This window comes from Lissotriton helveticus, chromosome 1_1, assembly GCF_964261635.1.
Source record: "Lissotriton helveticus chromosome 1_1, aLisHel1.1, whole genome shotgun sequence".
In the NCBI taxonomy this organism is placed as follows: domain Eukaryota; kingdom Metazoa; phylum Chordata; class Amphibia; order Caudata; family Salamandridae; genus Lissotriton; species Lissotriton helveticus.
In genome coordinates, this window is record NC_136057.1 from 1,631,571,072 (window position 1) to 1,631,715,250 (window position 144,179).

Consider the following 144,179-nt stretch of genomic DNA (forward strand, 5'->3'; position numbering starts at 1 on the left):
TCCCATTATAACTTTAGATTTAACTTCAGTAAGAAGTTTATCATCAGAATCAGCTTTGAGCCACTGGTCTTTAGAAAAACTGTCAAAAATGTTGCAAATAGAAACAACATTTGCAACGGAAAAATCATTCCAGGAATTACGGTCAGCTACATAAATTGGTAGAGAAAATCTGCTTTAAAAATCTGCAATGATGTTTTTTTTGCCTGGAACATAATTTATAACAAATAAGAAATCTTGCAAGCGCATGGACAATCTGGAAATTCTAGCTGTAGCTTTATACAAACCTTGTGTGGTTAATAATTTGGTAAGGGGTTTATGATCTGTTCTTACACAAAATGACATTCCCCAAATGAACTTTCTAAAATGTTCTAATCCCCACACAACCGCAAGGGTTTCCCTTTCGATTACTGAGTATTTTTCCTCAGTAGGTGTAAGGGATCTAGAGGCAAAGGCAATTACCACTTCCTGATCAGATTCAGACAATTGAGTTAAAACTGCCCCTAAACCTTTAGAACTAGCATCAGTAGTTATGAATGTGGATGCAGTAGGATCAAAGCCTTGCAGGTTGGGAGCACAGCAAACAGCCTGTTTAATAATTTCAAAAGCTTGTTGACACTCCTGCGACCAAACAAAAGGAACTTTTTTTTCAAAAGAACCCGCATAGGAAAGGTTTTCTCACTAAAATTAGAAACGAATTTGGAGTAAAACTCCGCTAAACCCAGAAATGATACATGTCATCATGGTACATGTCATCAGTGGTACATGTCATCATGCAAAGAATGTACAAGTCTTAAAGAAACACTTACTATCTTAACACAATATAATTAAATAATAAAGTATTAAACTAACATACTACAGATTGCTCATGTAGGGCTCAGGTTGGAGGAGCCAGTCCTGTTCAGGGATTATGGGGTGCACCTTTCGCGGATGGGGAACGCATAATATATGATAGAACTGCGGGAGGTGATTAGCAAATTATTGAACAAGACCACATGGTGTCACAAGGAATACTAAGGGACCTGAAAGGTGCACAGAATCTGTTTGAATGGGGCAGATAACCACCCTACGGGGGTTACCTGGTTGGTGAGACTTTGGAGGGGTGTTGAGTCACATACTGGCAGAGCCACCCCTTGGGAGAGGGAGGGTACACAGGTGACTGATGACAGGCGCAGGATGCAATGAGCAAAACACACAAGATGATGGACGGAATGTTGCACAATGGCAAAGCATTCACCCCCAGTCACAGATCTGGGTTTAATCCATCGTTATTTTGCTCACCAAGCCACCCCAGTTCAGACATGGCCATATGCAAATCAGTCTTGACCCTGCGCCTCATGGGAACAGTCCAGCTCGAACTGCCAAGCCATGTCTTCCCTGGACTGGAATCAAGCATCTTAGGACCGGTTTCTGGCTATCAGCCGTCTTCAGCCAGGATAGCTTGACTCCAGTGGCGTAGTGAGCAAGGGACCCACATGTGGGCATACCCTTACCACATAGGGTGAACAGCAAAACACACAAGATGATGGACGGAATGTTGCACAATGGCAAAACATCAACCCCCAGTCACAGATCTGGGTTTAATCCATCATTATTTTGCTCACCAAGCCACCCCAGTTTAGACATGGCCATATGCAAATCAGTATTTACCCTGTGCCTCATGGGAAGAGTCCAGCCCGAACTGCCAAGCCATGTCTTCCCTGGACCGGAATAAAGCATCCTAGGACCGGTTTCTGGCTATCAGCCATCTTCAGCCAGGATAGCTTGACTCCAGTGGCGTTGTGAGCAAGGGATCCACTTCTGGGCATACCCTTCCCACATAGGGTGAACACCAAAACACACAAGATGATGGACGGAATGTTTCACAATGGCAAAACATTCCCCCCCCAGTCACAGATCTGGGTTTAATCCATCGTTATTTTGCTCACCAAGCCACCCCAGTTCAGACATGGCCGTATGCAAATCAGTCTTGACCCTGTGCCTCAAGGGGACCGTCCAGCCCGAACTGCCAAGCCATGTCTTCCCTGGACCGGAATCAAGCATCCTTGGACCAGTTTCTGGCTATCAGCCATCTTCAGCCAGGATAGCTTGACTCCAGTGGCGTAGTGAGCTAGGGACCCACGTCTGGGCATACCCTTACCACATAGGGTGAACAGCAAAACACACAAGATGATGGACGGAATGTTGCACAATGGCAAAACATTAACCCCCAGTCACAGATTTGGGTTTAATTCATCATTATTTTGCTCACCAAGCCACCCCAGTTCAGACATGGCCATATGCAAATCAGTATTTACCCTGTGCCTCATGGGAAGAGTCCAGCCCGAACTGCCAAGCCATGTCTTCCCTGTACCGGAATCAAGCATCCTAGGACCGGTTCCTGGCTATCAGCCATCTTCAGCCAGGATAGCTTGACTCCAGTGGCGTTGTGAGCAAGGGATCCACGTCTGGGCATACCCTTCCCACATAGGGTGAACAGCAAAACACACAAGATGATGGACGGAATGTTGCACAATGGCAAAACATTCCCCCCCAGTCACAGATCTGGGTTTAATCCATCGTTATTTTGCTCATCAAGCCACCCCAGTTCAGACATGGCCATATGCAAATCAGTCTTGACCCTGTGCTTCATGGGAACAGTCCAGCCCGAAGTGCCAAGCCATGTCTTCCCTGGAACGGAATCAAGCATCCTAGGACCGGTTTCTGGCTATCAGCCGTCTTCATCCAGGATATCTTGACTCCAGTGGCGTAGTGAGCAAGGGACCCACGTCTGGGCATACCCTTCCCACATAGGGTGAACAACAAAACACAAAAGATGATGGACGGAATGTTGCACAATGGTAAAACATTCACCCCCAGTCACAGATCTGGGTTTAATCCATCATTATTTTGCTCACCAAGCCACCTCAGTTCAGACATGGCCATATGCAAATCAGTCTTGACCCTGTGCCTCATGAGAACAGTCCAGTCCGAACTGCCAAGCCATATCTTCCCTAGACCAGAATCAAGCATCCTAGGACTGGTTTTTTGGCTATCAGCCATCTTCAGCCAGGATAGCCTGACTCCAGTGGCGTAGTGAGCAAGGGACCCACGTCTGGCATACCCTTCCCACATAGGGTGAACAGCAAAACACACAAGATGATGAACGGAATGTTGTACAATGGCAAAACATTCACCCCCAGCCACAGATCCGGGTTTAATCCAGCATTATTTTGCTCACAAAGCCACCCCAGTTCAGATATGGCCATATGCAAATCAGTCTTGACCCTGTGCCTCATTGGAACAGTCCAGCCCGACCTGCCAAGCTATGTCTTCCCTGGACCGGGATCAAGCATCCTAGGACCGGTTTATGGCTATCAGCCGTTTTCAGCCAGGATAGCTTGACTCCAGTGGCGTAGTGAGCAAGGGACCCACGTCTGGCATACCCTTCCCACATAGGGTGAACAGCAAAACACACAAGATGATGGACAGAATGTTGCACAATGGCAAAACATTCACCCTCAGTCACAGATCTGAGTTTAATCCATCGTTATTTTGTCCACCAAGCCACCCCAGTTCAGATATGACCATATGCAAATCAGTCTTGACCCTGTGCCTCATGGAAACAGTCCAGCCTTAACTGCCAAGCCATGTCTTCCCTGGACCGGAATCAAGCATCCTAGGACCGGTTTCTGGCTGTCAGCCGGATTCAGCCAGTATAGCTTGACTCCAGTGGTTTATGCAATGAGCAACAGAAGAAATTCAAGAGAGGATGTTTTTGAGGGCTAGTGAAGGTGAGAATGGGGGTATGGAGGAGATTGCAGAGTGAAAGGGGAGGAGTGAAACAGGTGAGACGGTTTGAGGATGGCTGGGGAGAATGAATTATGGTTATGATCAAAGTTATATAGTTGCATTCATGGTTTGTTGTTGAAATTGAACTGTAGCAAACTTGTCTTAATAAAATTGCCTTTTACGCTTCAAATAACAGCGCGGAGTGTCGTTATTGCGCAAAGCCAATCCCCTGGGGGAAGCAAAGGTCGCAGACCAGTCTTCTCCCGGGGCACTTCGAGCAGGATGGATGGACAAGGAGGGAGGCGATCTCAATGGAGGGAGTTGGGGGTTGGGTTAAGTGGTGAGCTATAAAGGTGTCAGGAGAGGAGATTCAGGCCTCTTCCTGACACCTAGCACCACAGGGTGCGGCAGTAAAAAGTTAGCCCACCCCACAGGTTGTAGGAGAAGGGTATGGGTAGGGGATTACGAGTACTAGTTTAGGACAGGTTGCAGGGCACTAGCGTGGGGAGACTTTGGAGGGGTGGTGAGTAACATGCGGGCGGAGCCACCTCTTGGAGGGAAGGTACACAGCTGACTGATGGAGAGGTGCAGGATGCAAGGAGCAACATAAGAAATTCAAGAGAGTTTGTTTTGGGGGGCAAGTGAAGGTGAGAATGGGGGTATGGAGGAGGTTGCAGAGTGAAAGGGGAGAAGTGAAACGTGTGAGATGGTTTGAGGATGGATGGGGAGAATGAGTTATGGTTATGATAAAAATTATTTAATTGCATTTATAGTTTGTTGTTGATATTCAACTGTGGATACCTTGTCCTAACAAAATGGCCTTTTACGCTTCATATAACAGCGTGGGGTGTATTTATTGCACAATGTGTGCTCTTGATTCATGAACTGAAGATTTAAAAGAAACACTGGCAACCCCAAAAGGCTTCTCCTTTTTTAATCTCTCTACTTTTTTTGCTAATGCTGTGGACTATTTCCCAAACTTTTTTTAAATGTCATTAATTTGTTCAGTAATAAAAACATTATAAGGAAATACAATTTCATCTCTTTAAAAATTGTAATTAAATTTTTTTTAAACGTACTTTATTAATTTTAAATACATAAAAAATGAATAACATTACTTAAGAAAATATCCATTAGTGTGTTAACATTTTTTTAAAAATTCGCGTACATTAAAATATGAACCTTTTCACCCTTTCCCATTGTTTGTTATGGAAGTTAGACATTTTTTTTTTAAATTACAGGCATTTCCTCAATTGCCTCTTAGGTTGTACCTCTCTTTCATTAGTTGGTGGAGTGCAGTGAACACGGACACAGAAGTGCTCCTACATCGGAGAGGTACGAAGGTTTGTTTTATATTTTATATTCCATTAATAGTTAAGGTACCTTGTAGGGGGAGTCTAAGGGAGGTGTTGTAGGACTAAAAGTTAAATATAATGTTGACTTAGTCTTTCATCTCAATTTGTCCTATACAAGTGGCTCAAGATACGCCATTCCAAGATTTTAAAAATTGTATATTTTTTTAAAATGTATATTTGAAACGGGTTGCTTTTTTGGGTAGTTATTTTTAATTCTTTCTAAAAAAACTTTCAATAAATTTCCTGGGGGTTTTCTTTATTGTATCTGTAATAAAATTAGGTTTGGATTTTTTTTGGGTTCAATCATATATTACCTTTTAATGTCAGTACATGTTTTCTTTCTTCTAACTACTGCCATTTGAAGAAAGAAGACTTCTGATGGGAGATTTTACATTTTATTTTAAAAATATGCCAATTACAATGTTTAAAAGACAGGAAAGTTAAGCAGATTTGTATTTTCAGTAGTGTTGGTGCTGTAAAAGGAATGTAATATTTTCCAAAGTCTGTGCCACTTAATGTGCCAAATTGAAGTCCCTTACAAAGAACTCTTTTATTTGTTTCCTTTGTATCCTTACTTGTGGTGGCAGACAATTTGCCAATGATTGCACTTCTCTCATTTCTTGGAAACGTTGCCCCTTTTTTAAAAGCTCCACAAAAACAATAGATGTTAGGGAGAGTTTTTCCCCATCAAGACATTGAAAGATTTAGGCCAACCCTCAACGGCATTATTAGTTCTTGCCTCTCTATCTAAGCAGATCAGGTGGCAGTTCCACCACTCATTGTGAAAATTTGGAGCTCTTCATTGGCCTGACCTGTCTATCCATGTTTCCTCATAGTAATTTAAAAGTGGTTTGTAGATAGTATTGCGATTGAATATTGGCACTGTACTGATGTCTACTTGAGAAGGAGGGACAAAAGCTAATGAATTTAGGAGCATATTTACAAAAAGTGGAGGAGCGCAGTGAAATGGTGTTTTGAAACTTCTTTGTGTGCTGCTTAATGCACAGAAGTTGTAAAATGTCATTTAAAAAAAATGATTGATTATGTGCAGGAAGGGACACCTTCCTGCTCATAACAATCAAAGGCGTTTTGCTGTTTTCATGTGTGCTGCATAATGCAGCACACATGGAAACAACAAAAAAAAGGAAAAATTAAACACTTCTCCTTGTGGCGCCAGGTTTAGACCAGGTTAATTTTGGCACTGCCCCATATTTACACCACCTTTGTAAATATGGACAGCATCAAAATCAATGGGTGTTGCGGTGAAACGCCCACCACAACACCCATTGCCCACCCCTTTCACACTAAGTAGAGCGTGAAAGGGTGCCCTATACACAAGGCGGCGTAAAGACCCTATCGCCACCACAATGTTGAGAGAAGTGACATTGTGGTGGCGATAGGGGCTTGTACATATGCCCCTTAAGTTTTAAAATTTCGAATTGCCTTTTGTTATTGACTATGTATTTCGATGCAAGGGATTTTTGGGGAAATGTTTACAGATTGTCTAAGAAAAATAAAAAAAGAAATACATTTTGAGTTTCAGGTATGTTTTTAAATAGTAGAGATCACGGCTAACTAAAAGTCCAAAATTATTTCCTCAGGGCGCTTGTTTCTTCTGTTTTTCCATAATATTTCCTAATTCAGTATAAGTGGCTGCTTGCTTGTCCAATAGTGAGGCATATAAACCACAGAGACAATCTGCTTGTCTCCACCGCATTCTTGTCTGCGGCGGCCACCCAGCACAATGTCACAGACATTTGCCTAGATCCTATGAGATCGGCAACTTCAGGCTGAACTTGCGCAGGATGATCTTTTGTTCCCGCTTCGGTCAGGTTATGGCCACACCCAGGGTTGCCCTCCCCAAGCTCGTATCGCTTTACTGGGCGATAGAAGTCTGGTTCTCCGACTCTGGAAGGTTTTCCCATCATGTTGTGTGTGGCCGGGCCTCCCTGCGTAACATTACCCATCTAATTTGTATATGGGGATCTGTTTGCACCGTCCATCTTGGTTCATTGCCATCCCCCATCGGATGGGCCGAGCACAATTAAAATATTGGCACATCTAAGAATCTAGACAGACTGAGGATTTTGCATGGACACTAATGTAGGACCAACAGGCTCTTTACCTCACAACTACTTACTAAACAGCAGCCATGTTAGAATGGTGTCTAACAATCCTTCTGCTCAATCTCACATACAGGATCTGATTTCCTACCTCCCTCGAATCACCTCTTTTTCCCTCAATTTTGTAAACGACTCACCTATTTCCCCCTTCTGAATTCTCCCCAACATTCTTGTAGGCTAGTCCGCTCTAATACCCTGTCCTCCTCTTACTGCCTTTATGAGCTTTTGATCCCCTTTTAAAATGGTTGCATGAATCTTTCCCCCACCAGAATCTCTGTAACGAAGAAAGCATCGTCCCTGACTCATTCTCAGCCTACCCCTCCAGACATCCCTCCAACACTACGTGTTGCTGCCATCTTTCTCCCCACCACCTACTCTACCCCATCCCTTTCCCCATCCCCTTCATTCACCCTGGTCAGCCTAACCAATAACTCTCATACACCCCTACCCCTGGAACCAGATTCTACCTGCACACACTCTAAGAATAATCCAAGCCTCCACCCCATATCTAGAAAAGCAGGCTTTGTCACATCTGGCCTGATCAACTTCAACTCATCTTGGCCCCGGACCGCTAAATACTCACCCGCTATCACCACTGCAACATCTAGGAAGCTCACCTATGATCAACCCATGTCTCTTGCAAACTCAGAACCCCCTTACCTGACCCATAACATGGCCCCACTCTCCTCACCACGTCCCATCAATGGTTTCTTTCAGCCTCACAACCCCACACGACAATCAGAGTTCCAGCTCCACCCCCTTCTTCCCTTGGCTCTCCCACTCAGAGACTCTTTAACACTATGAATCAGAGCTTCCTCTCTCCTGGCCCCTTAACTCACATCTCAAGCACCTGCTCCCACACCAATCTTGATTCCAAACTCAGTGAGATCACTATGGAGCTACATCTTCTTAAGGCAGACATACAAAGCCTTATAAACATTACTACCAAGCTAGCAAATTATTGCTGTCACACTAAATTGCTGGTTAATAATAGACATTCACTTTCACATACCAACAATAAGTAGGTGAGACAGATCTCACCCCCCACTTTAAATGGGTTATCAACTACTAAATCATCACCCCAGTTCACCTAGAGAACTATTCCCTACCCCAATGCTGCATCCAGGACCTTCTGACGGAAAAACTCACTATCAAGCATTTATATGCACACTCTCCTGCTCTCCTACAATCCTATACACTACAAAACCCCAGACAACTTGGGCCAAATTCTAATTATTCAGATGAATCCACACAGAGAACCCAGACCCAATCCAAGATCAGTTATCAACTCCAACCTCAAGCACATTTTCACCACCCAGACTCCCTCAGCAGACAATACACCTCACCTGAAATATATGCTACTCAACTGCAGATCGGCATCTAAACAATTGCACAATCTCAACCTCATAGTCCTGACAGAAAAGAAACTTGGTTAAATGACTTCTCCACCCCCACTCTTGACATGCTAGTATCACCCAGCTATGACATCATTAGATTAGATAGACCATTCAGACTTGCTGGTGGTATAGCTTGTATTTACCGCAACACTCTCATGGTGAAGCAAGCACCAATTGTCTCTCTCACATCGTACGAATATCTTGGCATCTAAATCTGGACTAAATATAGACCTAGTTGCAAGCTACATGCTTTTTATCACTCTCCAGGAGATAACCTCCTATTCATTGAACAGATTATGGAATTAATCACAACTAACACAGGTCTACACTGCACCCAGATCTTTCTTTGTGACTTCAACCTCCATTGGAATGACCCTAATGACCAAGCAGTGATCAGCCTTTAATAGCTTCCTTGCTGACCTTAACCTTATCCAAATCTGCAACAGCCCTACCCACAACCTTGGAGTGACCTTGGATCTAGTCATCTCTAAGGCCAGCTACACTAAACTGGAATCTATCACTCCATATGACTGAACGGACCATCACCGCATAACTTTCTACATCACAGAATTGCTGCCTTCAAAAAACCCTGACTTTGGATAAAGAGCACTTGTAACCTAAACCAAAATGATCTGTCATCTATCAGTAGTTAGATCCTTCTCCCTCCTGAGGGCATGTCAAACGTCCAGGTCCTTACTGATCATTAAATAATAAGAACATGACAACCACCTTTGATTCTATGGCACCCCTCCTACTTAAAAGAATGTCCATCAAAGGCTTCAAACCCTGGTTCAATGTTAGCCTAAATGCTAAAAGACGCAATGTACGATTGGCTCAATGGTCTTGGAGACTCTTTCCTGCTCTAGATCGCCTCAAACACTCGAGATCTTTACAAAGTATTTACAGCAAACAAATACATAGCTCCAAAGCAGACTACTTTAGGAAACAGCTATATGACGGCAGAAATCGACCAAAAAAGGGTTTGAAATCATCAAATCGCAGTTCAACAGACAGACAACCCAACCCTCTCCCGGGGTAGAATCTGCAGCCTAACTGTGAAAAACTTTCCACCTTCTTCCTGGGGAAGACAAAAAAGATTGAAAATGACTTACAGGTGGCATTGGATCTCCTTCCAGCTCCTTCCATTGTATTGCTTAGGTTGCATCCTCTAAACTGGATACGCAGATTTGGCTTCTTGCTAATTCAAATGTATTTCTATACCCTCGTATTGAGGTGTCCGTATGTTCAGTTATTTTTGGCTTTGAAATAAAACAACTAACTTCACGTAGTCGTCTGTGGTTACTGTGTGTCCAAGAAGAGTTTTCATTTTTGATTGGTCACCTAATGACCCTTCTGAATGATCACCCCTGCAAAATTTATTGAGCACCACACTTGGATATCATTCCTTACCTTTCACGTAAAAGTGCAGTCCAGACTAAAATTATCTGTGAACCAGGCAATATAAAGACCATGAAAAAGGAAACAAATTATCTCAACAGCGTGCATCCCAATCACTTATTTTAGAAATATTACACAAAATCTAGTCTTGTTAATAAGAGAGGATGACTTATTAACTGTCCCATATGAATTATCTGTGAACCAGGCAATATAAAGACCATGAAAAAGGAAACAAATTATCTCAACAGCGTGCATCCCAATCACTTACTTTAGAAATATTACACAAAATCTAGTCTTGTTAAGAAGAGAGGTTGACTTATTAACTGTCCCATATGAATTATGATGAATATGTACTGTTGATAATATATAAAGTGGTATCATCTTCTATATTTTATCTTTTTTATGTAATTGATTAACATTTGTGACTTTTAACTTTCAAGAAGTTTTGTGATTTTGTCTGTTTACATTGCCTGCCATCACATGCCATATATTGCCTGGGTTTGTTACTTGTCATTGTATACTTTACCCTGACCCATGAATTGAATCCACTATCAGGGGGTCCTTGTTACTTGCAATTGTGAACTACTTGTTGGTAATTTTCACATGTGATGCACCACATGCTGGATCCTCCTCTACTGAGCATTTGCACCCCAAACGAGTCTCAGGGATTGTTTGAAGAAAGGCCTTCTCTAAAATTTTCTGTTCTCAGATACAACATCCTTACCGAGTCACTTAGGTGAGAAAAAGATGAAGACTGATTAATGCTTTGGCATTCATGATTATCACAAAGGCTAGCTACTGCCGGTCTGTCTCTGGGTACACTCCCCTCACCTTAGAATGTTCATGCTGTGGATCTTTACACTACTGCCAAATGCATCTATAAATAGACTTGACAATCCCCATGTCTTTTCTGCTGTGCTTACTCAATGTATCCTTTACTCATTTTGATGGTCCTGTTACACATTATGAAGCTTAAGGTTAAATTTCATGTGAAAGCATTAGAGAGCCTTGGTGCCAATCACTCTTGCGAACAGTTATGCATCCAACACCTGCTTCGAGTTTCTTCATTTATTTAGAGGCTGAGTGAAAGGCAGATAGAGTTTTTCAAGATCTATTTCTAGAAAGTCATAATTTTATTAAAGACCTGGATGTAACTATTATATTGTCTTTCATGCTGTTTAATTACATGGCAGCCTGATAGTGACAGTAAACATTTAGGGAACACAAACTACAATACCTAGGAACACCGTGGTGCTGGAGCACACCCATGGGTCACAGGGGGTCGAATCACTAATGCACTATAAAATAGAACCACCGGCTCCATCACTGCCTCATTTTTTCAATTTTTTTTGTTTTCACTGCCTCATTTTTGATGCTGCAGTTTAGTTTAGATTATGTACAAATGGATTGAAAACGTAGAAAATGCAGATAAAACTCAAAAGAATATCCATATTTTATTCTCATTTCTCCCTTGAATCATCGTGTTGATACCGACATGGTTGACTGATGAAACGTGAAAAGAAAACACAAATAGTATGCAGGATCGAAGTCAGGAGATATAACAGGAAGTACACTAACAATTCCGTGACACTGAGGAGCACATAATACTCCCATCTGTGTCTTTATCGAAACCAGGATTCTCCAGCAAAACCTCTTGCAACAATCTGCATTATAGGTCAAGACTGGAGGCTCCTCGTATGGTTTGTTAAAGTAAAGAAGCTACAGAAATCTGGCAAATTGGTTAAAAATTAAAAGCTTTACCAATACATGATGCTGACCAATCAGCTGCTCTCCGAAGAATGGGTTGTAGTCTGGCCCAAACAGCTTTGGATGCCACAGTCCCCCTGGAAGAATGGGCCTCAGAAAGTTGAAATGTCAATAGGCGCTTGAAACCAGATTTCTTTAGCCCACCTTTCTAGAGCGGCAGAAGGCACGGCCAATGGAGGCTTTATGAAAGAAATTAACAAATAACCACACCACGCTCTAAGAGATGCAGTGTGAGATTCCTATAATTTCAAACATCTCATTACACAAAGCTGTGGGTGATCCACAAAAGCAGGATACTCCACGTTTGACGTTTTTGTTCTTAAAATGTAAAAGAGAACTCCAGATGGAGTAAACATTGGTACATACAAGGAGGATTCTACGTATCCTAACACCTCAAATCAATCTGTAGATTACTGCATGTTTGGAGGTTTACCATCAATGTATTTATGGTGTAAGAAAATGGCTGAACTGTCAATGACTGTCCTATGAGACTTTCCTAATGATGCCAAATGACTTCAATATTTAAATAAACGGGATCAGTGTTTGATGCCAAACACTGCTGATTTCAGGAAGCCCAAGCTTATTTTGTAAGCTTTAGCTGTTCCCGGGGGCCAGACTTTGGTGATAAAATAGAGTTTCTGCTGAAACTCCTTGGACAAACTAAGGAGTCCTGCCATCTTTGAAACCATTAGATGGATATTGCCATACTGAATGACATCGTTTTACTGTCAGAAGAAGTTTGGCTGATGCAGTAGGAGAATTGAATTGTCTACTGATGTGTGTAATAGATCTGGAAACCATATTTTGAATGGCCATAAACATTGTTACTACTACCAGAGAAGCTGACTGTCTTCTCATTTTAGAGAGATAGTAAAAATTCACAGGGTCTAGTGACTCACATAAGGTAGACCATCATTCTACTGGTAAAGAAATGCTTCTATAGCTACAGCTAAAGAATCTGCTCTCCAACAGCAAAGCTGTGGAAGTTCATTGCCTGGAGTTAAAATGTTCTCTTGACAAAGGACCCCATTTTTAGGTCGGGTAGTGTCCTTCAAAAATGCTTTCTTTCCAATGGGCAATCCACCATCTTTGTCCCTCCTTCTCATTTTCGGTGTTCTCTGTGCAGCACCAACTAAGTACTACATCATTACGCTTTAGCGTTTGTCTTCGTTTGGGGACTACTTTTCTTCTTCATGTGCTTCCCTGCCTCAGCGCCACACATGATTTACGTCCTCTGCACTTTTTAGGTCGAACCTAGCACAGCACGCATACACTGCTCTATGGGAGGCTTCTTGTAAGCACTCCCAGCTCCCTAGAGCTTTTCCTGTGTTTTTTTTTTAATGCCCACACATTTGATTGGCCATTGCGTAAGGCTTTTACAAAAAAAAGCACGCAAATGGCCAAAGGCGTGGGTATGTCCCACCTTTTCTTTAAATATTCCCTCCTATAGCCTATGTGTCTCGGGAACGAGCGCAGTCATCAGCGGCGTGCAGCGTGCCAGCTGCATGGCAGGCTGCATTCCAGTATCCGATTACTTGTACTAATTTCCCCAGCACGGGCGCTATGGCTTTCACGACCGTGCTGGTTTCTTGTTTTTAACAAGACGTGCCTGCCTATGTTTACTTAAACTATCAGTTATGGCACCTGGAATGCATTTTAAAGCGCTTTCTTCTGATTTTGTTTACTGATCAAGATATTAAAATACTGGCCATGCTGGTAAATAAAACTGCCCAGGTGGCAACCCTACACCGCCCACCTCCTTCAAGTTTAGGTATTCTTGCTCCCGAGATCAACAGTAGATGTTTTTAGAGGAAGGAGCAAAGTAAAACATTGCTTGTCAATTCGTTACACTCACATTTCAAAATTGATCGAGGCTTTATCAGAAAGAATGCACTGGTGGGCCGAACCGCAAGTATCTCTCACATTACCAATGGCCGAGGGGCCAGGCTGTATTGGGGAATGTCACTAGAAGCACAACTGAAAAGTGTGCGCACTTTGCAGGTCTGCGACGAAAGCTGAGAATTAGCTTACAGTCCCTGCAGCCTAGCTTTACAACTTTTACCAGAATGACAATAGAGCCGCACGCTTGCTTCCATGTCAGGGGCCTGGGCCGGGTAGCACAAAAACATAGGTAAACACTCGTCTGCCTCTAGTTATAGGCTCTAGAAGTATGAAAGGCTGAGTGCCCGGTTACGATGCAATTGTATGCTGGACTTTGTAGGTGGTTGGTTTGTGCGGAAAGGCACCCATCAGACTTTGTTTCAGGGCCAGGCATGTAAATTCCTGCTAGCAGCCTGTAACCTAAGCAATTGAATCTCACGCTGCTTTTCAGTGGCCGAGGATTTGCTAAACTTGTATACGATATTAAGCTCCCTCTAAAATGGCACAGGCACATGCCTACATGGTTTCCCTACAGCATCACGATATGACTGAAAGGAGAAATCTGGTTTCAATGGGACCCAGTGGAGAGTAGTTTGAGTGCAGCAGTCACTTGTAGGGCATTAGGAGAGAAGGTTAGTCTGTATGCAGACTGGCACATCATTCAGGAAATAAAACTAAAAGCTTTGTGCGTGGAGGTTATATTAAATCGAGTTTTTTTTCCTTTTCGTCAGAAGTCTGAATAGGTGAGGTTGCAGGGGAACAAACTGGTGACACCCTGTACAAACAAGCATTGGCAGAGCCAATAGTTCTCGCCTTTGGGACCTTATAAGTGTTTAGTCATGCAACAGTTGATGTTGTTGCCCCAGGGATATTGTGCTGGATAACTAAACACTTATAAGATCCCAAAGGCGAGACCTACTGGCTATGCCAATGCTTGTTTATTCATCCCAACATATGGCATATGTAGTGAACAGTTATGTACTAAACCTGGCAGAGTGGGTAACTGTTGTGATCTCATATATACTACATTCCAGTGAGGTAATGCTAGAATGTAGTATACATGAGATCACAACTTACCTTATGCCAGGTACTATGTGAGCGGCATCGTAACGCAGAGGAGCGTTTGAATACTTTCCTGATTAAAGCGTCCTTTCGTTTTGGTTGAAGTTCAGTATTGGTACGTCTTACGTGGTTGAAGCGTTTACTAAAGAAGTTTCATCTCTACTCAACAACTAGAACGCCAACTTATTTATTGAAGAAAAGTCCCAGGAAGTGTTTTTCTTACAACCAGGACGTTCATCCAGTGGGTTTTGGAACAGTGCAAAGACATTTTTCAAAATAGAGTTCATTCAAACAAAGTGTCCAGTTAAAGATTGCTTAGCACAGCACCTATTTACAGTTTTAAAGTATAGATCATTCAAACAAAGTGCACAGCCAAGGACCGTCCACCATTGCATCTAATTACAAGAAGAAATCAAGTTAAGTTATAGAAGTTTGCACGTCCGTCATGTGCACATGCAGTCGAAGGTAACAGTTTATTAAAGAGAAATTTGCATGTCTGTGATGTGCACATGCAGTTCAAGGGAGTAATTTATTAAAGAGGAACTTGCAAGCCTCTGATGTGCACACATAGTCAAAATTATTAGTTCATCTAAGAACATCTACAGTATATTATTCCAATATAAGTATTAGCGAGCTGACACTTCTGTTATGCGCACACACATTGATGTGTAGTTGATTATATTATTTAATTTTTACAGCTTACCATGCTCGTCATGTGTTTGTACATCTTGTTTCAGCACCCATGATGTACACATGCTATCAAATGTGTTATCTAGTGTCAAATTTTTAAAGTCTTACTATTCATTATTAACATTAGATCTAGTTTGATATTTCTTATATTTTTTTTAAGCTTATCGACATGGCTACCATGCAGAATGTGAATGCTCAACCACCATTTCTACAAACTCCTGGTGATCCTCCTGTATCTTGGAGAAATTGGTACAGTGCTTCTAGTAAATATTTGGGAGCGTTGGAGGTAATACGTATTGTCCAGAACGCGAAAGGTTTTTATTAGAACACAACTTGCGTTTTGAAGGGCAATCTATCTATGAACATCTCCCACCATATCCTATCCAACAGGAACAAGAAGAATTAGATGAATATGAATTAGCTGTTAAAAAGTTGGATAAACAATTTGATGTGCAGGCAAGTTTGATTGCTAACAGCCATACGTTTTTTACTAGGGAGCAATTACAAGATGAATATATTGATACATATATTGCTGTGTTACGTATGCTGGCTGCGGAATGTGAATTTGAAAATTTTACAGATCAACTTTTTCATGATCAGATAGTAGTACGTTGTTGGGAAAAAAAGCCCAAGAGAGACTGCTCACCATGAGAAATCCTAATTTATTAGAAATCATAGATTTATTCAATGGTATTGAAGTTTCACGGAAAGCTTTAAAAGAGCTTACTAATGGTCAGCCTTGTCCTACAAAGAATGTAAAATGCAAGTTATGTGGGAAAATTGGGCATTTTGGAAAAGTGTGCCAGAGACAAAGTCAACACAGTTCCAGATGGAGATTTGTGTGACAGTTCGGATGAAGAAAAAAATTGTATGAGAGATGTGAGAGACATGGCTGTTGTTATACAGGAAGTTGAGTCTAATTCTGTAGACCCTTAAGAAAACATTGTAGTTGATGATAACATTTTAGGACTTCTCATTGATTCTGGTGCCAGAATGACAATGGTGACTGATGAACTGTTTGTTGAAATCTGGGGGAACAAGAGTTATTTCCACCCAATAGAAATTCTGTAACTTATTTTGAGTTATCTCAAGTTTAAAACTCAAACTATTTTCAGGAAAGTATATGTTGCTAAAAAAGGTCTTAACATTCTTGGGTGGTACCATCAAGGCCTTTTTGGCATGACCCTCAGACCTGGTAAAGATGTTCAGGTTTCATTAGTAACTGATTGTGAAGTAAATAAATGTTCTCATGACAATGTTGATAACAGTTCTAAGTGGATTGACATATTTCCCACAGTTTGTGATGATAAACTGGTTAGAATGAAAGGTTTTAAACATAACATTAAAGTACAAAACCATGTCACACCCGTAAAACACAAGTTGAGAAATCTACCTTTTAGTGTGTGTGAGGACTTAGCAAAGATTCTGAAGAAGATGTGTAATAAAGGTGTGATAGAACCCATTGAGTCTTCTTTATTGTTGTCTCCTTTAGTTATTGCTAGGAAGAAGGATGGGCAATTGAGAGTCTGTGTGATCTCAGGAGCCTTACCAAAGTTATTTGGATTTACTCTAATCCTCTACCTAGAATAGATGACATCATCAGTTCATTTTCAGGTGCTAAGTTTTTCTCCAAAATTGATTTAGCATCTGCTTAGTATCAGGTAGTACTTGATGAGTCATCACGTCATCTTATAGCTTTTGTGTCGCCAATGGGTACCTTTCAGTTCAAGAGGATACCTTTTGACCTTGCTTCGGCGGCAGCTGTCTTTCAACGTGTTTTAGAAAATGGTTTAGAAGGAATTCAAGGTGTTGTAACTTTCCAAGATGACATCTTAATCGCGGGAGAACATTTGTCAAATTCACAATAAACGCATGCGTGCAGTTTTAGAGGTGTTAGAAAAGTTCGGAATTGTTGCCAATCTTGGGAAATGTGAGTTTGCCAAAAATTCCATTGAGTATCTGGGTCATGTAATTTCTGAGAAGGGGGTTGAACTTAGACCTGGATTAGTAGATGCTATTGCCAGAGCTCCCACTCCCAAGAGTAAAGAGAATGTTGCTTCATTTTTAGGACTTTGTAAGTTTTATTCAAAATTCATTCAAACCTTCTCTGCTAAAACTGTTATGTTAAGAGAACTGTTGAAAAAAGAGAAAAAATGTGTCTTGGAAATTCATTTTCAGGAAGAATTTGAAAAGTTGAAAAAAGAAATGATATTAGCAGTTGTTCTTGCACCTTTCAATTCTGCTCAGGAGTGCATCATCACAGTTGATGCGAGTAATGATGGATTGGGAGCCACTATTGCTCAGATAAAGGGAGAAAATGAAGCGACTATTGGTTTTGCTTCCAGGTCTTTGAGGTCAAATGAAAAAGTTTTCTCTGTCATTTAAAAAGAACTTTTGGTATGTTGTTGGGCAGTTAAACGATTAAAGGTTTCATTTGGGGGAGGAAATTTGTTCTCAAGACTAGTCATAAGCCTTTAGTGAGTATCTTAAGTGGTTCTGTTATTAAAGATCACACACCGAGAATAGCAAGATTAAGTTCAAAACTTCTACAATATAATTTCATTGTTGAACATATTTATGGTGGTAAGAACATTCGGGCGGATTATCTGTCTCGCTCACCCTTACGTTTTACTGATTATCCTGAGAATAATGATGTAAATGATGAAGAGTGTCTTATTGCAAGTGTTGATGTTTGTCATGACACCACTTTCACTCAACAAGAGTGAAATTCTGAATCTTTAAAAGATGTTGAACTGGAATGCGTAAGGAAATATGTGATGAATGGATGGCCTAACGAAAAGGCACTACCTCAGGTTCTACAAGCTTATTTTAAGGTCTCTGATGAATTGTCAATTGAAGGAAATGGGATGTTGGTATGGGGGATACATTTATTACACCTGTTTGTTTGAGAGACAGGATCATTATGTATGGGCATGAAGGACACTTAGGACATGTATGGGCATGAACCATAACTAAAAGGAAAATCAGAAACAGTTATTGGTGGCCTGGGATGGATTCTGCTATTATTGCTAGTGTCCGAGCATGTGTTATTTGTGCCGCCAGTGATGAAGGACTTAAGACTGAAGCGGTTCCAAGAAATGCACACTGACTGAACAGAGACACACGCAGTGCGCTCGCGTCTTGAGTCTGATTGTTCATAGTGCTCGAATTTCTGAATCCCTAACAAGCAGAACCATGCGAAGTGTCCTTGAGAAGTAGATTTTCGCTATGCGCAGTGCTTGAATAACAATGATAAAAATGTTATCTTTTTAAAAATATTTTTCTTGATAGAAAATGCATCCCTCATTCAAGTGTGAAATTAATCACAACAGTCTCACATGACAATCAGTCTAGTGCAAAACTTTCAAATGTTGCTTTTCAACAGGATCAACTTCCTTTTTTTCGAATAAATACACAATAACTTATGTCTCTTCTCCAGTTTCAATAACACGTGGAATAGAAAACTATGGAAAAATATATATACAAGTCTGATTATCTTCACAAGCACAATGTATTAACCTTTTCTCTCTGGTGGCAGAGCCTCTTTGTAACGTAGGTCCTTGGCTGTGGCTAAATCGTCGCCAAATTGTAGTGAAGTATATCGTAATTAGAGTCAACAGACGGAAATACTTTTTGATCTGTATTTATTAGCCACAGCTACAGCAATCCACAGGTCTGACCAATATAAAATCTGCTACTTCCAAAGCACATTTTAACATCCTACATTCCAGTGCGGTAATGCTGGAATGTAGTATACATGAGATCACAACAGTGACCTTTGAACTTCTTGTTTTATTCTGGCAGCGCGGCACGCTGTCAATATAGTGGCTGCGCGCCTTTATTTTCTTTGTAACTTGCTCCTTTTAATCTGTATTATTCATTTATTTCATTTTCACAATCACGGCAGCTTTAAATTTAGCGGTTGCGCCCCTTCTGTTATTTTTTTAGGCAGCCTGGCAGCTTGCTCTTCCTTGCTGTCCCACCATCAGGCGCAAGCTACATTCTCAGCTTTATAGCAACACGGGCGCTATTCTTAATATTTTAGCAGGCGCCCGCTTGACTTGCTGACTTTGCCAATGATTGTTTAGACAAGGGCCTTCACATAACTCCATCTCCCTAAAATTGCTGTTGGTCCCTCTAACAATATGCTAGACTATACTGAACAGCTGGCTGGGTTACGCATTTAAAAGCAAGGATGGGCCGACCCACATTGTTACAGATGTTAGCTCCTTTGTGGGGTCGGGGAGGGGCATGCCTGAATTATTCATAGGGTTTCTGCTCTAGCAATTCACGAAGACCAACTCTCGCACAAACAGACTATATTTGTACATAAAACACAGAGTTTAAACACAGTAGCGGTCGGCAGTAGGAGTTACTGCAGGGCGGTGACAAGGGCAGGGGGAGGGGCAGGGTGGGGGATAGTAATGTATGGATTACGGAGTTTAACAGGTAAGTAAACATTTAAATAAATAAAACAAATTTTGTTGTGCGCACTGCATCACCAAATGTGATGCAGTGCGCGCAACGTAATTCGTTTTATTTATTTAAATGTTTACTTACCTGTAAAACTCGTAATCATACATTACTACCCCCACCCTGCCCCTCCCCCTGCCCACGTCACCGCCCTGCAGTAACTCCTACTGCTGACCGCTACTGTTTAAACATAAGGCATTCAAATCTGAGGTCCCTCGCACACCCCAGTTTTCCAACCCACTAGAAAGCCATTAAAGAATATAAAATACCATGAAGTAATGTGGAATAGGAACCCTTGCAGCTCCTCGGTGAGTTTCAGAAGTCTGACATCTTTCTTCAACATTCGGTGATTAAAGAGTTTTGAGTTTTCTTTTTTTTAATATTTTTATTGACAATTTTTACAGCACATTTTACCCCCCCCCCCGCACCAGACAATATCCTTTAACAGCAGGTATACTTCTAAATAATCACATAATAAAAGGGATTCCATTACATACTTCCACAATTTATACGTCTTGTAGAAAAACAGATTTAGAAGAAAATACATGAGAAGGAATCAATATAATAAAGCCAGTGAGACACAAATTAATAGAGAAAGGAGCTCAAAAGCACGATAAACAAGATACAAAAGGGGAACAAGAATCAAAAACAGAAATCGTCAAAAGCAAGAGGACAGGTTAAACCACCGAAGAGGCAAAAACAAGAAACCTGAGTACAAAACATGAGTACAAATGGACACCTCTAGCTATTCGCCCCCCTAAACATTTGCCATCCTTCTTTTCCAATCTGCAATAGGCTTCCACAACTGTAAACCAAGTTCTCTGCCCTTTTTCCCCCTTCTGGCATAAATACCTTTCTCTAAGTTGTGGATGCACAATAACCTAGCCAGCCAGTACTGGAACGGGGGTGGTGTCTTATCTTTCCATGCAGTTGCTATACATAGGCGTAGAACAACCATAGCCACAAATATAAAGCCCTCATCTTGATATTGCGAATTGCTCCCTTCTACTCCTAATAACATTACTTCTGGTATCAGCTTCAATTTATATGCCAACGATTTATCAAAGAATGATTCAATACTTTCTATCAATGGAGAGAGGTTTGGACACCCCGCAAACATATGCAGTATATCTGCCTCCATGCTGTCGCACCTTGGGCATCTAATCCCCTGTCTACCTCCCCACTGGGCGATTCTGGCTGGGGTATAATACAATTTGTATAGCGTCTTAAAGTGTTGTGCCTGCAACGCCGCCGAGCAAAGGGTTTCTCTTCCTAACCTTAATGACTTTAAGAATACTCCCTCTGGTACTCCTAGGGCTTCCCTCCATTTAGTCTCGTATTTCTCCAGATCATCCCCTCGATGCTCTATAAGTTCTGCATATAATCTTTTAATTGTACAGGGTTCTGCCCCCTCAATCATCTGCAGAATCGAATTTCCTTTAAAGCCCATCGGTCCACCCCGTTTATTACCTAGGAAGCTTCTTATTTGCAAATAGTTAAAAAAACTCCTACTGCTGACCCCAAATTCTTGTTGGATTTCTGTGAATTGCCGTACCCCTTATCCCCCTATTAAGTCCCCCATATTTTTAATTCCTGAACGAGCCCATTCCCTAAATATTGTATCGGCAAATATTTCTGGTGGCAGCATAGGAACCTCTATTATTCTAGTACATGCATGAAATCTCCCTAAGCCAAAACTTTTCTTAAACGATTTCCATATTTTGTCTGCCGCTTCTAATGTCTTAAACCTGGTTCGCTTAAAATAGCTTGGCTTCCGAGTATCTAAGGAGGGCGTTGTTTGTCTCATTGCCGAGAATTATCCCGTACACCTCTGTTGACCCTGTAGGATTTTCAGTTTCCCTCTCAGCTCCTCCCAACAACCCAGTCATTTGCTGCAATGCTGCCGCCCAATAATACATTTTAAGATCTGGTAATGCCCATCCCCCCCTGTCCCGTGGTAAAGACATATATTTCAGGCCTCTTCTTGTCTTTCCCTGGGACCACACAAATCGATTTACCATGTTCTCCACCTTATTAAACCAAATCATACTAAAAAACAGCGGAATAGTTCTAAATAAATACAAAAATTTCGGCAGCAGATTCATTTTTACGTAGTTTACTCTACCTACTATGGACATATGTAAATTATTTACCCTGTCCAGGTCCTTTTTTGCTCTCGTAATAATAGGCTTAATATTAATTTCCACCAATTTTCCTAGTTCTGCCGTGATCTTAATACCCAAGTACACCCCCTCATCAACCACCCGTGCATCTGTACATATTGTGTGAGCGTTCTTTATAATTTGTGACTTACTTTTATTCAGAGCATACCCTGCTATTCGACCAAACTGATCTGCCTCCTGTTCTATTTCTCTTATTGCATCTATTGGGCTAGGTGTGATGACCGCAATGTCATCTGCATATGCTAGGACTTTAATGTCTCCCATCCTGGTAGTTAGCGGAGTAATTTGTTCATTCTGCTCAAATCTTCGTATCAAGGGGTCAATGTACATAGCAAACAAGAGGGGTGAGCAAGGGCACCCTTGCCGCGTTCCCCTAGTAATAACCAGAGGTCTAGTGCGGCCTGAATTTACCCTAACACAAGCAGTGGGATTTGTATAAAGTGATTGTTTAACTCTTACGAATACTTCACCTACTCCCCCCCTTCTTAAAACTGCCCACAGATACTCCCACGCCACCCTGTCAAAGGCTTTTTCTGCGTCCAATAACATGGCTGCCATAGGGTTCCCCTCTACTTCCTGAGCATCAAAAAGTGTTATCATCTTCCTGACGTGTAATGTAGTGCCCCTTTGTGGTATAAAGCCATGTTGATTAGTGCTGACCAGTTGAGTGAATATTTTAGCAAATCTAGCTGCCTGTATTTTCGAAAATATTTTGGTATCCGCGTTAATTAGTGTTATGGGGCGGTACGACCCTGGTTCTGTTGCATCCTTCCCCTTTTTAAGTATGATTACGATGTCCGCCCCGGCCCAGCTTACCGGAATCGCCTGCCCTTGCTGCACCCCCCTAAATGTTCTTGCTAGATCCTGAAATATGGAGGGCAGGAATACCCTATAAAACTCTCCTGGTATCAGGTCTGGGCCAGCTGCTTTCCCCTTTGGTAAACCCAATATGGCCTCAATAATCTCCTCATCCCTCAGATCAGCATCCAGAAAATCTCTATCCTCGCTATTCAGTACTTTACCCGGAATATTCTGTAAATAATCCGCTATCTCCCCCCTGTCCCGAGTTTGCTCTTCTTTATATAATTTACTATAGTACTCCCTAAATACCTCTGTTATCCCCCTCTCATCCATAATTAACCGCCCCGCATTATCTTTTATTTCCTTAATCTCACCCTCGGCTACCCTTTGTCTTGTACGTGCTGCTAAAGTATGTCCTATTTTTTCACTGAATTCATAGCACCTTTCTCTCTGTGTGTCGTATGTCCTGGCAGCTTTGATTGCCACCCCGTCTAAAGCCTCTGCCCTTGCTATCGTTACTTCCGATACACGTTCGTTATACTCGCGCTGATTTACTATGGCCTGCTCCAATCTCGCCTCAGCTAATCTCAGGGCATTATTTAACCGTTCGCTCTCTATTTTTTCCTTCCTTTGTTTAGCGATAGAGTAGCTAAGTGTCTCACCTCTTACCCCCGCCTTAAATGTGTCCCAATCATTCCCAATGGTGGTGCTCCCCCTATTAATCTCCCAGAACTCCTTGATCCATGAATGCATGTGTGTAGTATACTCATCATCTTTCAGCAATCCCCTTTCAAAGGTCCAAGATCTTACCACCCTCTTGAACCCAATTCCTTCTATTGTTAACTTTAGGGGATTATGATCTGACAATATCCGTGGCATCCTGTCTATCGTCGAAGCTGTTACTAGTGACCTTGAAACAAAAAAGTAATCTAATCTAACGCATTTCCGATGCGGAGCCGAAAAGAATGTATAACCCGGGTATAAAGACTTCTGGGCCCCCCACACATCCATCAGTGCATTATTCCTTACTAGACTCCATAGTATTGTCCCATAGAGTCTAGCCCCAATCCCCTGGCCCCATCAATGTTAAAATCTCCTGCCAAGATAGCACTTGGTGCCCATGCAGATAATTCAGTATCTAAGAAATCAAACACCTCTGGATCATCCTCTGTTGACCCATATATAGAACCTATAGTGACCCATACCTCCCCTATGAAACACTCAATCAAGGCGCATCTCCCCCACTGATCCTCAAATTTCTTCCTTGTTCTTATATTTAAATGCTTTGTCAATATAGCAACCCCTCTAATTCTAGCCCCCTGTTTAGAATTGGCTAACAACCTAAAACCCATCTGTTCCAACAAAAAAGACCTATTCCCTTCCACATGTGTTTCTTGTAAACAAAAAAAATCTGCCCCAGTGTTTTTCAATAATAAACCTTTTTATTCTATCGTTCAGCCCACATACATTCATAGTCACGATTTTAATATTTGTACTCATTGAAAAAAAAGTTTTTTTAGCTCTTCTAGTATACTTATTTTCTGATCATTTAGCCCAACCCTTATGCTCTTATATCTACTCAGTTCATGCTTGTGTTGCCTCTCCTCATTTTTGTTAATTTCTTTTCTTTCCACTGTGTACTGTAATCTTGTTTTCCTTCTTTTCTCCCAACCTGTACGATCCCCCCTGTCTCTCTCCCTCTGGTGCATCCCCCTCCCCTATCCCCCCCACCCCCCCTGTCCACAGGCAACTAGGTAAATCCTGACCTACGTATGACTGGTTCCCAACCCCCTTGAGTGCTGCTGTACCCCCCCCCCCTCCCTCCATGTATTCTCCCACATTAGATGCAGATACAAAAAGAAAGCCCCTCCTTGTTCATAACCGCGCCCCACCAATTCAAATCCTACTGTACATATACATAGTGCTATAATCCTTCATCTCATTAGGACCTCTTCTGACTCGTTCTTATTCAGACAATATCAGTTAGTTTCATATATTAGTTTCATATATGTTTTGTTTGTATTGTCTATTTCCTTCTATTTTCTCTTAATTCAGTCAAAAAGCTCTGTGCTTTAATTTCCGAGAAGAACATTCTTGTACGCCCCTCTAGTATTACTTTCAGCCTTGCGGGGAACAGGAGGTAGGCCTCACATCCAGCTTTTTGGAATGGATCTATCATTTGCCGTAATCTCCACCTCCTCTCCACCGTGGCGTGACAGAAATCCGGCCGGGCAAAAAAGGAGTTTCCTTTGAAAGCCCGGCGATCTTGTGGCCTAGCACTGTCCATAATCTCCTGTCTGGCCAGGAAGTTTCCAATGTATATAAGCATAGCTCTTGGTCTCTCGTTCTACGCGCCATATGACTTCTTAATTGTCAGAGGAAATCTGTGGGCCCGTTGTACCTCGACGTCCCAGTTCCAGGTGGTGATCTCCGGAAATGATTCTCTTAATAAAGTAACCACAAAGGCCCTAGGATTCTGTTCCTCAGCCCCCTCCGGAATCCCCAGTAGCCTTATGTTGTTCCTCCTCTGCCTGTTTTCTGCATCTTCTGCCTTCCATTGTAAGTCCTCATTGAATTTTTCCTGCGCCGTCTTGAACTCCTTCCACTGAGAGACTTCATCCTCCAATTGGCCTGTTCTTTCCTCTACTTCTGTCATTCGGCCAGCCATCTCCGCATACATCTTGTTCACTTTGCTCAGTGACCCCTCGATTTTTTTGCTTGTCCGTTTCGCTCTCTTGGCTTCAACCCTCACTTCTCCCTGCATTTGCCTGAGAGTGGCATACAGCATCTCCATTGTTGGGCCCTGTCCTTGAGATTGTCCTTGAGATTGTGAGCCTGAAGGGCCGTTATGTCTAGACCTACTTCCTCCTTCGTCTTGATACATTTTCGAGGTAGCTGAATAGTCCCAAACCAGTTTGCTAGGCCTCTCAATATGCCTAGGGCTGCCCCTGCTTTGCGGTTTCCTGGTATTCTGTTGTTTCTTTCTTACCACCGTTTGCCTCTGCACACTGTCATCCAAAGATGAATGGGTCTGTCCAATCTCGGACTCTGTGTCTGTGCCTGTCTCAGAGCCCTGTTCTGACGTAGATACCTCTGTCTCTTCTAGGCTTACATCCAAATCAGTTGTCTCAGACTCAAGTGGTTGCCCCTTGTTTTTATGCATGCCCAAAGCCTTATCTGTTTCATCAGTCTCGTCGTTTAATGAGAAGAAGATATCATCTCCTGGGGTCCCTGGTAGTGAAGCTGCCAGTGGACCTAACGCATCTGCTATTCCAACGACGGGGATCCCCCCTACTGACTGTGCAGAAGCACCACCTTCCATTCCATTATTACTTAGATGAGCCTTATTCAACACTCCTTTCAACACTCCTTTGTCCAAATTTAAGCCACTTGCACGGACGTCGACATTTTCCTCCATAGTCTTATCTGCACCGCTCCCTACACCGCCCCCTGGCCATCTGCTGTTTCCCTATGTGACACCACAAGTAAAGGGTCGTCGTGTAAATTCGCTGTTGCCACCAAAGATTGGTTGGGGATGACCCCTGGAGCAGTAACGACATTGGTATGGGGCACTACATGACCACTACTGCTCGGGGTGTTAGTCTCATTATCAGGCCCACTAACACTGCCATTAGAATCCATTCCACCAGCCGTATCGCCTACTTTCTTGCCTTCTGTTGTTAACTGACTTACCAATGCCAATGCCGGGGCTAATGCCGGGGCCGCCCCCTCCAGTCCTGCACCCTCGCTTGCCTCGCTTGCCTCCAGGACAGCGCTGGGTGTGTCCTTTCCGGGCTCGGTTCCTGACGCAGTTATCAGCTGTCCCAGGCCTGGCTCTGTAACTCCTACCAGCCTACAATCCTCCAAGCAGGGCTCAGCCTCCCTCAGTGCTCCCGCTTGTCTAACTTGTTCTGCCTCTGCCACCGCTTCCGCCGCTTCCCCGGGAGCTGGTTCTCGTGGCGGCGGCGTTGTCGTGTTCACGGTGTCCTCTGCATCGGCCCGGATCTGTCCTCTGCTTCGGTCCATCGATGCCTCTCTGCTGTTGTTGCCGAAGGATTCCGCCAAGGTAGACTGCCTCAGCCCCCCTCTTCCCCTTTTGGGGGTGATTTCCTTTGCTGCTGCCTCCTTCGCTGCCGTCTCCGCTCTCAGCGCTTTCTTCTCCGCCCGACCCGCATTAGCTGCCGCTGTCATAGCCCGGCGCTCAGCCTTCTGCTCGGCTCTAATTTCGGCCTCGCGCTCCTTCTCCTTCCGCCTCAGCTCCCTCTTTTTTGCGGCTGAGTCCATTTCCACATCCGAATCCAGGTTCTTGTTTCTGGCAACCTGGTTCCTCGTCGCGATCTGCGATGGCATTCTTTCCAATCTGCTCCACTCGTATTTTCTTTGAAGCGGCCTTCTTATGTCTTCTGCCACTACTTCGAGCCTCAGGAATAGGGTAATGTCTTTAACCAGCCGTGCCACCAAGCCCACACGCTTCAAAATCCTCTGCTCCCACCGTAGCAAGTTAAATGCAACTGCCCCGTGATTCCTCGTTTCCTACTGCATCGATATGGCATCTAAAGGGTCACCTTTTGCGTCTGCATACCCTCTGCTTCAATCAGGGGAGGAGAGAGAAAACAGCCTCTCACTCAGCGGATCGGTCCGCGGCCATCTTGCCTGACAATAATCGCAAACCATGGTGATTAAAGAGTTTTAATGGGAGAGAGCTGCCAGGCATAACTGGGAGATGGGGACCGCTGCGTAATCCACTCTTGTCAATAAAATCTTCTGGTGCAAGCCTCCTGTTTGTTAATTGTATTGGCTCTTTTTATTTATTTAATACATCAGTTTTGCTGTCCGTAATTCGTTCTCACTCCTGGATTTCAAAGATTACCTGCTGAGACACGGCGCTTTGTGCAAATGTGACTTCTTATGGCAGGCGGCTCTGTCATCTTCGAATAGTGTCTGATTTACAGGATAGACAGAGCACACACTATATTCTGTTCAGCCCTATAGGCATTAACATAGGGACCTAGGATTGATTTGAAAGTAGATCTTCCATTCAAGGCTAGAAGGTGTTCTAGCCACCAATGTCCTTCATTCCTAATTTCCTGGTCTAAAGTAATCAAATCTAAATAGCTTAAACTGATCCTTGAATGATGAATCTTGGGTCATTATAGAGTTCAGTAACGAAGAGAACCTGGGGGTAATTAAAATTGCCAAATATACCTCTACTCGATAGCAAGGCGGCCGAGGGTTATGTGAGATGAAGTCAGTGAAAGAGTGAGCTCACTCTTCTTTGCTCATAATGAGCTTCGACTCTGGTTGTTGAAGAGTTCAGGAATTTGAGTTCATTAAGAATCTCAGGAGCTCCATGGATTGGACTGGAGTTATTAAAGACTTTGATTTATAACTAACCCCAAATCTTGCAGAAGTGATGTTAGTTTTTAATTCACCAGTTAAGCAAGTGAAAAGTTGGAGACTATAAGTGAGCTACCACTGATCTTAAAAGCTTTGTAAAACACCACGTGGTTGAAGAGAGACCGAAGAAAAGTACAGTAACCCGATTAAATCTGTCTTTTCATTGAAGTTGTATGAATTTGTGATGTAGGGGAGACACAGGCACTGAGAGGTAAGCATCTTTCCAATCTAGACGCACCATGCAGTCGGAAGGCTGTAGACAATCTTTGACATGGAAACTGGTTTCCATCTTGAAATGTAAGTACACCATAAAGTGATTGAACTGTTGAAGATTTATTACCAAGCATACATTTTTGATTTCTGTTTTTGAGAGAAAAATATTGCATAAAAAACCCAAAGAGCTCAAAGATGTTTCTTGCATAGAATTCCAGCCCAATTGGTCATGGATCTCCGGAGAAATCAAATGAACATCTGTTTGAGAAAGATGAATGGAGAGTAGAAAGAAAGTTTGGAGTGAATCACTCTGAAATTTTCTTCAATATTATTTCACTGTCCTTTGTGCCCAGGTTTCTGTTGATAACCGGCTCTGTGTGTGATAGAATAAAGCAACTCAATCCCCTATAACATCCACCCCGCCATACAAATTTGTCATCAAATATGTAATTTCAGATGTTGCAGTGATGCTTTCAATGATGTCATAGAAGTTTTTTTTTTTGAGCGATGTAATATGTGAAGTAATTTGTAGTGCATGGTGGGCTTGATTTAAAGTTCATTTAGTGCACGAGTTATAGGTACTTGAGATAACTAGAAATGGTGAATTTCAGTGGTTTTCTCTTCACTGTAATCTCCCTTTAACCTTTGCTTCAGTGAATTTCTATGTTTTTATTAAAGTAAAATGTCTAATACAGTGTAGGCCTGTGCCCAACCTTCCAGCAGACTCCCAACCGCTTCCCCAAAACACGCCTGACTGTCATATAACAATATAATGGGTGTTTTAAGTAAGGCGGGCCTAATGATTTTGCCAAAGGGTCAGAACACCAAAATATGAAATGTGGGGCTATCTGCTTCGTCAAGAGATCAAAACACAAACATATAGTAAGCAGATCTATTGGCTTTAATGAGTCACCAATAATTATAATCAAATGCATATATTATAAATTCATACATTGCAATTTTTAAGTTATTGTCACACATTTTCAATAAAGCATTTTCTAAAAAAGCACATTAACATGTCTATGAGTTTTAAAAAAAGAACATATTTCAAGCCACTAAGTGCAACCATAGAAACAACCACAAGGGGTCCCTGCACTCCAGCAGTAGAGCATATAGCTGCAGCTTGGAGTGCTTTGGAAAAGAAGGTAAGCTCTGGAGTCATGGATTCAAGGACCAAGGAGACTTACTGTGTACAGGCCACCACAACATTTAAAATTAAGTAGCCTCTCGTGCTTGCTGAATGTGCCCTTGGGGTAGGATTTCCCCCCAACGCACTCCTGGTATTTATAGCTAGTTTCTTGGGGCAAAATATACCCTCATGTCCAAAATGGACATGAGGATGACATTTCCACTAAGAATGTAGCACTAAATACAACAGAACATAAACAGCAGTACAAGCTGCTGCTTACACTTGCTAAATGTGCTCCTCCTATAGGATTCCCCTCCCCATTACTCTTAATTACGAAAGTGGGGCTAATTGAATTATTGGTAATTCCAAGTCAAAGAGTAATGCGAAATTACCAAAAATACTCTGGCATAATTAAATAACTCCCAGGTCTTGACAGATCCAATACATACACAAAGTGAGGTTTTGGCTGACTGCAGGGGTTTGGGCTTGTTGCCATGCCCCTGTGAGTAGTTTGCGGTACAAAAGGGGGTGGTGATGGCCGGAGCATTTGAACCAATCAAACACTCACACACAGTCAACAGATCTGTGTTTAATCCATCACCGTTTTTTAGCCCACTCTGCCACCCCAGTTCAGACATGGCCTTATGCACATCAGTCTGACCCTGTGCATCATGGGTATAGACCAGCCCGAACTGCCAAGCCATGCCTTCCCTGGACCGGAAACAAGCTTCCTAGGACCAGTTTCTGACATTTCAGCCGTCTTCAGCCAGGCTTGCTTGAATCCAGTGGCAAAGTGAGCAAGGGACTCACGTCTGAGCATACCCTGCCAACTTATGGCGAACAATGCGGTACAAAAGGGGATGGTGATGGACGGAGCATCTGAACCACTCAAACACTCACACCCAGTCAACAGATCTGGGTTTAATCCATCACCGTTCTTTAGCTCACTCTGCCACCCCAGTTCAGACATGGCCATATGCAAATCAGTCTGACCCTGTGCCTCATGGGAACAGTCCAGCCCGAACTGCCAAGCCATGCCTTCCCTGGACCGGAAACAAGCTTCCAAGGATCGGTTTCTGGCATTTCAGCCGTCTTCAGCCAGGCTTGCTTAAATCCAGTGGCAAAGTGAGCAAGGGACTCACGTCTAAGCATAACCTGCTAACTTATGGCAAACAAAGCGGTACAAAAGGGGGTGGTGAAAGACGGAGAATCTGAACCAATCAAACACTCTCACCCAGTCAACAGATCTGGGTTTAATCCATCATCGTTCTTTAGACCACTCTGCCACCCCCGTTCAGACATGACCACATGCAAATCAGTCTGACCCTGTGCCTCATGGGAACAGTCCAGCCTGAACTGCCAAGCCATGCCTTCCCTGGACCGGAAACAAGCTTCCTAGGACCGGTTTCTGGCATTTGAGACGTCTTCAGCCAGGCTTGCTTGAATCCAGTGGCAAAGAGAGCAAGGGACTCACGTCTGAGCATACCCTGCCAACTTATGGCGAACAAAGCGGTACAAAAGGGGGTGGTGATGGACGGAGCATCTGAACCAATCGAACACTCACACGCAGTCAACAGATCTGGGTTTAATCCATCACCGTTCTTTAGCCCACTCAGTCACCCCAGTTCAGACATAGTGAGTAGTTTAGGCACATGGCCTGGCTGAATGGCTGAACCCCCACTCATGCAGTGGTTTGTTGCTTTCCCACCGGGCACTGGGCACTGGGCCTATTTGACCAGGCCATATGCCTAACCAAATGCCACAAGTAGTTTGGATGCTCACAGGAGGTTAGTTGGAGAGCCTTCAGCCGTGGGCAACGATGGGTTGGCATAGTTAGACAGACTAATTAACTCATACTTTACAGGGCTGGCTCCTTCATTTGAGCAGAGCAGCATTGCCTCATCAAAATGCCCCCAGAAAAACCCCAGAGATGAAAAATAAAATGGTAATAAAGTTAAACATTACCATTTTTGTTTGTCAGCCTGTCCTGAACCAAGTGTCAGGATGGGGCGGTCCTGCTGAGTCACAGCAGCAGCAGGGAGGAGTGGTGGGCTGCCTGTACACTATTTTAAAAGTGCGTATGTCCCTTCGGCTGGCTGTCTTACGATGGCTTAGACAGTGCAAAAGTGCTTGGGCTCTCTCCTTAAAACATGCTCGGTTTGGCTTACACCCAACTGGCCAATTTAATTTACTTGTAGTTCCCTAGTAAAGTGGTACCACATGTGCCTAGGCTAGGGCCTGTAAACTTAAAGCTACTAGTTGGCCTGCAGTACTGATTGTTCCACCCACTTAAGCAGCCCTGTAAACATGTCCCAGGCCTGCCAATCCAGCCTGCCTTTGCAGTTTTAAACTGCCGTTTCAACCTAGCAAAATAAACTTTTTGCCATGCCAAAGCTTCCTTTTTAAAAAATTTGACACCCCTAGGGTAGGCCCTGACCAGCCAAGATGGCAGGGTGCTAAATTAGTTTTTTACTACTCTAATGCATCTGGACTCTGCCATCTGTGAGTCGTACCCTGCCAAGTGTTGCCATCCCAGTCCTGGACCCGTGGAAGTGGGTCGGAATGAGTTCTGAAAACCACCTGTGGTTTGCGCAAAAAAGACGCATTTCTTCTGCTGTGGGGCGACTCCGAGCAGATTTGTCTCGAGGACTTCGCATTTCCACCCGCATCCTCCCAGGAACGGCCGCTGCGAGATGCACCATAGACGCAGGACTTGCATCACAAGCCTCTTGTCAACGGCACCCTTGATGATGACGCAGGACCTCGCATTGCAGCCTGGCAGCTTCTAGCAATCGCCGCTGCGAAACGCATTCTGCGAACACGGGATTCCACAACCAGGATTTAAGGCACGCTAGTTCAGTGTGCCTAACTGGGTTCCGGTAGCAGGCCTGTACTCCATTGCAGTCAGCCTGAACTTGTGACTTTGTCTCGGTCTAGGGCCACCAAATATCCACAGTTGGCACTTTTGTGCTTTTTGGCTCAATTTTCACTTCCATCTTTAAACTTGCATATCTCTGAGACTAATGAGCTGAATTTTGTCATTTTGGTCTTGATTCATTTATTAAAATGTACTCTCTGTGTCCAAGTTGGTGAGGAATTTTTCTTGTGCTGTGTTTTCACTTTAGTACTGTCTGAAGTGATGCATAAATACTTTACACATTGCTGCTAAGTTAAGCCTGAATGCTCCGTGTAGGAGAGTAGGGTCTGCTTCCTATGGTCACCCCCACTTTTTCCTGTGATTTTCTGGTTTTTCGACTTTAGTGTGGCTGTGGGCCTGCTAATCAGACCCGCAGCCCAGCTGTTCTCTCTCTAAATTGATACCATGTACTTTAGGTACATACCTGATTGGGTATTGGGTCATCTTTGTGAGCCCCTGTATAGTGTACCATAGGTGCCCAGGGCATAGGTGCATCCAAGGCCTACCAGGGGCTGTAGCATGTATTATGCCACCCCTGGCTGGCCATCCAAACTGACACCACAGGCTGATCACTCAGCTTGGGTAAGGTGGTGTAATCACCCCTTACTTAGATATAGTATACCTATATCTAACCATATATATAGACCCATATGCACCTATAAGTAAATCCTATGGTAGGCCTCGACATTCCTGGAGGCAGAGTGCTTGGTTTTATGTGAGAGGGTGCCCTAGCATGAGCTGATATAGCTATACCATATACTCTTAAGTGCATTATAATCCTCGCTGTTAATGCAAACTTTTGGTTTGGTTTTATCAAAACATGTTGTGTAAGGTGTCAAACACTTTGGAATACTACCCCCCCCCCCCCCTGCAAATTCTGGCGGCGGGGGTAGCATTCCACCCTTGTAGAGGGAAAAGACATGTATGTTACTGTTTTCCCGGTTAAAGATAAACAGAGCCCCAGCATCACAAAATGGATGCTGCTGCCACAGACGCAAGTCTGACCTCCTGCTGCTGGATGAAACTCCGGCAGGGGAGGCCTGGACAATAGGTTTCCTGTCCAGGGAGGTGCCAGCACCTTCCCAGACAGGCAGATGTGTATTGGGACAGGGAGGGCTGCATCAGCAGATGCTTTTTGAGACACTGCCTGGGGCACACTAGGTGCTCCATGTATAGCCCGGTTCAAACCAGTTGCTGTGGCACTCCAGCCCTGCTCTGGCGTGAAACTGGACAAAGAGAAAGGGGTGTAACCACCTCTTTCCCTGGTCCACCCATAGGAGGGACCTAGGCAAGTAATCTAGCCCCTTAGCTTAGTATAAGTATAGGAGCTGTGTCCCCGGGACTTTAGATTATCCTGGAATGAAACTCTGATACAGAACTCTTGGACCTTCGACGTTCTATTTCGACTAGAAGACTGAAGACATCTCCCTTCTGGTCAAAGAGTGACCGCCCTGTGCATACAGGCACCATCAGTAACTTGCTGGTCTGCTTTGTCGACGCTCCCGCCAGGACCCAAAGACTCAGTGACCCAGGAACTGGACTTTCAGACTTCTCTGACTCCGACCCACATCCACAGCAAAGCTGAGACCCGTGGCAGACACGAAAGATGTGGGACTGGACACCCTGGACATCCTGCATCTTGCTAACAGCTCAACTACTGAGGTGCCCTTGCAGTTGTGCATTGGGGTACAAGAAGCCTCAGACCCGAGCGCCATTTGCACTGAAGCTCAGCCCTCCACATTCCACGAGTGCTGCATGGGGCCCACTCGTGCATTTCTGCTCAATGCGTCTTCCCGGGTCCTAGCCCATTGGCTAGTGAGCCCCCTGAAGACATCCTTTAAAACCAAACTGCTTTCCTGGTTGCTCCAAGTTTGCTCCAGCTTCCCTGCAAAGGAGAAGCTCCTCAGATCTTGCTGGTCGGACCTGAAGCCCATCTTCACTTCCTGTGTGGGATGCGTTTGCCAAGGCTTGTTGGGTCCTATCCAGATACTGACACCTCAGTCAACTAGATCCTTTGTGGGACAGCTCGAATCCAGCTCCTGGTTGTCATCGACACCTCCTGGTCCTCGTGGCTGCAGAGACAAGCTTCACCTCTTCACCTGAGATCATCGCAACATCGCCTGGTTCCTTCCTGGTCACTGGCTAGTGACCCAGACTCTGTCCCCTCTGCTTTCAGGTTCTTCAGTTCCTAAATCCACCCTTGGATCCACCCGGACACTCTTCCTCTGGTTGCCTGCAGCACTTCTTTGCAGATCTGCATTGAAAGCATAGACGAAACCCGACACCAAAAGGCACCTATGCACCTGGCTTACGTGGGTGAGGTAACACAAGTACTCTGGTGCTCCCGTGGGTTGTGACTCTCGAAGTGTCCTATTCTAAAGGGGTGTTGTCGTAGTCCATCCGGAAGTGCTCTTAAACAGTAACTTTGTAACTTCTTTGTTCTCCATTATAAGTCAATGGTAACTCGCGACTGTGTTTAGACACCGCACGCGTCTCCCGTGGGCCTTCTACTTTCTAACCTTTGGTTGTTTAGTGTAGCCCCAGCGATTCCCTAGGCCCTAGGCCTACTCACTGTTTCTGTCGTGGTTCTTATATCTAGGGGTGGGCGTAAAATCCGTTCCACTCGCGGATTTTGCGGATTTTCGGTAAATTCGCAATCCGCGAACTCTCGCGGATTTGCCGAAAATCCGCAAATCCGCGCGCTTCGGATTTTTTGCTTGTGTTCGCACTGCTCGCGGTCCGCGGCGCGGGCAGCAACAATCTCGCACTCGCGAAATTACAAAAATTACAATTGGGGAGGGGTGAAGGAAGTGGCCCAGTCTCCAACTTCCTGTTCCTGTCCAGCAAGCTCCTCCCATTGGGGTGGGGTGAAGGAAGTGCCCCAGTCTCCAACTTCCTGTTCCTGTCCAGCAAGCTCCTCCCATTGCTTAGTCCATTTCCTGGCCACTTTGAATTCGATCTTGACTGGGAAGGATTACTTTTTGTGGATGCTGCTGGATATTTTGATTTGAGGCCTTTTGGATTACTTTTGGATTCGAAATTTGATTTCACAAGTAAGTTGATAAGTTCATGTTGTTTGTTTGTGGTGATTTTTATGTGTGTTTTTCGACTTTTTGGGGTGGGGTTGGTGGCTGGCTATGTTGGTGGGGGGCCATTTTGAGGCATGGTCCTGCAGGTCCTGGCCATGTTGTGGATGGGGTCAAGCGGCCATTTTGAAGTCAGGCAGTGTGCTTTGTGCCCTAGGCCCACCCATTCTGCTCTGATTTCTTTCATTATGCCCAGGGGGCCTAGAACTCCCGCGGATTTACCGAAAATCGGATTTTTTTGCTTGTGTTCGCACTGCTCGCGTCCCGCGCAGCAACAATCTTGCACTCGCGAAATTGTAAAAATTACAATTCTGCACATGAATTGAAAACCACCAGGCTTAGTTATGGGTGCATGCATGATACAAGTGTTTTGTTGAATTTTAACATGATTCTGGCCAGGGCATGGATGGCATTGGATTGTGGTGATTTTTGTGTGTTTTACGACTTTTTGGGGTGGTGTTGGGGGCTTGCTATGTGGGTGGGGGCCATTTTATTGCCTGGTCCCGTGTGGGTGGGGGTCTAGGGGCCATTTTTAAGCCAGTTTGTGTGCTTTGTGCCATAGGCCTGCACCCAGTGTGCTCTGATTTCATCCATTATGCCCAGGGGGTCCAGAATCGGTCTGCTCGCGGATTTTGCGGGTTTTTCGCCATGTTCGCTTCGTGAAGCAACAATCTCGCACTCGCGAAATTGCAAAAATTGCAATTCTGCACCAGAAAACCACCAGCAGGCAGCATAAACCTTCTGAAACTTGATGGATGGCATTGGTTTGTGGTGATTTGTGTTGTGTTTTTTGACTTTTTGGAGTAGGGGTTGGGGGCTGGCTATGTTGGTGGGGGCCATTTTGAGGCATGGTCCTGGCCATGTGGATGGGGGTCAAGCGGCCATTTTGAAGGCAGGCAGTGAGCTTTGTGCCATAGGCCTGCACCCATTTTGCCTTGCTTTCACCCATTGTGCCCAGGGGGAGTCAGTGGTACATGAAACTACAACCCTCTCTGTGTGCTCTCTTGGATCAATGTTAAATTCCTGTTTCCCAAAAATTTAGCAATTCTTATTTTTGATATTTCCATATTGTGGTGTGCACGTGTGTATTCATAAATGCCTACTTGCAAACTATTAATTGAAGCGCTACATATGCAACATATATTTAACTGATGTTCCTCTGTCTTCGTTTGCTTTTAGGTGCACAAAGTCAATAACTCCGCATCATCGTTGAGCATCAGTGCCAGGAAGAAGTCCTGCTGCGGCCTGCTGTTCCGACATCTGAAGAAGATGGCTCCAAAAAGAGGTGCCCGTAGCTCCTCTTGCAAGAAAGATGTCTCTACTAAGGAGAAGAAGAAGCAAGTGGCACCACTTACCAAGGAGACTGGTGGCTCGACCACTACATTTTTGTGGAAAAAACAAAAGTCCACCATGAGTGCTGCACAGGTAGCCTGTTTAGTGGTTCAATCACCAACGACCAGTGATGTTGGCTCATCGCAAGAAAGTAGCAGCACACAATCAACACAGGTTGTAACTCATCTCACAAGTACTATTCAACAACCAAAGCCGCAACAACAACTGCATGGGCTACTAGTACCAGCACAAGTACATGCGCAAGGAGCTGTCCGAGAAGGAGCTGTCTGAGAAGGAGCTGTCCGAGAAGGAGCTGTCCGAGAAGGAGCTGTCCGAGAAGGAGCTGTCCAAGAAGGAGCTGGCCGAGAAGGGGCTGTCCGAGAAGGAGCTGGCCGGGAAGGAGCTGTCCGAGAAGGAGCTGGCCGAGAAGGAGCTGTCCGAGAAGGAGCTGGCCGAGAAGGAGCTGGCCGAGAAGGAGAAGGCCGAGAAGGAGAAGGCCGAGAAGGAGAAGGCCGAGAAGGAGAAGGCCGAGAAGGAGAAGTCCGAGAAGGAGAAGGCCGAGAAGGAGAAGGCCGAGAAGGAGAGGTCCATGGAGAGTTGCAAGTAGAGGTCAGTGAAGAGGCCCATGTAGCGGCGCATGGAGCGGTGCAAGTGCCCACAATGGTTGTTCTTCCAGAAGTAGGGGCACAGGAGGAAATTGACTTTGGAGCCGGGGTATCATGTCAGGAAGACGAAGCCACTCCTCCTGATGATTCATTTTCTCCCAGCTCCCCAGCAAGGAAAAGATCAAGGAGGGTGTGTAGAAGTTCCTCTTCAAGCCCCGCTCCATCAGATGATCTGGATCTAGATTGGCAACCATCTCCGACGTCTGAGAGGGAGGCACACCATGAGCTGAGAAAGGTATCAAATGTTAAAAGGAAGGGCCCTGGAAAGCTCATACTTATGGATCCGAACGTCGGACTTGATGAAGTGGTGCATTCTGATGTTGTTGAACAGGATGACAGCAATGACCTAGTCATCACACACGTCATTCCAGCCACACCGGCCATGCAGCAGACAGACATTTATACCCTATCCCGACGTCATGCTGAGCGTGACCCTGGCGACGTGGCACTGGTAGCACCACCAACGCAGTCAAGTAGTACAACAAGTTCAACAAAACCTACAGCTCCCATATTTTCTCCCCAGAGGGGAACTCCATCCAGCTCGACTCCCTCAAGTAGGGTTGCTGCAATAATTGCACAACCCAGTAGATGTCTGCAAGGCTCATCCACCAGTGCTTCATCTGGCATTGGCAGTATCACCTCGTGCGGCAAAACCAGAAGTTTCCAGTCCCCAGTTTGGAACTTTTTTAGTGTCCATGCAAAGTATGATAACATAGCCATTTGTTCCATTTGTAAGACTAGACTTAGCCGTGGTAAGCCTGGTACCAACTATGGTACCGGAGGCCAGATAGGTCATCTTCAAAGAAGGCACAGTATGGAATGGTTTGCGCACCTAGCAAACATCGAGGGAAAGCAATCCCAAAGGGCAAGTGGCCAAAATATACCCGTACTAGATGTTTCATCTGAAGATGACGGGGAGGTAGAAGAAGCGTCAGACATTTGTCCGGTTGCACCCAGTACCCCTGGCAGCACCACACCCTCCGCAACACATAGGAGGCACACTGAGAGTCTGGGAGACACACCAATGCGGAAAATGTCAACACTGAGCAGAACTGGGTCGAAGAAGGCATCAGCATCATCCAGTAAATTTGTCCAGCGCACCATTACAGCCATGTTCTCCTCAGATGCGCCATTTCAACGCAACCACCCAATTGTGCGCCTGTATAACACTAAGCTGGCTAAAATGCTAGCGGTGGACCTTCTCCCTTTTTCGTTTGTCGAAGGTGTGGGTTTCCTTGAACTCGTGGCAACACTGGCCCCTAAATGGAAGGTTCCTAGCCGGTTCTATTTTGCCAGGGTTGCTGTTCCAGCACTACATAAAGAGGTGCTTGAGTTGATTGGGGCAGCTTTGCAGAAGAGTGCTGTTCACACTATACACCTGACAACAGACATGTGGACCAGTTGCCAAGCCCTTGATTACATGTGCATCACTGCACACTGGGTCTCTTTTTCAGGGGTTGCAAAACAGATAAATGCAGGTGGTGACTTGGTCGAGATTTTTAAGGGTGCTCGTAAACATGCAACATTAGCCATGTTTGGCATGGAGAAAACTCATACTGCAGACAACATTTTGGATGACTTTAAAAAAAAGGTCTCGCAATGGCTGCCCCCAAGAAAATGCAAGGTTGGTTATGTTTCTACTGATAATGGCAGCAATGTAGTTAAGGCCATGGAGGACGGTGACTATTTCAGAGTGGCGTGTTTGGCGCACTGTATAAACCTGGTCGTCCAAAAGTTCTTGAAAAAAGAAATTGCAGTCGACAAAATACTGACCATCTGCAGAAGAATATGCACACATTTCAACCATTCTTTTAAGGCCCGGAAGGAGCTGAGGCGCAAGCAAAATGAACGTAGTATGCCAGTGAAAGCACTTATCCAGGAGGTGGCAACACGTTGGAACTCAACCTTCTACATGCTTGAGCGTCTGCATGAGCTGTTTCCAGTAGTCAATGAGTATGTCTACAATCTGGGTGGTGGTACGACAGAAATGATGCTAGCGGTGGAGCAATGACAGCTAGTTAAAAGCCTGACAGACATGCTTCGTCCTTTTGAGGTCTTCACGCGTGAAGTCAGCAGGGAGGACTGTTCTTTGAGCAAAGCTATCCCATTGTTGCTGAAGCTCGAGCACCAAGTCAAGGTGGTGTCTTCAAAATTAAAGGATGCTGGAAAGAATGAAGCATATGAGTTGGCGCAGAGATTATTACAACGCCTAGTTAGCAATGAACGGCTTGTAAATATCAAGAAACAACAGCACTACATTTGTGCTACTATTCTGGATCCACGTTACAAAAAGCCATTGTTTGGCAAAGTATTATTTCCTTTTGAAACATCAGATGTTACAGAATACAAACGTTGGCTAGCTCAGTCAGCCATTCGTTTTGAAAGAGAGCCGAAGGAAACTGTAGGAGAAGACAGTACTACTAGTGAATCAGCAGGCCATCAGGCATCCCAAAAAAGCACTTCTGCATCTGTGCCTGTGGCAGAAGTGAGTGTCTTTTCCTCTGAGCCGTTAACCACACCAGCAACCGTATCATCTGCACCAGGCCCAGGCAATATGTCTGAAGAGGATTGGCTAAGTCAGCTAGGGTTTCCTTGTCCCAGAAAGGACAGAGAAGTGCAAAGTACAGGAATCCGGGAGAACATTGTTTCAATGGTGCAGGCCTATCTGGATGACTCAACAGCGGTCAATATTACTGAGGACCCATTGGCGTATTGGCATGGGAAAAGAAACATATGGCGAGAGCTCACCAACCTGGCTATCAATTACTTGTCTTGCCCACTCGCAAGCGTGTCTTCAGAACGTGTTTTTAGTTCTGCTGGTGGCATTGTGACTTCCAAAAGGTCCCGCCTCTTGTCCGCAGATGTGGAGCGGCTCATCATGATAAAGATGAACCAGCACTTCCTACCACCAGATTACAAAGTACGAGAATGCACGCAGGAAGAAGAGGACACCGACCTACCTGAGGGAAGTTTTCCTCAGTTACCAGGAGTACTACCGACTCAATTTGCAGAGTTTGAGGACGAGCTCTGCTTCCCTGACAGCGAGTTCTGAAAAGGAGTCAATGATTCATTAACTTTATTTTTCGTCCTTATTCACATTTATTCCTGTGTGTCTGTCTTTCTTTGTTTAGCAAGTGATTGATCACATTCACAACAAAACTGTAATCACCCCATCACAACAACAAGCCCATCAGCAGAACTGTCTTGATTTTGATGCCGCAGCAGTCCTCATTTGGCAAATTACACGTGAACCAACACGATGACAGTGTTCAGTAAAACGAACTTACTGCAAAACCACCACCCACCAGGCTCAAAAGTAGTAAAAAACAGGTATGCTCAGATAAAGTTTGAAAAAGTATATTTTTATATCCCTAACAAAATAATCTCCCGCAAGACCCTCCCTAACCCCAACAAATAAATAGTCCTTCAAAAGTCCCCAAAAACCCCAACTCCCAATTCCCACCCCCCAAAAGTCTCTAAAAAAGGGGCAAGGGACACTCTAGGGTTGCATGCTGTGGACTTTGGCCTCCAGGGCATCATGCCTTAGGGCCAGGGCATCGTACTGCTCCCGGAGGATGGCGTGGTCTAAGCGGAGGCCCTCCAACAAATTTTGATGTTCCTTCAACTTGCGGACCTCCGCCTCCAGGTCGGACACTCTGTGGGTTGCACGGCGCAAGCGAGCCTTGAGAGTACTGTGAGGGGCAGGCTTTGCTGCTCGGCGGTGGCGTCTGCCAGCCCGGCTCCGTACCGCCGGAGCACTGCGCTGACCGGCAGAACGTGGGGGCGCGGAGGAGGATGCAGGTGTCCCATTAGATGTACTGGACTGCGTGTCCTCCCCCTCCAGTTCCACCAGCCGCCGATATTCTGCAACAGTGGCATCCAGCCTCCGTTGCCGGGCCAGTAGAGCCTGCATACTCCTGGATGGTTTGGATGTTTTAGTATGAACAACTATATGAAGAAAGAAAGACATAATCTGTAACCAATGCTCTTTAAGAATATGATTAACACAAAATGATTCAGCAGTTGTGTCACAGTACAACTAGCAACTAGCCAGCGCAGTACAAAACTATTGAGGCCAGTATCATGGGCGTCCGCAGGGAGGGGCAAGGGGGCAAAATTGTTTGGTACGTTATCTGCAAGCCGGCATAATGCCAGCGCAGTGAACTTGCACCCGAGAAAAATAACAGACGCACGCCATGATGAGTGACATACACTTGCGTTACTGTACCGGTCTAGTACATGCAGGTGGTGAAGCTCTTACTTTTCTATTACGGGTGGCACTGAGAATACTCTGTTACAAGGGCTACTGCTTAATTAATTTAACTTTCACCCTACAGTGCAAATGAGTACTAGGAAAGGAAAATCAAGGAGATAAATAATGGGATTATCTATCACTTCACATGGGATGTATTTGCTTACATATGGGATGACTTCAGGTGCTTTGCTTTTTATTGAGTGACCAGTGATACATCCACACATGAATGACGTACTACTACTAAAATTATTAAGAGGTGGGGAGTGGCCACCGTACTATTAACCGGATATATGCTGTGCTTGCAATAAAAACTACTGCTACTATTCATGGTAGTTTTTTGACAAAATTACAACTTCTTTTCCTTGCCTTTCCTACACTGGAACGGACGTGCGGGTGCGGTGTTACATGCTCTTCAAAGTAACACGTAGTTCATCCAGTGACCGTCTACTCTCTGTAGATACACATCATATGCTATCTAAGAGTCAGATATTACCATGATCCAGCTTACCTCTACCCGCCACCACCACTGTCTGCTTCCTCACAGTATCTTCTTGGGCCACTTGCGCCGCCTCCTCCCCAGAGTTGTCCTCGGAGTCGACCACCACCACCACATCCGAGCTGGCCCCGCCACCAGATGTTCCACCTACAAAGTAGATTTAAGAATGTTAGATTACACCACTCACAAGTATTTGGTCTAGGAATGAAGAAATGTGAAAACATCAGAAAAAGTAATTGACTGTCTAATCTAAAGTAAAAATTTCCCTCCTTCCACGGAAAGGCTGTTGTCTTGCTGCACTTTTTTGTCACAATTGATGAATGCTTGCTTAATTTTAACACACACCATTTTTCTCTGAACAGACAGAAGCTGGACTTCTAAGGACAAGAGCAACATCAACTTCAAACCAGGTGAAAGCTCGGCTCGACCACAAGAAATGTGTTCCATTACTCATCAACTCAGCACCAAGCACTTTTCCATTTCCAGCTAACTTAATTTTAATATATGCGTTTACTTTTAATAAAGCTTTTAAACTTGAATAGACTCTGTGGTTTTTGGTCCTCCAGACTAGAGTGACTGAGCGAAAGGTTTTGCAATTTTTGCAAGGAGGAGTCCGTGCCTCTGACACTACCAGGTTTATACAGTGCGCCAAACACGCCACTCTGAAATATTATTACTCTGGTGTTTAGTGTCCATAGTTCGGTTTGTGGAGAATTGTCCCTGCAACAGTAGTATTATGGATTGTGCTCCTATCTAAACACTATTTCGAAAAAATTCAATTAGGAAAGCTTGGACAACAATAGGTCCTCTATATTTAAATGAAAACTTACTGGGGCCAGCAAAGGAGCACTCGCCGCCCTGGCCTGCATCCTCCTCCTCCTCTGGAGCCACAGCATCCTCCTGTTCCGTCCGCTTGCCCCTGGGGGGACCTGACGTACAACATGAAAGAAAGAACAGAAAACATTAATGATTTCTGCTTGTCGATGTCTTTGTCAACCAAATCAAACATTTAGAAAGAACAAGAACCAACTATTTCAGCCAAAAAGAGGGCTACAAAGGAAGGACTGCACCTGAGCCTCTACTCTAGGGGCAAATTTACAAGCCCCTTGCAGCTCTTTTGCTACGTTCTTGCGTCACTTTTGTGACGCAGCGCCACAACAAGAGAGGCGCCATGGTGTGGCGTATATTAACAACGTGACGCATATGGGAGATGCATCCCATTCTAAAGCCCTGCGCCATAAGGGAGCGTTCCAGCGCAAGGGAGGACGTTCCTGCGCAGGAACGCATGCTAAAAGTGGCTATGGGGAATATATAAAATTTCAATCAGTCATTTAGGACAATGATGCGTCACTCAAACCCTTCGCCTACATGAAGCAGACGTACGGCTTGACGCAGCATTGCTGGAGCTGCGCCATCGTTGCAACGCAACTCCATCAATGTGCCGCCTTACGGCACCGATGCGTAACGCTTCGGTGACGTTTTGGGACCATGGTGTGCCGCATTGTAAATACGGGAAAAAAAGAATGTACCTTCACCACCAATTTTTTGAAAAATTATTTAAACAGAAATAAACGGAGATAAATACGTTTATCCTAGCCGTCGATTTTGGCTAATTAGTTTTAATTATTCAACATGTTTAAAACAAGAGGGACATGTAGTCTACTCAACAGAGAATCCATTTTAGTGATGTCTTACTAACAATACACATAAAAAATACAATTACCACAAATCAATTACACAATACAGGCAAAAGATATGACAAAAATTCACAAATCTATTTAACAAAACTGATAAAGCATGTAATAACAATAAATGATGAAACCACAATAGACAGTGAAACAGTTGAGATATGAAAAAATAGAATCACTTTTGCATAGTTAGACAATTCATCATTAACAAAAATGCAATTATGAAAAATGCAATTGTGAATTTATGCAAAGATTCCTATAGTTCAGGATTCAGGCTATACTTAATATAGTGGCCGACGCGTTTCAAGTCCCGGTTTTTTGAATTGCCGGACTCTCATCAGGGCTGGATGAGTCTTTTCGTGGTAAACCAACTGTTTATAATAAAAAAACAAAAACTGATTCGAACTGGACTTCCTAAATCATCTTTATACAATAAAACGCATTCATTTAGGCAAAAAAGCTCCATACCTGGCCTTTAACCAGCGGAAAATAGGGGCCTTCTGATGTGCGTTCATGCAGTGCTCGCCTAAAATTGACAAGGCAACAAAGGCTAAGTCATATTGTTTATCAACCGGAAATTCAAATGGTCTTATTGAAGCAAAACAAATTTTTACCTAAAGGAAGCTCCTTGTAAATACGGCGCACCATGGGTGGTGCTGGCGTGCCGCACACTTTGCAGGGATGCGCAGGTAATTGCAAATCTGACACTTAGGGGCATACTTACGAGTTCTGGGCTGCACACCTCCAGAGGTGCGCCAGAACAAATGCGTAACGCAAACCTAACCTTGCGTCACGGTAGATGCGCCGCAATTACAATGCGGCACACCCTGGCGCAAGGGTAGGCAGATGCGTGACGCATCTCGTGACGAAAGAGGGGCGCATCTCTAGAGTCGCGTCGCAGGCGCAATGCAACTCTAGCAATGCTCAGGGCTGCCCAATACTCAACATACCGCATCAGTCCTTACGCCTGCTTCAAGCAAGCAGGCATAAAGAATTGACGTAGCAGCGTCGCGGAAGTGCCTGCGTTATATCTTGTAGATTTCACGCAGGCACTTTTGCGAGGCGCACAGCTGCCTGACCGCCCCCCCCCCCCCCCACCTCCCCCCCTGCGTTGGAACGCACCCATTGTGGCGCAGGCCCAGGCCTTAACGTGGCGCATCTCCCTAGATGCATCACGTTGTACATGACTCGCAGGGATGCGCCACGTTTACGTCGCTGTTGCGTCAGGTAAGGCAGCGTAAATGTGGCGCAAGGAGCTTGTAAATCTGTCCCTTTGTGTCTAGCATTACGCAGTTCTGTAAAGTACACTCATACATTACTCAGCACAATTAAATGAACACAAAATAGAAAACAAATAAGCAGTGGCACCGCCACAGAGAAGGAGAGCAGTGCACCTGAAATGCACAGAATATTTTGAAACATTAATTTACCTCTACTATCAATGTAATCGGCAGCATTATTGCTCTTTGTAAAAAAGTTAAAACAAACATTTGCAATATAACACACAGAGCAGGAGAAAAAACAGAGTAGTGAGTGATGAAAAAATTGCTACTACTACTCACCAAGCCCGGGGACCTCCACTCCCAGCAGGTCGAGCAGGTCGCGCTCCCGGTCCAGGAGATCCGTCCAGCGGTGGGTCACCTGGTTGTAGGTGCGCTGGACCCCCGAGATGTCAAACAGGGCCCGGCACACCGCCTCCCACCGCTTCCGTCGCTCTTGGAGGTTGTAGCCACCAGCGATCCTGCCGCCTGCCGCGATGGTCCTGGGGAGGCGGCGCTGTACAAAGTAAACCAGTGCGCCCACCTCCTCAGGGCTGAAGATGTCCCTGGGCACCACCATTTCCGCCCTCAAACGGCCACACGGGAGCCGGGCACGGGCTGCGGGGCCCGTCTTGGGCAGCTTGATTGATGGCTTCACCATGGTCTGGGCAGGTGGTAGCAACAAGGAGAAAACATGAAAAAGTATAAGACTAGGGAAGAAGAAAATAAAAGTTAAAAAAAGTAGTTGAAAAGTAAACAAAAGTAGCCTAAAACACAAAAGTATAGAGCTAGAAAACTAGAGGGATAGATAATAAGTTAAATAGATCAAAAAAATATTAAAACAAGCAAAGGATGGCAGAGATATAGAGAGGATAGAAACACCATGCCCAGACACATAAAAATGAATGAAAAACAAGATGGCGGCCCGATCACGTGCGCGTAAGTAAGTTCGCACGCGATTTCTCTCGCGAACTCGTGCGAACTTGTATTCGCAAGGCGCTCATTCCGCGAGATTACACATAGCGGGCGGAAACGGAAATACGTCACGCAAACAAAATGGCGGCGCCCATACTCGACCTTGGGGTAATTCGCACGAGTTCGCGGCTTCCACGGTCGATTTCGCATGACACCGCGCCTCGCGAATAGCGCGAAATTACTGAAAAACGATTTTTGCAAAAGCAAAACCAATGAGCAGGTGCAAAAGTTCAAGCTCATCATTTGTAACCATTCCCTGTAGTGCTTCCTGAAGGGGCCCTCCAGAATTCGGTTGCCTACTTGCAACTATTGTGTGACCCTGCTCTGACAGTCACAGAATAGTTACAAGTATGCCATTGCCAACAAAGATCCTGTTAAAAATGTTTACATTGCAACACAAAGTAAAGAGAGCAGACAAGCAGGTGCCAGCCTTCATTAATGTCAGTTGGGGCAGGGCAGGTGGTGTTGTAATTTAATTTTGCAAAACTTAAAGCACTTAGCAGGTGTGCTTTGCTTTGCCACAATAATGTACACTGACTGGTCAACCAGAGGGTGCTGTGATGACACCGAGGGTGGCATGGGTGTGCCAGCCAGAGGGTGGCATGGGTGAACCAGAGTGCCAGTGTTGACAGAGGATGGCAGTGCTTTGCTTTCCCCCAATAATGTACACTGGTGAACCAGAGGGTGCTGTGATGACACAGAGGGTGACATGGGTGAGCCAGAGGGTGGCATGGGTGAACAAAGAGAGTGCCAGTGGTGACAGAGGGTGGCAGTGATGAAGAAAGGTTTGCAAACAGGCTGGGCACGTAGAAACAACAAGTTCGCAAAACTGGCGACCCGACAAGTAAGTTCGCAATTTGCGAAATTGTACGAAACCCTTGCGAACTTGCAGAAACCCATGCGAACACAAAAAAAAAAAGAATCCGCAAAATCCGCGAGAATTAGCGGATTTTGCGGATTTTCGCAATCCGCAAATACGCAAACCCGCAAATTCGCGGATTGCGAATCCGCAAAATCCACCCATGCTTACTTATATCACTTCTTTAGTATATGGTTTGTGAGGCCCCTAGGGCATACCTGTATTTGTGCAACTTGTCATATGCTAAAGGAGTAACTTGTATTGTACTTTTACCTCTGATCTCATAAAGAGTGCAGAGGGGTTGTGTTAGAAATAAATACATACATATTTGATATATACCTTGTGTGGTGTCCTTTCATTTGGTATTCAAGGGGTTATAATTGGTAAAACAGCTTGCTTCACATGCTCTCTGAAGTCTTAGCCTATGACTGCTGGTCCATGCTACCACTAGGATAGTTTGTCTCAGACAGAGGTGCAAACTTTATGTCTGGATATTTGACTGCTATGTGGAAAGAGTGTGGAGTGAACTACAAGTTCACCACACCCTACCATCCACAGTGCAATTGTCTAGTTGAGACATTCAACAAGACCTTCAAGGGCATGATTAAGGGTCTACCTGACAAGCTTAGGCGGAGATGGGACATCCTACTGCCCTGCCTTTTGTTTGCTTACAGGGAGGTTCCAAAGAAGGGGGTTGGCTACAGCCCTTTTGAACTTCTGTTTGGGCACCCTGTAAGAGGACCCCTTTGTCTGGTGAAGGAAGGATGTGAGTTACCTCTCAAAGCTCCAAAACAAGACATTGCGGATTATGTACTTGGTCTCCGCTCCAGGATGGCTGAGTATATGAAAAAGGCATCCAAAAACCTTGAGGCTAGCCAGGAACTCCAAAAAGCCTGGCATGAACAAAAGGCTGTGCTGACTGTTTACCAGCCAGGGCAGAAAGTGTGGGTGTTGGAGCCTGTGGCCCCAGCAGCTCTCCAAGACAAGTGGTCTGGACCCCACACTATTGTTGAGCAAAAGGAAGACGTAACCTATTTGGTTGATCTTGGAACTCCCAGGAGCCCCCACAGGGTGCTTCATGTCAACAGATTGAAACCATATGTTGACAGGGCAGACATGGGCTTGCTCATGGCTACAGATGAGGGATAGGAGGAGGAGAGTAACCCTCTCCCAGACCTGCTTTCCCAGAACCCTGATGATGGTCCAGTTGATGGTGTAGCCTTGGCAGGAAGCCTCACTGACCAACAGCAACAGGACTGCAGACAAGTTCTACAGTCCTACAGACATATGTGTTCACTGACTCCAAGTCAGACTACCTGGTGCACTCATGAAGTGATACTGGAGACAGTCTGCCTGTTAAAAGTAAGATTTACAGGCAACCTGATCATGTCAGGGACTGTATCAGGACAGACGTTCAAAAGATGTTGGAGTTGGAAGTCATTGAGCCCTCAGAGAGCCCTTGGGCCAGTACAGTAGTCCTGGTGCCTAAACCTCACACCCAAGATGGTAGGAGTGTCAAGCTACCAGAGGGCTGAGCACAGGTTAATTTGGGGTTTGATTGTGACTTCACCCTGACAAGGATTGTGGTTGCTTATTGAGTATGGTTTCACCCCCACAATGAGTAACGCAATTTCTCACAGGGTCTAATGTTTTGTTCAACATGATTTACTTTTATCTCTGTTTGATTAACTACTATTGATTGACCAACTGAAAATGTTGTGACTTAGCCATCATTTTATTTTCCTTGAAACTATTGTCACACATTGATGTTTTTCCCCTTGGTTCCGAGTGCTGTTTTTGCTGCCCCTGATGGAAACAAAACATAGCTCAGTAGCAGGAGAAGGGTGTAGAGCTAGAAGACTCTTACACCTCTGGCTGTACAAGATCTATCCAGTTGTACCGGGCACTCAGTCTCCTCAAAGCACACTCCCAGTATAGGAATTCCGATAATGTAATTACAATTAGGCCAACAGCTAATCAAGCTATGGGGAGCAAAAGGTGAAATCCCTAGGCAAGAGCTTTGTAGCAGACTGAGGCAGAATGGAATAGATGCAAAATTAGCAAGCCCCTGATGCAGCACTTGTCCTGTTGCGTCTTTCCACAATTCCGTTCCACATTAGTTATGACTCGCTGAAATGGACTGACTTAAATTGCACCAGATCTACACAAATCTCTGGGGGGCTTCAAACCTCCCAGCCCCAAGACCACAGGAGTTCAGGACTGGTGGGAGTCAGTGGGCACACAAGAACCATTGAGCAGCACCAATGTGAGCAGGATCAAGTCATCCTTTGACGCACATAGTTGGTGTTGGCTCAGATGAACGTAAGCACCGTCTTGGCTCGCCTCAACTCCTTGCCTAGTGAGATGAGTACGTCCATCCACTTCTGTGAGATTGCGTTTGCATGTACATCCATGGCCTGAAAGGAGGAGGAGATGCAGTACACATGCAGAGGGCAACACATTCTGTCTATATATATTCCATGGATTTTTTTTACAGCAGGTTCAATAAATGTTATTAATGTAGTATACATTATAAAGGAACTCAAGAAAAGCACTCTCCTTACAAATCACACTACCCAACACAGTAGTGGATAACCGTTCATAGAACACAATACATTATATCCAGTTGATAGATGTTCAATCCTCCATGTGTCAATACATTTCTAAAACAAACATTCTGTACTTCGTTTATAGGAAAACCCATTTCTCCTTTTCTCTCCAATGACATTGTTAAGTCAAAATATGGGGCCGTTTCCACAATGAACACAGTCGTCTTTTTATTTAAATTTAGTTTATTTCGTGAAAAAACAGCGTTCAGGAAGAGTTCAGCCAACACGTGTTTCGTCAATCTTGATTTTTTTAAGGCTGGTAAGTAGAAACGCTAATGATGTAATGTAGGTAACTCCAAGATTTCGTCACCATGCGACTGATCCGTAAGGATTTCAGCATGTCCAGTGTTTGTCAAATATTTGTGAAAAAGGGGTAAACTACACACTACTAATAGAAAGAGCAATCTGGAAGTCGTCTCGTGATCAATATCTAAAAGTGGTACCCCTCAGGAAAAATCAACTCAAGAGTCAGAAAGCCACGATGTCCAAAATTATTAAAATAATGTAGGAGATCAACCTGGCACCCCATTAGGCTTCTACGAGAGAGTCCATGATAAGCTCCAAAGCCTTCCAGTTCCCAGAACGCCAAAAATCTGCATGCAAGGTAGCCCGATTCTGCTCGTCTGTCAGAGAGGTAATGTGTAAGTGAAACTTTGGGTAGTAGGTTGCTGGAGCATTAGCAGCACCTCTGTTTTCCTTTTTTTCATTTGACATATTTGATTTATGTTTCCCATACTTTAAGAATATTTCTGAACTACTACTATATTACGAGGTGCAGTAAATCCCCCTTTTGGGGCCACCACTACCCCAACATTGTATCTACATTTATTAATGTAGTAGTCTAGATGTGAGTGGGGCACTCTGATGAAATCTTCAATTGACGGAGATTGCAAAGCCCTCCTCAAAAGTATTTATCAGAGTAGAAATACATTGGCCATGCAGGCATTCAAGTCATCAATTGGTTAGTGGATTGTCTTTTGCATCACACTTTTATTTTCAAGGTGTTCTTTCTCCTGGTGGTTCCCAAACATTACCCTTTCATTGGGAAGTTCCAAAGAATCATATAATTTCAAAGACATCTGCAGGGAAGCCATTTGGACAACAAATATACACTGGGATATTGTTCCTGGAGTATTTCATGCAGTGCTGATGTCAGGTTAGACATGTTCTGGGGCACACAACGACTATTTATTACCTGACTAGGATTCTCTATCGCAACTGCTAATTTTTTATTGTTATTGTTTTCCCTTTGCACAGATTAGAAATTGGAGACCGGTGGACTAAGAGTAAGGAAAGTTATCTCTGCACTGATTTTGCGACTCTTACAGAAATCCAAAGATTACCGACATCACTGTCAGGCCTCTGCTCATTGCTTAATTTGAGCCAATGGTTGCTGGTGGGGGGCATCTGCACTTATTATTGGTGACAGGTACTTATTTTTCCACAATATAGATTTGCCAAGTGCATGAAAATCAAAGTCAGTGAGAAGTCGGGGAATAGAAAGACGGAAACACCATCACAAAGGAAGAAAGCAGGAATGGGGGAGTGTCTGGCAGAGGATTCGAGAGTCATGAGGAGAATTTGGGCCATATGTATCAAGAAACTATTTTGCGATTCCTAAATAGCGATTTTTAAGGAATCGCTATTTAGGAATTGCAAAATGGTATGTATGAAAAAAATCGCTTTTTTTAGCGATTCCTTAATCTTCCTTATTAAGGAATAATCTCCAATGCATTCCTATGGGCCAGGAGGCCCATATGAATGATTGCGAAATAATTCTCAAATTGCGAATTCGCAATTTGCTAATCGCAATTTGAGAATTATTTCAAGGGTGCAGGGGTGTCTCAAAGACACCCTGCTGCACCCCTGAAATGTACGTGTGTTCATATGGCGCACATACATGCCCTATGGGCAAAATTGCGATTCCCTAAATGCTAGGGCAAAATAAGGAATTGCACAACTTTGCAATTCCTTATTTTGGGAATGTTTCATACATCCCAAAACATGCAAAAAGGCCGTTTGCGATACGCAAAGGCCGAAATTCTGCGAATTTCGGCCTTTGCAATTCACAAAAGGCTTGATACATATGGCCCTTTAAGACTACCCGCCTTGGTACTCGGAGCGCCACGTTTAATTGCATCAGCCCTGGATTTCTGAGCAGTGCTTCGCACACCGGTGCTCTTTCTTTTACAAATTAAGCACTGGCAAGCTATTGGTCTATCAGGTGGTAGGAAGCAGTCCCTATGGAGCTGAGGTGGACATTCAGCGTGCAATGGCATGTAGACCAAGCTGTCCGCGTGAGGGGCATATGTACAACGAGCGGTACAAACCGCGTGGTATTTACCATGTCATTGCATGCAGAAACTGCAGTGGACTGAAGGTAACCGATTTCATGCACAGGGACCTTTTTTTTCTCTGCTTTTAGTCTAAGTGATGTTCGAAGAACTCTTCTTCCACGATATCCAGTAGCTATCTGCTAAGTTGATTTTACTTGGCGTGCTGCTCAGAGTAGGGCCCTCATTTTTTAATCTCTCATAGACTGCATTTTTCAAGAACATTTTCTTTCGGAAATTGTGCCTAATTTGAGGTTCGACCATTTTAGCTGCCTCTCGTCAAATTTGCTAACATTTTAAAAGAAGTTTTCAAACAATATTTGAGGGGTCACATTTTATCAAACAGAAAAAATGCATATATATATATATATATATATATATATATATATATATATATATATATATATATATAATTTTTTTTGCATCGTTAATTATTTTCAAAGCAATACGTTACATCCGTATAGGTTTTTTTCGCCTATTGTGCTGAGAAAAAAACCTAGATTGACCTTACCTGGGACAACTGTCTGAACGTTAGATATAATTTCTCTAGAGCTGAATCAGAATTTATAAATATACAGACTCGAAAGAATCTGGGAAGGTTTCCAAAAATCGGGTGTTCTGTAAGAACAGGGAGTGAAAAAAGTGTTTTTTTCTGAAGGGGGTCATCTCAATGTGACCCCTGAGTCAGCTAATGATGACCTGGGCATATCTGGAGCCTTTAATCTTTATTTTCTGAGACGTGTGAGCTATGGGGAAGCTTCTTCCGACACGGCAGTGCCCCAGGGCAGGCGTCAATGTGCAGATGGGATTTCGTTCCCCTTCTTCCTGCTCTTATTTTAATGACTTTGTAGTTTCCAGTAATAATGCTTTAATTGGAGCACTGGGCATTGCCTGTCCCGAAGGGGTGAGCAGGTATGCGAAAGTTATGTCCAGGATTCCCACCGCTTCCTAGAAGCCACTGGCTACAGAATCTGAAGTACAAATGTTAGCATGCTATACTCAAATTCGTGAAATAAATACATGCACGTGCCTAAAGTTTTTCATAGGACCCCAGTGCCAGCGCCGCTGAATGCTGGGTCTACTGAAAGCCAAGGCTACTTAGTCTTGATAACAGTTCATGCCAGCCTTCCATCTCACTACACCTACAGCCTATTTATCTTACACTTTACATTTTTCGGGACTGCTTGCTTTCTTTCTCACTCCTTTTCTGGCCTTCTTCCTCTGTAACACCATTCTTTCTCTCTCTGTTGCTCAAAGCCTGTGGACGAAAGATTAGTGATGTCGGCCAAAATGTGTGCTGGTGTCAGCCACCGACAACTGACAGCATAAACCAGGCCAGGCCAAGCTCCTGCTTGTTTCCTTTGCTGCTCCTAGTTTTTCTCTCTCATTCAAAAATAGTACACTATTACTAGTTTCGCTCATATTCATTCACTTTAAACAAGAATTGGCAAGTTGTCACCTTTGTGAGAACATTTGGCTTTGCCAATATCTTATAGTCATGTTGTACAGCAGCATGGCTAAAAGTTAGTGGCATGGCGTAGAGGAGAGTGGTGTGGAGTAGCTTAGAGTGGAGTGGTGTGGAGCTTTACAGTTGTGGGTGTCAGTAACTAAAGTGTCAATAGAGATAGCAGATAGGGTGAAAGAAACATAAAAAAAACATGCCTCTTTTACAAGTAGGAAAGACATTGCACATCCAAGAATAATGCCAAAACACTTATGACAATAAAAGAATAGTGTGTTGTAAAAAGACTAGGAAGAACACATGTTCTTGATCCATTCTCCGAAAAGGAGATAACACAGAAAAGAAGGGACACCTATGAAAGCTAAACAATCAAAAGGTTGCAAATGAGCGACACTGAAAACAATTAATGGTATGTTGTGAGCGGGTCGTAAGCCCAATGAATTGTAAGCTATACGCCTCACAGCACAGCGTATGTGCTGCATAAGCCAGATCTAAAATTGAAAAAATCCTTCTCCATGCCAAGAGTAGAAGAAGCTCATTCAAGATGGAAAGAGGTAAAGGGGTAGGGTGTGTCTGGTGGTGGATTAAAAAGGTATGAGGTGGATTCAAGAGTACGCATTGGGCATGCCAAATTTAATAGTACCAGCTAAGTGACTAGAGCTTTGTGCACTGGCACTGGTTCTTTTACAAACTAAGCATTGGCTAACATCCAATTCTTGACCAATTAGCCCCCTTGAAACTAAAAAGAGTCAGGAACATTCCAACCAGATCCTGGTTCAATACTGACATTAACTCCGAAAGAAGACAACTAAGAGCTACCAAAAGACTCTGGAGGAACAACCCATCCACAATCCTCCACAATCCTCCATGAGCAACTCAATTCAGCACACAGGAAGTACAACAAACATATCAAGAACAACAAAACTTAATTTTTCTGCAACAGGCCCACATAACTCTTTAACATCATTAGGCAACAAACTTCCAAGCTCTCTGCATCCTCAGTTCAACCTCCAAAGTCCTCTGCGCCAACTTAGCCAACTTCTTCAATGATAAAATCACCAAGATTGAGCTTTCACTGGATAACAACCACAGTCCCCCTTACAAGTGCCCATCACCAGGGACAGAAGACATTGCACCCACACACCCCACAAAAGCCTGGAAATCCTTTAACCCTGTCGGACTTGGCTCTTTTCCCCCAAAATGATTCGCCTTTCGCCCCCCTAATTTAAGGATATCTCCCCCATGGTAAAGGTCACTGTTTAGGCCATGTGAGGTGTGAGACGCCATGTTAATGTGTAATGTCATGCAATGGTTTGAGCACTTGTCAATTACCCCCAGTGTGTAAATGTACCCTGGTGAACTGCTATTTTTAAAATGAATGCCATGGCTGTACATTGTGCCACCTGACTGCAGTAGGTTAGCGGTCTAGATGTTAGGTACCCAGCCACCCCTGTATTTGGAGGGAAAGCCTGGCACCCAGGGTGCTCGACTCCTTCCCCTCAGCCAGTTTGAACCAGTTCACTAGAGAATTCCAGAAGCTGCTTGCACTGTCTGGGAGGGGGATATAAATAAGGGGGATGTGCCACCATGTGCTGAGACAGAGCTGGGACAGGAATGTGAGGGGACCTGCTGCCAGGGGATACCGCCACTTGGGCCTGTGTGCTGGACCCTGCTCCCATCTAGGACCCCCCTACTGTCCCCAGGGCTATGGAAGCCTCACTTCAGGAGTTCAGGCTGCTGTGTAGGATGAGGGCCACGTTGCAGTGGGGATGGTGAAAGCCTACCACCCTCTTTTGATGATGCCCCCACTACCAGCTGACCTGGCCCAGTAGTGCCTACTGCTCTGTCCCCAGGACCGCTGAAGAAGGAGAGCCCCCCAGGTCCCTGATGCTGCCGGGACCCTGCGCCACGCAAGAGCTGCACAAAGAAGCACCTAGAAAGGAAGGAGCACCTTGGACCCGCCCCCCAGGAGGTGAGGAGTGTTACCCTGGGGCTTGCTGCTGGGACTGTCCGCCCCCCTTTCGCTGTGCCAAGAAGAACTGGTTATTAGAAGCGCTATTGCTATTACTACGCCTGAAGGAGACTGCCCTGGTGTCCTGACCTGCTTTAATGTTAAAGCGACGCGAAGCTGAGGAGCGCTGTGGCTGGAGGAGGCACTGCCTCGTGTTGATTAACGCCGCGGCCTGGCGCATGATTGGCGAGGTCCCCGCTGAGAAGTTCATCGTTGCGGCAGCCCCCGGTACCAGGAGAGGGCCGCCGAAGTAAATAGTGAGCCGTGCTGGGCCCTGAAGCCGCACCTGCGACCAATTAAACATTTCGGGTGCCTACCCCGCACTGGCGCCAAAGCAACACTCACCGCCGCGGCCCCAGGGCCGTCTGAAGAGGAGCCGTGCCTGAAAGCACTGCTGCGGGATTCCAGGAGGCCGCGCTCGGCCTCAGACGCCAAGAACACCCCCATCACGTGACGGGAGACGTCCAGCCGTGCCCCCGTCTTCCCGGCCAACCATTGGGAGGGAGGCTGACACGCCCCCGCAGGCCGCCCTGCCATTGGCGGCCGCGGGCATGCCTCCCCTTTAGCCGCCTGTGATTGGTCCTGAGCCGGGAAGAGCCGGGAGAAGTCCTGGACCAGCTTAAGCATCGTCGCGGTGGGGGCCCAGAGGAGCGTGAGCCCCTCCGACCTGCTGCAGAATCGGGGGCGGCCCCTTCCAAAGGCGCATGCCCCCGATTAGCCACCCATTGTGGCCGCAACTGGTCCAGGCCATGAAGGCCTCCTCAGGGACCGCCTAACCGATGCCGCATCACCGGAGGGCTCCGGAGAGAGCCAGAGCCCCTGCATCAGTTGGCAGCACACCGCAAGGGCTCCTCGAGGAGCCGAAGAGAAAAGAGGTAACCCCCCTGGGGAGGAGGGCAGAAGGCTCAGAGAAAGAGCGGGAGCCCCGTGACCGTCCCTCCCCCGGGGAACGCGGTAGTTGGGCCCTGTTGGCCCTGGTTAACTCTGTGCAGGCCCCCTCCTCCCCTCGAGTTAAACAGGGAGGGGAAAAAGCATCTATTGGCCTTCCAGCCCCCTGCACTGGGCCAGTAACAGGAATTAGGCCCTCAGTGACTGTTGGCTGCTAGTTAACCCCTGGATAGGGGAATGTCCCCGGTAGCCTGCCTTTATACAGGAAGTTGAGTCGATCGTAATGTCATGCCATGTACATAGGGGTGCTGGTGCTTAATGACCCATGGGATGGTGGTTTGTTGATCCTGCTGGGGTCCATGGTTACAGGAAAGGTTACAGCCACCAAGCCTACTGTTTCACGCTGAGGGCTATGCCCACGAGGTTGTTTGTTCCCAGGTGCTCAGGTTGATGCCCCATGGTAGATGTGATGACACCTGTCTAGGCCTGAGGTTAATGTGGGAAGCTTAATGTTCCTTCTTGCAGGGGGTGCCGATGTCATGCCTAATGTTTTCCCTGCCAAAAGTATGTGCCCCATGGTAAATGTGATTTATACCCGATATTTTAGGGGTACCTCCAGTTGTTAACGCTGTTGATGTCATCTATAGTTGCACAGTGTTGCTGGCCTAAGGAGCTTATACACAAGGGGCTTTCATGCCTAATGTTTCTTTCCCTCACGTTATACTGCTAATGGTTCATGCCAAGTGATACCGTTATTTTTATTTCAGCTGGACACTAATGGACTTACTTACCGTTTTCTTACTTTTCCCATTTTCCTTGTAAATAATCCCCCCTGGTATCCATTGCCCCGGCGCCCATTGGTGCCCTATTGTGATTACTGCGCTTTATTGTGTTTTACCTTTGCAAGTTGGATCTAATACAAAACTTATTCTTTTACTTCCAACCCAGTGTCATGTCTCTTTTGTAGTGTGCCTGGTGGTCCGTCTGTGGGTACTGCGTGGATGCTTCACACTTGTCCTCAGGATTTTGGCCTGCCCGCTCTGCTCCATGCTACCCCCTGTAGAATTGGCAACCCCATTTCTAACAAACCCCATCCCAAAAGCGGAGATAGTCAAACTGATCTCCACCTCCAAACCTTCATCTCACGTCCTAGATCCTATACCTGCCCAACTGACCAAAAAGCTGAAACTTTCCCAGCCCCGCTCTGGTGCAAGATCATAAACAACTCCCTGAGAACCGGAGAAATACCAGATAACCTCAAAGTATGTCACGTCACACCATTACTGGAAAAAAACAAGCTTGGCCATCAATGATCTCAACATTTTCCAACCGTCTCCAATCTCCCACTCCTATCTAAAATCCTGGAAAGGTGCATTCTCCTACCACTGGCTTAACACATGGGCAGCATCAACCTTTTAGATCCCCATCAATTGAGCTTTAGAAAAGGCTGCAGCACTGCGACCGCAATCCTGAACGTCATAGACGATATCCGCAATTCACTCGATAAGGATCAATGCTGCCTACTCCTTCTCCTAGACATATCGGCAGCCTTCAACACTGTTGACCATAATCTACTCATCAAGGTTCTTCAAGAAAGGGTAGGTGTAGATGAGTTGGGTTTGCATTGGTTCTCCTCCTTCCTACACAATCGCGCCCAAAGAATAAAAATAAAAAACTTCACGTTCGACCTACACCACGTCAGCAGGGGTGTCCCCCAAGGTTCAGTGCTCTCCCCGCTACTTTTCAACAACTACATGGAACCCCTCATCATCATACTCAAAAAAGTCAACATCCCCTTCTACCTAAATGCAGAGGACACCGAGATCTATCTTGAAACCTCTTCCATTGATGATATTCAGAGACTCAACAACACTCTAAGAGAAGTCAAATACTGGCTATCAGTAAACCACCTAAAACTCAACCTAGACAAAACGGAAATTCTCCACATTTCCAACACAGGAGAGAACCCCCAATTCATAGAATGGCTAAAAGCTATTGAGGCTCTCAACGGAAATCTCACTCTGGCTGACACTGTAAAATCGCTGGGAATCACCCTACACCCAAAACTTGACATGGCTAAACATATTAAGAAATCTACAAATAGCGTCTTCCTCAACTTGGAGCTAATCAATAAAATAAAACCCTTCATCCCGCCCAAGGACCTTAAACAAGCCACTCAATCACTGGTGTTGTCAAGACTTGATTATGGGAATGCAGTCCTCACAGGTTCAACAAAATCCCACCTAGCTCCTCTCAAAACAACTCTCAACGCAGCAGCCAGAATGGTCACCGGAGTTAAGAAATATGAACACGTCTCACCAGCACTCCGAGAACTACAATGGCTCCCAGTTGAAATGCGTGCCAGCTTCAGAACTTTCTGCCTCACGCACAAAGCCCGCCACAGGGAAACACGACTACCTGGCCTCCAACCTCAAGAAGGCCGGTCAGACAAGGAACCTCAGGAGCTCCAACACTCTACTACTCATCCCTCTGAAAACACGCGGAAAAAAAACGCAGTCCGGTCCTTCGCTGGAAACGTGCCCAAAATCTGGAACTCCATTCCAAACTAACCCCTCCTTTGTAAAATTCAAAAGGCAGTTCAAAGACCTCTTCCTCAATCGTTCTCTTTCGAACAAATAGCCGCCTCCGAAGCGCACCAGCCTGCACATTGCAGCACACTGACACTGTGACATTAAGACTTCTACTTCCGACCCCTACCTCGACCCCCCTCCCTGAAAGAGGTTCAGCTTAAGACAACGTGCACACAACTAGTTTATTTTATGGCTTCCTTGCCTTCATGTTGTACAGCGCATGGAGACTTCCGAACCAATATGTATATGTTGTAATATACTTTTGCTTTATTGTCTGATTTTCGCATCTTGACTGTTGTAAAGCGATCCAAAACCTTCAGGTGTAGCACGCGCTATATAAAACTCCTTAATAAATAATAATACATAAATAAATCCATATATGTTCAGCATATGTAATGCACAGAATGTGGTAAAATCTAAACATGGGCCAGGAATCTTGAAATATCAATGTTTTGTGATCCTTTGAAACTTTGAAAGACCTCCAAAGCCATGGGTCTGATACATCTGCTGGTAAAATCAGAAGCAGTATGTCTACCACTCTTACAAAAATTAATTCTCATCATTACTTTCCAAACAGTGACCTATTCCTAAGTTAGAAGAGGCTACAAAGCGTGGTTTGCACGATTGTGAGCACCTTTTGTTGAGTCAAGGTTGCCCTGTAAAATCCATACTTAATTATTCCAAATTTCTACCAAAAGGCTGATGTATGACGGAGTGCTTTTTGTTTTCACTTTTTTTCAGGGCATCCTCGCCCGTGCTCTCGCCAATGAAAAGCAGTCAAAGTAATGTTCCCTTCTTTGGCCTTGTACAAGCTTGAAGGCCATTGGACAATGAATCGCTTCACTCCTGCTACCAACACTCAAAGAAGACATTATCGGGTAAGACTACCAGTGGCCACAAGACTGCAGTGTTACAATCTTCATGGGCCTCCTTATTGACATGAAATCACTTTGCAGCATTATCTGTTTGTAGAAGGATAGCTTCTCCTACGTGTTTGCCCATCCACCAGTTGTTCACACATTAAACCTAACTTATACTAATTGATAACTTGTACAAAGCCCTCACAGAGTGCATTCAATAATCTAAGCATGGATTTAGAATGTCACTTTATAGAATGGAATATAGCTCCTACAGAACCAGTGGGGCATGGGTATCAGTGGCATTCTAATACAAAAGTAGAGACCCCTGATTATTCGTGCAGCTTGGTGATTATCTATGCAGTTTGGGAAAAAGCTTGTAAGGCTCTTTTCATTATTTTGGAGATTTCACTGCTTACGTTCACATGGGCAACTTTACACGTCAAATTTTTGCATTAATCTTTTCCCAGCTTTAAATTATGCAAACTATATTTTCATGTTTGAATTATTGTGGATTCCGTCATCTTAAGCTCCAGCAGTATTTTGTGATCGAACTCTATAGAAGAAATGGTGCAAGAACTTTCTAAACCATTTTTGTTATTTTATAGGACAGTTTTCAGGATTCCTAGAGAAAAAGTGTGTAACAGGGCTCAGAATATAACAATCAGAACCTTTTACATCCTGGCAATTAATGTCATATTGGGACAAAACCTAAACATTAAGTATATCCTTTTTAGCACTTGACGTCATGATAGTGAAAGGGACGGGCCCATTAATTCCAGACCTGTTATAGAAATGCAATCAGATGGTTCTTTTTAGTTGAATGAATGTGTAGAAGGAAGGAAACTCACTATTATTGCCAATCAATTAAGCAGGAGATCCTTTGGACGGATAGCAATCACAAACAACTACGTAGGAGTGGTTAATTTATTACAAAGCCAAAAATAATTGGACATAAAGACACCTCAAGACAAGAGTGTAAACGTACATCAGAATTAGCATAAAGCCAAATCTGTGCATCCAATTGAGATGATATAATATAAACAAAACAATTAATTCAAGAAACAAAATGCAGAGGATCAGAAAGCATGGTTCCCTGAATCAAGGGTTGATTAATAAAAAGCATTAATCTACCCCTACGCTGACAGTAAGATGACGTCCCTACTTAAGCATCCCAGGAAACGAATAAAAGGTGTCAGCTTGTAGAGTCTGCCTAAGAAGTGTTTCCACCATCCAGGGGGCATTTTGCATAAGGCTACCAAGACAGAGCTTGCTCTAAGATGTTCTCTCTCTCGAAGGCAAAAACTAAGTGGGCTCTTTCCCTACTCCAACCACCCAATATTGCAGGTATCTTTCCCAAGATTCAATTTGGGTCACGCCATCTGCTCTGGATACAATCCAATAGGTAGTATTCTATGGGACAACGGTGTTCTTCTCTCGTAACAATTTGTCCTTGGTTCCGAGGCCTTCTGCAATGTGAAGCACAATGACCTTCCTTTATAGACTCAAACAACATGATTGTAACTTCTTCTCTCCTTGCTTCACTCGTAAAACAAAAGACATTATTCTAGCTAACGAGAGTGCTTCTTTCACCTGCAACACAAAACATGAGCATTTAGGCTTTCACAGTTTAGCTAACATAAGAAAGCTTCATGAATTTTCATGAAAATAAGGCACTTTCAATGAATGAATGTACCTACATTTAAAATGACACACCTAAATAAACATTTCCAGTACGTGAATAATTGTCACTTCACAACACGAGTTCTTCACGTTAATGTTTTTTGCTAGTTACATTCATTTCTACTTTAATTCTCCATGTTACTTTTTAATGGCTTAAACACATCAAGTTTCAAGTTAATACATTTCAATTCTAAAACATCAAGTTAACATAACAAAGGATTATATGCGGGTCCGTCCTACACATGTGATTATAATGCACCCCTATAATTTAATATGCAATTTCCCCCACATCAGTTCCCTCTCTGATGGCTTTGAGTCATCACAAAACACCATTAAATCCCTGTAGAGTAGACCATTCTAAACAGATGTCGTAGCTAGTCCCTTCTGTCTGAACTCCTCAAACCACTTCAAATTCTCATAATGACTGTCCTGCAGTCCTTCCACCATCCACTTTCTCCCTAAAGGGATTCTACATTTGTCTCACCTTGTGCCATTTGTATGCTCTTATCATACCTCTGAAGGTGATAACACAGACTTTAACAATTATGACTGCCTTCAAGATATATCCAAGAATTCCCGTTCCTAGGTTAACAAACCAACTTCCACCTGCTCCAAATCCTTTTCCAATATTGTCCCAAACTCCCTCCGTTGCCAGATCATGTATCTCAGAAGTATCTCAGTGATGATACTTATCTATCCCCTTAGATCTTTACTTCTATCAGGGATATAAGTACAACACTATTAGACCTTTAGCATCTGAAAGACTTTGCCCTCTTTTGCTAATAACACATCTAATTCAAGACAGTTTTGATTCAGCATTGCCCCTATTGAAACCATTTCTTCATCTATGAGTAACAATGACTGACATGTAATAATCGATAGCTTATCCACAATGGTAGACAACTTCCTGATCTTGATGCCACTCAGTACTACTCCTAAGCTAGGTATCATCACTCCAAAACTGTCTCTCACAACTTCACCAGCACCAAAGTCCATGCTTTTCTCTGTGGTTAGACTTTCTTTCCAAACCCTCCAAATCTTCCACACGGTATATCTTTGGAAACACAACTGCCACATAACAAGTACCATACCAATTGTTCGGAAGCCCAGCATATGCATTCTTCCCACACTCAAAATATACTCCTGGCACCACCTGTACTGCATCTTGTAAAAACTTCCTTGAAGAACCATCAATTAGATAGATATGGTCACACACACTATGTCCCACAAATATAATCTCATAACAACTCTGAACTTGTCAGATGCAAAGCTTGCCTAGTTTTTCCCAATCTACAGCTTTAGGACCATAACTTCCCTCAGCCTTGTGAGCTACCTCCTCATTGGTCCATTCAAAGTTGCCTTCCGTATTAATAAGCTAAACAGTTAAAGCTCTATGTCTGTCCTCTACTTGTTCTACACATTTCTTTCTATGTCTGTTAGTGTGATGGTTAAATTACATCTATGTGTGTAAGCAGTATCTAGTGTTACTGTGGATACAAAATCCTTTCCATTCGCTCTTCTTGCTTGTTATAGTCATATTTGTTCAGGTGATTGTAGACTTGTATTTCTGAAAGCAACACATCATAATTTGAGAAATATTACTCACATTGACCTTTTCTATAAAACATGCTAAGGAGCAAATGTACATGAAGGGCAAGTGATGATACCTAATCCCCTCCTCAACTGAAGCAAGCAATTGCATTGGCACATACAAATCTGTCCCATTCATAGTGTTAATATATTCATAAAGCAACTTAGCATGAGAATTATGACAGTAACCATCATTAGAAAAATCTACATGAAGAAAGCAAATAGCTTGTTCTATTAAGCCTTTATCAGATCCTGGGGTACACTTTTTTGAGGCAGCAGTGGTTGGTGTGGCTGTCCCATGTACCTCCACTCCCTGTTCCTCAACCTTGTGTGTGCTTAAAATGGACTCAGTAATGACTACAGCTATTATTATGATTATGCTACAATTATTGTACCTGTAATACATTTGTGCCTACAATTTGAATTTCCAGTCTCCATCTTCAAAGTGGCTTTGATTGTAGCTGTAAGAGGATCAACACACTGAGTCTCTTTTCTAAGCCCCTTATTCATGTGCAACAAAGACTTTGAGTACTCTCTTTGGATCTTGGAAAATGTTTTAGCAGTCTTAGGCACAATATTTACACAGCTTGGAAGACTTCCCTAGCCCTCTTTCTTCTTCGAAATGGAAAGTCCCTATTCTTACTCTTATTCCACTTGGGCCCAGGCTATCTTCCTTCACGCAACTTATTTACAGTTCATAAGTTCAATTTACATCCCTTATGAGATCAAAGCTAATCTCCTCAATAACTCGTAACAGTTCAGTTCTCAATGCTGCAATCTCTTAAGGAGACGGTGGAGCTCCAAATCTCGAAAATCCAAAGTCTTTCAGAATCAGGGTAAGTAAACCCCTCAACCTTGGTGGATAGGGCAAAGTCAATGACAGAATTGCATTAGCCTCTATTCCGGGAACTCTACGCAAGATATCGACAATCAGTAATGAAAACTTGAACCTCTCCCTCCTCAGCATTTGTAACTAGATAAGTCCACTAGGGAGAGGATTATCTCCGACACAGCACTCTTGCTCTCCTATCCTAGATCTACTTAGACTTCCTGTGGCTTGCTCGGGCTCACTCAGGTCAGAATCGGAAGATTCACTTATTGGTACAAGTTCTACTTTAGATGCAAGTCTGAGGTTCGTTCTTTTCTGCCTCACAGGCCACGTCTCATCTGTGGCATCCTTCTTCCTTGACTGCACACCACCAATTTCCACACCAGTCTCTTCTGCTGAATCAGACTCTATGCCACTCACAACATTACTGCCTTCCTCAGATTCTATACCAGGGTCTTGCATAGCTTGACCACCTCAGCCTGCTTTGATGGGTATCCAGTCACTTCAGGAACCTCCACAGCTTGACTTGCCCTCTCCAGTGACCCCTTGGTCACGGCTGGATCTAATTCTGGAAGTGGAGCTATTTCATCGGAGGGACCTGTGAATCTTCGGGTAAGGGAAGCATGAATCTAGTATGGTACTCCTCCACACTTCGCAGCAGGATTGGTCACCAGTATCACCTGATAGGGCCCATGCCACAGAGAGTCAAGACAGTTTTTCTTTAAAAGCTTTCGGACGAACAACCAGTCACCTGGGCTCAGGTCATGGCAGAGGTCTTTCAAAGTCAGTGCAGTTGTCGCTTCAACCTGATGAGACACAGAACAAACCACATCAGCCAATCCTTTACAGAAGAATCAAGTCATCTGTGATATTAATTGATACAGTGGCTGGTACAGCAGGCAAGCGCATTGCCCTTCCCATCAAGATTTTATGTGGAGATGACCCAGTTCTCCTGTCAGGAATGCTGCGTAAACTCATCAGAACCAAGGGCAACACATCAAGCCATTTCGAAGATGTTGAAGCAGACTCTTTAGGCAACCTTCCCTTTAAAGTCCCATTAATTTTCTCCACTATGCCTGATGCTTCTGGCCTGTAACTACAATGCAGTCTTTGATCCACACACAAGGTGGTACACAATAGCTTCATGACTTCGCCATGGAAGTGTGTTCCTCTATCCAACTCCAATGTAGTTTCAAATCCGAATCTAGGAATGAGTTCCCTCAACAGTAACTTTGCAACTGTGAGACTAACACCATCTAGTCGGATAAGCTTCCACCCATCGAGAAAAGATGCACACTACCACCAAGATGTATCTCAATCCATTACACACAGGCATTTCAACAAAGTCCAATTGAATCCAATTGAAAGGACCCTCTGATCTGCCAAGTGACTCAGGGCAACAACTGTCTTCTTCCCAGTATTCATTTGTTGGCATGTGATGCACAGATGACACAATGCTTCTGCAATCGCACAAAACCTCAAATTAAACCAAGTCTGCCTGAACAATCTCACTATCGTATCCCTTCCTATATGAGAGGCTCCATGAATTTGCCTTGCCATTGGGTTTAACAGACAATCCCGTAAGACTGCCCAGCCATCAGTTGAGGCCCATATGTCACTTTCTCACAACTTGCTCTAGTCCAACCTTCTTGTTCTTTGTTTGCAAATGCCTGACCTCATCCTAAGTGTCTGCAACAGCTAGCATCATGCAGAGTTTATTCTTCTTGGTTTAAATAATTTCTATTGATTTTTATAACATAACAACAATATAACAAAGACCACCTTCAACCCTTGGCCGGTGGTAAATAGTCAAGAACATTTAAAAAAATAAAATAAAGATTTTATTAAGAATAAAATAACAATGAGGGAGGAGGAGAAGTTGAGGAGGGGGTGAGGAGCAGGAGAGCGTAGCTTTCCTGACGTGGCAGCGCCTCTAAAAGGGTACTTGCGGAGGGCGTGGCCAAGATGGTGACTTACTAGGAAGTGTCGCCAGCTCTCTCCCGCCGGCCGCTCCGTTAAAGCCTCGGCTTTGCGCCGCCTGAAGCACACAGCGGACTTCAGCAGGCTTCTCCGGACGTGGGGATAGCGGGGGTCCAGCGGTGCAACGAAATCATGGCAGCAGGTGGCTGCGGGGTGATCGCCCTGCCATGCTGCGGTCTTTGCTGACTGGTTCCCGCCACCCTGAGGCGTTTCCTGAGTGGCATCACCCGTCCCTCGGGGTGGCTGCAAGCTACGTGACCTGCCCCCCTGGTTGATGCTCCAAGGTCCGGTGGCTCTCGGGAGGCAGAGGAGCCGGAGAGGACCCTGCAGGTTTGGCGCCTTTAATGCAATGGAGCGGAGAGACGCCATCTTAGACGGCCGCTCCTCTAATGTCGGGGGCCGCACAGAGGGCGGCGTGCGAGCCCACCTTGCCACATAGCAACTCTGAGCCCTGAAGGTGGGGTTCTGCCATCCGCGACAGAGGACAGGAGGGGGCCGGGGTGACCCAGGGGCCCCTGGGACCACGGATTGCGGCCTAACTGGCTGTTGAGAAGTAGAGGCCCGCCATTTTGAGTGGAGACATGACAGCGCGCCGGCGATCCCAGCACTGGATGGAGAAGTGATAAGGGCACCCAGCACCCTAGCAACAGGGGGATTGCAGGCAAGTGCATGTGCTACGCAGGGAACGTCGCAGTGCTCAGTCGGCACTGGGAGCTTGGTGTGGAGGACCTTGCCTTGAGAGAGCGGACTGGTTGATCCCCTGACAGTGGGCCGTGGGGGTTGCGGGTCCTGGCACACCTTCCAACTCGCCCCGTTACAGAGACTTTTGAGACCTTGACCTCAGCTCGAAGTTAGCTGTGCCCCCTGGGCCCCGGTACTAGGGGTCCGTGTCAATGGCATGGCTGGGGCGGGCCTGGTGGTTTCACCGGGAGGGCGGCCCCTGAGGTGACTGTGGCAGGGGCCGGGAGTTGTCCAGCAGACAAGGAGGGCATGGAGAGACCAGTACCGGCCGCACCAGCGCTCTGCCCGGCGGGTCACTCTGCAGCCCCCTCCTCCTGCCCAATGGACCCGGGGCTTTCTGCCGGGACAAAGCAACTGACTAGCACCTATTATGTCTTCCTCCCGGGTGTGGAAGGACCACATAGACCTTTTTGTGAAGGCCCAGACTGGTCAGCAGGCATGGATTAGCCAGAGGACCTCAGAGACAACTGGCCCCATGAATACTGAAGGGGGAGAAATGATCACCAAGGCATTCCTTGAATCCCTGTTTGTGGCCCTTCGAGAGGACATACAAATGCTTAGATGCAACGGCAGATCGCAAAGAAGTCCGGAGAGACATGGATGGCATTGGCGAAAGGGTGGCAGAGCTGGAAGACAAATCTGACAAGCGGGAAGGGGAGATGTCCACTCTGCAACAAAAAGTGATCCGAATACACGATCAGCACGGTCCCATCTTGAGAACCTGGAAAACAGATTGCAACGTCATAATATCCAGATCCGAGGGGTCAAATCCAAGGAAGAGGCGGACGACATCTTTGAATATACAAGGGAAAGTTTCAACCACATCCTCAGCAATCCGCCAGGCATGGACATTAAGTTGGACTGAGCACACAGAGTGGGACCCCACGCCCGAACGCAGCTCCACCCTCCGACATCTTGGTCTGCGTGCAAGACTTCCATACCAAGGAGGAGAAACTGCGGAAAGCACAACAGATGCATCCAATCTCTTTTCGCGGACAGTCTCCAGTCGTATTCTAGGACCTAGCTGCTCTGACCCTACACAAATGAAGAACCTTCAGACCGGTTACCTCCTATCTCCACCAACGTGTCATCCCATACAGCTGGGGACACATTTTTTGCCTGATTTTTCACATGGACGGGAGGTTGTTCCAAATCTGCTCCCTTACGGAGGACTGTCAGCTCTTAGGCATAGAGCCCCCGATGGTAGACAGCAGTGGTGAAGTTCCCGCGCCCATTGCAGACAACACCAAACCCCGCTAGAGGCAGCAAGGCAGATGATGCCGAATTAAATGACCAAACCCTGCGGAGATCACCAGAGGCCAGAGGGCTGCGCTGGAGTCCCTGCCAGCAGAGATCACAAAGACTCAGTCGGGTTGCCATCCTGACAGTACACAGAGCCGCCTGAATTTACCTATGTGTGCCAGATCCGGCCGGTGGGGGTCAAGAGGACTGTCCCTGGTCACAAACAATTCCCCATGGACAGTTTTTCCAGATCATCACATGATGATGGACTTCGTTATGTTTTTCATAACTTTCTTAGTTCACTGCTTTTGGGTTTTATTGGGTACTCTGTTCTTCTTCCGCACTTCTGCCCTATGCAGAGGAGTTTCACAGTGTTAGTTGTTGGGGTTTTTATTTCTGAGGTTCCGGGGCCCATTGTCCACCTCTTTTTATTAATATTACAGCTTGGTACAGGTAGAACCCCCCAGCACTATAACCTGCTCCCTAAGACCACAGCAACAGGCGTCAGGTTCCACGCATGGCCCATGTCACCCCCACCTGAATGAATGGCTCCCACCACACTAAAGATACTATACCTGAATGTGAGGGGACTCAATATTCATGTTAAGTGCAAAGCGGTATTGTCCTGCCTTGAGAATACCCGTGTGGACATCTGTCTCGTGCAGGAGACACATCTCTTATCCAGGGACTACTACCGTCTTAGGTCACATAAATTTCCAACCCAATTGTTCTCCTCTAGCCCCACCAAAGCAGCAGGAGTCGCCATATTAATCGCTCGGGATTTCAAGCGAAGGTCCGTCACAAGGAAGCAGAGATTAAGGGGAGACTCCTTACATATCGCTTTACTCTAGGCACCCATACGTTCACAGTATGCTAAGTGTATGCCCCTAATAAGGGACAAGAACGTTTTTTACACACAGCACTCACTGACGTGACAGCCACGACTGAGAGGTGGATCCTGGTGGGGGGTGACTTGAATCTGGCGCAGCTTCCATCCCAGATCTATGGAGTACTCTTACTACTCTAATGCGCATAAAACATATGCTAGATTAGACTACCTGCTAACCTCAACCCCCATGCATGCGCTAGCAACGACCGTAGAAATATGCACCGCTTCCTTGTCGGACCATGCACCAGTACTAGCCACTTTTACCCTCCCACCCATGCAGCAACCCCCATGGCGCTGGTGCCTTTGCGACACTCTCTTACATTGAGCTATGGTGGTGGAACAGCTACAACACACGATAAAAGATTATCTCTCCCATAACGATAACAATGACACGTCCTAGGCAACACAATGGGCGGTGCTCAAAACAGTCCGCTGGGAATTGCTGGCTATCTCAGCGGCAGAAAACTCAGACCACGAGCGTAAGCGAGCAGACCTCTCCCAAAAAAAACAAAGGAGCTCGAGCAGATGCATCAACGATCAGGGGCGCCACTGATTTGGCGTCAACTGAAAGCTATGCGACAACAGTTGGCAGCCCTAGATCAGGATAGGGCCGAATAAGCAGCCCTCCGGCTGCAACACGCCTACTACACCGGGGACGACAGATGCGGCCGGCTCCTTGCACACAAATTGCGAGAGACCAGAGACAGGGGGTCAAGGAGATCCATGTCGGAGACGGTCGTCGAGTCAGTGAAGACTCTGACATTGCTGAGGCGTTCCGTGATTTTTACGTTTGCTTATACACTAGCAGTCCTCCATCCTCTACAGACGGGGTATAGTACCTAGCAGACACCAACCTGTCTTCCTTGACTAAAATTCAGGCTGATCTATTGACATACGGATCGAAGAGGTGGTTGCGACCATTTCACGCCTTAAGCCTGCCAAGTCCCCTGGGCCGGATGGTTTCTCTGCAATATTTTATGAAACCTTCTGCGCGCTGGTGGCCCCGATCCCTTTGAAGTTCTTTAACACATTCTCGAAACCCGGGGCGATACCTGGAGATATGCTGGAAGCCTCCGTAGTTGTTATCCCGAAACTGGGCAAAGATAGAACTACATGCAGGGCTTACCACCCTATATCTCTCCTCAACGTGGATCTCAAGCTGTTCACCGGGATCCTGGCCGTGCGCCTCCCGCCCTATATGCCAGGTCTGATAGCACCAGATCAAGCAAGCTTTATTCCCCAACGCCAGACGAGAGATAATACCAAACGGGCACTCCACCTTATTGAGAAAGAATCTAAGCTCCCAGTTGAATACATGTAACTAACTATGGACGCCGAAAAGGCCTTTGACAGGGTCCACTGGCCATTCCTGGAACGGGTCCTTGAGCGATTAGGGATGGGGGAGAAGTTCCGCACACACATCTTTAACTGCTACCGCTTCCCAAAGGCCACAGTGCGTGTAAACGGCTACACGTCGTCAAGGTTCCCTGTGGAGAGAGGCACGAGACAGGGGTGCCCCTTGTCACTCCTTTTATTTATTTATTTTTATTTATTTATAGAGTTTTGTATAGCGCGAACAAGACCCGTGGGTATCAGAGCGCTTCACATGTAGGATAAGTTACATACATTATGGAGGCAATTGAAACACAGATATACATGAATATAAGGTCTAAGCCGATAAGCTGTAAGGGGATTATAAGTAAGAGTTCATCAGCCTATCCAATTAGTATAAGGAGGTGAGTGAGGTAGGGTTGTATAGCAAAACAGTGCAAATATCGTGGGATAAGGGGGATTATAAGATATACATGAGTATAAGGTCTAAGGCGATAGGCTGTAGGGGGGATTATAAGTAAGAGTTCTTCAGCCTATCCCATTAGTATTAGGATGTGAGTGAGGTAGGGTTGTATAGCATAACATTGCAAATATCGTGTGTAAATAGCATTAAGTAATAAAAAGTATTGCCATGTATCCGGGATCCTAGGCACTAAAACAAAGTGAGGTAGAGGGTATATCGTATTGTCTGAGAGTTACGGGTTTCGAATCCCCTTGATTTTAGGTAGTAGTAACATGTGTGGCCAATGTATAAACATGAAATCAATCTGTTAACAGATAATTGATCTTCAAGAAGTTCCAGTCAAGGCCGTCTCTTTTTGGTGAGGATATTCTCAACGGTAATCAGTACTCATTCTTAAGAGAGGTATTTGCTCATCATGTGGTTCTTCAGTTCGCGTTTGAATGATATCAAGTTTTTAATCTTCCTGATGTTCGGAGGTAATGAATTCCAGACTCTGGGGGCGGCTCCTGAGAACGCTCGGTTGTAGGTCTTTTTCTTACGGAAAAAGGCTGGCCTCAGTAGCAGTTCTTTAGCGCTTCTCGTTGGTCTGTTGCTTCCCGATAGCTTAATTTTCTTGGCAAGGTATCTCGGCATGTTGAAGTGAACTGCTCTGTGGGTAATACAAGCAATCTTCATTTGAATTCTGGCTTCATAGGGTAGCCAGTTTAGTGTCTTCAGGTGAGGAGTTATGCGGTCGAATTTCCTCGATCCCGTGATCAGTCTTGCCGCTGCATTGAGACAGGCTTTTAGCGGTGCTATGGATGTTTTGGGTAGACCCGCTAACGTAGTGCAACCGTATTCAATCCTCGAAATAACTAGGGATTGTACAGCCAGTTTTAGGTCCGTCTTTGAGATGTACGGTTTCAGTTTTCTTAGATAGTTCAGATGGAAGCGGGCACCCTTGGCCATTGAGTTTATGTGGTCTTTCATGTCAAGGTTCTCATCCAAGGTAATTCCAAGTGATTTAGCTGACTTAACTAGGGTAGGGGTGCAGTTCAGTGCTGTCACCAGTTTCGTCAATTCCTTTACCTCGGGACGGTTCTTTGTCGGTGAAATTAACAGGAATTCTGTTTTATGGGCATTTAGTTTCAAATGGTTCGTGGTTAACCATTGTAGGGCTCTCTTTAGTGTCTTGTTCATTAGGTCAATGTCAGCACGGGAGGCGATCTTTATGTATATTTGCGTGTCATCTGCGTACATGTGATAGGGTATCTGTGAGCTCCGAAGGATCTCCGTGAGAGGTTCAACATATAGGTTGAATAGATCTGGGGATAACGTTGAACCTTGTGGGACCTTCTCTTGGTGTTCTATATGGATCCCCTGGCATTCCACTTCCGGCACAACCCAGAGATAATCGGGATTAAATTTGGGGGAGACAACCACACAATCAGTTTATACGCAGATGACGTCCTGATCTCGCTGTCAAATCCGACTCTTGCACTCCCGGCCTCAAAGAACTGGAGACGTTTGCCCAATTTTCGGGGTTTCGGGTGAATATAGATAAATCGTGGGCACTCAACCTCTCCTTGTAATCTTCCACCCAGGCACACCTACAGGACCGCCACCCCATACAATGGGCAACAAGCTCAGTTCCCTACCTCGGGATTCAGCTTGCTCCATCCTTGCCGACCACAGTGTCCATTAATTATGCGCAACTATGGGTGAAAATACGAAAAGAATTGGGCCAATGGAAGCACTACCGGCTCTCTTGGCTCGGTAGAATAGCTGCAGTTAAAATGACTATACTGCCTCAGCCCCTGTATATTTTCCAGACTCTGCCTCTTCAACCCCCGCAGGGGTGACTGCAGCAAACCCAGTATGAACTGGCACACTTAATCTGTAACAAACGCAAACCACGGATGAAGCAAGCCCTGGCGGTGCTCCCCCTGAAGACGAGGGCCTTGGTATCCCCGACCTTCAGCTATACTTCCAGGCGGCTCAGTTGCGACACCTGGTTGAGTGGAGCCGGCTGGAGTCTGAGAAACATTGGTTGTTTCAAGACCAAGCAGTAGCCAGTAGGCCCCTGTAGGGGGTCCCCTTCCTTCGAAAGGCACATAGACCACCTAATCTATATGCGTCTTCTATCACCCGAGCCACCCTTGAACCGTGGAACCGTACCAATGTCAAACACAACTTAACTACCTTACCCTCGCCCATGACTCCCCTATTTGACAACCCTGACTTCCACCCAGGCCTAGACGCAGGCACCTCCGCACATTGGAGGACCACAAGGTGTTGTTCCCTTGGACATTTGTTTGACGTGGATGGGATCACATCATTTCAGCAGCTTAAATTGGACTATTGGTTGTCTGAAATCGAAAGACTTCAATACTTCCAGATTAAGCACTGGGCCCTCCATAGGCAGGTTAGACCCTTAGCTAGCAGACTCCTCACTCCAAATGAAAAGTGGCTAGTCACACATACCTCGGATCAAAAACGTATTTCCATTCTTTATAAGATGCTGCTACACAAGAACACACACATGTAAAATGCCGTCCGCGAGCGCTGGGAACAAGACCTGGGCAGAACACTTAGTCATAAGGAATGGGAAGGTATATATCACAGAGTCCGTCACTCAGTATACCACATGGGACTGATGGAAACCCTTACTAAGTTGGCCACTTAGTGGTATTATACCCCTAAGCGTCTACACTCAATGGATCCCTCTAAGGGGGCGGAATGCTAGCAGGGATTCCCGGGCCCGGGCACTCAGGTGCATCTACTGTGGGAATGCACACATCTCCAACCTTATTGGACCCAAGTGCTCGAAGAAGTAGATAAACACTTGGAAACGCAGATACCACGCTTTACGGCATATGTCCTACTGGAACTCCCAAATTAACCTATCCCCCTAAAATCCCATAGAGGCCACCTTATTGCAATAGTGCTGGGATCTGCAGTCCAAAACATCCTGACACACTGGCTTACTCCCCAGATCCCTAACTTTGCCAGTTGGCCATACAGCCTTTGGCACGTGTTAGGCATGGAGAAGCTAACTCTAACCATAGTGGGGAAAGGATCAGCATTCAATGAACTGTGGCAACCATTCCTGTCCCTCCTATCTGCTGAATTTAGAGAAGTCACATGTCCCAGGTACCTCCGCCTTTTGCGTCTTTCGGACCCACAATCAGAGGTGCTATTTTGCGTGACCAACACTAGACCAAGGTTTTTTTTCCCCCTTCTTTTATTTTGTTTCTTTGTGGACAAGGGGTAGGGGAGGGGGAGGGAGGGACTCACACTCATCTTTGAGATATGTTATGTTTTCCCATTGTCTTCAGTATGTTATTGCACAGATTTCTGGGATATGGCATGCCTTGGTCGCGACGTACGGCTTTGGTATGGCCTCCAACATGCTGAATATGTCTTTGAAATGTTTCAATAAAAAGATTTAAACAATAAAAGGGTACTTGCGGTCTAGGTGTGTGTGGTAGGTTTGGTAGCTGTCAGGCCTAGAATCTGCAGGTATTGGAGACATAATAGGTCGCAAAACTCATCTGCCAAAAACGCTATGCATGGTTGCTACATTTTATCAAACCAGGGTCGTTGCCGTGCGGCCCCTGCCATCAACTTCTCCATTCCCAGGACCTCCCACACTTTATGCAGCCAATCCTGATGCGTGGGTATCTTATCTGACCCCCACCGAGCTAGAAGAAGCTTCTTAGCTGCCCACAGGGTGAGGGTGATGGCTTTGCCCCTGGGCGATTTCAGCGGGTAGGTGATTTGGTTAGGAAGGCGCGGCAATATGTAACTGGGGAATTTGGGTATGTCTGTGTTGAACATTGTGTTAGTGGTGGCTAAGTCCCCTGCCCAGTATTCTTCCATCATGGGACACTGACATAGGAGGCATGTGAGTGTGCCCTGTTGTCCACATTGTCGCCAGCACAGCCCACTTTCCCTAGGATCCCACTTAGCCACTCTTGTCGGTATGTAATACCAGTAGTGAGCTATATTGAGGAGCATTTCTTTACTGGTGGTGTTGAGGGCAGATGTTTGCACCCAGATAGGACGTCACTTCACTCTTTGTCAGAGAAAGGGCATTTGCATTCTTTTTTCACATCTAGTCCTGGTGGGCGAAGGCAAGGGGAGAACAGGCTGCATCAAGAGCGCATAAATGTCCAACAGCAGTTTCTTGTCTGAGCTCCGCATAATGAGACACTTCTCAACAGGCAGTAGGGGTCTGCTGGAGTGAGGTTGGATCCACTGTTGAGTGACCCAATGTGCTACTGCTAAGTATTGCCATTTCGCTGAGTTTGGAAGCGGATAGTATGTCTGTAGTTTGGGGAAATCCATGAGCCCCCCGTGTCAAATAGGTCTCCAACCTATTTGCAATTGGCATCCTGCCATACCTTAAAGCCCGAGCCCTCCAATGCCGGGGGGAAGTCCGGGTTGCCTATCAGCGGGGTCTGTGGGGTTATCAGAGTAGAGAGGTTGTGTCTCCACTGTACCTTGCCCCAGACACTGCCCAGTGTCGATATCGTGACCGGTGAGATGTATACGACCATCGGTCTATGAGGACTGGGCAGCCACAGCATTTTCCAGATGTGTATTCCTGCTATGGCTTGGTCTATAAAGCACCAATGTTTTTCGGTGAGCATGCTACTGAACTCTACCACGTATCGCAATTGGACTGCCTGGTAATACTTGCTGATGTTGGAGTCCCCCAGTCCCCTCCTCTGCCAACAAAAGGGAGGGCTGTGACCTAGTCATTCTCGCCCTTTTACCTTCCCAAATGAAGTCCCAAATTATGGTCTGCAGCTTATCTGGGATCCCCATGGGGGGCTGGAGCAGTAGAGTTTGCATCATGTAGATCAACTTGGGAAGTAAAGTAAATTTGACGGCTGCTAGCCTCGATAAGTTCTTCAGCTTCCACTTAGTGAGGTCTGACTGAGTCATGGCCATAAAGTTCCCATAATTATATTCTGCAGTAGCTTTGAGGTTGGGAAATATTTGTAAGCCCAAATATGGGACTCCACCATTTGCCCACTGGAACGGGAACTGTTCGCGGAGGTGCGTTTGCTCAGGTTCCTGCAACATCAGGTCTAGAATCAGGGATTTCTATGGATTGATTTTGAAACCTGATGCTTGCACAAATTTCGAGAGCTCCATCTTCATGGCTGGCAGAGAGTCAGACAGCTTTGTGAGGGTCAGGAGCATGTTGTCTGCATATAGCATGATCTTATGTTCCCTCCCTCCCATCTGAATCCCGGTCACCCTTACATTACCCCTTATACATCAGTTAAAGGCTTCATGTAGAGCGCAAATAGGAGGGGGACAGGGGGCAGCCCTGCCTGGTTCTTCGCTCTATGGGGAAGGTTCGGAACTGTATGCCGTTTACGCAGATATTAGCTTTTGGAGTTGCATAGCTAGTCTGCACCCAACCTCTGATTTGGGGGCCAAGGCCCACATGTTCAAGTACCCGGTAGAGGTACGGCCAGTACACTCGGTCAAACGCTTTCTCTGCATCTATTGTTAACATTAGTGCTGGTGTCTGGGAGCACTGTGTTTTTTCTAGGAGGTGGCATATCCTCTTTGTGTTATCACTACACCCGGGCTCCGGGATGAACCCGGCTGGGGTGGGTCGACTAGTCCTTGCACGTATGGTGCCAACCTGAGCGCCAACACTCTAGTAAAAATCTTTGCATCTATGTTCAGCAATGAGATCAGGCAGTAGGATGCACAGTTTTTGGGGTCCTTGCCTGGCTTGAGGATTACTGTGATGGTGGCCTTGTGCATTAATTTTTGTAGTGTCCCCTGTCTGTTAATGGAATTGAATAGGCATGTGAGTATCGGTGCTAGGTGGGCAGCAAAGGTTTAAAAGAATTCCCCTCTGTAGTTGTCAGGCTGTGTGCTTGATGGGGTTGCAGCTTATGTATGGTAGTGAGGACTTCCTATACCGTGATGTCCTTCTCTAAGGCAGTGTACACTGGTACCTCTAATTCAGTTGAATAGACCCGGGATAGACATGTCTCTATCTCTGCATCCAGTGTAGAGGGCCCTATAGAATGCTGTGAAGTAGTCCGCAATGCCTTCTTCTCTGGTGCAAGTGGAACCACCAGCCCCACTTATTTCAGGTAACCATAGTTCTAGCACCTGTGCCCGCAGTTGGTGTGCGAACATGCATCCCGCCTTGTTGCCCCCTGCATAATATTTTGACGCAGTCACAATAAAGCGTACTCTGCCCTCCCATATTTTTGGTCCAAAACTGTTTTCGTGCCGTTGTCAGTTGTGGACGCACCATCACGGTTCCTGTTTGGGCGTGCGCTGTCTCCAATTCCTTAATCTGCCTTTCTAACTGACCCGCTTGTCTCGCCGCTCCCTGTTGTAGCCGGTTGCGGTGCCAAGAAAATGGTCCTGCAGAACCACTTTTAGTGCCTCCTACAGTGAGGCAATTGTCGTGTCGGCTTCATCATTGTGTTCCAGCAAAAAGATCAGTGCTCCTAGGGAGGCTGAATGCACCTTATCATATGCAAGGAGTTTTGTGTTGAGGCGCCAGCGATGGAAGGTGGATTAATGCAGTGGGGGGCAAAATTGTAGACTAATGGGGGAATGGTTGGAAAGAGCAGCTGCCCCTATATCTGCAGCTGTTGTGGCCCTCGTTATACCTCATGTCGTGAGGAAATAGTCAATCTGTGTATATGTTTGGGGCACCGGCGAAAAGAATGTGTAATCTACTTCCGTGGGGAGTGTGTGACGCCAAATGTCGACTAGACCCACTTCGGCCAGCCAGCTATTGGTGCCCATGGTGAGACCTCTGTCCTGGCCCGTCCAAGAGTGTGATATGTCCCGCTGACCATCCATTGTGACATTGAAGTTGCCCCCTCCACCATCTCCTTGTCTGGAGTAGAGAGCATTCACCCCAGGACGTCCCTGAGGAATAGTTCCTGTTTGTCATTAGGGGCATAAATAGTGGCCATTGTGTACCTGGTGCCCTGTATCTGTATATGTAAAGCCAACACCAGCACCTGGATGTCCATGAAAACACCCTCCACCCTCCCTGCAAAGTGTGTGGCAAGCAGAATGGCAACTTCCACTTTCTTGGTAGTACCAGAAGAGAAGTATTGACAGTCAAACCATCGGGAGCGCATCCGCTGCCAGTCTTGTTGGATCTAGTTTAATGGGGTAACCCAGTGCCCCTCAGAACATAGGTGTGAAGATATGAAGTACTGTTGGTTCTGTCGGGTACAAAATCGCTTTTCTTGATTAATGAATAAATAGAAAAGATGAACACTTATTCAAACATTTGTGTCACTACAAATAAATGGCAAAAAAAAGAAAACAAAGGAACACACCAATCTTGAGTAAATCAAAGGAATATATTGAAGCAAAATATTTTTTTATTTTGTTTCTCTTTTTTACGTTTTTTAGTGTAAATCGACATTACAAGCCTGCCACAAGTGATAAACAAAACATCGCAAGTGCTAAAGTGACAAGGTGCAAAAAAAGGCTGGTTGTGAACAAGATATATACAGTGATGCATTGCTGTTTAAAAATGATCATTCAGATAATATCCATCCCTAGGTAAATAAATCTCTGAACCGCTTGTGATTTAACGTGGAGCAGAGAGAATAGGGTCAGGATTATTGGCAAAAGCGTCAACGTTTCACGACCACGTTCAGCAATTCTTTAAGGTGCTCCTCCCACTTGATTGTGTGGTTTTCTCATTTGGGTCATCTGGCCTTGTTAGACCTGGCACCATTGGCGTGGGTCTCCCTTCCATTTTTGCAAGTGCCTCATGTGTTTTTGTTGGTGTTAGAAGCTTTGGGCACTGTGCCACTGCTGTCCAGTGCCACAGTGCTAGTGCTCCCTACTGTAAATTGATATATTGATTAGTGGTTACATGATCGGATGTTTGGTTTACTTGTCAGACCCTAGTACAGTGCACTGAGTGTGCCCAGGGCGTGTAAATCCAAATGCTGTTAGTGGGCTTGCAGCACTGGTTGTGCCACCCAGAGAAGCGGCCTTGTAAAATGTGTCTAAGGTCTGCCATTGCAGAGCCTACGTGCAGTCTGGTACTGTCATGCTGACTGGGCAAGTGCACCCACTTGCCAGGACCTAAACCTGTCCTTGACTTCTTATTACTCACCCCTATCGTAGGCCCACGGGCAGGGTGCACTGTAAGTATAAGGTAGGACACGCCCTGATGTGTGTGGCATGTCCTAATAGTGAATTACAGCCATTTTCGTTTTTCACAATTGCAAGGCTACCTGTTCTCCATAGGCCAGAATGGGCAGCAAGATTATTGCATGTTTGTAATCCTAGCAGACTCAGAGAACATGGTAGAAATTCGAGTTTAGTATGCCTGGACTCAGAATAATAAAATACATCTTTTGGTGAAGTTTATTTTAATATTCTGTGTTTGCAAATACCTCTTTTAGAAAGTAGGTATTTGCTTGCCTAACCATTTTAGCCGGCCTCTGCGAGGTTGTGTATTCCTTTGTCTGGTTTTGTGAGTGACAGTGCTGGGGGATTCCAAGAGACAGGCTGGGGCAGCCCGGTGGTGAATAGGGAGATCTTCATCTAGCTGGGAGGGAGGAGTTGCACCTGGGACCTAAATAGGGCTGGGCTTTCCCTCCACAGTGCTGGCTCCACCCCCTGTGGTGCGTCTGAAGTTTCTGCCCTGCACACTGAAAGAAGAGAAGGAAGACTGTCAGCAAAGTGCTCTAGGACTGTACTTTCCTTCCACAATGCTGGCTCCACCACCTGTGGGTCGTCTGATGTGCCTGCCCTGCACTGTGAAAGGAAAAGTGAAGTCTGGTAAATAGAGTGCTTCAGAACTGGTTTGGACTGGGCACAGGCCCCTCTCCCCTCAGAGAACAAAGGATTTTGGGGTATAAATATTGGGACCCTGATCCCAAGAAATTAGATCACTTCTGGACTTACAAGACGAAACCTCTGCTGAGGAGAAGGAACCTGAAGAAACTGAGGAGAGATTATTCCCAAGCTGAAGTGCTGCTTGGGGGATTGGCCTGCAATGGTTGCCTGACTGCCAAAGAGAGAAAAAAGAAGTTTGTGGACTTTTCTTTCAACTTGTACAAAAGATCTCCAAGGGCTTGGAAGAGAGCTTGCCCCTGACCGAAGTCCCAGGACCAGTGGACTTCACCAGCCTTTGTGAATTGCTGCTGGAATCGCTGTTTCAGTGGCTACAGAGGCAGGGAGCTGTGACTGACTCTCACGACCGGCCCGCTGTCCTGTAGGCACCACATCAAGCAACGTCCGCCTCGACCAACGCAAGCTCTGCGCTCACGAACTCCGTGCTGACGCTGTCACCGAGCCGTAGCCTGCAACGCGACTGGTGGACACCGCGACATGCAATGCCTCGCTACACTGACTCGTACTGGTCTGACCGAAGAGGTCCCTGCTGCTGACTCCGAGTCCTGTGACCGCACCGAAGTTGGGCACTGCCTCGCACGCTTCGCATAGTACCGCCCGACTCGCAACGCTGTCCGGACTGATCTACGCCAGCTCCCGAACTCCGGCTCAGTCGCCGCACCACAAGCTGCAAGCACCACATCGAAGCACCGTCTCGATCTGCAACGCAAGCCTTGGATCCACCGACTCTGTCACCGGGCCGCTACCTGCACCGCATCGAGGGACACCGCATCCTGCAACGCTTCCTTTCTGCACCGCGATGAACACCGGAACCGGCTCGCACATAACCCGCCTGGGCTACCGACTCGCGCAGAACCTTGATTTAAGCCTTTTTACAAGAACTCTTGAAATCTAATAATACTGTGGATTCTTTTTGTCGTTTATTGGTCTTGTGGTAACTCTATATAAAATATACCTATTTTTGATATAAAACCTTGTGTGGTCTCCATGTGCAGGGTTGTCACTGGGTTACTGTATGTGGTCACAACTGCTTGACGTACAACGCCTCTGAAATATAGCCTTGCTGCTCGTGCCAAGCTACCAAGGGTGTGAGCTGGGGTTATTTTAGGAGTGTAATCCCCCCTACTCTGACTAGAGGAGAGGGTCCCTATTTGTCACAAGTACCTACCTGTGCCAACTAGAGACCCCCAATTGTAACATTGGAAGCAGTGGAAGAATTCCGAATATGCATTTGTGACTCATGTACAGTGATTGGTGAACACTACTTAGTGAGTGCAGACCATAACGCAGCCACGTACTTCTGATACTTGTTTTTGTCAGAGATCTCCATTTTTATTTTAAATCATGCCTGAGTCAGTCATCGTGAAGGAGACAGCCTCCGTTGCATTTGTTGACTATGATTGGGAGGAAGAGAAACTAGAAAGTTACACCAACAAGCAGCTCAAGAGCGTCTGCAAAAAGTTTAAAATTACTCTGACCGGAATCACCAAGAAGAAGCAGTACCACAAGGCGCTGAGAGCCTGTATGGCAGCAAGGAATGCCCTTGGTGATTTAGTGGATTATGAGGATGCAGAGCAGCAGGTTGGTGGGCCACTGGGTCCTGAGAAGAGGGGTGCACCCTCCCCAGTGGGTAGCAGTGTTTCTGCCCGAGGTCTTCCCCCAGAAGAGTTGGCAGACAGGAAAGAAAACAGGATGCATGAAATGGAGATGGCCAATGACTCCCTCTGCCACGGATTCCCTCACTACCACCCTTTATCAGTGCCCCTCAAGTCCCTAAGACCATATTCTCACTCAGATGCATTTAATTTAATTTACAGCACCACTAAGACCAGTGTATGTTGGAGAACTTTATTTCACACACATTACACAGAGACAATCAATCAAACGTGTGTAAATCACTGTATAGGAAATGTTACATAAGGCAAATGACTACAAGGTGTAGGAGTCACATGAAAATCATACTAGTAGGCTGTATAGTTTAATAGTGATTGGTCTGGAGAAATGCAAGCTCTGAATTTAGAACGTAATACCATGGTTGGGGGTTCTCTTTAATAACCAGAATTGATTTCTATCGAAATGAACCCTTTTTGCAACATTAGGATAATCAAAGACTGGGAAAAAAAACAATAACGAGCTAATATATACCTTGCAGTTTGCATGAAGCTCTTATATGACAGTTAATAGCTCATTGTTCTATGTAAGGATTTTGACTTATAAACTGCCAGTAACAAAAGGATCTCACTGAGAAGAACAGTAACCCACTGACCTATTTACATCATGTGCACTTTGTGACCTGCATGGTACATGTTCTTTGCAGCAGGCATATTAGTCAACTGTGCCACCTTTCCACAAGTCAAAACTTCCACTTGACAAAACTCCATCTCTCTATGAAGAACATTAATCACCGGAGTAATCATGACATTTTTATTGTTGCAGAAAATTTCTAGATGCCAGGAAGGAGGCAGCAAGGGCTTTTACAAACATACCATACTTGCAAACATGATGCCCCCGCCCAAAGTCAGATCTCAGTGCGATCTCACCAGTCGCACCCCCATAGAGCCTCCCTGCTCAAGGGTCTTGTGACGTCAGTGACAGAGTCACTGTTGCTCCAGGGCTTGCTGCTCTGTTGGCCTGCCCCAAAAACTTGAGGTGAGCTTCAATAGGGGATGTGGTGGACAGGCCTTCAGGGTAAACCCACACTTGTCACCGCTAGGGTCCACCTGTTCGTGCTAAGACATCAGGGCTTCTAAGGTCTTTCGGGCCCTTTTAAGGACTACCATAGGAATGTGCTCCCTCAGGAGAGTGGTCTGGTGGACTGTTCATGAAGGCTGAACCTGGTTCCCCAGTCCAAATTCGGCAGCTCTGACCATAGTGCCACATCCTCTTCCCCTCTGAACACTATACTGCCCCACTGAGAGAAACTCGCCCTACCTTCAACTACAACCCAATTGCCTGCTATAAACACCTGGATGCTACTCAATTCAAATTAGGCACTAGACAAGAGCAATATGCTCCTGGAAAAAAACAAACACTCATAGGGAATTCAAGATTTAGAAAAGCATGTGAAATGTAAAAAGGAACAAATTGGTAACCTGAACGCTTTTGCACTTATTATTCAGAAATCAATGAGTACATTGCTGGGGGGGGGCCCGTTTCAATGTCCATTGCTTATGTCCTTACAAAACGTAAGCAGTATGGTTTAAAAGACCACATTCGTGATTACAGAGCCGCGGTATGCATTTTCTTTTCCAATCCAGCCATCAAGCAGGTATTGTGGTACATCCAGGAATGGTGCACTTCCCCACTCAGGGAAAACAAAGCTGTTCAGAGAAAGACATGAAAACAAAAGTAGCGCTTCACTGTCAAATTCTGTAAACCCTAATGTGTTTTGGGTGTGAATAAGATTAATCTAGCCCCTTTCAACCCACTCTGTCTTGCTTTAGTTATTTTTCACATGTTTAACCTTTTATTTCTCTCCCTCCTGAAGCTGCAGTTTGGAAGTGACAAATGTCCGAAAAAAGACGACCTTTCCAGTAAAAGTGTTTTTCTTTTTTGGATCCATTTCACAGGGGAACAAATAAAGGAAAGGAAAGAGGGAGTAATGGCTACAAGGTCCAGGGAAGGCAACTCCCAAACCTGGACATTGCAGCTTGCTCAGGTGCTTAGAGACCCAGGGAAAGTGGCCCTTCCCCTGGGCCTCAAAACAGTAAGGAGGCATTTTGTCAAACACTGTCCTACCACAGCAGTTCTACATACATTTTAAATGCACATTCCCATACAAATAATGGGGATGCAAAAGTTAACAAAAGACAGTTGATCTGGCTGTACCCTCACCCACCTATCCTTACCTATGTCTGGCTGGTCCTGGAAACAAAGGGGTCTTCTGTTCCCTAGAAACAAAATGCAGAAAGGGAATGGCCAGTACTTAACAGAGGTGCTGCCCCACCCCTGACACCGACTGTATTGTGATTGTGTGGGGCAGGGGGCAGGGGCCCTGGATTAGCAGGCTGTCTGTGAAAGTGTGGCGTTTCACAATGTAGCGGCCCCCTGTTTTTTAGCTGAGCGTGAGGCCCTGGGCAGCTCCCCACACTGCCCTAGCGCTGGCCCTGACTGGCGGTCCCCGGATTTAAATAATGATTCAATAGGGGGTCCCTGGGTTCCAGTGATTAGGTGGGGATCCACAGAAGTCAAAAGGTTAAGAACCATTAAGGTAGACCATTTGGAAGATAGATAGTATTGTGGGAGTGTCTAGAGAAGCTTGGCATGTGAAAGGCTCTACTGGCCTTTCAGAAACCTCTGTGTAGTAATTAGAGTCCATGCATAAAGTACTGAGCATATATTTATTGAAGTATTAGAGACGAAAGGTGTCCCCAGCTTGTCGTGTGTCACGCTCTGAGCCAACGCTCAACATTCTATCGCAGCCTTCACAGACGTTGCGGGATATACCAACTGCGATGGGGGACAGGGGCGAGTGTGAGAGGGATGAACCATGGGGAGAGATTACAACACACCATCCTCCCTAGGGAGAACAAAACAGAAGAGGGAAGGAAGAGAAGGCACGGGGGCAACGGGAGAGAGGAAAGGAGAACGTAGGAAAAGGGGAAGAAATTAAAACAACTTAGCTAGTGACATTACATCCCAAGGAGGGATGAAAGAAAACAATACGGTCTTGCGCAGAAGACCCATCCAGCTGTCAAGGTTACATAATGAACTTTCCAACATATTTTTTTTCCTTCTTCCCATTATGATACATATCGAAAATTTGCTGTCTACTCACTAATGGGAAATCTCAACTCATGCTGTACTGTCTGTGCCAGTGCGGAGAGGTTCTTTGTCTAAAGCTCACCCTCCTCTGCCCGAAATCCTGTCTACTATCCCCTTCATTATATCTGCCTGCACCTAATTTGTTGTCTCGAACTGTGACCGGTACTACCTGGTCCTGACTCCACATTTTCCCATCTTCCATGACTACAATGTTCCTCTTCACCTCTTTTATTTTACCCGGGGCATAGAATTTGTCTCCACTTCTCCCTAGTTTATCAGGTTTCTTGATGTAGACACTCTGTCCTTCCCTGAGGTCCCTCTCCTTTGCACCCCATTTCTTGTCGTACCATTCTTTGTATTTATTTTGTTTGTTTTCAATCTTCTTTCTTGTATCTTCCTGATCGATTTCCACTTCTTCATTCTTGCCCATCCAGTTGGGAGATAACTTAGATCCCGCCTTCCTTTTTCTCAATAGCTCAAAAGGTGTGTGCCCCGTCGTAGAATTGGGTGTGGTATGATATGCCCATAACATGTCCATAATTGCATCATCCACACTCTTCCCTGACTTGCTGGCCAGATGAATGCACTCTTTCAACATGCGGTTCGCTCTTTCCACTTTTCCATTTGCCTTTGGGCAATATAGTGGTGTACGTACATGGGTAATCGAGCAGTCCTTTAGAAACTCTTTCATCTCTTCCGAGACCAGTTGTACGCCGTTGTCCGTTACCAACGTTGTGGGAATGCCTTCTCTCGAAAACACCTCCTTCAAGAATTGAATCAAGGACTTTGTTGTAATATTGTCTACCACCTTGTGAGTTATCCAGTTGGAGTAGTAATCAAATATTACCAACAAAAACCAGTCTTGGGGACCTTTTCCGTGAATGGGACCCGCAATGTTGAAACTCAGCTTGTCCCAGGGTACCTTCGGGACTTCCACCGGGATCAGGGGTGCGTGTTTTGTCACTTTCAATTTGTCGCTTAGGCTGCAGGCATAACAATCACGTACTTTGTCCTCCATTTCACAATTCATTGCTGGGAACCAATAATCTGCACGCAATCTTGCTTTGCTAAGACTGCGGCCCAAGTGACCTTCATGGGCCAGCTCAATCACTTGATTCCTCATCCCCTCTGAGGGAACCAGTTTTCCTGATTTAAGAATGAACTTCCCTTCCACCGAAAGGTCTTCCCTAACATTCCAATATGGTTGAATCTCACTTTTAAGCTCCTTGCATTTGTTCGGCCATCCAGACACAATATATGTTTTCACCCTCAGGGCCGGCCCTAGGCATGTGCAAAGTGTGCACCTGCACAGGGCCGCCAAACCCCAGGGGCCGCCACGACGAGGATTGGATCGGAAGGATCTGATACATCGTGGCACTGGCGGCCCCCTGGTGGCAGGATTTGGCGGCCTCTGGCTCCGAGGGGCCCCTCCGCGGCCGTGGAGCAGCTAGAAAGGCCCAAAGTGTAAAGGGGGTTCATTTTTGCGCAAAACCTAGGGACACACACAGTCACTATGAGGAGAGACAAAGTGCCATGAAGTTCGGAACTGGGGAGGGGAGGCACGGCATGGGGAGGAGCTGCATGTTACAACTTGGCCATAGCGCCGGAAGGGGGGAGTGGGGACGTAAGGTCACGTCCTGCTGCCAGGGTTTTGAGGGAACCAACTGGGAGGTAGAGGCTGGCTGCAGAGCTCACTGGTTTGCAGGCAGCAGTGCCACCGGAATCATGGTGCTCGGCTGGCTGGCAGCACTACAGATCGGATTGCACCTTCTACCGGGCCGCCTGTTGCAGTGAGGCTAAAATATCTATGGCTGCCCCCTGCCAGCCAGTAAATAATTATTTCCGAGCTGGAGGGCCGGTCGAGGGAGAGTGCTGGAGCCCGTGTCTGACTGTGACGAGAGCGGGACGAGGTACAGCCAGAGTGAGGCTGCTTCTCATCGCAGCTGTACAGGTCTCTGCAGTAATAATGGGCCCTATTTTCTGTCATGTATACAGATGAGCATTAAAAAAATTGAGTAAAGTTGAGACAACAGTGACCCTCAGAGAAGCAAAGAGCAGGACCACTAATGTCAGTCATGCACATTTGCAGCGCAACAATTAAAAGTGCGCAATAAGTCCAGTAAAAAAAAGACCGGAGCAGGTGCCTTGCTCTGTGGAAGGAAGGAAGGTAGGCCCAAGAGAAGCGGTTAGTACAGAGTGTTGCTGGGATTTTTGGAGCAGCAACTTAGACTGCACAAGGTAAGGCTGAGTGAGAGCAGATGCGTAGCTGTTTGCCAAAATTGTTTTCATTTTTCTTGACGGATATGGCCTCTATCGAGAACACATGACTCAAAATTATTGTTTTCATATCAAAACAAACAGTGTAGCCTGGTGCGAGAGGGGAGAGGGATAATGACAGAGAGGAGAGGGCTAGAGATTGAGCGCGTGAGAGAGGAGAGGGATACAAAGAGACAGAGAGGGGAGAGGGATAAAAGGCTAGAGAGGAGAGGGATAGAGAGAGAGCGTGCGAGAGGGGAGAGAGGGATAAAAAGAGACAGAGAGGGATAGGGAGCGAGCGCATGAGAGAGAGGAGAAGAATAAAAAGAGACAGAGAGGAGAGGGATAAAAAGAGACAGGAGAGGGATAAAAGGATATAGAGATAGAGCGTGCAAGAGGGGGGAGGGGTAAAGACAGAGAGGAGAGGGCTAGAGAGCAAAAGTGTGAGAGGAGAGGGATAAAAAGAGACAGAGAGGGGAGAGGGATAAAAGGATAGAGAGGAGAGCGAGAGAGCGTGCGAGAGGGGGAGAGGGATACAAAGAGACAGAGAGGAGAGGGATAAAAGGATAGAGAGGAGAGCGAGAGAGCGTGCGAGAGGGGGAGAGGGATACAAAGAGACAGAGAGGAGAGGGATAAAAGGATAGAGAGGAGAGAGAGAGAGCGTGCGAGGGGGGAGAGGGATACAAAGAGACAGAGAGGAGAGGGATAAAAGGATAGAGAGGAGAGAGAGAGAGCATGCGAGAGGGGGAGAGGGATACAAAGAGACAGAGAGGAGAGGGATAAAAGCTTAGAGAGGAGAGGGATAGAGAGAGAGAGCGTGCGAGAGGGGGAGAGGGATACAAAGAGACAGAGAGGAGAGGGATAAAAGGTTAGAGAGGAGAGGATAGAGAGAGAGAGCGTGCGAGAGGGGGAGAGGGATACAATGAGACAGAGAGGAGAGGGATAAAAGGTTAGAGAGGAGAGGGATAGAGAGAGAGTGCGTGCGAGAGGGGGAGAGGGATACAATGAGACAGAGAGGAGAGGTATAAAAGGTTAGAGAGGAGAGGGATAGAGAGAGAGTGCGTGCGAGAGGGGGAGAGGGATAATAACAGAGGAGAGGGATAGAGAGCGAGCGCGTGAGAGAGAGGAGAGGGATAAAAAGAGACAGAGGGGAGAGGGATAAAAAGAGACAGGAGAGGGATAAAAAGAGACAGGAGAGGGATAAAAGGATAGAGAGGAGAGGGATAGCGAGAGCGAACGCGTCGTGGTCACACACAGAGGAAAGCTTGCATTGTGAGATATAGTTGCCGTAGTAGTTTATTCAAAAGACTGACGTGTTTCGATTGGAACGCTCTTTGTGGTGTTATTTCTGATATTTACATGTGTTGATCGTCTTCATTGCTTAATTTTGCCCGCAAGAAAGTGTCCCTCGTAGTCATTGAAATGTCACTCATAATTACACTGAAATTATGAAAATGTCACGTATGGCAATCTGAAACCTTGGCAGCTATGAGGACGAGATGGGTGAGTCTTCCCCCGCCCCATCTCCACTCACAGGGCTACCAGCAGCATGTGTGCTGACCTCATTGTAACCCCTGTAGTTGTAGATATGATTATTTTTTTTAATGAACATGTCTATTTGTTTAACAATAACCCCCTCCCATTGCAGGCTCAGGCCTCCTGCATTTTTGTGGGGGTCCGGTGCCCCTGTCATGGCCCTGGCACTGCAGCTGTCTGTGCGCCCAGTCCCTCATGTTGTGTGTCACAATGCCCTCCTCCTCCTAAATTGTATCGTTCTGAGACGAATTCGGAAGGGTAGGAGCAGCTGCAGGTACTGGTCATCTAACGACTTTTCTGGACGTATTATTAAAACACCTTCCTGAGCTCCGCCCCGTCCTGACCCCCTCTTCCGGGGCCACCACCTACGCTCCCTGCACAGGGCCACCATGAGCCTAGAGCTGGCCCTGTCACCCTCTTCAGAATTTCATCTTGTTCCATATGTGTTTCCCAACTTTCTTTCGCCACTGCTGCCAAGCTCACTTCCAAAATTGTATCTTCGACCTTCTCCTCCTCAGCTTCTCCACTGATGGGAGCCCTCGATAGGAAATCCGCCACTTTGTTTTGTTGTCCTGGTATGTACACCACTCTGAAATTGTAACCTTGCAGGCCTAGAACCCATTTGGCTATCCGTGGGGTCATGTTCTCCATGTTTTTCTTAGTGAACAAAGGCACCAACGGCTTGTGGTCTGTATGCACTTCGAATTGGACACCCCACACATAATATTTGAAATGTTTGATGGCCCAGTAGACGGCTAAGGCCTCTTTTTCCAGGGTAGAATAGTTTGATTCAGGACTGGTGAGCGTTCTGGACGCAAAAGCTACCACCTTTATTTCTTTCTCCATCTTCTGTGCTAAAGTGGCTCCAATTCCCTTGTTGCTGGCATCCGTGGAAATTATAATGTCTCTGAGATTACAACATTCTGCTTGTCTGGAATTTCGCAGATCTATGCTACACTGTCAAGTTTTTGAAGCAAACTGGGAAAACCAGAATATTGCAAGGGTCTTAAAGTCAAAGCAGCCCAACTGGTAAAGAGGGGAATGTTTTATGAGGATTCATTCCTCATATTAGCAGGACTTTAAGTGGGCCGGGTTGCACCAGTGCTGAGCACCGGCAGTTTTTTAAAGGGGGACTCGAAATGGGTCTCTATCAGGCTCTGTTTTGAGGCCCGGCACAGGCAGTCTGTTTTTTTCAGGACTGCAGTGACAGCAGGCACATCGATGTGCAGGTGCTCACACTGCTCACTTTTCACTAGGGGAGAAGTTACGGAATTATGTCATGCCAGGTGAGCGTTCTAGGGGAAGAGAAATCCTTAAAAGAGATAACTTTCTCTCTGGTTTTTCCTTCTCTTTTTGAAACTCAGGAGCAGCAACATTGTTGTGGTGTCACCAGGGCCTTAAATCGAAGCTTTTTCAATAATATATATAAAAAGCCATAGTTGCTGCTTATTTATCTTATGCAACTAACAATCATTGACAAAGCAAATAGTCCTGACTTCTTGTAGGTGTGATGCTACTTGTTGTATCATACATCTGGATGCAATGACAGAAACAGCAAAATACATGTCTGGCGGCACACTATGCTAAGCACAGATTTTTTGCTCAAGCCACGCCCTAATTACATTGGCCACGCCCCTTTGAGATCTCCCCCAGTTTTGCAACCCACTTAAAGCCCTGCATATGGGTATTGGAGCTACAGAAATCAAAATGTACAACGATGCAACAAACCCCAGCTGAGCCCCACCATGCCTGGTTTTGTGTCTGCAGAAGCAACAACTTCCAGGCTGCTGAGGTCAGGTTTGAGGCTGAAGCCCAGCAGAGACAGACTCTGCAGAATCTGCTTTTAGCCGGATACCATGAGGACTGAGCTGCTTAAAACAAGACGGCTCTCAAAAAGCGAATGTATTTCAGGGTTATGATCCAGAGATTAGAGGATAAAAATGCCTAAATAACTAAAGCCACTTTCCATGAAGCGATCTAAATATTTAATCCTGCACATGGACACAGTGTGAACCCTCTTTTGTGTGCACAATGTACTCCTCCCCCGTTTAGTGCCTGCATGCTTTCGTTACAGAAAGAGTTAAAAGTGACGCATTCCTAAATATAGCTCACCCTCTTACCCAGTTGTACCTCACAATGTGATACAATATTGGCTGCCCTCCGCCCAATGGCAGGATTAAAAAAGAAAAACAGAAATAACATTACCTGCGTAATTATGTGAACTTCCATTAAAAAAGAGAAGTACTATGCTTTATCTCACTTCCGTCATGATTTTCATCCAACAGAAAAGTTGAGCTTTTTTAACACTTAAACGATCGTGGACGGGCCCCTGTTACGTCACAGGGGCGACATTACAGACGGATTTCTCAATAAATAGAACTAAGGTTCCCGCTGAGAGAAAAAATGATGACATCACCAAGTGTATCTTGCTTCCCAAACCGACACTAGTGTGACTGATGAGAAATGCGCGCCAACATCTCATGCGAGTCCGCGGAGTGACGGCTGAATTGCAGCTTTGCTGACTCGTGTTGTGCTCAGTCTGGTGGTTCTGGGCAACCTGAATTAACTCAAAAGAAGGACAACATTGCATTAATTATCAAAGCCCGGTAGACAGTCCCCTCAGAAGTATGATGATTTTGTAGTATGAACATACCTGGGGCCATATTATCAAGAAAGGGCGATACATTATCGCCGCTTTTATCAGCAGGAAACTGCCGCTAAAGCAGCGATAACGGGCTTGATAATGTGCCCTTGTGAATTCACATAGAAGCTCGGGTTAACACCAGAACCTGGGCTTCTATGGGAATTCACAAGGCCATATTATCTAGCCCATTATCGCCGCTTTAGCGGCAGTTTCCTGACGATAAAAGCGGCGATAATGTATCACCCTTACTTGATAATATGGCCCACGGTTCTGTTATGACCTATCGTCAGGTTTGATTCCCTTCCTCGCTTTTTGTTTTGAGAGGAACGTTAATTGCGGTTATAGCATAAGGATGTTCACTTTTAGTAACAGCGTCTCCCCCGCTATTATATTGGTTTTTGATTCGGTACATCTGAAGTCACCTAATTATTTTAATATCTTGGGCACTGGTCAGTGCATTTAGAAACTAAGTAAAATAAGCGTGTCTTTTATCACTGCTTGGCCATTTCACATCACACGCAACTCTTCGAGTCTAATCTAGCATTTTGATCTTTGCGTTTCTGGGCCAAACTGGTACTGAGGATTTACCTCCTACACTGGATCATTTACTACCACTTACTTACCTGCTAACTTGGTCCTCGGATGAACCATTTTCATGGCACTGAGGGGAAAGAGAGTTAGCATATCTTGTCTGATCAATATCAATTAACAGGGCAACCACCTTGGCTACACAATGAGGACCAGGAATCGGTAGCCAAATTCAAGGGTGTTTATTACAAATTTGTAATCAGATTCAGATATATAACTCTTAAGATCAGACTATATAGGGGCGTGGTTACGGCGCCGATCGGGATGGCTGCCTGAGGGAGGAGCTCCGCTGCACCGGGAAGCTTTTGGACAATTTAAAGCTGCATATGTCCCTTTATTTCGGACCGGACACTCCGTAATGTACACCGGAACACCTGGAGCTGCTGGTGCGACCCTTTTGACATCTATATTGGACTGCATTCCGTAATTTTTATTATCGCGTCCTTTTTTGATGATGTCGGCCGCCATTTTGAGGAACCCCGCGATTGAATGACAAATTGCGGTTTTGGCGCCTCTGCAAGGTATGTTGCTTATGCTGTCTTCTCTGTGGCTAATAGTACAAGCTTTCCACTCCTCCACTACAGTGACTCGTTTTCAAACTGCTGCTGTTTTTCTTTATACTGAAATAGCGGTTTGCTTCAGAAGTCTCACATCGAGTTACCTCAGGTATCACCGGCCGCCATTTTAGGTTCTTACTCGCAAATGCCGAAAATTGTATTTTTATCTCTGGAATTGCCTCTGGAATTGTACTTCTCATGGTAGCTCGTCACATATTATTGACTTTCACTTTCTTTTCCTGGATAAGGAGTTTTCCTTGCTATTGCCATGTTTTTTCAAATATTTCTCATTGGATCATTTTGACTCTCCCAATATGTTGCGCTTCTCTTCCACAGGCTACCTCAATTAATACAATTTGCCCTGTTGACTTTCTGCATGAATAATGCCTGTTTGTTTTTTAATGCTCTAGGATTATCTGCTACTTTCACCGGAGTCCTTTACCTGCTACATACCTGCTGAATGTTTTCTCCACAGTGTGGTGCCTACTCAATTGACTGCCTTTAAACTCCTTTTGGTCTCCTCATTTGTGCAATAAACAGGAATACTAATGGTTATATGGAGCATTGATTGCTACGTAGTTCTCCCTGACTATTTTTTCTTTGGAGGTGTGGTATCTCTCACGCTTTCTTTAACTTGTTCTCTGACTTTAGATTCCTATTTCTGCTGTCATTAATTGTAACAATTTATGGGCAAATTGCGCAAACCAACATTTATCTTCACTCTTTCTCAGCCTGTTAAAGTCCCGACTTCTTCAGCCTCCTCTGCTTCTACTACTACTCTTCAAATGGCTGGTGCTACACCAAATCGCTCTTCTTCAACTCCATCTACCTCGTCCAAGTCTTCTCCTCCTCTTACTTCTTCCAAAAGACTGAAACAGGACCCTCCGTCTCCAGATAAAACATACTCTCATATTTCTATGGAATTCATCTTGGAGGAGATTCGCACTATGCACCCATTTGTTGAGGATACCAAGAACGAAATGCAACTTCTCAAGGAAAAGTTGTCTTCTATGGACAGTAGAATTACGACGGTTGAACAACAGGTTTCGGAGATACCTTCCCATGCTCAACGCATTTCTTCCCTAGAAAAGTCGGTCCTTGCCCTCCAGCACCACACCAAAGATTTGGAAAACAGAAACAGGAGGAACAACCTGCGCATATATGGTTTACCTGAATCTCTGGAAGGTGACGATCTTGTCACATTCTTTACCTCTTTCCTCCCAAAATTATTGGACATGCCACCCTCAACTTCTCTTACCATCCAAAGAGCCCATAGGCTTGGTCCGCGCTCCTCTTCTTCCCCGAAACCACGCGAAGTCATCATTCTCTTCTTGAAATTCACGGATCTTCTCTCAGTCCTTTCTGCAGCTAGTTCCAAACGTCAAGTTTCTTGGTTGGGTCAAAGAGTATTCCTTTCTCAAGATGTCTCCAACGCCACTGCAGGCAGAAGGAAGGAGTTTCTCAATCTATGCGCACCCTTGCGCTCTCTTGGAGCTAGATACGGCCTGTTTCACCCATGCATTTTCAAGGGTACTCATCAGAATTGAACATGGGCTTTTCAAGGTCCTGGAGAACTTAAAAACTTAATTCATATTCAGTCCAGCAATAGCATGGATACTTCTGCTTCTCCCAGTAGCTCACTGACTTAACTTTCATATTTGTTGTTGGGGGCCAGATGTAGGTAACTCATTTTTACTGATTCTAAAATACAGAATTTTACCGATTCGGTATTTTAGAAATGGGAAATGAGATGTAGGAAAAAAATCGCTAATAAATACCAATTCGGTAAAAATCGGAATCCCCGGGTCGGTATTTACCGAATCGGTATTTACTGAATAGGCAAATACTGATTCGGTAAATCCCATTCATTCCTATGGGCATGGATGCCCATAGGAATGAATGGGAGTTACCAAATCGGTATTTACCGATTCGGTAAATACCGACTCGGGGATACAAAAAAGCAAGCAGTTGAGCTACCAACCAATCAAGTGCCTCCACCCCGCCCCTCAGCCAACCAACAGAGGAATCAACCAATCCTGTGCATCCACCCCACCTCACAATCAGGAAGTGGCCACACCCATGCAGGTGCAGAGTAACTGATCACCCAGGAGAGCAGTGACACACTGACAGGCTGTTGTGAAGCTGAGCTGTGCAGGAGTGAAAAACGGATTCCCAAGACTCCCAGAGGGAAGGTGCAGAGAGGAAGAGGAAGATGAAGTTCAGCACAGGTGAACTTCAGGTGCTGGTGGAGGAGGTGGTAAAGCACTACTCCAAGCTTTTTAGAAAGCAGTCTCTGCAGGTAGCAGAGGCTGTGAAGAGGAATGCCTGGCTGGGGATCCAGTCCAAAGTGAACGCAATTGGAGTGACAACCAGGGAAGTGGACGATCTGAAGAAGAGATGGTTTGATCTGAGGATCATTACCAAAAAGAAATTGGCGGCAAGAAGGAAAGAGGCCAATGCTACAGGTGGAGGAAAGAACAGGGCACCTGCTCTCACGGATCTGGAAGACCTCGTGGAGTCCACACTGGAGCCAGAGAGCGTTGTAGGAATTGGTGATGCTGACAGCTCAGCCCGAGCTGCATCAAAGAAAGGTAAGGGACATGTCCATCATTCCTCACCCCTTGCCTGTCTCCCTCCCCCAATGTGGCAGTGTGTTGAGGAACTCCAGTACAGGCTTCTGTATCCACCTGCAATGCATTATGGGAGTGGTAGTCATAAGAATTCACATCAGAGCAGGCAACATGAAAGAATGTCAGGCATGCCACACAATACAATTAGAGACAGGGGAGGACCATGAAATAGTGCAAATGATATGTGATTTATTGTAGAAATACACGGTGAAAGCACCACTAAGCCACTGTCCATATCTGTCCACAGGAGAGACTTCGCGCAAGACAATGCAGGAGAGGGAGAAGAGGGCACCCCAAATGGAGAGGAGTGAGGATGAAGCCAGGGATGCATGGCCCAGCACTGCAACACCTCCAGCACCCTGCACACAAGCAGCTGCCACACCAGAGGCAGCCACCATGCAACTGCCATCATCTCCTCTGCTCCTTGACTCACCACAACATGAGCCACAACAACATTCCACACCAGCAGACTCAGAGGTGTCAGAAATCTGCAGGCCCAGGAGGCATGACGTTCCCCCGCTAAGAATCCTACAAACATCCTCTGAAGAGGAAAGGGAGAGTGAGATCCCAATAGAGTCAATGGTGGAAAACACAACTGGTCTTCCGTCCACTCCTGTCACTGTATCCGGAAGCACAAGATGCCTTAGGGTCTGGGAGGCAAGCTTGAGTGGGCATGATGACGATGTCTTCCGTGGCCTCGAGACAACAATGGTGAAGGTGCAGCGCCTGAAGGCGAAAGCAATTAGTGCAGTGCACAGACAAATGCGCCACATGAACAAAAACTTTGATAACATGAACCGGGGGATCACTTCAATGGCGGACAGCATGAGGGACATGGCCGATGAGGTCAGGGACATGTCACAGTGTGTAATGTCACTTTTTGACGAACTCCATGAGGACCGCGCACAATGGTGCAGGGAGAGGCAGTGCATGCAACAGCAGACAAGGGGCCTGCACCGACTTGCAAATGCGACTTCACTGCTGTGTCGCCGTTCTGTTGCAATGCAGGAGGAGCGGTGCACTGCTGCACAGATCTCACAAGGGGGAAGGGGAGAGTCACTAACCAGTCAGCCACCACAGGAGGTGAAGGTTAAGGGGACACAGACAACACCAGTAGCAGGAGCAGCACCCCTATCCCGGAAATTCGGAGGAGCAGCAGACACCAGAGTACAGGCGCTGGCACAGCAGACAATGATCAAACCCAACCACAGGCAGCACACAGTCTAGTGCATGGGCACAGGCAGTAAGGCTGCCAAATTTTGAGTGGACATGTGAGGGTGAGGTGACCCCTGTCCGCCCAGTTGTGCTAGGCACACTTAGGATTTCACAAATGTAGTTGTGTGTGATCTCTGCCCGTCTCTGTCTGCCGTCTGTTGGTGTTGGTACTCCTACTGTGTTGGCTGCAGGTAGTGCCTGGTCATCGTCATGGTCTTCATAGTCGCTCAATTCCACCTCGGTGCCCTTCTTAGTAGCGAGATTGTGCGACATTGCACAAGTTGCAATGATCTTACAGCAGATTACTGGTGAGTACTGCCGTGCCCCTCCACTTTTGTGGAGGCAGCGGAACCTGCTCTTCAGAAGGCCAAAGGTGCGCTCCACGATGTTCCGGGTTGATTTATGTGCCACATTGTATCGTCTCTGGCTGGGGGTCGTGGGGTTGAGGTAGGGTGTCAGGACGAAGGAACGGAGGGCATATACACTATCCCCTAATGTGAAATGAGAAAACCATTACTCACAGGCACACATAAACATACGTCTGCATTATCTATCAAGGGAGTGTCACACAGTAATTTACCTAGCAGGTATCCTTTGCCAAATTCCCCTGCTGTCAGGCCGGTGTAGATCCCGCTGTTTTGGAAGATGTAGGAGTTGTGGGTGCTTCCTGGGTACCTGGCCACTATGTCCGTGATCATGTACTTGGCATCATAGATTACTTGTACATTTATTGTGTGGGATGACTTCCTGTTCCTGTAAATGTACTCAGTGGAAGGTGGGCATATTGGGATGTGGGTGCCATCAATACAGCCAATCACGTGTGGGAAATTTGCCATTAGGTAAAAGTCAGTCTTGGTCCTGAGCAGGTCCACATCAGTGTCCGGGAAGCGGATGTAATGCTCCATTCTCTGCATCATGGCATCCAGGAACTTCCTGAAGAAACAGGACAGATAGCTCTGGGACACCCCACCTACCGCAGCAACAACACTCTGGTAACTCCCAGATGCAAGCAGGTGTATGCTACAGAGCACCTGCACATAAAGTGGCATGGCGTGCGCCCTTTGTGTTGGGTGATCCAATAGTGGCTGCAGGTCCCTGATCAGGTCCAGGATGGTTTGGGGGTGCAGTCTGTACCTTTGCAGTATCTCTGGCTCAGTCAGTTGGAAGAGTGTGATCCTCTGCCTGTACACTTGCTCCTCCCTTCTCCATTCCCTCTCTCCAGCTGCCTGTAGCCATAGCCTCCTTGCTATGACGTAGAATGCCGCCATTCTGGTTAAATTGTTGCATTTTGGGGCCCTATTTTATAGCCCGCACCTGGTTACCACCTGCTTTCAATCCAGGCTAAATACCAACTCATAAATACCGATTTTCATGCAAATTAGGTAATTTAGGGGTCACCTACATCTCAAGAGTCTTATTTTTCCATTTCTTATTTACCGATTCGGTAAATTTACCAATTTGGAAGAGTTACCGATTCGGAGTATTTACAGATTCGGTAAATCTACCGAATCGGAAAATTTACTGATTCGGAATATTTACCGATTCGGTAAATCGACCGATTCGGAAAATTTACTGATTCTGTAGTTTTTGGGAGCCCTACATCTCAATGTCCAAATACCGGTCGGTAACGGCCGGAATTCAATCATTTCGGCCGTTATCGTATTTGGCTACCTACATCTGGCCCCTAGTCTTTTACAATGCTACTAGGTTGACTATGATGATCTTTCTTTGTTCTGTATGTTGTTTTCTTTGTTATATACATTGTGATATACATCCCTATTGTAATTTCCCTATTGTCATTTGTTTCTCACCTTTATATACCCTTACATAGGTTTGTGCTGTCTGTTCCCTATTTCCGTGAAGCCGATCTCCTACGAATATTATGTCCTGGTTCGGTTTGGATTCCTCGTCTTCGAGCGGTTCGTCTTGTTGAGTGTCACCATTGCCCCTTCTCCTTCTTGTATGCCGGCCTCAGGTATGTCATTTTCGGTCGTCCTCTTGGATATGTACTGTCTCTTCTACTATTTCATTTTCCCTCTCATGCTTTTCCCTTTTTTTCCCTGTTCTCTCCTCTTTCTTCTCTTGTGATATTACTTGTGTTCTCCTTCTTATGCTCATCCTTCTTTTTTTGGCCCTATGTTGCAAATATATTCCTTTGCTCCTTTCTTACTCTTTTCTTTTCTCGGCTATATGATGTTTGCATACCCTTTTGCACCTTTTGATGTTACTATGCTTATCCTGTTTATAAATTCAGAGTTGTTTCTTGGAATGTAAAAGGTTTTGTTCATCCCATTAAACGGCAGCGAGTACTTTCCCATTTGTCTTCCTATACCCCAATATTGTCCTTCTTCAAGAGACTCATCTTACTGAACTTGAACCCCTTAAACTTAAAAGGAATTGGGTTGGTACAGTCTTATTTTCCCCTTCTGATAACAAAAAAAACTTGAGTTGCTATTTTAATTCATAAAAAATTCAAATGTAAGGTCTTATTAGAGGAAAAGGATGCTGAAGGTAGATGGATTTTGGCTAAATTGCTAATTAATTCAATTCTTTTAACTGTTTTTAATGTCTCTGGTCCTACTCAACTTGATTGTTCTTTTTGGCCCTTGGTTACGAGTAAGTGTATCCAGCACAAAAATGATTTATTCATCTTAAGAGGTGATTGCAATCAGACAGTGGATCCATTACTTGATCGCAAATCCACAGTTCGCTTTATCCCTCACAAACCCCACAAACAATTTTTGGATACTATTTTACAATCACTTCTTCTTGATTCTTGGAGACTCACACATCTGGACACATTAGCTTATTCTTTTTTCTCTCCTCCTCATGCCCCTTTTTAGGTCTCGTGACCTATCAATGCGCATGCGCATTGAGAGAAGCGAGACTATAGGGCTTTAAACAAAGCTTACCTAACTGTGGCGATTTGGTGCTGTGCCCGTGGCTTTTAGGTCAATGCGCAAGCGCATTGACCTAAAATGCGCGTGCACAGCACCAAATCGCCAGCCATCTGTTCCCCAGCTTGGATCTCCTGGCTGCTCCTCCCCTAATTATCCGCACATCAAAGGCTGCTCCCGCCCCCTGCTTCACACTTCAAACGAATGCTACCGAGAGCATTTCCCGGCCGGCCGCTTTTAATTTCATTTCGCAAGCAGTTCCCTCCTCCTCCCTCTCCTCCCTCTCCTGACTTTCTCCTGCCTGCCACACCAATCCAAACTGAGGCGCTGCTGCTCCAGTCCCTGTATTACTCTCACTCATCTATGATTAGGAATAAAAGACTGTCGGTTAAAAACAGTTTCAAGATAAAAATGGTTTCCCATTACTTTTGCAGAATGTTCTGCATTTCCTTAACCGCCTCCAACTCTCCGACTTTCACATGCACACACCACTTTGCTGATACTGACCGAGACATGTGCTTTATAAGCAGGAAATAGAATTCTACAGGAAACAATACTACCGAAGACCATTCGAGGGTGTGAGCTCAATGCCACCGAAGAGTACGTACAATTATTATACTTAAAGTTCAGTCAACTACCCTTGATGCACGGACAACCTTTGAAGAAAGTGAAAAGCATGTACCCTCACCCTCACCCTCACTCACCCTCAACCCCTCACCCTCACTCACCCTCAACCCCTCACCCTCACCCTCACTCACCCTCACCCTCACTCACCCTCAACCCCTCACCCTCAACCCCTCACCCTCACTCACCCTCACCCTCACCCTCACTCACCCTCAACCCCTCACCCTCACTCACCCTCAACCCCTCACCCTCACTCACCCTCAACCCCTCACCCTCACTCACCCTCACCCTCACTCACCCTCAACCCCTCACCCTCACTCACCCTCACTCACCCTCACCCTCACTCACCCTCACCCTCACTCACCCTCACTCACCCTCACCCTCACTCACCCTCACCCTCACTCACCCTCACTCACCCTCACCCTCACTCACCCTCACCCTCACCCTCACCCTCACTCACCCTCACCCTCACTCACTCACCCTCACCCTCACTCACCCCCAACCCCTCACCCTCACTCACCCTCACCCTCACTCACCCTCACCCTCACTCACCCTCAACCCCTCACCCTCAACCCCTCACTCACCCTCACTCACCCTCACTCACCCTCAACCCCTCACCCTCACCCTCACTCACCCTCACCCTCACTCACCCTCAACCCCTCACCCTCACCCTCACTCACCCTCACCCTCACCCTCACTCACCCTCAACCCCTCACCCTCACCCTCACTCACCCTCAACCCCTCACCCTCACTCACCCTCAACCCCTCACCCTCACCCTCACTCACCCTCACCCTCACCCTCAACCCCTCACCCTCACCCTCACTCACCCTCACCCTCACCCTCACTCACCCTCACCCTCACTCACCCTCACCCTCACTCACCCTCACCCTCACTCACCCTCACTCACCCTCACCCTCACCCTCACTCACCCTCAACCCCTCACCCTCACTCACCCTCACTCACCCTCAACCCCTCACCCTCACCCTCACTCACCCTCAACCCCTCACCCTCACTCACCCTCAACCCCTCACCCTCACTCACCCTCAACCCCTCACCCTCACTCACCCTCTACCCCTCACCCTCACCCTCACTCACCCTCTACCCCTCACCCTCAACCCCTCACTCACCCTCACTCTCACTCACCCTCACTCACCCTCAACCCCTCACCCTCACTCACCCTCACCCTCACTCACCCTCACCCTCACTCACCCTCAACCCCTCACCCTCACTCACCCTCAACCCCTCACCCTCACTCACCCTCACCCTCACCCTCACCCTCACTCACCCTCAACCCCTCACCCTCACTCACCCTCAACCCCTCACCCTCACTCACCCTCAACCCCTCACCCTCACTCACCCTCACTCACCCTCACTCACCCTCACCCTCACCCTACCTCACCCTCACTCACCCTCACCCTCACTCACCCTCACCCTCACTCACCCTTACTTACCCTCACTCACCCTCACCCTCACTCACCCTCACCCTCACTCAACCTCCCTCACCCTCACCCTCACTCACCCTCAACCCCTCACCCTCACTCACCCTCACTCACCCTCAACCCCTCACCCTCACTCACCCACCCTCACCCTCACCCTCACCCTCACTCACCCTCAACCCCTCACCTTCACTCACCCTCAACCCCTCACCCTCACCCTCACTCACCCTCAACCCCTCACTCACCCTCACTCTCACTCACCCTCACTCACCCTCAACCCCTCACCCTCACCCTCACTCACCCTCACCCTCACTCACCCTCACCCTCGCTCACCCTCAACCCCTCACCCTCACCCACCCTCACCCTCACCCTCACTCACCCTCAACCCCTCACCCTCACTCACCCTCAACCCCTCACCCTCACTCACCCTCAACCCCTCACCCTCACCCTCACTCACCCTCACTCACCCTCAACCCCTCACCCTCAACCCCTCACCCTCACTCACCCTCACCCTCACTCACCCTCAACCCCTCACCCTCACTCACCCTCAACCCCTCACCCTCACTTACCCTCACTCACCCTCACCCACCCTCACCCTCACTCACCCTCACCCTCACTCACCCTCAACCCCTCATCCTCACCCTCACACCCTCACCCTCACTCACCCTCACTCACCCTCACCCTCACTCACCCTCACCCTCACTCACCCTCACCCTCACTCACCCTCCCTCACCCTCACCCTCACTCACCCTCAACCCCTCACCCTCACTCACCCTCACCCTCACCCTCACTCACCCTCAACCCCTCACCCTCACTCACCCTCAACCCCTCACCCTCACCCTCACTCACCCTCAACCCCTCACCCTCAACCCCTCACTCACCCTCACTCTCACTCATCCTCACTCACCCTCAACCCCTCACCCTCACTCACCCTCACCCTCACTCACCCTCACCCACCCTCAACCCCTCACCCTAACTCACCCTCACCCTCACTCACCCTCAACCCATCACCCTCACTCACCCTCACCCTCACTCACCCTCAACCCCTCACCCTCACTCACCCTCAACCCCTCACCCTCACCCTCACTCACCCTCACCCTCACTCACCCTCACTCACCCTCACTCACCCTCACTCACCCTCACCCTCACTCACCCTCACTCACCCTCACCCTCACTCACCCTCACCCTCACCCACCCTCAACCCCTCACCCTCACTCACCCTCACCCTCACTCACCCTCAACCCCTCACCCTCACTCACCCTCAACCCCTCACCCTCACCCTCACTCACCCTCACCCTCACTCACCCTCAACCCCTCACCCTCACTCACCCTCACCCTCACCCTCACTCACCCTCAACCCCTCACCCTCACTCACCCTCAACCCCTCACCCTCACTCACCCTCACCCTCACTCACCCTCACTCACCCTCAACCCCTCACCCTCACTCACCCTCACTCACCCTCACCCTCACTCACCCTCACTCACCCTCACTCACCCTCACCCTCACTCACCCTCACCCTCACCCTCACTCACCCTCACTCACCCTCACTCACCCTCACCCACCCTCACCCTCACTCACCCTCACTCACCCTCAACCCCTCACCCTCACTCACCCTCAACCCCCCACCCTCACCCTCACTCACCCTCAACCCCTCACCCTCAACCCCTCACTCACCCTCACTCTCACTCACCCTCACTCACCCTCAACCCCTCAGCCTCACCCTCACTCACCCTCACCCTCACTCACCCTCACCCTCACTCACCCTCAACCCCTCACCCTCACTCACCCTCACTCACCCTCAACCCCTCACCCTCACTCACCCTCACCCTCACTCACCCTCAACCCCTCACCCTCACTCACCCTCAACCCCTCACCCTCACCCTCACTCACCCTCAACCCCTCACCCTTAACCCCTCACCCTCATTCACCCTCACCCTCACTCACCCTCAACCCCTCACCCTCACTCACCCTCAACCCCTCACCCTCAACCCCTCACCCTCACTCACCCTCACAACACATATTGTGTTACAATAGGTGTCACATTTGCGAAAGATAAAACTATTGGCATTGTAAATAACAAAGCTATTAATTCGCTATTTTCAAAACAAGCACATAAATAAAAAATGTGTCCTTTACAATACCAATAGCTCAAACTTTCCTAATGCGAGACCTATTGCATTGCTGTGCTTCTCTCCCCTGCTGCACTCTCCTGCTCTCTAGAGATGTGGCCTAACGACCAGAGCTGCCATCTAAGTCACGTAAATACAAAACATGTTGCATTCCAAATGCTATAGGTGTCACATTCGCGAAAGTAATAACTATTGGCATTGTAAATGACAAAGCCATCAATTAAGCAATTTTAAAAACCAACAAATAAATAAAATATGTCATTTACAAGACCAATAACTCCAACTTTTCTAATGCGAGACCTATTGCATTTCCAATGCTTGTCTATATATACATCCCCTCTGCTCCTTGTTACAGTACTCTGCTTCCATACAGATGCTCCTGCTGTAATAAAATGTTCTCTGGGATCACTCAGGGAACTAAGTTGAGCTACATCAGCTACCAAAAACAAGCATTGGCATAGCCAATAGGTCTCGCCTTTGGGACAATATACGTGTTTATCAATGCAACGACTGATGTTGTTGCGACAAGAATGTTGTGCTGCATAACTACATACTTATATGGTCCCAAAAGCGAGACCTATTGGCTATGCCAGTGCTTGTTCTCGTCTAGACTACATTTTTCTTCCTCAATCTTTATCTCAAAACCTACTGTCTTCTTCTGTCGAACTCATGGTTATCTCGGATCATGCTCCCATTGTTACGGATCTTGACCTACTCCCACCTCATCCCAAGCCTTCTCGTTGGCACTTTAATTGCGCACTTCTTTACGATCCTAACTTTTCTTCTTCTTTTCGCTCCTTCATTAATGACTTCTTTCAATTTAATTCAGATTCTACTACTCCTTCTCATATTCTATGGGATTCCTTTAAAGCTATTGCAAGGGGATTTATTATCGATTTTGTTTCTAGGAAAAAGAGGCAATTTCTTCAGAAACGTAAATTTTCCCTAGCACATATTAAAATATTGGAACATCATTTCTATACCTCTTCAGATAAGTGTATGTCACCGGACCTTTTGCGAGGGAAAATTGCTTTTAATTACCTGTCCATTGATAACGCATCTTCAATTCTCCTCCGCAGTAGTGCGCGTTATTATGGTGGTCGTAATAAGTCTGGAAAACTCCTAGCTAACTATCTTAAGTCTTGTAAAGAACGTACTTTTATCAAATCTATTTATTCTTCTATCAATGTCCTTCTTCACACAGACAAAGACATACTTGACCAATTTCAATTGTTTTATCTTCAGTTATATACTCCAGAATCTCCTCCAACTGCCTCTCTTATTCAGTCTTACCTTGAGAAAATTCCCAAACCCTCTACCTCTCATCTCAATTTTTCAGCTCTTGAAATTGATCTTTCATTGCATGAACTTTCTACGGCCTTGTCTTCCCTTACTAAAGGTAAAACGCCTGGACCTGATGGTTTTCCGGTTGAATTTTATCTACACTTCTCTGATCTCTTATTGCCCAAACTTCTATCTCTTTTTCAATCATTTTACTCTTCTGGTAAAGCAAATGGTTCCTTTCAAGATGCTACTTTTTGCCTTATCCCAAAAGATGGTTGTGACCCTAAATATTGTAAAAATTACCATCCAATTTCATTGGTTAATGTTGATTATAAACTTTTTGCTAAATTACTTGCTCTACGTTTGGATCCTTTTATGTCTCATCTTATTGGCAAAGAGCATTGTGGTTTTGTTAAAGGGAGGCTTACTTCTGATAATTCTCGGCTCTTTCTAAACGTCTTGAATAAGTCCTCATCTCTTTCATGTCCTTTAGCCGCTATTTCTGTAGATGTGGAAAAGGCCTTTGATAGAGTAGATTGGTCTTTTTTGTTCGCCTCCCTAAGAAGGCATGGCTTTGGTCCCAATTTTATTTCTCTCATTTCAGTGTTCTACTCTTTGCCCAAGTCCTCAATTCTCGGGAACGGTCAACTCTCCTCCTCCTTCACTCTTCAACCGGGAGTTCGTCAAGGTTGCCCTCTTTCCCCACTTCTTTTTGTTTTAGCTCTCAAACCTTTTCTCTCCTCCATCCGCAATAACACTTCCATCTCCGGCTTCCCTATGGTGATAATCAATTAAAACTTTCTGCATATGCAGTTGATATCCTTTTGTTTATCTCATATCCGGAATTATCTATCCCCCCTTTGTTGTTTGAATTAGCAGCTTTTTCCCTTGTCTCAGGATATAAGATAAATTCCGATAAAACTGAAATTCTCCCCTTGACCAAGTGCTGTCTTCCTCATCTATTCTCCTCAACTGGTTTTGCATGGAATAGCACAAAGATCAAATATCTTGGTATTTGGCTCTCTAATACTAATTCCTCTTCCATTAAATTAAATATGTCTTCTGTTCTATCTCGAATTGATCAGTTGGTTTCTTCCTGGAATCCCCTTTTTCTCTCTACCGGTGGGGTCGTCTTGACTCTATTAAAATGATGATTGCCCCTATCCTTATTTATGTCTTTTCCATGCTATCTGTGCATGTTCCTGCCCTTTATTTCAAATGAATTGATTCTTCTCTTTCAAAATTCCTTTGGAAAAATAAAAAATCTAGAATTTCTCTTGTAGCTCTCCGTAAAAGTTAAATCTAATGGTTGTGTTAATTTTCCCCGATTTCCGTCTGTATCATAAATCCTTTTCTTTACGTCAGGCTTTACGTTGGCTTTCAGCAGACCCTTCCCCCTTTTCTCCTCTTTGGCTCCACATTGAACAGCCTTTATTACAGCCCTTCTCCTTTGAGGAAGTATTACGTTTTTCCACTAAATCTCCTTCTACGTCTCTTCCCTTGTTTAAACATACTTCTTCTCTTTTAAGGCCGTTGATCTTTCAGTCTACCATTTAGCGCGAATGTACCCCCATTTGGTATAATTCACTCATCCTTTTTAATACCAGACCTATTTGTTGGACATCTTGGAGACTAAAAGGTATCACATGGGTCAATCATCTCTTTGATGGTGTTTCGCCTCGCTCTTTTCCCCAGTTTCAACTTCAATTTCGCTGTCCTCGTCCTTTTCTACAGAAATTTACTATTCTTATGGAAATAATTCTAGATCGTTATTATTCTCTTCCTTCCTCAACTTCACTAACCCCCTCATCTTCTCTTCGTGGGATACTTTCTACCCTTCCTAAAGCGTCTCTTATTTATAAAATGTTTAATTACCCTAATCCTGATCGAGCCAAATCCAAATTGGAGCTTTCATGGGAGAAGAATGTACATGGTCCATTCCTCTCTGGGACAAGCTCTGGTCCAAAATTTTGAAAGTTTCTCGATCTGCCTCTGTGACTCAATCTTTATTTTTCCTATATCATAGACTTTACCTTTCTCCTCTTTCTTTATCTCGCTTTTCATCCTCCTCTGACTCTAATTGCTGGACTTGCGGCACTTCCAATGCTGATCTTTTACAGCTGTTCTTTTTCTGTCCTCCTGTATCTGCTTTTTGGGATGGGGTTTGGTCTTACATCTCGCGCATTTTCTCACTTTCCATTTCACGCTCAATCCATCTTCTTTTTCTAGGCACTCTCTCTGACTCCTTAGATCTACCTTCACACTCATATGGTCTTTTTGATCTCATGCTTGCACTTGCATTTCAGCAGATTTCTTCTAACTGGAAATCCTTTACGAACATTTCCATACAAGGTTGGTGGAACTCTTTATGTCATTTTCATAGACTTGATGTTGCCTTTGCCTCTTCCTGTAAACCTAGTCGCAATGTCACTCTATACTGGTTACCTCTTACCTCATACCTGGATCAATTAGTTCAAAAGAAACCTATTCATCTCAATTCAGAAAATGTTAAACCTCCTTGAAGGATTATACTCTCTCCCACTTGTTTATTCATTATTGTTTGCAGTTTTTTCCTATATGACATTATTTATTGTGTAATGTATACTTTTTGATATTGCTTGTACTATTTTCTTCTTTGCTGTTATTCTCTCTAGAGTAGTATTTTGTTTGTTATAACACCCTTTTTCTTCCCCTTTTCTCCCCCCATTTTTTCTATTCCCTTACAAAATCCCACTAACATGCTTTATTTCTTTGTTACGGCGTTAGCAATGTTCTGTACTCAGATATGGTTTGTTGCATCTCCGTTTCTTTTTGCTGATGTCACATTGTTGTTTCCTATTATTGTTCTTCAATAAAGCTTTCAAACATAAAAAAATAAGATCAGACTATATAGATACTATATAGATACAGTATGGAAACTGGGAAGCCAAGCCTCTTAAAGAAGTTTAGTGAACACGAATCAGACATCCAAGCAGCCCTCTAGCCACAATACCAAACAGCAACATAAGTATTTGATACTCGGAATACAATTTAGCTTGGCTCTTTCTAGGCATTAGCAACCTACTCTCTCATCTCCAGGGATGAGGCACATAAATACTCATAGTACAAATCTACAGAAGACAATGTGAATTAAACAAAAGAGAACAAGTAGTAGTAACAGTACCATTGCAGAAGCTCAGTCAAGAGTCTTCAATTGGACAAGAATTAAGTGTTGGCCTCACACATGGGAAAAAGTCTCTTAAAGTCCATTCTAAGGGCAATTGGAGTTTGGGGCATCGTTTGTGTAGAAGTCAATGGAAGGCGCTGCATAGGACATCAGGCGGTCTGCTAGAAAGTCCGTCTTTTGTACTCCTCGTCTAGGGCAAATGGTAATTTATAATCAATAGAGTCCATCGGCAACTCCCCATTGGTAAGTATGCCTAGAATCTGCATTGAAAGTACATATGTGTGACAATAATGGATACTTTGAGAAATCATTCTAATTTCCTAGACACATGAGGATCATTTGAAGCTTATAACAAAATTTCTTGCAGTTACACAAGAAATGTTGTACACATACACAAATCGTGTGACATACTTCAACAATAATGAAAAAAGATGGTTTAAAAGACACTACTGTATTGCAAATGTTTTCGTCTTTCTTTTTTTTTTTTTTATTGGGTTACCAAGCACAGAAATCAAACCTAACAATCAATGATTAAAACAGAAAAATCGAGAACTGTGGTTGATTCCCCAGACATTTTTTCTCAATATTTCTACCCCCCCACCCCGGCGGATCCATCCATCCCCTAGCAAACCAACTCAGCAAAAAAAAGGAGAAGAAAAAGAAAAACAGAATAAAAAATAAAATAAATGGGCACATGGGAAAAAGAAAATATGAATATGTCTTTGACTACCGATTGAGCCAATTAGACATAGGCAGCCAGAGCTTCTCCCCTTTCTCTCTAGCACGCCTTCCTGTCTTCTTCACCACCGCCATTTCCCAATTATATATAGACAGTAATGTATTAAGCCAAACATATTCAGTCGGAGGGGTTACATCTAGCCATACTGTGGCTATACATAGACGATAGACAGCTGTAGGAGAGTAGGGTCTGCCATCCTATGGTCACCCCAAATTTTTGCTTTTTGCTTCACTGGTTTATGACTTAATGTGGCTGTGGGCCTGCTAATCAGACCCACAGCCTGCTGTTCTCTCTCTAAATTAATGCCAATGCACACTAGGTGCATTACGAATTGGAACTGGTTCACCTTATTGGCCCCTGTAACAGTGTACCCCAGGTAACCAGGGCATAGGTGTTTCCAAGGCCTACCAGGGGCTGCAGCATGTATTATGCCACCCCTGGCCTGGCCTCCATATTTGACACAACTGGCTGATCAATCAGCTGGGGTAAGTCGGTGTAATCACCTCTTACTTAGGTATAGTATATCTATATCTAACTTAAAATGGACACATATGTTCCTATCAGCCACTCCTATGGAAGGCCTCATCAATCCTGGAGGCAGAGTGCTTGGAAATATGTGATATGGTGCTCTAGCATGAGCTGAGCCTGTCTGCAGCTTTCGGAACCACGTCCTTTAGCTGTTCCATGATACTGCCATACCATATACTCTTAAGTGCATTATGAACCTCGCGGTTAAATGCTATCTTTGGTTTGGCTTTATCAAAACATGTCGAGTAAGGTGCCATACGAATTGGAATACTACCCCCTCGCCAGTTCTGGTGACGGGGGTAGCATTCCACCCTTCTAGAGGGACACGACATGTATATAACCTGAAACCCGGGTAAAGTTAAACATGAGCCTCAGCGTCACAAAATGGATGCTGCCACCACAGACACAAGTCTGACCTCCTGCTGCTGGGAGTCCTTCCAGCGAGGGAGACTTGGACAAAGGGTTTCCTGCCTTGGGAGGTGCTGGCACCACCCCAGACAGGATTTTGTGTATTGGGTAGGACAGGGCTGAATAGAATGAGACATGCCTGGGGCACACAAGGTGCCACTGTGCATATGCCAGTTCAAACCGGTCCTGTGCCTCTCCAGCCCCAGTCCTGGCACGAAGCTGGACAAAGGAAAGGGGGTGTAACCACCCCCCTTCCTGGTCCCACCCAGAGGAGGGACCTAGCAGGTAATCCGGCCCCTAGATTTGGAATAAGAGTAGGAGCTGTGTCCCAAGACTTCAGATCATCCTGAAATCAACTTGAAACTAAGAAGAAAACTGGACTTCGACATTCTGCTGCACAGAAGGCTGAAGAGAATCTCCCTTGTGGCCAAGGAGTGACCACCCTGTGAATATAGGCACCAACCAGCAACTCGACGTCTGCTTTGCTGCTGCCTCCTGCCGGAGGCCGAGCCCAGAGCCCAACAAGACTTGGATTCCCAGACATCTCACAGCCCGATCCACAGTCCCTGAAAAGAAGAGACCCGTGGAGGCACCGATAGACGTGGGACCGGCCATCTTGAAAGACCCTCGAGAAGCTGACTGCGCAGCACCCGAGGCACCCTCGATGCTATGCTTTGAGGTTTAAGAAGCCCCACTACCAAGCAGCATCTGCACCAAAGATCAGCCCCCCAGCATCTCCACGATCTGCGTGGGGCCCTTTTGCACTTTGCCACTCAACGCGTCATCCCGGTCACTTGCCACGTGGCTAGTGGCCATCTTGGCGACGAAATCTACAATCTACACTGCTGGTCTGGTTGCTCCAGAATGGCCCTCGCTCCTGTAAAAAGGAGCAGCCCCTCTGACCTCGCTGGTCCGAGAACTAAGCTTTCTTCACTTCCTGTGTGGCTTGCATTAGCCAAGGATTCAGAAAAGGGGGTGGTGATGAACAGAGTGTCTGAATTAAGCAGACCACTCTTACCCAGTCCAAAGATCAGGGCTTGATCCATCACCGTTATTTATCTCACTGCCCCATCCCAGCTCAGAACCTGGCTATATGCAAATTAGTCTGTCCCTGGCCCAGTGCATCATGGGAACAGGGCAGACCAAACTACCAAGCCAATTCTTCACCAGAAAGGAGACAAGCTACCGGGGACCGGTTTCTGGCATTTCAGCCTCTTCGGCCCGGCTTGCTTGAATCCTGATGGAGCAGTGAGAAAGGGACTCATGTCTGAGTATACCCTGCCACACCTATAGTGGCCAAAAACGATTCAGAAAAGGGGGTGGTGATGAACAGAGTGTCTGAATTAAGCAGACCACTCTTACCCAGTCCAAAGATCAGGGCTTGATCCATCACCGTTATTTATCTCACTGCCCCATCCCAGCTCAGAACCTGGCTATATGCAAATTAGTCTGTCCCTGGCCCAGTGCATCATGGGAACAGGGCAGACCAAACTACCAAGCCAATTCTTCACCAGAAAGGAGACAAGCTACCGGGGACCGGTTTCTGGCATTTCAGCCTCTTCGGCCCGGCTTGCTTGAATCCTGATGGAGCAGTGAGAAAGGGACTCATGTCTGAGTATACCCTGCCACACCTATAGTGGCCAAAAACGATTCAGAAAAGGGGGTGGTGATGAACAGAGTGTCTGAATTAAGCAGACCACTCTTACCCAGTCCAAAGATCAGGGCTTGATCCATCACCGTTATTTATCTCACTGCCCCATCCCAGCTCAGAACCTGGCTATATGCAAATTAGTCTGTCCCTGGCCCAGTGCATCATGGGAACAGGGCAGACCAAACTACCAAGCCAATTCTTCACCAGAAAGGAGACAAGCTACCGGGGACCGGTTTCTGGCATTTCAGCCTCTTCGGCCCGGCTTGCTTGAATCCTGATGGAGCAGTGAGAAAGGGACTCATGTCTGAGTATACCCTGCCACACCTATAGTGGCCAAAAACGATTCAGAAAAGGGGGTGGTGATGAACAGAGTGTCTGAATTAAGCAGACCACTCTTACCCAGTCCAAAGATCAGGGCTTGATCCATCACCGTTATTTATCTCACTGCCCCATCCCAGCTCAGAACCTGGCTATATGCAAATTAGTCTGTCCCTGGCCCAGTGCATCATGGGAAGAGGGCAGACCAAACTACCAAGCCAATTCTTCACCAGAAAGGAGACAAGCTACCGGGGACCGGTTTCTGGCATTTCAGCCTCTTCGGCCCGGCTTGCTTGAATCCTGATGGAGCAGTGAGAAAGGGACTCATGTCTGAGTATACCCTGCCACACCTATAGTGGCCAAAAACGATTCAGAAAAGGGGGTGGTGATGAACAGAGTGTCTGAATTAAGCAGACCACTCTTACCCAGTCCAAAGATCAGGGCTTGATCCATCACCGTTATTTATCTCACTGCCCCATCCCAGCTCAGAACCTGGCTATATGCAAATTAGTCTGTCCCTGGCCCAGTGCATCATGGGAACAGGGCAGACCAAACTACCAAGCCAATTCTTCACCAGAAAGGAGACAAGCTACCGGGGACCGGTTTCTGGCATTTCAGCCTCTTCGGCCCGGCTTGCTTGAATCCTGATGGAGCAGTGAGAAAGGGACTCATGTCTGAGTATACCCTGCCACACCTATAGTGGCCAAAAACGATTCAGAAAAGGGGGTGGTGATGAACAGAGTGTCTGAATTAAGCAGACCACTCTTACCCAGTCCAAAGATCAGGGCTTGATCCATCACCGTTATTTATCTCACTGCCCCATCCCAGCTCAGAACCTGGTTATATGCAAATTAGTCTGTCCCTGGCCCAGTGCATCATGGGAACAGGGCAGACCAAACTACCAAGCCAATTCTTCACCAGAAAGGAGACAAGCTACCGGGGACCGGTTTCTGGCATTTCAGCCTCTTCGGCCCGGCTTGCTTGAATCCTGATGGAGCAGTGAGAAAGGGACTCATGTCTGAGTATACCCTGCCACACCTATAGTGGCCAAAAACGATTCAGAAAAGGGGGTGGTGATGAACAGAGTGTCTGAATTAAGCAGACCACTCTTACCCAGTCCAAAGATCAGGGCTTGATCCATCACCGTTATTTATCTTACTGCCCCATCCCAGCTCAGAACCTGGCTATATGCAAATTAGTCTGTCCCTGGCCCAGTGCATCATGGGAACAGGGCAGACCAAACTACCAAGCCAATTCTTCACCAGAAAGGAGACAAGCTACCGGGGACCGGTTTCTGGCATTTCAGCCTCTTCGGCCCGGCTTGCTTGAATCCTGATGGAGCAGTGAGAAAGGGACTCATGTCTGAGTATACCCTGCCACACCTATAGTGGCCAAAAACGATTCAGAAAAGGGGGTGGTGATGAACAGAGTGTCTGAATTAAGCAGACCACTCTTACCCAGTCCAAAGATCAGGGCTTGACCCATCACCGTTATTTATCTCACTGCCCCATCCCAGCTCAGAACCTGGCTATATGCAAATTAGTCTGTCCCTGGCCCAGTGCATCATGGGAACAGGGCAGACCAAACTACCAAACCAATTCTTCACCAGAAAGGAGACAAGCTACCGGGGACCGGTTTCTGGCATTTCAGCCTCTTCGGCCCGGCTTGCTTGAATCCTGATGGAGCAGTGAGAAAGGGACTCATGTCTGAGTATACCCTGCCACACCTATAGTGGCCAAAAACGATTCAGAAAAGGGGGTGGTGATGAACAGAGTGTCTGAATTAAGCAGACCACTCTTACCCAGTCCAAAGATCAGGGCTTGATCCATCACCGTTATTTATCTCACTGCCCCATCCCAGCTCAGAACCTGGCTATATGCAAATTAGTCTGTCCCTGGCCCAGTGCATCATGGGAACAGGGCAGACCAAACTACCAAGCCAATTCTTCACCAGAAAGGAGACAAGCTACCGGGGACCGGTTTCTGGCATTTCAGCCTCTTCGGCCCGGCTTGCTTGAATCCTGATGGAGCAGTGAGAAAGGGACTCATGTCTGAGTATACCCTGCCACACCTATAGTGGCCAAAAACGATTCAGAAAAGGGGGTGGTGATGAACAGAGTGTCTGAATTAAGCAGACCACTCTTACCCAGTCCAAAGATCAGGGCTTGATCCATCACCGTTATTTATCTCACTGCCCCATCCCAGCTCAGAACCTGGCTATATGCAAATTAGTCTGTCCCTGGCCCAGTGCATCATGGGAACAGGGCAGACCAAACTACCAAGCCAATTCTTCACCAGAAAGGAGACAAGCTACCGGGGACCGGTTTCTGGCATTTCAGCCTCTTCGGCCCGGCTTGCTTGAATCCTGATGGAGCAGTGAGAAAGGGACTCATGTCTGAGTATACCCTGCCACACCTATAGTGGCCAAAAACGATTCAGAAAAGGGGGAGGTGATGAACAGAGTGTCTGAATTAAGCAGACCACTCTTACCCAGTCCAAAGATCAGGGCTTGATCCATCACCGTTATTTATCTCACTGCCCCATCCCAGCTCAGAACCTGGCTATATGCAAATTAGTCTGTCCCTGGCCCAGTGCATCATGGGAACAGGGCAGACCAAACTACCAAGCCAATTCTTCACCAGAAAGGAGACAAGCTACCGGGGACCGGTTTCTGGCATTTCAGCCTCTTCGGCCCGGCTTGCTTGAATCCTGATGGAGCAGTGAGAAAGGGACTCATGTCTGAGTATACCCTGCCACACCTATAGTGGCCAAAAACGATTCAGAAAAGGGGGTGGTGATGAACAGAGTGTCTGAATTAAGCAGACCACTCTTACCCAGTCCAAAGATCAGGGCTTGATCCATCACCGTTATTTATCTCACTGCCCCATCCCAGCTCAGAACCTGGCTATATGCAAATTAGTCTGTCCCTGGCCCAGTGCATCATGGGAACAGGGCAGACTAAACTACCAAGCCAATTCTTCACCAGAAAGGAGACAAGCTACCGGGGACCGGTTTCTGGCATTTCAGCCTCTTCGGCCCGGCTTGCTTTAATCCTGATGGAGCAGTGAGAAAGGGACTCATGTCTGAGTATACCCTGCCACACCTATAGTGGCCAAAAACGATTCAGAAAAGGGGGTGGTGATGAACAGAGTGTCTGAATTAAGCAGACCACTCTTACCCAGTCCAAAGATCAGGGCTTGATCCATCACCGTTATTTATCTCACTGCCCCATCCCAGCTCAGAACCTGGCTATATGCAAATTAGTCTGTCCCTGGCCCAGTGCATCATGGGAACAGGGCAGACCAAACTACCAAGCCAATTCTTCACCAGAAAGGAGACAAGCTACCGGGGACCGGTTTCTGGCATTTCAGCCTCTTCGGCCCGGCTTGCTTGAATCCTGATGGAGCAGTGAGAAAGGCACTCATGTCTGAGTATACCCTGCCACACCTATAGTGGCCAAAAACGATTCAGAAAAGGGGGTGGTGATGAACAGAGTGTCTGAATTAAGCAGACCACTCTTACCCAGTCCAAAGATCAGGGCTTGATCCATCACCGTTATTTATCTCACTGCCCCATCCCAGCTCAGAACCTGGCTATATGCAAATTAGTCTGTCCCTGGCCCAGTGCATCATGGGAACAGGGCAGACCAAACTACCAAGCCAATTCTTCACCAGAAAGGAGACAAGCTACCGGGGACCGGTTTCTGGCATTTCAGCCTCTTCGGCCCGGCTTGCTTGAATCCTGATGGAGCAGTGAGAAAGGGACTCATGTCTGAGTATACCCTGCCACACCTATAGTGGCCAAAAACGATTCAGAAAAGGGGGTGGTGATGAACAGAGTGTCTGAATTAAGCAGACCACTCTTACCCAGTCCAAAGATCAGGGCTTGATCCATCACCGTTATTTATCTCACTGCCCCATCCCAGCTCAGAACCTGGCTATATGCAAATTAGTCTGTCCCTGGCCCAGAGCATCATGGGAACAGGGCAGACCAAACTACCAAGCCAATTCTTCACCAGAAAGGAGACAAGCTACCGGGGACCGGTTTCTGGCATTTCAGCCTCTTCGGCCCGGCTTGCTTGAATCCTGATGGAGCAGTGAGAAAGGGACTCATGTCTGAGTATACCCTGCCACACCTATAGTGGCCAAAAACGATTCAGAAAAGGGGGTGGTGATGAACAGAGTGTCTGAATTAAGCAGACCACTCTTACCCAGTCCAAAGATCAGGGCTTGATCCATCACCGTTATTTATCTCACTGCCCCATCCCAGCTCAGAACCTGGCTATATGCAAATTAGTCTGTCCCTGGCCCAGTGCATCATGGGAACAGGGCAGACCAAACTACCAAGCCAATTCTTCACCAGAAAGGAGACAAGCTACCGGGGACCGGTTTCTGGCATTTCAGCCTCTTCGGCCCGGCTTGCTTGAATCCTGATGGAGCAGTGAGAAAGGGACTCATGTCTGAGTATACCCTGCCACACCTATAGTGGCCAAAAACGATTCAGAAAAGGGGGTGGTGATGAACAGAGTGTCTGAATTAAGCAGACCACTCTTACCCAGTCCAAAGATCAGGGCTTGATCCATCACCGTTATTTATCTCACTGCCCCATCCTAGCTCAGAACCTGGCTATATGCAAATTAGTCTGTCCCTGGCCCAGTGCATCATGGGAACAGGGCAGACCAAACTACCAAGCCAATTCTTCACCAGAAAGGAGACAAGCTACCGGGGACCGGTTTCTGGCATTTCAGCCTCTTCGGCCCGGCTTGCTTGAATCCTGATGGAGCAGTGAGAAAGGGACTCATGTCTGAGTATACCCTGCCACACCTATAGTGGCCAAAAACGATTCAGAAAAGGGGGTGGTGATGAACAGAGTGTCTGAATTAAGCAGACCACTCTTACCCAGTCCAAAGATCAGGGCTTGACCCATCACCGTTATTTATCTCACTGCCCCATCCCAGCTCAGAACCTGGCTATATGCAAATTAGTCTGTCCCTGGCCCAGTGCATCATGGGAACAGGGCAGACCAAACTACCAAGCCAATTCTTCACCAGAAAGGAGACAAGCTACCGGGGACCGGTTTCTGGCATTTCAGCCTCTTCGGCCCGGCTTGCTTGAATCCTGATGGAGCAGTGAGAAAGGGACTCATGTCTGAGTATACCCTGCCACACCTATAGTGGCCAAAAACGATTCAGAAAAGGGGGTGGTGATGAACAGAGTGTCTGAATTAAGCAGACCACTCTTACCCAGTCCAAAGATCAGGGCTTGATCCATCACCGTTATTTATCTCACTGCCCCATCCCAGCTCAGAACCTGGCTATATGCAAATTAGTCTGTCCCTGGCCCAGTGCATCATGGGAACAGGGCAGACCAAACTACCAAGCCAATTCTTCACCAGAAAGGAGACAAGCTACCGGGGACCGGTTTCTGGCATTTCAGCCTCTTCGGCCCGGCTTGCTTGAATCCTGATGGAGCAGTGAGAAAGGGACTCATGTCTGAGTATACCCTGCCACACCTATAGTGGCCAAAAACGATTCAGAAAAGGGGGTGGTGATGAACAGAGTGTCTGAATTAAGCAGACCACTCTTACCCAGTCCAAAGATCAGGGCTTGATCCATCACCGTTATTTATCGCACTGCCCCATCCCAGCTCAGAACCTGGCTATATGCAAATTAGTCTGTCCCTGGCCCAGTGCATCATGGGAACAGGGCAGACCAAACTACCAAGCCAATTCTTCACCAGAAAGGAGACAAGCTACCGGGGACCGGTTTCTGGCATTTCAGCCTCTTCGGCCCGGCTTGCTTGAATCCTGATGGAGCAGTGAGAAAGGGACTCATGTCTGAGTATACCCTGCCACACCTATAGTGGCCAAAAACGATTCAGAAAAGGGGGTGGTGATGAACAGAGTGTCTGAATTAAGCAGACCACTCTTACCCAGTCCAAAGATCAGGGCTTGATCCATCACCGTTATTTATCTCACTGCCCCATCCCAGCTCAGAACCTGGCTATATGCAAATTAGTCTGTCCCTGGCCCAGTGCATCATGGGAACAGGGCAGACCAAACTACCAAGCCAATTCTTCACCAGAAAGGAGACAAGCTACCGGGGACCGGTTTCTGGCATTTCAGCCTCTTCGGCCCGGCTTGCTTGAATCCTGATGGAGCAGTGAGAAAGGGACTCATGTCTGAGTATACCCTGCCACACCTATAGTGGCCAAAAACGATTCAGAAAAGGGGGTGGTGATGAACAGAGTGTCTGAATTAAGCAGACCACTCTTACCCAGTCCAAAGATCAGGGCTTGATCCATCACCGTTATTTATCTCACTGCCCCATCCCAGCTCAGAACCTGGCTATATGCAAATTAGTCTGTCCCTGACCCAGTGCATCATGGGAACAGGGCAGACCAAACTACCAAGCCAATTCTTCACCAGAAAGGAGACAAGCTACCGGGGACCGGTTTCTGGCATTTCAGCCTCTTCGGCCCGGCTTGCTTGAATCCTGATGGAGCAGTGAGAAAGGGACTCATGTCTGAGTATACCCTGCCACACCTATAGTGGCCAAAAACGATTCAGAAAAGGGGGTGGTGATGAACAGAGTGTCTGAATTAAGCAGACCACTCTTACCCAGTCCAAAGATCAGGGCTTGATCCATCACCGTTATTTATCTCACTGCCCCATCCCAGCTCAGAACCTGGCTATATGCAAATTAGTCTGTCCCTGGCCCAGTGCATCATGGGAACAGGGCAGACCAAACTACCAAGCCAATTCTTCACCAGAAAGGAGACAAGCTACCGGGGACCGGTTTCTGGCATTTCAGCCTCTTCGGCCCGGCTTGCTTGAATCCTGATGGAGCAGTGAGAAAGGGACTCATGTCTGAGTATACCCTGCCACACCTATAGTGGCCAAAAATGATTCAGAAAAGGGGGTGGTGATGAACAGAGTGTCTGAATTAAGCAGACCACTCTTACCCAGTCCAAAGATCAGGGCTTGATCCATCACCGTTATTTATCTCACTGCCCCATCCCAGCTCAGAACCTGGCTATATGCAAATTAGTCTGTCCCTGGCCCAGTGCATCATGGGAACAGGGCAGACCAAACTACCAAGCCAATTCTTCACCAGAAAGGAGACAAGCTACCGGGGACCGGTTTCTGGCATTTCAGCCTCTTCGGCCCGGCTTGCTTGAATCCTGATGGAGCAGTGAGAAAGGGACTCATGTCTGAGTATACCCTGCCACACCTATAGTGGCCAAAAACGATTCAGAAAAGGGGGTGGTGATGAACAGAGTGTCTGAATTAAGCAGACCACTCTTACCCAGTCCAAAGATCAGGGCTTGATCCATCACCGTTATTTATCTCACTGCCCCATCCCAGCTCAGAACCTGGTTATATGCAAATTAGTCTGTCCCTGGCCCAGTGCATCATGGGAACAGGGCAGACCAAACTACCAAGCCAATTCTTCACCAGAAAGGAGACAAGCTACCGGGGACCGGTTTCTGGCATTTCAGCCTCTTCGGCCCGGCTTGCTTGAATCCTGATGGAGCAGTGAGAAAGGGACTCATGTCTGAGTATACCCTGCCACACCTATAGTGGCCAAAAACGATTCAGAAAAGGGGGTGGTGATGAACAGAGTGTCTGAATTAAGCAGACCACTCTTACCCAGTCCAAAGATCAGGGCTTGATCCATCACCATTATTTATCTTACTGCCCCATCCCAGTTCAGAACCTGGCTATATGCAAATTAGTCTGTCCCTGGCCCAGTGCATCATGGGAACAGGGCAGACCAAACTACCAAGCCAATTCTTCACCAGAAAGGAGACAAGCTACCGGGGACCGGTTTCTGGCATTTCAGCCTCTTCGGCCCGGCTTGCTTGAATCCTGATGGAGCAGTGAGAAAGGGACTCATGTCTGAGTATACCCTGCCACACCTATAGTGGCCAAAAACGATTCAGAAAAGGGGGTGGTGATAAACAGAGTGTCTGAATTAAGCAGACCACTCTTACCCAGTCCAAAGATCAGGGCTTGATCCATCACCGTTATTTATCTCACTGCCCCATCCCAGCTCAGAACCTGGCTATATGCAAATTAGTCTGTCCCTGGCCCAGTGCATCATGGGAACAGGGCAGACCAAACTACCAAACCAATTCTTCACCAGAAAGGAGACAAGCTACCGGGGACCGGTTTCTGGCATTTCAGCCTCTTCGGCCCGGCTTGCTTGAATCCTGATGGAGCAGTGAGAAAGGGACTCATGTCTGAGTATACCCTGCCACACCTATAGTGGCCAAAAACGATTCAGAAAAGGGGGTGGTGATGAACAGAGTGTCTGAATTAAGCAGACCACTCTTACCCAGTCCAAAGATCAGGGCTTGATCCATCACCGTTATTTATCTCACTGCCCCATCCCAGCTCAGAACCTGGCTATATGCAAATTAGTCTGTCCCTGGCCCAGTGCATCATGGGAACAGGGCAGACCAAACTACCAAGCCAATTCTTCACCAGAAAGGAGACAAGCTACCGGGGACCGGTTTCTGGCATTTCAGCCTCTTCGGCCCGGCTTGCTTGAATCCTGATGGAGCAGTGAGAAAGGGACTCATGTCTGAGTATACCCTGCCACACCTATAGTGGCCAAAAACGATTCAGAAAAGGGGGTGGTGATGAACAGAGTGTCTGAATTAAGCAGACCACTCTTACCCAGTCCAAAGATCAGGGCTTGATCCATCACCGTTATTTATCTCACTGCCCCATCCCAGCTCAGAACCTGGCTATATGCAAATTAGTCTGTCCCTGGCCCAGTGCATCATGGGAACAGGGCAGACCAAACTACCAAGCCAATTCTTCACCAGAAAGGAGACAAGCTACCGGGGACCGGTTTCTGGCATTTCAGCCTCTTCGGCCCGGCTTGCTTGAATCCTGATGGAGCAGTGAGAAAGGGACTCATGTCTGAGTATACCCTGCCACACCTATAGTGGCCAAAAACGATTCAGAAAAGGGGGTGGTGATGAACAGAGTGTCTGAATTAAGCAGACCACTCTTACCCAGTCCAAAGATCAGGGCTTGATCCATCACCGTTATTTATCTCACTGCCCCATCCCAGCTCAGAACCTGGCTATATGCAAATTAGTCTGTCCCTGGCCCAGTGCATCATGGGAACAGGGCAGACCAAACTACCAAGCCAATTCTTCACCAGAAAGGAGACAAGCTACCGGGGACCGGTTTCTGGCATTTCAGCCTCTTCGGCCCGGCTTGCTTGAATCCTGATGGAGCAGTGAGAAAGGGACTCATGTCTGAGTATACCCTGCCACACCTATAGTGGCCAAAAACGATTCAGAAAAGGGGGTGGTGATGAACAGAGTGTCTGAATTAAGCAGACCACTCTTACCCAGTCCAAAGATCAGGGCTTGATCCATCACCGTTATTTATCTCACTGCCCCATCCCAGCTCAGAACCTGGCTATATGCAAATTAGTCTGTCCCTGGCCCAGTGCATCATGGGAACAGGGCAGACTAAACTACCAAGCCAATTCTTCACCAGAAAGGAGACAAGCTACCGGGGACCGGTTTCTGGCATTTCAGCCTCTTCGGCCCGGCTTGCTTGAATCCTGATGGAGCAGTGAGAAAGGGACTCATGTCTGAGTATACCCTGCCACACCTATAGTGGCCAAAAACGATTCAGAAAAGGGGGTGGTGATGAACAGAGTGTCTGAATTAAGCAGACCACTCTTACCCAGTCCAAAGATCAGGGCTTGATCCATCACCGTTATTTATCTCACTGCCCCATCCCAGCTCAGAACCTGGCTATATGCAAATTAGTCTGTCCCTGGCCCAGTGCATCATGGGAACAGGGCAGATCAAACTACCAAGCCAATTCTTCACCAGAAAGGAGACAAGCTACCGGGGACCGGTTTCTGGCATTTCAGCCTCTTCGGCCCGGCTTGCTTGAATCCTGATGGAGCAGTGAGAAAGGGACTCATGTCTGAGTATACCCTGCCACACCTATAGTGGCCAAAAACGATTCAGAAAAGGGGGTGGTGATGAACAGAGTGTCTGAATTAAGCAGACCACTCTTACCCAGTCCAAAGATCAGGGCTTGATCCATCACCGTTATTTATCTCACTGCCCCATCCCAGCTCAGAACCTGGCTATATGCAAATTAGTCTGTCCCTGGCCCAGTGCATCATGGGAACAGGGCAGACCAAACTACCAAGCCAATTCTTCACCAGAAAGGAGACAAGCTACCGGGGACCGGTTTCTGGCATTTCAGCCTCTTCGGCCCGGCTTGCTTGAATCCTGATGGAGCAGTGAGAAAGGGACTCATGTCTGAGTATACCCTGCCACACCTATAGTGGCCAAAAACGATTCAGAAAAGGGGGTGGTGATGAACAGAGTGTCTGAATTAAGCAGACCACTCTTACCCAGTCCAAAGATCAGGGCTTGATCCATCACCGTTATTTATCTCACTGCCCCATCCCAGCTCAGAACCTGGCTATATGCAAATTAGTCTGTCCCTGGCCCAGTGCATCATGGGAACAGGGCAGACCAAACTACCAAGCCAATTCTTCACCAGAAAGGAGACAAGCTACCGGGGACCGGTTTCTGGCATTTCAGCCTCTTCGGCCCGGCTTGCTTGAATCCTGATGGAGCAGTGAGAAAGGGACTCATGTCTGAGTATACCCTGCCACACCTATAGTGGCCAAAAACGATTCAGAAAAGGGGGTGGTGATGAACAGAGTGTCTGAATTAAGCAGACCACTCTTACCCAGTCCAAAGATCAGGGCTTGATCCATCACCGTTATTTATCTCACTGCCCCATCCCAGCTCAGAACCTGGCTATATGCAAATTAGTCTGTCCCTGGCCCAGTGCATCATGGGAACAGGGCAGACCAAACTACCAAGCCAATTCTTCACCAGAAAGGAGACAAGCTACCGGGGACCGGTTTCTGGCATTTCAGCCTCTTCGGCCCGGCTTGCTTGAATCCTGATGGAGCAGTGAGAAAGGGACTCATGTCTGAGTATACCCTGCCACACCTATAGTGGCCAAAAACGATTCAGAAAAGGGGGTGGTGATGAACAGAGTGTCTGAATTAAGCAGACCACTCTTACCCAGTCCAAAGATCAGGGCTTGATCCATCACCGTTATTTATCTCACTGCCCCATCCTAGCTCAGAACCTGGCTATATGCAAATTAGTCTGTCCCTGGCCCAGTGCATCATGGGAACAGGGCAGACCAAACTACCAAGCCAATTCTTCACCAGAAAGGAGACAAGCTACCGGGGACCGGTTTCTGGCATTTCAGCCTCTTCGGCCCGGCTTGCTTGAATCCTGATGGAGCAGTGAGAAAGGGACTCATGTCTGAGTATACCCTGCCACACCTATAGTGGCCAAAAACGATTCAGAAAAGGGGGTGGTGATGAACAGAGTGTCTGAATTAAGCAGACCACTCTTACCCAGTCCAAAGATCAGGGCTTGACCCATCACCGTTATTTATCTCACTGCCCCATCCCAGCTCAGAACCTGGCTATATGCAAATTAGTCTGTCCCTGGCCCAGTGCATCATGGGAACAGGGCAGACCAAACTACCAAGCCAATTCTTCACCAGAAAGGAGACAAGCTACCGGGGACCGGTTTCTGGCATTTCAGCCTCTTCGGCCCGGCTTGCTTGAATCCTGATGGAGCAGTGAGAAAGGGACTCATGTCTGAGTATACCCTGCCACACCTATAGTGGCCAAAAACGATTCAGAAAAGGGGGTGGTGATGAACAGAGTGTCTGAATTAAGCAGACCACTCTTACCCAGTCCAAAGATCAGGGCTTGATCCATCACCGTTATTTATCTCACTGCCCCATCCCAGCTCAGAACCTGGCTATATGCAAATTAGTCTGTCCCTGGCCCAGTGCATCATGGGAACAGGGCAGACCAAACTACCAAGCCAATTCTTCACCAGAAAGGAGACAAGCTACCGGGGACCGGTTTCTGGCATTTCAGCCTCTTCGGCCCGGCTTGCTTGAATCCTGATGGAGCAGTGAGAAAGGGACTCATGTCTGAGTATACCCTGCCACACCTATAGTGGCCAAAAACGATTCAGAAAAGGGGGTGGTGATGAACAGAGTGTCTGAATTAAGCAGACCACTCTTACCCAGTCCAAAGATCAGGGCTTGATCCATCACCGTTATTTATCGCACTGCCCCATCCCAGCTCAGAACCTGGCTATATGCAAATTAGTCTGTCCCTGGCCCAGTGCATCATGGGAACAGGGCAGACCAAACTACCAAGCCAATTCTTCACCAGAAAGGAGACAAGCTACCGGGGACCGGTTTCTGGCATTTCAGCCTCTTCGGCCCGGCTTGCTTGAATCCTGATGGAGCAGTGAGAAAGGGACTCATGTCTGAGTATACCCTGCCACACCTATAGTGGCCAAAAACGATTCAGAAAAGGGGGTGGTGATGAACAGAGTGTCTGAATTAAGCAGACCACTCTTACCCAGTAAGGAGCAGCCCCTTTGACCTTGCTGGTCCGGGAACTAAGCTTTCTTCACTTCCTGCGTGGCTTGCATTAGCCAAGGCCTGTTTTCTCCAAGCAAGTTGCCGACACCGCCATCAGCTAGAGCCTTTGTGGGACAGCACGTGATCGACTCCTGGACATCCTTGATCTCTTCGTGTCCACGTGGCTGCGGAGACAAGCTGCACCTCATCACCTGTTTGCAGACATCGCCTGGTTCCATCCTGGTTCCACGGTAGTCACTGGCTAGTGACTTTGTACATTGTCCCCTCTGCTTTCAGGTCTTCACCTCTCAGATCAATCCTTGGATCCACCGGAACTCTCCTCGACGACCCGCCTGCAGCATCTTCACCTCCAGGCACCATCCACCTGCGTGACGAAACCCGACACTACTTGGCACCTATGCACCCGCTTCCTGTGGGTGAGGTAACTCAGCAACGCCGGTGTTCCTACACTGGTACACACCTCTAGTGCCTAGATCTAAAATGTTGTCCTTCTAGGTCAGTCGGAAGTTTCCTAAAACAGTAACTTTATAACTTTTACGCATCATTGACATTACATTGGTGCATGTGTGCACTTTAAGCGCTGCACCCGAGTCCCGCGGGCCTTTCCCGACTTCTTCACTGTTAGTCCCGAACAGCTCCAGCGATTCCCCAGGCCCTAGGCCTATTTCCTTTCCCTTTGGTGGTTCTTATACCACTATTTTAGTATATGGTTTAAGTGGCCCCTAGGGCTCATCCATATTGTGCAACTTTTGTATATTTAAACTATGTTTCGTTTTAACGCATTTGCTTCTGTGCTCATAAAGAGTATAGGCGATATTTGTAGTACATAAATATATATATATATATTCAATATATATCTATGTGGTGTCCTTTCATTTGGTATTCAAGGGGATTGTGTATGGTAAAACAGCTTGCTTCACATGCCTTTACAGAGTTTAGCCTAAGACTGCTTTGTCCACGCTACTAGGATTGCTGGTCTATAAGGTTGACTTACAACCAATCATCATAAGGGTTGCTTGGCATGGTACAAGGTGATCACTAGAACTAGTGAGCATCATATACCAGGCCAACTTCTCACATTGGTGAGCAGCGGTTGGGATTTGAGCTTGCTGTTGTTTTACCATTACAATCTTTGAGAGTATCATTTGAAAGATCATACAGGTACCTGTTAGGTACATATAAAACAAGACTAGTATACTTAAGTTCTACTGAACTTAGTTGTTGTAGAGGATAGGGAGTAGCACACCCTACCTACTAAACCTATCTAGTAGTTGTAGTCAAACACCAGTGTAGGTAGATTGCAACATATCCACCCACACTAGAGCAATGTCTGGAGCAGAGGGGTCCACTGGACCTGTCCCTGTTGAGAGTGACCATCCAAAGGCACCATCCAAATTTGCTATGTTAAACTTTAAAGAAATGAGGCAGCTGTGTACCTTAAGAGGTCTCAAGACGGGTCCAACCCCTACTACAGCACACCTCAGAGAACTTTTAGACCAGTCTCAAGCTCTAAAGACCTCCAATCCTGACCGCAAAGGGTCTGGAGAAGGAGGCTCACCCTCTGAAGATGATAACACTGATGCCCCTGTCCCTGTCATCCAGATAGATGAGGAAAACCAGACCACTGGAGACACTCAGCCTGAGGATGAGGAGGAGGAAGAAGAAAGTGATTCTGATGATGAGAGACTTAGTCAGGTAGCAGTCAGGAGACTTAGCCAGGCTAACTTAAGCCAATTTGGGACTGAGTCAGGGCCAAACCCACTCAGACCCCCAAGTGGCCCTAACCAGCAGTCTAGGGGGAGAAGGAATCACTCAGGTGAATCCAATGCTTCCCAAGCTTCTAGAGGTTCTCATGGCCACTCCAGATGGGGGGATGACTAGCCCTCAGAGAAGGGAACATGAGGCCAACATGAGAAAGGCTGAGCTTAGGATCCAGAAGAGAGAGCTGGAAGTAGCCCTGATCCAAGAGAAGCTTGCTAAAGCAAGACAGCCTAGAGAGAGTGGATTAGGATCCACTGGTGGCAGCACTATCCCTAAGGATAAAGACAGGTCCTATGACAATAGAAACCTGAGGAAGATTGTGCCCCCCTACAAAGCTGGGGATGAAATCCACAAATGGATAACTGCACTTGAGAGAGCCTGCAGAGTACAGTAGATCCCTCAGGAGCAGTGGGCAGCAATCTTGTGGCTCTCCTTTGAAGGTAGAGGCAGAGACAGACTCCTCAGAGGTAGTGATGGGGATTCTAGAAACTACCTGGTCCTGAAGAGTGCTCTGATAGATGGGTTAGGCTTAACCACTGAACAGTACAGGTTAATGTTCAGAGAGACCCAGAAGGCACAGACTCAGGACTGGTCTGAATTTGTTGAATGTGCCACTAAGGCTCTGGAGGGCTGGTTGCTGGGAAGTAAGGTTACAGACTATGAAGGATTGTACAATTTGCTTATGAAAGAACACATTTTAAATAATTGTCAGAACCAGCAGTTGCATCAACATTTGGTTGACTCAGATCTGACCTCTCCCCAAGAATTGGGAAAGAGGGCAGACAAATGGGTTAGAACCAGAGTTAAGCAAAAGAACCAGAACCAGGGTGGTGACCAGAAGAAAACAGACCAGAAGGGTGGGGAGCAGAAAGCTAAAGACCAGACGTCTTCAACAGGGCCCCAAACTAATACTGAGGGTGGGTCCCAAATTTCCAAGAAGAAGAAGAAAGAAGGTCAAAGAAAATCCTGGTGTAGTACTTGTAAAAACACCTCTCACATGGACCAGTGAGTGTAAAAAGGGTGGCGCCCCCAACACTGCAGCCCCTAAGGCACCTGCACCCAATAGTACAGTCAGCAGTGTTGGTCCACAAAGTAAGGGGGTAGTAGGTATCACCTTGGGAACTGAGGGAGAGTCTGGCTTAGTCAGAACCCCTATACACGCTGTTCTGATTTGTGATGTGGAAATAGATTTGTCCACTACTGTCAGCCCCAGTAATCTGGGCAAGTACAGGCAGACGCCTTTGATTAATGAAAAAATGGCTCAAGCAGACAGGGACACATGTGCCAGTGTCACTATGGTGACACCTAACTTTGTGGACCCTGGACAAAACATACCAGGTGATAATTACCTGGTGACCAATGCCAGCAATGTCACTACTACACATAGTGTGGCAATTGTTAATTTCTCCTGGGGAGGGGTAACTGGCCTAAAAAGAGTTGTGGTTAGTGCAGATCTCCCAGTTGAATGTTTGTTGGGCAATGACCTGGAGAGCTCTCTATGGTTGGAAGTTGAATACAGGACTCATGCAGAGATGTTAGGGATATCATCACATGTCCTTGCTGTGACCAGGTCACAGGCCAAAAGGTGCCTCTCTGAACCTCAGGTCTTGGATCCTGGAACAATGGACCAAGCACCTTCCAAGAAGAAGAACAGGAGGGTAAAGGCTGTGCCTTCCCAACTGCCTACAAGTGAGGATCAGCCTTCACAGAAAGATGATCTTGAGACCCCTGAAGGAACTGTCCCTGAAGAGCATGAACCTGATCAGGTTGAGTTTCTGGGGACAGGGGGACCTTCTAGGGCAGACTTGGGGCAGGCTCAGTTAACCTGTCCTTCTCTTGAACCCCTCAGACAGCAGGCTACTGCTGAGGCTGCTGGGAATGCTCAAGGTACCCATAAAGTGTATTGGGATGATGGGCTCCTTTATTCAGAGGGTAGAGACCCCAAGCCTGATACAACCAGGAGGTTGGTTATACCTCTGCAATTTAGGGGCTTCCTTCTAACCTTGGCCCATGATATTCCTTTAGCAGAACACCTAGTCCAGAACAAGACTTGGGACAGGCTTGTCCCTCACTTTCACTGGCCTCACATGTCTGATGATACAAAGGAGTTTTGTCGCTCCTGTGTAACCTGCAAGCCAGTGGCAAAGCAGGTGGAACAACAAAGGCCCCCTTGATACCACTACCTGTGGTGGGGGTCCCCTTTGAAAGAGTGGGGATTGGTATTGTAGGTCCAATGGATCCCTCTACAGCATCTGGGCACAGATCCATACTGGTGGTGGTGGACCATGCCACCAGGTACCCAGAGGCAATTCCCCTTAGGACCACAACAGCTCCTGTTGTGGCCAGGGCCTTACTTGGAGTTTTCTCCAGAGCGGGGTTTCCTAAGGAGGTAGTATCCGATAGAGATGCCAACTTCATGTCAGGATACTTAACAGCTATGTGGAAGGAAGGTGGTGTCAACTACAAGTTCACCACTCCCTATCATCCACAATGCAATGGGCTTGTTGAAACGTTCAACAAAACCCTAAAGGGTATGATCAAAGGATTACCAGAAAAGCTCAGGCGAAGATGGGACCTCCTTCTACCCTGCCTTCTGTTTGCTTACAGAGAGGTCCCACAAAAGGGGGTTGGCTTCAGCCCCTTTGAATTGTTGTTTGGGCACCCTGTAAGAGGACCCCTGTGTTTAGTGAGGGAAGGATGGGAGTTACCTCTCAGAAAACCCAAGCAAGACATAGTGGACTATGTACTTGGTCTCCGCTCCAGGATGGCTGAGTATATGGAGAAGGCATCCAAAAACCTTGAGGCCAGCCAAGAATTACAGAAAGATTGGCATGACCAAAAGGCTGTCTTGACTGAGTACCAGCCTGGATAGAAAGTATGGGTGTTGGAGCCAATGGCCCCAGCAGCACTCCAAGACAAATGGTCTGGACCCCATACTATCATTGAAAAGAAGGGAGAGGTTACCTACTTAGCGGACCTAGGAACTCCCAGGAGCCCCCACAGGGTGCTCCATGTTAACAGATTGAAGGCATATGTTGACAGGGCAGACTTGGGCTTGCTCATGGCTACAGATGAGGGGCAGGAGGAAGAGAGTGACCCTCTCCCAGACCTGCTGACTCAGAACCCTGAGGATGGCTCAGTTGATGGTGTGGCCTTAGATGGCAGCCTCACTGAACATCAGCAAAATGACTGTAGCCAAGTTTCGCAGTCATAGACATATGTTCTCATTGACACCCAGTCAGACTAACTGGTGTACCCATGTGGTGGACACTGGTGATAGTCTTCCTGTGAAAAACAAGATTTACAGGCAACCTGACCATGTCAGAGACTGTATAAAGACTGAGGTGCAAAAGATGCTGGAATTAGGTGTTATTGAGCCTTCAGAGAGCCCCTGGGCTAGCCCAGTGGTTCTAGTCCCCAAACCTCACACCAAAGATGGCAAGAGAGAGATGAGGTTCTGTGTGGATTACAGAGGACTCAATGCTGTCACCAGGACAGATGCACACCCTATTCCAAGGGCAGATGAGCTCATAGACAAATTGGCTTCTGCCAAGTATTTGAGCACATTTGACTTGACAGCTGGCTATTGGCAAATCAGGTTAGCTGAGGAGTCTAAAGCCAAAACTGCATTTTCTACCCCAGGTGGGCATTACCAATTTGTGGTGGTGCCCTTTGGTTTGAAAAATGCACCTGCCACCTTCCAAAGGTTGGTGAATGAAGTCCTTACTGTGTTGGATGACTTTTGCGCAGCATATCTGGATGATATTGTTGTCTTCAGCTCCACCTGGGAGGATCACCTGGTCCACCTGAAGGAAGTGCTAGAGGCTCTGCAAAAGGCAGGCCTCACTATCAAGGCCACCAAGTGCCAGATAGGGCAGAGTAAAGTTGTATACTTGGGCCACCTTGTAGGTGGAGGCCAAGTTCAACCACTGGGGAGTAAGATCCAGACCATAAAGGACTGGTCCCCTCCAACTACCCAGCCTCAGGTCAGAGCTTTCTTGGGCCTGACTGGGTACTACAGGAAGTTTGCTAAGAACTATGGGTCCATTGTGACTCCTCTTAATGATCTGACATCCAAGAAGATGCCCAAAAAGGTTCAGTGGACAGTAAACTGTCAAAAGGAATTTGATGACCTGAAGAAGGCCATGTGCTCTGCACCTATCCTGAAGAGTCCTGACTACTCAAGGGAGTTCATTGTCCAAACAGATGCTTCTGAGTTGGGAATGGGAGCTGTGCTTTCACAACTTATTGTAGATGGTCAAGACCAGCCCATTGCTTTTATTAGCAGAAGGCTGACCCCCAGAGAGAAACGTTGGTCAGCCATTGAGGGCCCTGAAGAAGTTGAGACCATACTTGTTTGGCACTCACTTCAAGATTCAGACCGACCATAAGCCCCTCTTATGGCTTAATCAGATGAAGGGTGACAACCCCAAACTGCTCAGGTGGTCCATTTCCCTACAGGGGATGGACTTTACAGTGGAGCACCGCCCAGGGACTGACCATGGTAATGCAGATGGTCTCTCCAGGTACTTCCACTTAGAACATGAAGACACAACTGGTCAAGGTTAGTCTAATGTCCCTGCGTTTGGGGGGGGGGGGGGGGTTGTGTAGGAGAGTAGGGTCTGCTATCCTATGGTCACCCCAAATTTTTGCTTTTTGCTTCGATGGTTTATGACCTAATGTGGCTGTAGGCCTGCTAATCAGACCCAAAGCCTGCTGTTCTCTTTCTAAATTAATGCCAATGCACACTAGGTGCATTACGAATTGGAACTGGTTCACCTTATTGGCCCCTGTAACAGTGTACCCCAGGTACTCAGGGCATAGGTGTTTCCAAGGCCTACCAGGGGCTGCAGCATGTATTATGCAACCCCTGGCCTGGCCTCCATATTTGACACAACTGGCTGATCAATCAGCTGGGGTAAGTGGGTGTAATCACCTCTTACTTAGGTATAGTATATCTATATCTAACTTAAAATGGACACATATGTTCCTATCAGCCACTCCTATGGAAGGCCTCATCAATCCTGGAGGCAGAGTGCTTGGAAATATGTGAGATGGTGCTCTAGCATGAGCTGAGCCTGTCTGCAGTTTTCGGAACCACGTCAATTAGCTGTTCCATGATACTGCCATACCATATACTCTTAAGTGCATTATGAACCTCGCGGTTAAATGCTATCTTTGGTTTGGCTTTATCAAAACATGTCGAGTAAGGTGTCCTACGAATTGGAATACTACCCACTCGCCAGTTCTGGCGACGGGGGTAGCATTCCACCCTTCTAGAGGGACCCAACATGTACATAACCTGAAACCCGGGTAAAGTTAAACATGAGCCTCAGCGTCACAAAATGGATGCTGCCACCACAGACACAAGTCTGACCTCCTGCTGCTGGGAGTCCTTCAAGCGAGGGAGGCTTAGACAAAGGGTTTCCTGCCTTGGGAGGTGCTAGCACCACCCCAGACAGGATTTTGTGTATTGGGTAGGACAGGGCTGAATAGAATGAGACATGCCTGGGGCACACAAGGTGCCACTGTGCATATGCCAGTTCAAACCGGTCCTGGGGCTCACCAGCCCCAGTCCTGGCGCGAAGCTGGACAAAGGAAAGGGGGTGTAACCACCCCCCTTCCTGGTCCCACCCAGAGGAGGGACCTAGCAGGTAATCCGGCCCCTAGATTTGGAATAAGAGTAGGAGCTGTGTCCCAAGACTTCAGATCATCCTGAACTCGACTGGAAACTAAGAAGAAAACTGGACTTCGACATTCTGCTGCACAGAAGACTGGAGAGAATCTCCCTTGTGGCCAAGGAGTGACCACCCTGTGAATACAGGCACCAACCAGCAACTCAACGTCTGCTTTGCCGCCGCCTCCCGCCAGGGCCCGAGCCCAAAGCCCGACAAGACCTAGATTCCCAGACATCTCACAGCCCGATCCACAGTCCCTGAAAAGAAGAGACCCGTGGAGGCACCGAGAGACGTGGGACTGGCCATCTTGAAAGACCCCCGAGAAGCTGACTGCGCAGCACCCGAGGCACCCTCGATGCTGTGCTTTGGGGTTTAAGAAGCCCTACCAGAGAGCAGCATCTGCACCAAAGATCAGCCCCCCAGCCTCTCCACAATCTGCGTGGGGACCTTTTGCACTTTGCCATTCAACGCATCATCCCGGTCAATTGCCACGTGGCTAGTGGCCATCTTGGCGACGAAATCTACAATTTACACTGCTGGTCTGGTTGCTCCAGACTGACCCTCGCTCCTGTAAAAAGGAGCAGCCCCTTTGACCTTGCTGGTCCGGGAACTAAGATTTCTTCACTTCCTGCGTGGCTTGCATTAGCCAAGGCCTGTTTGCTCCAAGCAAGTTGCCGACAATGCCATCAGCTAGAGCTTTCATGGGACAGCTCGTGATTGACTCCTGGGCATCCTTGACCTCTTCGTGTCCACGTGGCTGCGGAGACAAGCTGCGCCTCATCACCTGTTTGCACCCGACATCGCCTGGTTCCATTCTGGTTCCACGGTAGTCACTGGCTAGTGACTTTGAACATTGTCTCCTCTGCTTTCAGGTCTTCACCTCTTCAGATCCATCCTTGGATCCACTGGAACTCTCCTCGACGACCCGCCTGCAACATCTTCATCTCCAGGCACCATCGACCTGCGTGAAGAAACCCGACACTACTTGGCACCTATGCACCCGCTTCCTGTGGGTGAGGTAACTCAGCAACGCCAGTGTTCCTACACTGGTACACACCTCTAGTGCCTAGATCTAAAATGTTGTCCTTCTAGGTCAGTCGGAAGGTTCCATAACAGTAATTTATAACTTTTACGCACCATTGACATTGCAGTGGCGCATGTGTGCATTTTAAGCGCTCCACCCGAGTCCCGCGGGCCTTTCCCGACTTCTTCACTGCTAGTCCCGAACAGCTCCAGCGATTCCCCAGGCCCTAGGCCTATTTCCTTACCCTTTGGTGGTTCTTATACCACTATTTTAGTATATGGTTTAAGTGGCCCCTAGGGCTCATCCATATTGTGCAACTTGTGTATATTTAAACTGTGTTTTGTTTTAACGCATTTGCTTCTGTGCTCATAAAGAGTATAGGCGATATTTGTAGTAAATAAATATATATATCTATTCAATATATATCTGTGTGGTGTCCTTTCATTTGGTATTCAAGGGGATTGTGTATGGTAAAACAGCTTGCTTCACATGCCGTTACAGAGTTTAGCCTAAGACTGCTTTGTCCACGCTACTAGGATAGCTGGTCTATAAGGTTGACTTACAACCAATCATCATAAGGGTTGCTTGGCATGGTACAAGGTGATCACTAGAACTAGTGAGCATCATATACCAGGCCAACTTCTCACATTGGTGAGCAGCGGTTGGGATTTGAGCTTGCTGTTGTTTTACCATTACAATCTTTGAGAGTATCATTTGAAAGATCATACAGGTACCTGTTAGGTACATATAAAACAAGACTAGTATACTTAAGTTCTACTGAACTTAGTTGTTGTAGAGGATAGGGAGTAGCACACCCTGACTACAACTACTAGATAGGTTTAGTAGGTAAACACCAGTGTAGGTAGATTGCAACATATCCACCCACACTAGAGCATTGTCTGGAGCAGAGGGGTCCACTGGACCTGTCCCTGTTGAGAGTGACCCTCCAAAGGCACCATCCAAATTTGCTATGTTAAACTTTAAAGAAATGAGGCAGCTGTGTACCTTAAGAGGTCTCAAGACGGGTCCAACCCCTACTACAGCACACCTCAGAGAGCTTTTAGACCAATCTCAAGCTCTAAAGACCTCCAATCCTGACCCCAAAGGGTCTGGAGAAGGAGGCTCTCCCTCTGAAGATGATAACACTGATGCCCCTGTCCCTGTCATCCAGATAGATGAGGAAAACCAGACCACTGGAGATACTCAGCCTGAGGATGAGGAGGAGGAAGAGGAGGAACAAGAAAGTGATTCTGATGATGAGAGTCTTAGTCAGGTAGCAGTCAGGAGACTTGGCCAGGCTAACTTAAGCCAATTTGGGACTGAGTCAGGGTCAAACCCACTCAGACACCCAAGTGGACTTAACCAGGAGTCTAGGAGGAGAAGGAATCACTCAGGTGAATCCAATGCTTCCCAAGCTTCTAGAGGTTCTCATGGTCACTCCAGAGGGGGGATGACTAGCCCTCAGAGAAGGGAACATGAGGCCAACATGAGAGAGGTTGAGCTTAGGATCCAGAAGAGAGAGCTGGAAGTAGCCCTGATCCAAGAGAAGCTTGCTAAAGCAAGACAGCCTAGAGAGAGTGGATTAGGATCCACTGGTGGCAGCACTATCCCTAAGGATAAAGCTAGGTCCTATGACAATAGAAACCTGAGTAAGATTGTGCCCCCCTACAAAGCTGGGGATGACATCCACAAATGGATAACTGCACTAGAGAGAGCCTGCAGAGTACAGCAGATCCCTCAGGAGCAGTGGGCAGTAATCTTGTGGCTCTCATTTGAAGGTAGAGGCAGAGACAGACTCCTCACAGTTAGTGATGGGGATTCTAGAAACTACCTGGTCCTGAAGAGTGCTCTGATAGATGGGTTAGGCTAAACCACGGAACAGTACAGGTTAATGTTCAGAGAGACCCAGAAGACACAGACTCAGGACTGGTCTGAATTTGTTGAATGTGCCACTAAGGCTCTGGAGGGCTGGTTGCTGGGAAGTAAGGTTACAGACTATGAAGGATAGTACAATTTGCTTATGAGAGAACACATTTTAAATAATTGTCAGAACCAGCAGTTGCATCAACATTTGGTTGACTCAGATCTGACCTCTCCCCAAGAATTGGGAAAGAGGGCAGACAAATGGGTTAGAACCAGAGTTAAGCAAAAGAACCAGAACCAGGGTGGTGACCAGAAGAAAACAGACTAGAAGGGTGGGGAGCAGAAAGCTAAAGACCAGAAGTCTTCAACAGGGCCCCAAACTAATACTGAGGGTGGGTCCCAAACTTCCAGGAAGAAGAAGACAGAAGGTCAAAGAAAACCCTGGTGTAGTACTTGTAAAAACACCTCTCACTGGACCAGTGAGTGTAAAAAGGGTGGAGCCCCAAACACTGCAGCCCCTAAGGCACCTGTACCCAATAGTACAGTCAGCAGTGTTGGTCCACAAACTAAGGGGGTAGTAGGTATCACCTTGGGAACTGAGGGAGAGTCTGGCCTAGTCAGAACCCCTACACAGGCTGTTCTGATTTGAGATGTGGAAATAGATTTGTCCACTACTGTCAGCCCCAGTAATCTGGGCAAGTACAGGCAGACGCCTTTGATTAATGAAAAAGTGGCTCAAGCATACAGGGACACATGTGCCAGTGTCACTATGGTGACACCTAACTTTGTGGACCCTGAACAATACATACCAGGTGATAATTACCTGGTGACCAATGCCAGCAATGTCACTACTACACATAGTGTGGCAATTGTTAATTTCTCCTGGGGAGGGGTAACTGGCCTAAAAAGAGTTGTGGTTAGTGCAGATCTCCCAGTTGAATGTTTGTTGGGCAATGACCTGGAAAGCTCTCTATGGTCGGAAGTTGAGTACCAGACTCATGCAGAGATGTTAGGGAAATCATCACATGTCCTTGCTGTGACCAGGTCACAGGCCAAAAAGTGCCTCTCTGAACCTCAGGTCTTAGATCCTGGAACAATGGACCAAGCACCTTCCAAGAAGAAGAACAGGAGGGTAAAGGCTGTGCCTTCCCAACTGCCTACAAGTGAGGATCAGCCTTCACAGGAAGATGATCTTGAGACCCCTTAAGGAACTGTCCCTGAAGAGCTTGAACCTGATCAGGATGAGTTTCTGGGGACAGGGGGGCCTTCTAGGGCAGACTTGGGGCAGGCTCAGTTAACCTGTCCTTCTCTTGAACCCCTCAGACAGCAGGCTGCTGCTGAGGCTGCTGGGAATGCTCAAGGTACCCATAAAGTGTATTGGGATGATGGGCTCCTTTATTCAGAGGGTAGAGACCCCAAGCCTGGTACAACCAGCAGGTTGGTTATACCTCTGCAATTTAGGGGCTTCCTTCTAACCTTGGCCTATGATAGTCCTTTAGCAGGACACCTACGCCAGAACAAGACTTGGGACAGGCTTGTCCCTCACTTTCACTGGCCTCACATGTCTGAAGATACAAAGGAGTTTTGTCGCTCCTGTGTAACCTGCCAAGCCAGTGGCAAAGCAGGTGGAACAACAAAAGCCCCCCTGATACCACTACCTGTGGTGGGGGTCCCCTTTGAAAGAGTGGGGATTGATATTGTAGGTCCAATGGATCCCCGTACAGCATCTGGGCACAGATTCATACTGGTGGTGGTGGACCATGCCACCAGGTACCCAGAGGCAAATCCCCTTAGGACAACAACAGCTCCTGTTGTGGCCAGGGCCTTACTTGGAGTTTTCTCCAGAGTGGGGTTTCCTAAGAAGGTAGTATCCGATAGAGATGCCAACTTCATGTCAGGATACTTAACAGCTATGTGGAAGGAATGTGGTGTCAACTACAAGTTCACCACTCCCTATCATCCACAATGCAATGGGCTCGTTGAAAGGTTCAACAAAACCCTAAAGGGTATGATCAAAGGATTACCAGAAAAGCTCAGGCGAAGATGGGGCATCCTTCTACCCTGCCTTCCGTTTGCTTACAGAGAGGTCCCACAAAAGGGGGTTGGCTTCAGCCCCTTTGAATTGTTGTTTGGGCACCCTGTAAGAGGACCCCTGTGTTTAGTGAGGGAAGGATGGGAGTTACCTCTTAGAACACCCAAGCAAGACATAGTGGACTATGTACTTGGTCTCCGCTCCAGGATGGCTGAGTATATGGAGAAGGCATCCAAAAACCTTGAGGCCAGCCAAGATTAACAGAAAGCTTGGCATGACCAAAAGGCTGTCTTGACTGAGTACCAGCCTGGACAGAAAGTATGGGTTGGACTGTTCCCATGAGGCACAGGGTCAAGGCTGATTTTCATATGGCCATGTCTGAACTGGGGTGGTGTGAAGTGCAAAAAAACGATGGATTTAGGCCCAGATCTCTGTACTGGGGTCAATGTATGACATTGTTCTGCATTCTGTCCATCAACTGTTGTTTTGCATTTGTCCCCCCGAGTGGGATGGGTATGCTCAGACGTGAGTCCCATGCTCTCCACACCACTGTAGTCAAGCTATCCTGGCTGAAGATGACTGATAGCAAGAAATCGGTCCTAGGATGCTTGATTCCGGTCCAGGAAAGACATGGCTTGGCAGTTCGGGCTGGACTGTTCCTATGAGGCACAGGGTCAAGGCTGATTTGCATATGGCCATGTCTGAACTGGGGTGGTGTGGAGTGCAAAAAAACGATGGATTTAGGCCCAGATCTCTGTACTGGGGTGAATGTATGACATTGTTCTGCATTCTGTCCATCAACTGTTGTTTTGCATTTGTCACCCCGAGTGGGATGGGTATGCTCAGACATGAGTCCCATGCTCTCCACACCACTGGAGTCAAGCTATCCTGGCTGAAGACGGCTGATAGCCAGAAACCGGTCCTAGGATGCTTGATTCCGGTCCAGGAAAGACATGGCTTGGCAGTTCGGGCTTGACTTTTCCCATGAGGCACAGGGTCAAGGCTGATTTGCATATGGCCATGTCTGAACTGGGGTGGTGTGGAGTGCAAAAAAACAATGGATTTAGGCCCAGATCTCTGTACTGGGGTGAATGTATGACATTGTTCTGCATTCTGTCCATCAACTGTTGTTTTGCACTAGAACTAGTGAGCATCATATACCAGGCCAACTTCTCACAACAGCCATGGCAACAACTACAAGTTTCTTATAATTTTCATCCATCGCTTGATCAGAAATACACAACATGACTGTCAGCGGCGTAAATATCAAAGAAAGACCCAATATTGCCCTCAGCCTAAGTTCGATTTTAGATAGTAATTGAGAGAGTTTCGAACAAGTCGCGAACATATGGGTGCTATCCGCCGCCACCTCTCTACAGCGTGGACAACTGATACCGGTGGTGCCCCACTATCTATGTATTCGGGCCGGGGTAACATACAAATTACACCAAGTTTTTAAACACTGCACTTGCAAATTAGCAGATATGCAGATATGCATGACGTTTGGCTATAGTACAGAGAGTCCTCACAGTCCCCCTGCCCAGCCTGTACCTATGATTGCCATCGTTCAAATGTTTGACTAAGCCATCCCCCATTCTTTCCGTAATGACTTTGTGAATAGCAGCGGTTTGCGGTATCGTATTTCTAAACAAGGGGATTTGTCTCCGGTTGTGACATTTCTTGTCTAAAAAGTCCCTAACTTGTAAAAATGTAAAGAAATCCATGTTCCCAATCCCAAACCGTTCCTTGAGAGCATCAAAAGAAAGTATACCGTCCCCGGACAAAAGATCCCCAATACAATAAATCCCTTTCTCCCTCCACCTCCAAAAATAGCCATCATTAAAAATTTTCCGAACAAAGAGTGATATTACTGCCAAAAGGGGAGTACCTATATACCCTGGGAATTCCAACCTTTTTCCTGACTGCAGTCCAGACTTTATATACGCTGATCAGCACCTTGAACTTAACCCTCTTAAAATAAGCATAATCGATCTGTCGCAATAGTAAACCCCTGGCCTCTACCCCACAAATAAGTTGAAAAATCGAGCTTCCAAAGTCATCTGGATTAGCACCATTTATCAGTTCAGCAGAGTACTTCAAGGTGGTGGCCCAGTAATAGATCTGAAAATTGGGAATGGACCATCCCCCCCGATCACTCGGCAATGTCATATATCGTAATGCCCATCTTGGGCGTTGCCCCGCCCATAAAAACCAAGAAATGACCTGATCAAATTTCCGGAACCAAGCTTTGCTAAATTCCAGAGGGATAGCCCTAAAATAATAAAGAATTTTTGAAAGAAAATCATTTTCGTGACGTTACTTCGCCCCATAAGTGTCAGGTGTAGATTACTCATTCTTTTAGCGTCAGTTTTCATTTTACCTAAGAGTGGCACGAGATTTAGATCCACAATTGTGGCTGGGTCGGAACTAATCTCGACCCCGAGATATCTTGCGCTAGGTACAATTCGTGGATCAGCAATATCTACCTTCTCATTAATCACTATTTGAGTTTTGCTTTCATTCATATGGTAGCCAGAAATTTCCCCAAATCGAGATGTTATAGCACCAAGCTCGGCTAAAGTCTTCTGTGGAGCTGGTGTAACTATTGCTAGGTCGTCAGCATATCCTAAAATGTTTACCTCCCCTCCTGGAGCACATACAGGTTGGATTGCCTGGCTCTCTTATATTAATCTGATTAGGGGGTCAATATAGATTGCATACAGCAAAGGAGGGCAGGGGCAGCCTTGCCTGGTACCCCGCTCTATGCTGATCTCTCCAGCATGGACTCCCTTCAGTGCTATCTTGGCTACAGGATCTAAATACATGCCTTTTATAGCCCGAATATAACCTTCCCCAATTCCATAGTGTTTCATAACTGCCCATAAAAAAGGCCAGGAGACCCTATCGAAAGTTTTTTCGGCGTCGAGTAAAATTAGCGCAATAGGGTCTCCTGTCACCTTGGTGTAATCAAATAAAGTTATGACTCTACGGATGTGGTCTATAGTTTCTCGACCCGGGACAAAACCATGTTGATTATGTGATACTACTTTTTTAATGACTGAGGCCAGTCTATTCGCAAAAATCTTAGAATACATTTTGACGTTGTTATTAATCAAAGTAATTGGCCGGTAAGTGCCTAGGTCGGTGGCTGGCTTGCCTTTCTTTAAAAAAATGACAATTTAGGCAAATCTCCATGAATCGGGTTGAGGACCTCCCCCCTGAATCAAACTAAACAGCTCCAGCAAGATTGGGGCGAGCTGCATGGCAAATTTCCTAAAGAATTCTCTTGGCAAAAAATCAAGCCCAGCAGCTTTACCGGATGGAATTGATTCTAGAGCCTTGCTAACCTCAGCTAAGGTGATTGGTGCTTCCAACATACCCAAATCTATGGGGGACAGAGGTTCAATTGAAACTCGATCTAGGAATCCTGCTATCTCATTCTGCAAAGTTAAGATATTAATCCTATCCTCTGAGTATAATCTTTGGTAGAATTTTTCAAAAGCTAGAAGAATAGCATTGGGATCTTTTACAAATCCAATATCTGGATCATTGATTCCCAAGATTTGGGTTTAGCATCCTTTATCCTGAAACATAAAGCAAGGGTATGTCCTGTCCTCTCATTGCTTTCATACATTTGCATGCGCCAGGCAAGATACCTGGCAGCTGACTTACTAGCTGAGATTTCAGTTATGGCAGCTCTAGAAGTTGCAATCTGTGTTTGTGCCGCCTCAATATCCCCTTTTGCTAAAATCACCTGGACCAGGTTCAATTCGGCTTTGCTCAATTCCGCATATAGATTATTGATCTTATCCTTCTCTTGTTTTTGAGCCTACCATCCGAAATGTGTAGTCTCCCCTCTGACCCCGGCTTTTAACGCGTCCCAAATAAATTGAGGACTAGTGCTCCCTCGATTTTCCACAAAAACCTAGTGATCCAGATCCCTATATGTGCCACATATTGGTTATCACTCAGTAGGGTCCGATTAAAAGTCCAGCTGGACCTATTCTTTGAACACTTGAGTGAGACTTCCAGGACCAACGGATTGTGATCGGACATGACCTTGGGGTATTTCTGAATGTTGCAACCCGCCACCAAATTATGAAAAATGAAAAAATAATCTAACCTAGAGTGTGATTGATGCGGGCGGAGTAATATGTAGACCCATCTTCCCCGCTTCTTATGCAGCCCATACATCTACTAGCCCATGGAGCTCTCTCATCAGACACAGAGACCTAAAGACCTTCAGTTTCCACCCGTGGTACCCTGCTTCAGATGGATTCCATGCAGCCCAGCCCATATTTATATTAAAATCTCCACAAATGATCAGTGGGAGAGGCCACCCCACCAATTCTGTGTCCAGCCAGTCATATACCTCAGTAGCATCTAATACCGGGCCTTAAACAGAGCAAAGGGTAAAAACATTATTATCTATGACACATTGAGTTATGGCCCATCTACCATATTTGTCTGAGATCGAGCGTGAGAAATTCGCCAAACCCCTGGGGGCAAATATAGCAACTCCCCTCGTCTTGGTCTCCTGTTTTGAGCATATCACCAATTGAAACACATCTAATTTAAAAATGTGGCTTTTACTAGCTTGAATATGAGTCTCTTGGAGACAAATAATATCAGCCCTGAGGATCCGAATGTCCTCTTTAATCCTGCCAGCTTGGCTGGGTCATTTAAACCACATATATTAATCATGGCTATCCGGACTCCCCCCCATTGATTATATACAATAAACACAACGAAGACCTATAAAAAACTCATAAATTCTAATAGCTACTTTCCACATTCCCATTACCTTTCCCCCTTAATAAGGATCCGCCCGTCCCCACCCCAAACCCCCCTTCACATCAGCAAAAAAGGTCACCTGACCCTTGTGAAGCCTCCCACGCTGTGCGCCCCTGTTGCTCCCTGACCCAGAAAAAAAAGGAGAAATAAGGAAACAAGGCAAACGCTTTGACTTAGCCTACATCAAGAGAAATAAAACCCCAGATCCCCACCCCATTAACGCTTGAAGTCTCCCTCCAATACAATACATCAGGAATACCAGAGGGGTACAAGAGGTCAAAGTAAAGAGAATGCATAGACAGGAAAACAGATAAATAGCTTCAAGCAAGATCAAATAATCACCAAACGTCAAAAGAATACACTGTAGAAGTAGAGATTGGGGGAAACAAAAGCCCATTGGCTCCATGGCCCTCTTTCCCTACGTTAACAAATCCCCATATCCCCCCAGCACCCGCCTTGCAGCCATTCCTCAAACACCCCGTCCTATTTACCCGATAACTCTTTCAGATAATCCCCCGCTTGGATCTCAGACATAAACATGCCCTGAAAGATCACTTTCAAGCGAGCAGGGTTCATCAAATAGATTTCACAACCAAGTTTCTGAAATGATGGAATCATCTGCCTCAGACGCCACCGCCTCTCCACCGTAGTATGGCAGAAGTCCGGCCTCACAAAGAAAGTCTGCCCTTCAGCGGATTTCTTGGCGTCCGGTCTGGCCTTTTCAAACACTGCCTGTCGCAGAAGACAGTTCCCAAAGAAAATAAGAATGGCTCAAGGCCTCTGATCTTTGCTCCAGCATTTTTCTTCACCATTAGGGGGAACCGATGAACGCGCTGGATCTCGGCTTCCCAGTTCCAAGATGATAACTCTGGGAAAGCAGACTTGAAAAGCGTGATTACAAAGCCACGTATATGTTTCCCCCATCGGCATTCTCTTCAATACCCAGCAGATGCAGATTGTTTCACCGCTGTCTATTATTCGACTCCTCAAGTTTCCACAGGACATCCATCATTTTGGCGTCATTAGCAGAGTTCTTCTTCTCAGAGCTCTCCAAACCGGCTTCAAGACCCACCACCTGCTCCTCCAGCGCCGTTGTACGAGCCATGACTTCAGTGCAGGCTTTTGTAGTTTTCCTGATTGCCCCCTGAATTTTTTTGGTCGCCATTTGGACCCTTTTATGTTATGTCTTGACGGGCCTCCAGTTGCATCGCTTTAAGAGCTGCATATATAAGAGCAATTGAAGGTCCCTGCCCATCCTTGGTACCAGATGCCTGGGGGTCCTCTTGAAACCCACGTCCTTCTTCTTCCCCTTCATGGCCAAGATTAATATTAGAATAGTCCCACTGCAGATGTTGATCCAAATCAGATTGGGCACGGGTGTTTTTTTGTCGCCCACCCCCCCGCCTAGCATGGGTGCCAGCCTGTGTCCGCGGTGTTGGGTGCACTGTCCATATCACTGGCATCCGCTGACCCTTTCCCTTCAGATGTCTCTATTTCTAGTTCACTTCCAGCGGCAGAATCTGAATCCTCCGCCATGGAGAAAAAATTAACTCCATCCGGGGTACCGGGTATTGTGTCCCCTCCGTCCTGCACCTCTGAAAGAGAGTTCAGCTCTGGTTCTAGGCATCTTGCGCCTAAGCTACATATGTGTAACAATAATGGATACTTTGAGAAATCATTCTAATTTCCTAGACACATAAGGATCATTTGAAGCTCATAACAACACTTCTTGCAGTTACACAAGAAATGTTGCACACATACACGAATCGTGTGACATACTTAAACAATAATGAAAGAAGATGGTTTAAAGGACACTACTGTATTGCAAAGGTTTTCATCTTTCACTGTAGTAGGCATTATAACTACAAATCCTTTTAGCTGTAAAGAAACATATTAAATGTTAGTATTATATGTCAGTCACTTAATCAATCTATATCGTATAAATGTTTACTAAATCATTTTCATTAAGATCTTCTCTTGTTACTTTATACAGCTCTAAATCAAACATCGAGGGCCAGATGTAGGTAAATATCATTTACCGATTCTAAAATACCGAATTTTACTGATTCGGTATTTTATAATCGGTTAAACTATATGTAGCTAATGATTAGGTAAATTTTACCGAATCTGTCAAATTCGGTAAATACCGATTCGGTAAATACCAAATCGGTATTCCCCATTCATTCCTATGGGCCTGGAGGCCCATAGGAATGAATGAGAATTACCGATTCGGTAAATACCCAATTGGCAATAGGAGGTAGACCTACAAGGGTGGCAGGGTGTCACATTGACACCCTGTTGCACCCCTGTATAGTGCATGGGTGCACATGTGGCAGACATACATGCCCTAAGGGCATGTATGTCTGCCAAATGGCACTGAATAAAAAGCTAAAAATTGCTTTTTGAAAGGTATTCGGAATTTACCACCAACTAACAGTTGGTGGTAAATAACGAATCCTTAAATGTAAAAAGCACTCACTTGAGTGCACTCTACATTAAGGATTCTGTAATGTACTGAATCGGTATGTTAAGAATGCGGTAATTTACCGATTCCTTAAGTTACCAAATCGGTAAATTACCGAATCCTACAATATGGCCACTTACACCTGAAAAGCCTAATTCCGGTCGATAACGGCCGAAATTCGGTAATTTCGGCCATTACCGACCGGCATTAGGCTTCCTACATCTGGCCCCAAATGTTTCTTTCGGCATGAGTAAAATATTCCATGTGAGTTCTATATATTCTTTAGCAAAATCTCTCTGCATCCGCAGTATCAGGTGTAATATGTACACGTATCTTCAAGACACATAATACTCATGCAAAAAGTGCATGTTAATTTTGTGTGTCAGTCATCAGTTGTAATCAGGTATTAGTGAAGAGAGGGCAGTTTTGCGCGGCACCAATCCCCCTTCTGATGGCAAATCAAGCCATCACATCAATCTCTTATCAGATGTTCGAATTACAGTTTTGTTGTCTTCATCATTGTCTTTCTGGAATCCTCCAGGAATTTCATGTCATCATGAAGTTTAGTTTGTCTCTCTTCTAGTTATACATCTGCTCTTGTCCTTTTCACTCCATTTCTTTCTTGTGCATGTCTGTACACATTAACAATCATGAACAAAAATAATCAACAAAGAGCTATTATCACCAAAGATCTCAAGATGTTTCCAAATATTCCACTCCCTAGATTGCCAAACCATCTGCCTATGGCAGAAAATCCATTTCCTATTGCATCCCAAGCACCGGTTACTGTCAATCCTTTCAGATCCTTCTTCACGTCGTAATGTTGTATTATATTTCTCCAGGTCGTTACTCTCTACCGGGATATAAGTACAACATTGTTGAACTTTTAAAATCTAGTAGACTCCGCCCTCCTTCGCGAGAAGGACGTATAGAGCAAGCTATTCTGCAAAACCATTGATCTGATGGCAACTATTTCTGTGTCAATAACCAAAAATTCTCCAGCTGAACTAGTAGCCTATTTATCAACTACGGTTGAAAGTTTTCTAATCTTGTGTGAATTAAATATCAATCCTACAGTTAGGATCATGGCACCAAACATATCACCTACAATTTCACTCACACTAGCTCTCTCTTCTTGGTTCTTACACTTTTTCCCCTTGTGGATT

General features: G+C 46.3%; 1 protein-coding gene across 1 annotated transcript; it reads right to left on the reverse strand.

The window, feature by feature from the left end:
• Positions 1 to 28,735: 28,735 nt before the first annotated feature.
• Positions 28,736 to 64,484, reverse strand: LOC144764821 (uncharacterized). The gene is made up of 5 exons (XM_078650301.1): positions 64,235 to 64,484; positions 43,219 to 43,317; positions 42,401 to 42,535; positions 41,243 to 41,585; positions 28,736 to 28,766 (listed from the first exon to the last, which is right to left on the reverse strand). The coding sequence occupies exons 1-5, from the start codon at positions 64,482 to 64,484 to the stop codon at positions 28,736 to 28,738; spliced, it is 858 nt and encodes a 285-aa protein (XP_078506427.1).
• Between the last annotated feature and the right edge of the window lie 79,695 nt (positions 64,485 to 144,179).

What these genes read in the sequence shown, in the direction of transcription:
- LOC144764821 (XM_078650301.1), bottom strand. Translation starts at nt 64,484, where the DNA reads ATGCAAGACCCTGGTATAGAATCTGAGGAAGGCAGTAATGTTGTGAGT. An exon ending in GCAAGCCACAGGAAGTCTAA is followed by an intron (nt 43,318 to 64,234) that starts GTAGATCTAGGA and finishes GTTGTACGTCAG; the next exon opens with GTCCCCCCAGGGGCAAGCGG. An exon ending in TTGAAGGAACATCAAAATTT is followed by an intron (nt 28,767 to 41,242) that starts GTTGGAGGGCCT and finishes TTTCTCAAACAG; the next exon opens with ATGTTCATTTGATTTCTCCG.